Source organism: Salvia splendens, chromosome 13 (assembly GCF_004379255.2).
Source record: "Salvia splendens isolate huo1 chromosome 13, SspV2, whole genome shotgun sequence".
Taxonomy (NCBI): Eukaryota; Viridiplantae; Streptophyta; class Magnoliopsida; order Lamiales; family Lamiaceae; genus Salvia; species Salvia splendens.
In genome coordinates this window covers 32,874,642-32,984,554 of record NC_056044.1, presented here as the reverse complement: position 1 = coordinate 32,984,554, position 109,913 = coordinate 32,874,642, and the positions used below count along the sequence as shown (strand labels likewise).

The 109,913-nt window shown below is 38.3% G+C and overlaps 7 protein-coding genes across 15 annotated transcripts; 3 read left to right on the top strand and 4 right to left on the bottom strand.

The window, feature by feature from the left end:
- Nucleotides 1-16,236: 16,236 nt before the first annotated feature.
- LOC121761751 (receptor-like protein 52) lies at nucleotides 16,237-59,766 on the top strand. 6 transcript variants are annotated; one of them, XM_042157399.1, is made up of 8 exons: nucleotides 16,237-17,355; nucleotides 17,507-17,578; nucleotides 17,829-17,900; nucleotides 18,842-18,913; nucleotides 28,289-28,360; nucleotides 28,862-28,933; nucleotides 57,786-57,857; nucleotides 58,247-59,766. In XM_042157399.1, exons 1-8 carry the CDS (start codon nucleotides 16,239-16,241, stop codon nucleotides 59,527-59,529), a joined length of 2,832 nt encoding a protein of 943 aa, XP_042013333.1. In that variant the 5' UTR covers nucleotides 16,237-16,238; the 3' UTR covers nucleotides 59,530-59,766. The 6 variants fall into 6 exon arrangements, with proteins under 6 accessions (XP_042013333.1, XP_042013334.1, XP_042013336.1 ...); XM_042157400.1 differs by lacking the exons at nucleotides 28,289-28,360; nucleotides 28,862-28,933; nucleotides 57,786-57,857; nucleotides 58,247-59,766 and adding exons at nucleotides 19,418-19,489; nucleotides 19,653-21,088; XM_042157397.1 differs by lacking the exons at nucleotides 16,237-17,355; nucleotides 17,507-17,578; nucleotides 17,829-17,900; nucleotides 18,842-18,913 and adding exons at nucleotides 26,084-27,525; nucleotides 27,775-27,846.
- Nucleotides 59,767-64,149: 4,383 nt separating this feature from the next.
- On the top strand, nucleotides 64,150-72,084 carry LOC121761414. 4 transcript variants are annotated; one of them, XM_042157060.1, is made up of 16 exons: nucleotides 64,150-64,255; nucleotides 64,960-65,442; nucleotides 65,641-65,881; nucleotides 66,327-66,607; nucleotides 66,968-67,129; nucleotides 67,302-68,072; nucleotides 68,169-68,251; nucleotides 68,363-68,425; nucleotides 68,529-68,617; nucleotides 68,699-68,764; nucleotides 68,954-69,601; nucleotides 69,908-69,982; nucleotides 70,142-70,212; nucleotides 70,315-70,372; nucleotides 70,886-71,105; nucleotides 71,186-72,084. In XM_042157060.1, the coding sequence occupies exons 2-16, from the start codon at nucleotides 65,033-65,035 to the stop codon at nucleotides 71,812-71,814; spliced, it is 3,867 nt and encodes a 1,288-aa protein (XP_042012994.1). In that variant the 5' UTR covers nucleotides 64,150-64,255; nucleotides 64,960-65,032; the 3' UTR covers nucleotides 71,815-72,084. The 4 variants fall into 4 exon arrangements, with proteins under 4 accessions (XP_042012994.1, XP_042012996.1, XP_042012993.1 ...); XM_042157062.1 differs by having other exon boundaries at nucleotides 67,284-68,048; XM_042157059.1 differs by having other exon boundaries at nucleotides 67,284-68,072.
- A 49-nt stretch (nucleotides 72,085-72,133) lies between these two features.
- On the bottom strand, nucleotides 72,134-74,577 carry LOC121761415 (L-aminoadipate-semialdehyde dehydrogenase-phosphopantetheinyl transferase-like). Its single transcript, XM_042157064.1, has 5 exons — nucleotides 74,363-74,577; nucleotides 73,785-73,917; nucleotides 73,353-73,597; nucleotides 72,755-72,926; nucleotides 72,134-72,614 (listed from the first exon to the last, which is right to left on the bottom strand). Exons 1-5 carry the CDS (start codon nucleotides 74,482-74,484, stop codon nucleotides 72,426-72,428), a joined length of 861 nt encoding a protein of 286 aa, XP_042012998.1. The 5' UTR covers nucleotides 74,485-74,577; the 3' UTR covers nucleotides 72,134-72,425.
- Nucleotides 74,578-74,908: 331 nt separating this feature from the next.
- Nucleotides 74,909-77,103, bottom strand: LOC121760923 (iron-sulfur assembly protein IscA-like 1, mitochondrial). Its single transcript, XM_042156514.1, has 4 exons — nucleotides 77,091-77,103; nucleotides 76,684-76,950; nucleotides 75,477-75,594; nucleotides 74,909-75,293 (listed from the first exon to the last, which is right to left on the bottom strand). Exons 1-4 carry the CDS (start codon nucleotides 77,101-77,103, stop codon nucleotides 75,185-75,187), a joined length of 507 nt encoding a protein of 168 aa, XP_042012448.1. The 3' UTR covers nucleotides 74,909-75,184.
- Nucleotides 77,104-78,489: 1,386 nt separating this feature from the next.
- LOC121761099 (ribonuclease H2 subunit A-like) lies at nucleotides 78,490-80,864 on the bottom strand. Its single transcript, XM_042156693.1, has 8 exons — nucleotides 80,724-80,864; nucleotides 80,563-80,634; nucleotides 79,741-79,864; nucleotides 79,569-79,656; nucleotides 79,286-79,423; nucleotides 79,105-79,189; nucleotides 78,894-79,014; nucleotides 78,490-78,813 (listed from the first exon to the last, which is right to left on the bottom strand). Exons 1-8 carry the CDS (start codon nucleotides 80,824-80,826, stop codon nucleotides 78,639-78,641), a joined length of 906 nt encoding a protein of 301 aa, XP_042012627.1. The 5' UTR covers nucleotides 80,827-80,864; the 3' UTR covers nucleotides 78,490-78,638.
- Nucleotides 80,865-87,135: 6,271 nt separating this feature from the next.
- On the bottom strand, nucleotides 87,136-89,855 carry LOC121760279 (cationic amino acid transporter 7, chloroplastic-like). The gene is made up of 4 exons (XM_042155929.1): nucleotides 89,232-89,855; nucleotides 88,760-89,108; nucleotides 88,403-88,637; nucleotides 87,136-87,900 (listed from the first exon to the last, which is right to left on the bottom strand). The coding sequence occupies exons 1-4, from the start codon at nucleotides 89,822-89,824 to the stop codon at nucleotides 87,341-87,343; spliced, it is 1,737 nt and encodes a 578-aa protein (XP_042011863.1). The 5' UTR covers nucleotides 89,825-89,855; the 3' UTR covers nucleotides 87,136-87,340.
- Nucleotides 89,856-105,316: 15,461 nt separating this feature from the next.
- Nucleotides 105,317-107,381, top strand: LOC121759974 (transcription factor SRM1-like). The gene is made up of 2 exons (XM_042155564.1): nucleotides 105,317-105,863; nucleotides 106,861-107,381. Exons 1-2 carry the CDS (start codon nucleotides 105,466-105,468, stop codon nucleotides 107,126-107,128), a joined length of 666 nt encoding a protein of 221 aa, XP_042011498.1. The 5' UTR covers nucleotides 105,317-105,465; the 3' UTR covers nucleotides 107,129-107,381.
- The last annotated feature ends 2,532 nt before the right edge of the window (nucleotides 107,382-109,913 follow it).

The window sequence follows — 109,913 nt, the reverse complement described above, 5'->3', positions numbered from 1 at the left end:
ACTTGAGATTACTCGTCGTGCGACGACGCTCCTTTATAACAAATAACTTACTTAAATTAGGCTTTATGTAATTATTTATCTTGCATGTATGCATGCCTAAGCGTGTGCTTATTGTTTTAATTCATGCCTTCTGAGTTTAGAAGTCTTAAATCTTTAATTAAATCAACGATTTAATTTATTCGGAGTCTTGCCGAACTTCTCGGGTACAATATATTCCCGAATTATTTTCCTTAAGTATTTGAAATACTTTGTGTGTCTCATCTAATTATTTGTTGGTTTTTGGGATTACAAGAGATACAACCGGGCGTAATACAACCCAAAAGAAGGAATACAAATGGAAATTGAACTGAAATTACAACTGAAAATCGAAACAACTAAACCGTGAAGTTTGTTAGCCGAGTCGAGGAGTCCTCTTTCCGCAAGACGAGATACGCCCCGGTAGTGCTCTTCGGATTAGCGTTTCTTCCCCAAAGATAAAACGACTTCGTCTTGTTTGTTGCAGCACCGCAGACCGAACAAGCTCCGACGAACTGGATGGAGGAGAGGGCAGAACTTCGACAGAAAGACAATGCAGAGAGGGAGAAAGCTTATGATGCAAATGCTTGTGTATGTTGTAGCTAATGCAGTGGAATGACTAGCCTATTTATAGGCCAAGCCACCATGCAGGGTCAACCAAGCCATGAAGGCTCATCATGGCAGATTTGTAACCGTCGGCGGTTAAAAGCGTGTGGCAGGAGTGTGCCTTTTGCGTGTGGAGCGTGTGGATTTCTCACGTGGCAGCCGTGTAGGCTTTGACTGTGCCACGCTTGACGATGTGTCAAGCCACTTGGATTGCTGACTCGGTGGTGGTCTAAAAAGATTAGTAATGGTCCAGACCCAAGCCCAAAGACCAATTGCCAAGATCCAAGGTCGAGACCGGGCACGGGCAGGCGGCGGCGGCGCGCGCGTGTGGGCTCTTTCACCCATCTTGATCCACTATAATTATTAAGTAACATAAAGTCACTTAATTTAAACACATTAAAAGATGTGTTACTTCTCCAATGTGGGATAATTAACACTAGTTAATTATTCCCTAAGCTCAAACTTCAAGCTTTAATTAAAAGCTAATTGTGCCCAACTTTAATCCACTATTTCTCACTCACCGGAAATCGGATTAGAGAAAGTGAATATACTACATTTATCTACGTAAAATGTAGATCGACGCTATATCATTTAATTTCACAAAATTAAATGTCTCGTCACATTTATTGTTTGGTCAAAATCCATTGACCGGACATATTTATTCCATGATTTCTACATTATTTACTAAATACTATTCAACACGGATTAATGATTTCTCTTCTTCCGTGGCTTAGGGAAAATTCTCTTCGTTAAATCCTGAATTTATTTTGAGCGATGGCTCATCAAATTTTATCAAAATGATCCAACGAGTATTAGAAACAAGGCAAGTTTTACTGCAGTGGCCCAAATCTTTAATGCTCTTCTTCTTTTCTTTTAAAAGCCGAAGAGGCCAAGAGGAAATTTAAATCAGGCACGGCCTAAAGAGATTTAAATTTTTCTAAATAAAGGCCCAATTCATATTTTAATTTGGCGTGGCCCAATTTCCACCCCTATCTCCATCGGCTACTTCCTCTCTCAAATTCCTTCTTCATTTTTTTCTCAAATCCGTAATCTCTCTCTTCTCTACAAATCGGCAGCCTCTTCTTCTCCTCTCGGCGAGAACGCCGCCCATTCTCTCTACTCGGCGTCGGCTAATACTCCGTCGACCAGTCCTCCTTCCGTTCCTTTATTTCGTACCACCATTACTCAGCCCCACAGCAGCTCTCGCAGCACAGCCGTCCAACTCCTTACACCATTGCTGCTGTTCGAGACTCGTCGAGCTGCTGTCGGTTTGCTGCTAGCTGTTCCACCGTCTACTGGAAGCCCCGTTTGGTCCCCCTTCCCGGTCCGAAGTTAAGTCTCTCACCCTCTTATCATTTAGTAGTTTATTTGGTGTAACAACTACGTACGTATGTTATATTCTTGAGCATTGGGTACTCAAAATTGGTATTAACTTAGCTTTTGTATGAAGCTCGCTGGAGTGAATTCGTGTTTGGCTTTGAACCGAAATCTTGTTACTGATCTAATTTTTGGAAGAAGCATAGTGACATTGTTAAGAAATCACTTCCTCAACGTGTATATTTCAGTCTCGATCAAGAAACGAAGCCGACGTTGTCGAGCGCCCAATGCGTTTGGGTCGGCGACTAGTCCGGCGAAGTGGTGGCTGAGCGCGAGAGTCTCTCGTCGGCAGCCTTGGGGGTTGTTTCTTGAAGAGCAATTAATTGAGCCAAAGTATTAATTCATATATTCATTGACTGAATAAAATGGGAGACTCCATACATATTTATAATATGTGTGGATACAAAAAGATATGATAATTCCTAAAATATCTCAACAAATTAAACAACTAAAGATAGCTATGAATCAAAAGATAACCAAATATTTGGAGAATCCTAAAATATCCTAAGATATAGGGGGTTCGTAACAGACATCCTTTCACTATTCTGTTGTGTGGGGTTATGGGAGCTCTAAGTTCCATCTAGAAATAAGGGTATGCTCGGCAGACTGTGATTCGAGTTTTAAGACTCTATATGATGCTATGAGAACGATTGAGAGAGAGGATGGAGTTGGAATACCTTTTGATGTAGCTACTGTCTGGATTTCGGTTCCAAGAACTCCAAGTTCCTTAGCTCTCTCTGTTCCACCCCCCTCTCTCACCCTTGCTATGTTGTTGGAAACTGGTCATGGTGTGTAGGAGGAGAATTCGATCCATATGGAGAGGGTTTTATAGACATGGACGTGTACTTGTGAGGGCTTTAATTAGGCTGCCGCATTTCTGTTACATCCTGCATTTCCTTTAACCGTATTTGGCACCTTGTGCTGCCTTCATGGCTCTTGTCTTTGTTGTGGCAGGTGCACAAGAGTGGGCAGGGGTTGCTCACTGCGAAACTGCAGTGTTGCTGCAGCTGTACCCCTTCTTCTGGGCTCGAAGCAGCTTTCGGTTAGGGGTGCACACGTGCTGCAGTCTTTTTCCTCTCCTTTCCCGGCTCGTGGCAGCCTTAAAGCGGGTCTGCAGCTCCGGGGTGGTACAGACCGAGTTGCAGGTGCTTATTGCATTCGTTTCTGTTACGGACGTTCTCCGCAACGGCTCCGTGATCTTCCTTCTCGACGGAACCACGAGCAATTTCCACGACAAGCTCGCGGAAACTGACCGAAAACCTTGCTGATTTGGTGGACGTTTTCCACAAAGCAACAAGAAACGTAAAGATAATTGCTTGTTTCACAAGATAGGTTTAGGGAAAATATTTCATTCATAAATTAATGTGTTGATGAAATACCCTATTTTATACTAGAAACCCTAGGGCGGTTCGACGTAACCTAATTCATCCGGGAAAGAACCGCAAAGAAAACCCGAACGGGGCTTATAAATCCGGCCCGACTCAACAATAAGTAAATTAATGTTTCAAAAATACTAAAACATAAAAGGAAAGAAATAAAAAGGAAACAAAAAGAATCGGCTAATTCTTGAACTTGTTCGGCGCCTTGAGCTTGTCTCTTGGTCTCAAGGATCTCTTCGTCACAGTCAACCCTTCACTTCGGTCATTCACGCATTGCGTCGTGCTGCTCGGCTGCGTCGTGCTGCTCGGCTCCGGACGCGCTGCGTCGTGCTGCTCGGCTGTTGTGGCCTCTAGCTCGGCATGCTCCAGCTCGGTACGCTCCAGCTCGGCAGGCTCCAGCTCGGCAGGCTCCAGCTCAGCACGCTCCAGCTCGGCATGCTCCTCTGTTGTTGCGTCTGGTGTCGGGGTTCTCGTATCAACCCCCCCTCCGTTAAAAATCGCCTTGTCCACAAGGCGAACCTCCGGGAACTGCCTACCAATCGCCTCAATCGGCTCCCACGTTGGCGTGGACGCATCATCGTCCCACTGCACCAGGCATTGCTTCTCTGGTCGGCCCTCGCGCCAACTAACGCGTTCTTCCAGCAGCGCTACTGGCCGTGCCACCGGCCTATTCCCGCGGTGATCCTCCCACGCGTGGTCGGCTTCATCCCAATCGGGATCAAGGCCCTCTGCCTGCGGCGTCGGTCGACGTTCCAAGTTGTCGACCCGACGATCCATCTTATCAAATCGCGCGTTCAACTGCGCAAACCCCAACGTGACTGGGTCGACGTGCGGTTGTCTCCCGTCGACGTCGCCTGGATTCCTCTGCCGCGCCGGGCCCAATTGCAGCCCCGACGAGGGCTCTGCATGCGGAAATTCCGCCGCCATCGATTACGTAACCAAGAAGATGTTGAGTTATCGGGATGAAAGCACCAGATGTTACGGACGTTCTCCGCAACGGCTCCGTGATCTTCCTTCTCGACGGAACCACGAGCAATTTCCACGACAAGCTCGCGGAAACTGACCGAAAACCTTGCTGATTTGGTGGACGTTTTCCACAAAGCAACAAGAAACGTAAAGATAATTGCTTGTTTCACAAGATAGGTTTAGGGAAAATATTTCATTCATAAATTAATGTGTTGATGAAATACCCTATTTTATACTAGAAACCCTAGGGCGGTTCGACGTAACCTAATTCATCCGGGAAAGAACCGCAAAGAAAACCCGAACGGGGCTTATAAATCCGGCCCGACTCAACAATAAGTAAATTAATGTTTCAAAAATACTAAAACATAAAAGGAAAGAAATAAAAAGGAAACAAAAAGAATCGGCTAATTCTTGAACTTGTTCGGCGCCTTGAGCTTGTCTCTTGGTCTCAAGGATCTCTTCGTCACAGTCAACCCTTCACTTCGGTCATTCACGCATTGCGTCGTGCTGCTCGGCTGCGTCGTGCTGCTCGGCTCCGGACGCGCTGCGTCGTGCTGCTCGGCTGTTGTGGCCTCTAGCTCGGCATGCTCCAGCTCGGTACGCTCCAGCTCGGCAGGCTCCAGCTCGGCACGCTCCAGCTCGGCATGCTCCTCTGTTGTTGCGTCTGGTGTCGGGGTTCTCGTATCAGTTTCCTTCTCATTTTGGTAGGGTTCTCGGTCCCCTCTAAATAAGGTGGGGCTGCCCCCTTTCCTTGTTCATTTCGTTTGCACACGGCTAAGAGTGTTAACCGTTTCTCCCTTGATTTACTTTGGTTATATTTGCAGGGAACGGGCTGACCATTCTCGGCTATTGCTTTGTTGATTCGGGCCCAATGGGCCGTCGTGATGGCGCCGCGGTCCGGGCCTAAGGAGTGGCCCATAGCTCGGCACTCCATACTATTGTAATAGAATAGTATTTCTCCTTGAAGTTTTCCCCTTTGTATTTCATTTCAACTTGTATGAAAATAGTTATACTAGTTGGTGTATTTCATTTCCTTCATCTTCATTGTTAATATCTGTAATACTCGATTTAAATTGGAAATGTTAACTATCGTGTTTTTGTTTACTCAAGAATAACAAATATTCTTCCGTCTTTCCCCTTTTGAAATTCTAGTATTTATTTCATAATTCTCGAGAAATTAGATCTCGGCTATTACACCTTCATCTCTTGGAAACATGACCCAACTTGAATCGATGGACTTGTCAACAAACAAATTGGATGGAGGAATTCCAAGTGAATTGACAAGGTTGACATTTCTTGGAAATTAAACCTTCAATGAACAATCTTGTTGGGCATATACCGCAATCCAACTAGTTCTCTACATTCGATAATAATTCATATAATGGAAACTTGGGATTGTGTGGATTTCCGTTGACGAGAAAATGCAAAGACAGTGATGGGAAATCGATGCAGCCGCCAGAAGAAGAAGAAGGTGATGAATATGAATTCATTAATGGATTTGGTTGGCGATGTGTTGTAATGGGATATAAATATGTGTAATAATGGAGTGCTCATTTCAGTTGGAAGAAAAAGGCAGAAGAAGGAAGCTCGGCTTTGAGCTGGAACTAGCCGAGAAGGGAGTTCGGTTTTTGAGCCGAGAAGGAAGCTCGGCTTTGAGCTGGAACTAGCCGAGAAGGGAGTTCGGTCTTGAGCCGAGAAGGGAGTTCGGTTTTGAGCCGAGAAGGGAGTTCGGTCTTGAGCCGAGAAGGAACTAGCCGTTGGAGCAGCAGTTAGTTAGCTGAGATGTAGCGGTTATTCTTCTTGTTTTCTTGATTCTTGTTGTAGTTAGTTAGTAGCAGTTGCTACTTGATTGTAGAGCTTTAAATAGCTCATAAACCGTGTATGTAGTTAGTAGTTTAATCAATAAAGAGTTTTCCAGTTTCTCTCCAAGATTATCATCTTCAATACTCAAAGTGTGAGTGTGTGTGTTTCTGCATTGTGTGATCTCATACAACAGTGAGTGTGTGTGTGATCTTCTTGAGTGTGTGAAAGCCTTGTGTGTGCAAATCACAACAAGTGGCGCCGTCTGTGGGAAAGAGATATTGAAGCTGATTTGCAGAGGATCAAACGGTTTCAGAGATGGCAGCAAAGCTTGATGCAGAAAAGTTCACAGGCAAGAATGATTATAGCCTGTGGAAGATGAAGATGAAGGCGGTTTTGATTCAACAAGGCTTGGCCGCAGTTCTTGCAAAACCAGAGGAGAAAGGAAAGGCTCCAGTGCTTGATGATAAAGCTCAGGCAAAGATGGAGGAGATGCAGCTCAAGGCACATTCTGCAGTGATTCTGTGCCTTGGAGATAAGGTCTTGAGGGATGTTCAAGAAGCCAAGACTGCGGTGGAGATCTTGGACAAGTTGGATGAAGTTTACTTGGCCAAATCCTTGGCTAACCGGCTGTATCTCAAGAAGAGGCTGTATGCCTATAGTTTTTCTGGAGATAGGTCCATCATTGAGCAGCTAGAGGAGTTCAACAAGATCATTGATGACCTGGGATCTGTTGATGTCAAGATTTCAGATGAGGATAAGGCCATTCTCACATTGAATGCCTTGCCTAGCTCGTATGACCAGTTAAGTGATGCAATTATCTATGGAAGAGATAAACCTATCACCTATGCAGAAGTCTATTCAGCCTTGATGGCCAAAGAACTCCAGAAGACAGCCAACAGAGGCTCTGCAAGCTCCAATGTTCAAGCTGCAGAGGCCTTGAATGTGAAGAAGTTCAAGAAGCAGAACTTCAAGAAGAAGTTTGAGGGCCCTAAACCCTCAAGTTCTGATGCTCAGAAGGAAACCAGAGCTTGCTATTGGTGCAAGAAACCTGGACATTTGAAGAAAGATTGTCATGCATGGAAGAGAAAGATGGCCTCTGAGGGACACAACCAATCTGATTGTGTGGAGAGTGCTGATCCCCCGGCTCAACTTATGAATATTAGTGACAGTGGGGTCAGTCACAGGTGGATAATGGACTCGGGGTGCAGCTTCCATATGTGCCCCAATAGAAGCTGGTTTCATGATCTTCAAGAAGCATCGGGTACGGTTGTTCTTGGAAATAATCATACTTGTCAGATAAAAGGGATAGGGAAGGTGAAGCTAAGCCTACAAGATGGCTCTGTGAAGATCCTGACTGGGGTGAGGTATATTCCAGAAGTGAAGAGGAACCTCATCTCATTGGGAATGCTGGAGCAGAGGGGGTTCACTATATTAATGAGTCAAGGAAAATTGTTTGTGAAATCTGGAGATGCAGTGATGATGGAGGCTGACAGAGAGCATATTCTCTATTATTTGAAGGCTAAGGCTGTTGATGGAGAAAGCAATGCTGTGTCAGATGATTCCCTAATGCTATGGCACAAGAGGCTGGGCCATCCAGCAGAAGGAAGCTTGAAAGAACTCATCAAGAAGGGCCTGATCTCTGGAGATTTCAACAAGATGGACCCCTGTGAGCAGTGTATACTTGGAAAAGCAAAGAAGGCACCCTATCCTACAGGTATTCACTCTTCTACAGCCCCTTTAGACTACATACATAGTGATCTTTGGGGGCCTTCACCGGTGTGTTCAATTGGTGGAGGAAAGTATTATCTAGCTATCATTGATGACTATACAAGGAAGTTGTGGGTATATATTCTTAAGGAAAAATCTGAAACACTCACTAAGTTCAAGATATGGTGTAAGGAGGTGGAGCTAGAGAAAGGAAGGAGTGTTAAATGCTTAAGAACTGACAATGGCTTGGAATTCTTGTCTGCTGAATTTGATATATTTTGCAAAGAGAAGGGTATGAAGAGGCACCGTACTGTTCCTGGTAATCCCCAGCAAAATGGTGTTGTGGAGAGGATGAATAGGACTATCCTAGAGAGGGTGAGGTGCCTGCTTCTTGGTTCTGGTTTGAGCAGCAGCATCTGGGGAGAGGCGGTGTATACAGCAGCCTATCTCATCAATAAATGCCCATCTACTGCCCTGAAATCTGAAACTCCTGATTACATGTGGTATGGAGCTCATAGTGACTACTCAAAATACAAGGTGTTTGGGTGTGCAGCCTATGCTCATGCTAGGCAAAGTAAGCTTGAAGCTAGGGCTCTGAAATGTATCTTGCTGGGATATCAGAGGGGTGTTAAGGGGTATAGGCTCTGGTGTATTGAGCCTGGTAGGCAGAAGGTGGTGGTGAGTAGGGATGTGGTGTTCTTGGAGGATCAGATGCCCTACTTGAAAGATAAGCTGGACTCCAGTGACTCCAGTGAAGTTGAGAGTGATTTCTTCAAGGTGGAGCCTATGGGAGTTGGCCTAGGAGCAGGTGGAGTCACTGACTCAGAAAATGAACCTGATCCAGAGGGTGATGGTGCTCCAGCTCAAGGTAGAAGAAATGATGAGCCCACAGCAGATCCTACCAGAGAGTACCAGATTGCAAGAGATAGGGGAAGGAGAAATGCAAAGCCTCCTGAGAAATTTGCAGATATGGTCTATTATGCACTGTATGCTGCTGAGAGTATTGATATTGCTGATCCTCTCACCTATAAAGAGGCCATGAGAAGCAAAGACAGAGAGAGATGGATAGAGGCCATGAATGAAGAAATAGAGTCTTTACTCAAGAACAAAACCTGGATTTTGGTGGACAAATCCAAGCTGAATACAGATGGAAAGGAGAGGAAGCTGATAAGTTGCAAGTGGTTGTTTAAAAAGAAGGTAGAGACCACTGATAAAGACAGAATCAGGTTCAAAGCAAGGCTGGTGGCAAGGGGATTTACACAGCAAGAAGGAGTTGACTTCAATGAGGTGTTTGCTCCGGTTGTTAAGCACACTTCTATTAGGATTTTGTTGGCTGTGGTGAATCAGCTAGATTGGGAATTGCAGCAGCTTGATGTGAAGACTGCCTTCCTAAATGGAGACCTAGAGGAGACTATCTTCATGGATCAGCCAGAGGGCTATGTGAAGAGTGGTGAAGAAAGCAAGGTGTGCTTGCTACAAAAGAGTCTTTATGGTCTTAAGCAAAGTCCTAGACAGTGGAACAAGAAGTTTGATGCACAAATGAAGAAGATTGGCTTCATTAGATCAGAGTTTGATGATTGCATCTACATCAAGAGGAAGGGCAAAACACCTATTGCCTATCTATTGCTCTATGTGGATGATATGCTACTTGCAGGACCTTCTATGACAGAAATTCAGCAAGTCAAGGAGGATTTGAAGTCTAGCTTTGAAATGAAGGATCTAGGAGAGTCAAGGAAGATCCTAGGCATACACATTCAGAGAGACAGAGGCTGCAAGAAGCTGTGGATGCTTCAAACTGACTATATTGAGAAAGTTTTGCAGAGATTCAAAATGGAAAATGCAAAAGCTGCATCAACTCCTCTGTCCCAGAGTTTTAAGCTTTCAAAGGAGCAGGCCCCTAAATCTAAGCAAGAGGCTGAGGAGATGGAGTCTATTCCTTATGCTAGTGTGGTTGGAAGTGTTATGTATACTATGATCTGTACCAGACCAGATCTGGCACATGCTATCTCAGTGACTAGCAGATACATGGCTGACCCGGGGAAGGAGCATTGGAATGCTCTTAAGTGGATATTGAGGTACATGAAGTCAACCAGTGACTGGGGAATTGTCTTCAATGGCTGGGAAGGTGAATCTGAGGAGGTTGTGCAGGGCTATTGTGATGCAGACTATGCTGCAAACCTGGACAACAGAAAGTCCCAAACAGGTTATCTTTTCACCATGTTTGGAACTGTAATCAGCTGGAAATCAGGTTTGCAAAGTGTTGTTGCTCTCTCAACAACAGAATCAGAGTATATAGCTCTCACTGCAGCTGTACAGGAGAGCTTTTAGATTCAGGGAGTGATTTCTGACTTTGGTTTTGACCAAAAGACAATGGTGATTCATTGTGACAGCAGCTCAGCTATGTGCTTGGCTAAACATCCGGGTTTTCATGAAAGGAGCAAGCACATAGACATAAAGTTGCATTTTATTAGAGACGAGATTGAGAAGGGGAGAGTGAAGGTGATTAAGATTAACACCTTGCACAATCCGGCTGACATGCTAACAAAGTCTCTAGGTAGAGACAAGTTTGATCATTGCAAGAAGTTGATCAATGTTTGTGCAAGAACTGAGATGAGCCCTCAGGTGGAGAATTGTAATAATGGAGTGCTCATTTCAGTTGGAAGAAGAAGGCAGAAGAAGGAAGCTCGGCTTTGAGCTGGAACTAGCCGAGAAGGGAGTTCGGTTTTTGAGCCGAGAAGGAAGCTCGGCTTTGAGCTGGAACTAGCCGAGAAGGGAGTTCGGTCTTGAGCCGAGAAGGGAGTTCGGTTTTGAGCCGAGAAGGGAGTTCGGTCTTGAGCCGAGAAGGAACTAGCCGTTGGAGCAGCAGTTAGTTAGCTGAGATGTAGCGGTTATTCTTCTTGTTTTCTTGATTCTTGTTGTAGTTAGTTAGTAGCAGTTGCTACTTGATTGTAGAGCTTTAAATAGCTCATAAACCGTGTATGTAGTTAGTAGTTTAATCAATAAAGAGTTTTCCAGTTTCTCTCCAAGATTATCATCTTCAATACTCAAAGTGTGAGTGTGTGTGTTTCTGCATTGTGTGATCTCATACAACAGTGAGTGTGTGTGTGATCTTCTTGAGTGTGTGAAAGCCTTGTGTGTGCAAATCACAACAATATGAATTCATTAATGGATTTGGTTGGCGATGTGTTGTAATGGGATATGTAAGTGGATTCGTAGTTGGAATTGGAATTGGAATTGGAATTGGAATTGGAATTGAATACATGATTATAAGAAGTGGAAGGCCAATATGGTTAGTGGAATTCTTTTTCGGAGTTGGTTATAAATATAAGATGAAGAAGAAACGCAACCGAGCTGCACCAACACGCAGGGGAACTTGATTCAAAGCCAAAGAAAAAATTGTGTGCTTTTCGTGTGTTTGATTTGGAACTATTGCTTGTGTTAGTTGTGTTTCCTATTTCCTTTTATCTTTTCAATTGCTATTTTTGTCGTGTGTTTTCATAATCTTTTTACCTTTTTCAGTTGCTATTTATGTGGTTGTGTTTGATATCTTTAATACTCTCTGTGAAGTATATTATGCTACAATATGTTCCTTATTTTGAAAAGCAAAATCTGTAGTGCAGGAAAATTGATGAGTATAACTTTGGAAATTTTAAAATAAATAAACATTCCATTTTCAAATTTCAAAAGACACCCACCATATACTCCCTCTATCATCCATAATTTGTCACCATTTGACCCGACATGGATTTTAAGAAATGTAATAGAAAGTGAGTTGAAAAAGTTAGTGGCATGTGGGTTCTACTTTTATATATTAGTTTTATAATATGCCAAAAATGGTAAAAATGAAAGGTGATAAATTTTTAGGGACCGAAAGAAATGGAAATAAGTGACAAATTTTTAGGGACAGAGGGAGTATATAATAAACTTTCCACTGTCAACTTTTTTCAAGCTCGAAGTTACATTTATGTAGTAGTAATTTTAAAAATTCAAACTATAAAAGGTTATGCATCATCAATTGTACAAACAATGTTTTTGATCAATTATCCCCTACAAAATAACCCAATCAAACAGTTCTCGCCACAGGTATTCTGATACGAACCTCTATTATTATTATTTAGTTTAGATATTATAGGGATTTAGCATATCTTTTTCTATATCTTTGTTTTCTTGTTCATTAAGTCAGTAGCATTATAAATAGGATAGACTGTTATTTTTTTTTATTCATTCAATCAATATATGAAATTATCATTCTTTTGGCTCAATTGAGTAGCAAACAAGAAACATCTCCTAAGGTTGCCGACGAGGCTGATCTCGCGCTCAACCGCTCCTTTTTGCCGTCCAAGTCACGACCCAACGTTGGGCGCTCGACAACGATGACATCTCGTTTCTTGATTTTGTGTGGAAATCGACGTTAAGGAGGACGGTCCTTAACAACTGGTGCTCTCATTGAGAGCTGACCCTCCCACCATCTCGAACCGAAGCTACACCGCTGCCCGACGGAAAACATTCCGCGCACAGCAACTGCTTTGGTTGTCGAGTCCCGCCTGTCCGCCGAGCTCTAGCCGCAGGACAACACTACTTCTGCAACGTCGACGGGAAGGATTCCCGCGTGCCGCGTCGAAGTCAGACAATCATCATCCACCACAGCCACGCCTCAGTCTGTCAACATGTCATACGACTACGCCGGCTATCGCCGTCGTCAGTACGACTTCCCTCAGGCCACACAGCCATTCCGTCCCTACCAGCCTGCCCAACCTCGCCGTGTAACCAGTTGGGATCCTCCGAGCAGCCGGGTGGAAGTACTCCGTCCGCCGTCGTGGCCTGATCCAGAATCACCCTACATCTCACACCACTTGGATCCACCTGATTGTCGCCCACGGCTGAGATACCAGCCCATCGGGTACCGCGATCGCGCGCAAGACGCTTGGCCCCGACACCGCGGTGGCTACATCGAGAGGGGTGGACACCTATCTGATCATGGAGATCATCAGACCCAATTAGGGTTTGATCGTTACCCGACAACCGCAACGCAGCGGCACTGCCCAACGTGCTGGGACCCACCGGTGCAACAGCAGGACCGCGGCTACCTGACCGTTGACCGTCCCCGACGCTCGGAGACGTGCGGGGACCGGCCTTGCCCTCGGGAGGAGGTGAGAGCGCGAGTCCAGCCCGCCTCCCACCAGCCTCACTACTCCATCGAAAAGCCAACGCGGGACCTATACAGTCAGCCCGCACGTGTGATCAGTCAAACTCCGGAGCAGCCACGCCTGCCGCTAATACGAGTCTCCCAGGCGGAGAAGTCAGAACGGTCCAGGTTGGGTCTCTGCTGGCACTGTCCCGAGAAATGGATGATGGGACATGTGTGTAAACAACGCATTCTCTGTTATGCGGATGATGGGGAGGAGTTTGAGGAGAACATTCAAGATGAGAATTTAGCCGAAGAGAAAACTGATAATACTCCCACGATAGTATTCGGTGATGATGTTCCCCATGACATTACCGATGTTCACAATGATGGCACTCCTCTGGATGTTCAAAACAACGAGTCCCCTGGAGAGTTCCTCAAGAACAAAGGGATTGTCAAGAACGACAGTGAGCCACCGCAAGTGCTCGTTGGGGTATATGATGAGAAGATTGGTGAAAAGGAGGAGACATTGCTAGAAGATAAAGAGGAGGATGGTTCTATTGGTGATGTGGAGAAGATAATCGCCTCACTCAATGTTGTTCAAGTGTCATCCAAAAATGTTGTTGGAAATTGTTGGGGCAAGAAAGGAGATGGTGCTTACACCGATTTGCCCGTAATTGTTTGTGTCTATGTGGATTTGAATGTCGGTGATGTTCCAAGTATGAATCATCGATCAACATCGCTCGACAAATATGCAAGGTTGATCCCTCCGAGTAATGACATGCCATGCTTGGGCATTCTGGGAGGCATGGACAAGCTTTTCGATTTGGCAAGGAATTTTTCCGACAAAGTTGGGTCTCTTTTGTTGATTTTTTATGGAAGTGAAGAAGGGAGACGTTCATCTGTTCGGTGTGTGTTTGATCCAGGAGGAGTTGCCTCGCCGAAGCTTCTGCTTTCAACTCTCCTTTTTGCTTCGTGGTTCCCACCTTGAGAACAAGGTGGATTTTAACCGTGGGGGAGTTGATACGAACCTATATTATTATTTAGTTTAGATATTATAGGGATTTAGCATATCTTTTTCTATATCTTTGTTTTCTTGTTCATTAAGTCAATAGCATTATAAATAGGATAGACTGTTATTTTTTTTATTCATTCAATCAATATATGAAATTATCATTCTTTTGGCTCAATTGAGTAGCAAACAAGAAACATCTCCTAAGGTTGCCGACGAGACTGATCTCGCGCTCAACCGCTCCTTTTTGCCGTCCAAGTCACGACCCAACGTTGGGTGCTCGACAACGACGACATCTCGTTTCTTGATTTTGTGTGGAAATCGACGTTAAGGAGGACGGTCCTTAACATATTCATTCCACAGGAAAGTCCACATTTATATTTTGACATCTCAAATCTCAGGAAAGCCCATTAAGTAGTAAGATAATTGGGCCAAAATAAAATTCTACTACTTTTTACACCAAATATTATCTCCAGGCCCAAATTAAAATTCTAACTCCAAAGTCGTTTTCGATCTGTAGGCGCAACTTGGATTTCTAGCTTACATACACCAATAATTAAATTATTTTAAATAATGCTCAATGTTTATCATTTAAGTCTTAGATTCATGAGATTACTCAATTTTATCGCTTATTTCATGGATTAATTAAATGGTTTTAAGTCGTTTACTAATTGTTAATTCAGAGAAATGATATGCTATGTTCAATCTATATATGAGCACCATCCATGACCATAAGCACTATACATACTTTATCGTTATTTGTTTTGTTTTACACTTAGTTGGATCTATTATATCAAAATCATTGTTGACATTTTTAATTTTTTTATATTTTTTTATAAAATTTAATGCTTGAACCGTCTCAATTTGTTCATTTGTTTTTAAGATTTCAAAAGAATTTAATAAAATGACAAATTGATATATTTAACCAATATGGTCTCAAGACCTTATCGGTTCATAATATTTGTAGCATCATAGATCGTGGCAATCTGTCGCTCCATAATCGAATATCCACTACTATTTTTGTCATTACATACTACGGGGAGTGTCATGCATTTGTAGCAATTTTCACATTTTATGTGATGAGAATAGTTTGGGGAGTGTTATGTGTTTTCTGGCTAAAATAGGATCCTTTTTTATATTTTTCCATATTACATTGGTATGACTGAAAATCACAAAAGAGGGAGGGACCAGACTGTGATAACATTATTGAAATTATACCTTTTTTTGCGGGATGATTACATAATTCATATAAAATGTTTAACATTTGTTTCATATTAGTACAAAATTTTGGACCTTTACATAAATTATGCAAAAAGTTTCATCCTCATTTCAATTTAAACATTAGGTCATACGTGCTTAGTGGTCGTTAACTCTTTAACTACGTGGGGTACATAACATGAACCAATGATACTCTGTGTTTGATTGCTCCCTTTTTCTTTTATTAATGAAGAAGAATGCATTTTGCATTGTTTTATAGCTAACCGTTGGGTTCTGTTTTGTGTAATTAGTTAACTTTATATGCCTCTGTTTTTATGAAGTGCTTAGCATTCTGATTGCATTTTTCTGTTGGGTTTGTGTTTTGTACAACCACTTAACTAAGTGTACTTGTATTTTTATAAAGTTTTAGAAGGCTGAGTACTTTTTGAATGAATGTCTTTACGAAATTGCTTATAATTAAGTTGTAGAACTTCTCTCTGAGTTTCTTCACTGTGGCTGGTGGATTGCATTCGTCAATGCGTACTATAATGGTTTATAAAGTTATTATTTCCTAACGCCTTCTCAAAATGAAGTATAATGGTTTAGATAAAACTGATTAATATTAGAGCTTCTAAATATAAATGTAATATAGGAATAATACGTTATAACTCATGTGGTCATAACATAAATTATAAATGATTTTGATAAAGTATTTGTAATATTATACCTTATGTGGTCGTAATATAAATGTAATATAGGAACAAATCCCAAAATTGACTCTTTGTGTGTAAACAACATATAGTCATCTCACCAATAATCAAGCTTGACTATTCCATGAAAAAAAGTCTTGTACACAATTATGTTTCCCATTAAATCATTTCGATGTTTTCCCAGAAGCCAAACTTTGCCGTGTTTCACAATTATGTTTTGCACATTGAAGTTGTTTTTTATTGTTGGAATATAGTATATTTTAATTTTGATTAATAGGGCATCTCCTAGTTTGCATATAAATAGGCAAATGAAGCAGAGTAGATAGATATAAACATCATTCATGAAAACAGCACACCTTTTTCTTGCATGTCTTTCTCTCCTAACCATGTGTCTATGTGTGTGTCCTTCAAGAGCAGCCACAAGTGAAGCAGAGGCTTTGATGAGATGGAAATCCAGCCTATCATCTTCTGCTTCTCTCGAGTCTTGGTCCGTCAACAACATCAGCAACCACTGCAGATGGATTGGCATTCGCTGCAACGACGAGGGATCTGTCTCTGGGATTAGTCTCCCCGGTTCAGGCCTTGCAGGGACATTGGATCTGTTCCATTTCACTGCATTGCTGAACCTCACCACTTTCAACCTCAGCGGGAATTATCTCAACGGCTCCGTACCAGCTGCTCTTGGCAACCTCACATGCCTCACTCTCTTGGACCTCTCCAACAATCCGTTTTCCAGCGCCATTCCACCAGAGATCGGCCGCTTGACAGAGCTTCGATACCTGAGCTTCTCCGAAAACCAAATGGTAGGAGAAATCCCATATCAGATTGGCAATCTGAAGAAGGTGCGCTTCTTGGATTTGGGCTCTAATTACTTTAAATCTCCTGACTGGTCTAGATTTCCCACTTTCCCTTTCCTCACTCACCTTAATCTTGGTTGGAATGAACTCACCTCAGAATTTCCACACTTCATAACCACATGTCTCAACCTTACTTTCCTTGATTTGTCTCTAAACAACTTCACAAGCCAAATTCCTGAATCATTGTTCACCAATTTGGTCAAACTTGAATATCTTGACCTCTCCAGTAATGCTTTTCAAGGCCCCCTGTCACCAAATATCACTAGCCTCACCAAGTTAAAGGATCTTCGCCTCGGCAACAACTTCTTCTCTGGCAACATTCCGCAAGAGCTCGGTCTGTGTAACAAGCTGACCGACTTAGATTTATCCCAGAATTCACTCTCGGGGCCATTGCCGCCATCCTTGTCAAATTTGGGCAATTTATCTTATTTGGGACTATATGACAATGAATTCAGTGGGGAACTTCCATCAGAAATAGGCTTGCTCACAAACCTCGAGCATCTGTATCTCTATAATAACTCGTTTTCAGGCACCATCCCACCAGAGATAGGAAACCTACAAAATTTGTGGGAGCTGGACCTTTCAACCAATAACTTTTCAGGTGAAATACCTCAAGTCATAAACCGATTTCACATGGAACTTGGAAAACAATGCTTTATATTCCTTGGCAATATTGGTTTCACATGCAATATACTTATTAATTTGAAACTTGGCATATCCTTGTTAATCTCTCTATAATTGCTCGTTTTCAGGCAGCATCCCACCAGAGATAGGAAACCTACAAAAAATGAGGTGGTTGTACCTTTCAACCAATATCTTTTCAGGTAAAATACCTCAAGTCGTAAACCGATTGAGTGGGAACATGTAAAACAATGCATTATATTCCATAGTGAATTTCTTATTCTTTTCAACGACGGTTTGAAACGATCATCATTTTGAATTAAATACTTTTTATAAAGAATGCAATGCATTACTCATAAATGTGCAATTAAAATGCTATTCATACATTTACATTTTAAATGTAAAGACTTTTGATTTATATCCTTATTTAACTTTAAAATATATTGTTTGAAGGTCCATTACCGTCCACCATTTGGAGTCTTACAAATCTGGTGGACTTAGTTCTCTCTTTCAACAAATTAAATGGTGAGTTCCCAACCTCCGTTTGCAACTTGACATCTCTTGAGTAATCTTGTTGGCCAAATACCAAATTTAATAACTACTCGAGTGCAAGATGTCATGCTAGTATGAAGTGACATTATATAAATATCTCAATATAAACCTAAAATACTATGTCATTTCTAGAATATTTTATTATAGTGATTCCCTACATGCCTGCTAGAACATGAATTTTGTTCCTCGGGATATTACCATAAGAGTAATGGCTATGTCTCAAACTTGTACCATCCACAATTGAGGATCTATACTTATGAGTTATTGATATATATGTCCCAACAAATTAAATGGTGCTTTTATCTACAATATGGAGTAGTAGTTTAGTTCACAACATGACGAGTCGGAAAACAATGCATTATATTCCATAGTGAATTTCTTTTTCTTTTTAATGACGGTTTGAAACGATCATCATTTTGAATTAAATACTTTTTATAAAGAATGCAATGCATTACTCATAAATGTGCAATTAAAATGCTATTCATACATTTACATTTTAAAAGTAAAGAATTTTGATTTATATCCTTATTTAACTATAAAATATATTGTTTGAAGGTCCATTACCATCCACCATTGGGAGTCTTACAAATCTGGAGTTCTTATATAAATATCTCAATATAAACCTAAAATACTATGTCATTTCTAGAATATTTTGTTATAGTGATTCCCTACATGCCTGCTAGAACATGAATTTTGTTATTACCATATGAGTAATGGCTATTTCTCAAACTTGTACCATCCACAATTGAGAATGTATACTTACGAGATATGGATATGTCTCAACAAATTATGGTGCTTTTATCTACAATATGGAGTATTAGTTTAGTTCATAACATGATATGCATGTAGTACAATTTTAGATGTAAAGAAATTTGATGTATATCCTTCTTATATTTCGAATAAGTGGTTTGAAGGTACAATACCATCCACCATTGGAAATCTTACAAATCTGCAGTCCTTAGTTCTCTCTTCCAACAAATTAAATGGTGAGCTCCCATCCTCCCTCTGCAACTAGACATTCATTAAATAATCTTGTTGCGCATTTTTATAACTCTCAGAATACATAGCATATTATGTCATTTTTATAATAGTTTTTGTTATAATGATTTCCTATATGCGAGCTAGGTATGAATAGTGAATTTCATTACTCTGGATATTAACATGAATAATATAGATATGTTAGAATGCGGATATTGAAAAGTTCATATATTAGGGTGAATGATGCTAACTTTATTGAAAAGTTCATATATTTTCGCCAACACTTTTATGTCTGGAAATGATGCTAACTTTATTTAAACGTTCTGATTTATGGGAGTTATTTCATGAAAGATTGGTCATCTTGACAACTGACTTTTTGATTTTATGTGGTCCCTCTACTGTAAAATGTTAATATCTAATGCGGATAACCGCCATATTGCCAATGAGTATTTTTCAATATAAATAAATTTAATTTATATCCTTCTTTTATCTTTCAAATAAATTGTTTGAAGGTCCAATTCCATCCACCATTGGGAATCTTATAGAATTGGAATCCTTGGATCTCTCTTCCAACAAATTAAACGGTGAGCTCCCAACTTCCATTTGCAATTTGTCATGTCTTGAATAATCTTGAGGGCTCATTCCACAACATTTACCAATAGTTCACAACATGATATGTATGTACAATATTAGATGTATAGAAATTTGATTTATATCCTTCTTATATTTCAAATAAATGGTTTGAAGGTACAATACCATCCTCCCTCTGCAAGTTGTCATGGCTTTATTATCTTCTTCTCTCAAATAATACTTTGGAAGGAAGACTGCCACCACAGTGCTTTGGGAACTTCAGCATTTTGACCATCTTTCATCTAAACCAAAATCAATTTAATGGCCTCATTCCATCTATCTTTTCTGAGAATTGTAGTCTCATTTCCATCAATTTGGGTAATAACAAATTCCACGGACGATTACCTAAATCCTTAGTCAATTGCCAAAGTCTAAGGGGTCTTGACATTGGAAATAATAGAATACAAGATGAATTTCCCTTTTGGATGGAACGCCTTCCCAAGCTTAAAGTGCTAGTGTTGAAGTCTAACAAGTTTGATGGCAACTTATCACTTCCTTCGCCTACCAAACTTCCATTTCCTATGTTACAAGTTCTAGATATATGTCATAATGCATTTGTAGGCTCTCTACCTGAAAGATATTTCAAGAATTTCAAAGCAATGATAGATGAAAAGCAAAGAGATGACAAAGAGAGTTCCTATGACATAGAAAAAGAAGAAGATGACAGGTATCAAGGTTTTGTGGATATGATAATCACCTTGAAAGGTCAAGATATGTTGTTGAATAGACTACTTGATACCTTCACAACAATTGATTTATCCTCCAATAGTTTCTCTGGGACTATTCCACCTTCCATAGGAAATCTTAAAATTCTCAAATACTTGAACCTATCCCACAATAGCATCACAGGACATATACCTTCATCTCTTGGAAACATGAGTCAACTTGAATCGATGGATTTGTCAACAAATAAACTGGATGGAGAAATTCCAGGTGAATTGACAAGGTTGACCTTTCTTGCGAAATTAAACCTTTCAATGAATAATCTTGTTGGGCAAATACCGCGATCTAACCAGTTTTCCACATTTGAGAATGATTCATATATAGGAAACATGGGATTGTGTGGACTTCCGTTGACAAGAAAATGCAAAGAGGAGGATGGGGAATCGATACAGCCTGCTGAAGAAGAAGATGATGAAAATGGATTTATAGATGGATTTGGTTGGGAAAGTGTTGTGATGGGATATGGAAGTGGATTCATAGTTGGGATTGGAATTGGTTATGTGATTATAAGAAGTGGAAGGCCAAGATGGTTAGTAGAATTCTTTTTCGGGGTTGGATATAAATATAAGACGAAGCAGAAACGCAACCGGGCTGCACCAACACGCAGGGGAACTTGATATATGGAAAGCCATAAAGAGAATTGTGTGATTTTTTAGTGTTTGATTTGGAACTATTGCTTGTGTTTTAGTCGTGTTTTCTATTTCTTTTTACCATTACTTCTAATATACTATTGCCAATGTTCTTTATTTGAAAAGCAAAATCTATAGTATAGGAAAATTGATGAGTAAAACTTTGGAAAATTTCAAATAAATAAACATTCCATTTTCAAATTTCAGAATACACCCACCCCCATTTCATTGTCAATTTTTTTGAAGGGTGAAGTTACATTTTGTAGTAATTTTTCAAAATTCAAACTATAAACTTGGTTTGCATCATAAATTGTACAAACAATGTTCTTTTACTAAACACCTTAATCGTTACCGAAAAAAGAGTACTCTGTATCTGTATTAATTTCCATTAATTTAGCATATTCAATCGAACTAATTGCAAACACCAACAAAAGAATACTCTGTATTAATTTCCCTTAATTTAGCTTATTCAGTCGAACTAATTGCAAACACCAAGCTTATTCACGCCACAGATATTCAATGAAAGGCTCATTGATAGAACTGAAGAAACCAAATAATTTCTCCAGGCCCAAAATAAAATTCAACTTTTTTTCACCAAATATTTTCTCCAGGCTCAAAATAAATTTCTATTTCCATGGTCGATATCTTTATTTGGACCCAACTACGGGTTTCTAACTTAAATACAACAATAATTAAACTGTTTTAAATATTGCTCAATGTTCACATTTAAGTCTAGATTCTGTTGAGTTTATTAAACTCAATTGCTTCAAGATTAAGAAAAATGATGAAGTTGCTGCATTACCACCTCATAATAGTGGTGAAAATTTTGTGATTTCTCATGGCTGAAAAGATGGTTACAAGTCAAGTCCTCTACGTCATATAGTGGAAGAATACTTAATTGTTCATGGTCAAAATAAAGCCACAATTCCAATATGTAATAGGCGTTGGAATATATGGTTAGTATGAGATGGCTTTCTAATTAAGCTAATCATGACACGTAGTGGAGATGTGTATACTAGGTAGCTACTTTATCCAACCTTGAATAACTATAAATAGGTGTAGTTGTAGATCATTATATTATCAATCAAATTGAGAGAGTTAGAAGAAAAGGGCTGTGGCTCATAGTTAGATAGAGAGAAAGAAATCGTGTAGTGCTGAAGCACTTTTGTGTATTTTGTGAGAAGCCTATTAATATTTATCCTTCATATTTCATCCTTGTTGAGTACTCCTATATTTTGTGTGTCAAATATCCAACATATTCACGGGATTACTCAATTTTATCACTTGTGTCATGGACTAATTAGTGTGTCAAATATTCAACATATTCACGGGATTACTCAATTTTATCACTTGTGTCATGGACTAATTAAATGATTGTTTGTTTATCTTTGAAAATCATAGTGAATTTCATATAATAAGATGGTAACCAAGACTTTAGGGGTATATAATTGAACTTTAACTTACTAGAGAATATATAATTAGTTAGATTGAGTTTACAAAATATAGAAGATACAATCATTCGAAATCAACAATTTCAATGGAAATAATGTCGGTGGCTGTTAAGGATCTTCCTCCTTAACGTCGAATTCCACACGTAATCAAGAAACAAGTACCGTTGTTGTCGAGCGCCCAAACGTTGGGTCGGCGACGTGAACGGCGAAGGGGGTTGGCTGGGCGCGAGTTTCACTCGTCGACAGCCTAATTGAGGGTTTCTTGATGCACAATTTATGTGAGCCAAATATTTGATTTCATATATTCATTGAATGAATAAAATAATAACAACCTATCCCTATTTATAATACTAGAATACTAGCTTAGGGAACAAGAAAACAATATATAAAAAGATACTATGAAATCAAAAATAACTAAATAAAAGATATGAAAGATATGGAAGATAGGTTTGGATTTGTTACTGCAGAGACTGTTGAAACCTTTACGACTATCGACTTATCTTCCAATGATTTTCAGGGAGTATTTGGGTTCCTATAGGAAGCCTTAATTCTCTCAACTATTTGAATTTGTCGCGGAATACTCTCACGGGACATATACCCTCGTCTCTTGGAAATGTAAGCGTGCTTGAAACGTTGGATTTGTCTTCAAACAAACTGGAGGGAGAAATTCCGAGTGAGCTGACATGGCTGACTTTTCTTTTGAAATTGAACCTTTCGATGAATAATCTAGTGGGGCCAGTGCCACAGTCTTTGCAGTTTTCCACATTTGAAAATGACTCGTATGCGGGGAATGTGGGATTGTGTGGATTTCCTTTGACGGAGAAATGTGAAAGGAATGAAGATGTACCTCTGATCCAGATAGAAGAAGTTGATGATTTGGGATTTGTAAATGAATTTGGGTGGCAAGCAATTACGTTGGGATATTTTTGTTCATGTTGCATTCCGAATTTTTAATAAATTTACGAAAATAAAATTCTAAAACTTCAAAATTAAGATCTTAATTTTATTGTTATTATAAATCTTTTTAAAAAGCGAACAATATTTGTTAAAATTTCAAAGAATCGTTTAGGAAAAAAATAAATTAAAAATCGTGTTGTAAATCTGCAAAAATCCCCACGCTCTAATGAGAACAAATATCTCACTGTTGTAATCTCAGCCCAATATTAAAACCCAAGATGGGTTTCACCAATGCAATTCTCGGCCCATTTACATACACATATTCTTTTTATCATACTTCTCTATATGAATTTCTATTATTAGTATTTAGGGTATTATTCTTCGCATACGATTCCCTAATATATTAGTCTTCCAAATAAATTAAAAATGTAATTCACAGATTGATGAGACTCAAACCAAAGACCTCTAGCCACTAGTTATAAATAAACGAGTACACGTAACATTTCATCATAGCATATATGTATACGAATAAATATCAAACTGACACTATGTATATAAACAACCAATAGTCAAATTAAATAAAAAAGAGAGGTTGAAAATAGTTAATTCCATAGAAAAAAATATGTGATGCAAATCCAAGTCGTCTTATGCTTAAATCAAAGTCCATTCTCTAACCTTCTTGTAAGGCATGCCTCTTGGACCCATTTATGTTTCCCTTTCAATCACTTCCTTTTTCCATCAAAGCTTTTACTCAAATAAATTATTATGTACTATATTGTTTTTTTTAAAAAAAAAAAGAAAATGACTTAATTTAGTTGGGACATCCCAAAAATGAGTACGACTCAACTTAGTTGGGACGGGGGAGTACCAAATTTGAATCTCATTGCTGATGAAATTATTATTCATGGATGTATTTTTAGGTGTAATTTATGCTTACATATCATTCTCAATTCCTACGTTAAATATAATTAGCATTAGATGCTGTGTTTAAAAATTAATTAATTCATTTCCAAAATTACGAAATTCATTTGAAACTTACATTCTAGTGACACAAACAGTGACTTGTTTGGAGTTTATTTGAGAAGCTTCTTTGATTTTTCATTAATGGGACCAGAAAATATGAGGCCTTATTTGATTTTGCTTCATCATGCATTTTCCATTAATGGGACAAAAAAATAGTTGGCTTTATTTGATTTAGCTTAATTATGCAGTAAACACCTTGTAAAAGTCTTTGTCGCTTTTGCCTCCAAATTCACTCATTTTTCAATTGGACTTGACTGGTTTGTCGCATATATCTTCTAGTCTTCGTTTTTTCAATTGGACAATTAACTGATGCAAGCGTTACAAAGAAAGACAGGAAAGTAGAGAAAGAGGGAAATCGTAGAAAGAGAAACAATGAAACCCATAATTTATGTTTCCCTTTCAATCACTTCATTTTTCCAAGAAAGGTTTTACTCAACAAAAATATTAGTACTATATTGCTTCTCACTTCAAGCACTTACCCTCTCTCTACCGACTCAAACAAAAAATATTATTCCTCACTTTATTTTAAAGCACTTAAGTTTGAATCCCATTGTTGTTGAAAGATATATTTGCATATCATACTCAATTCCAACGTTAAATATAATTAGCATTAGATGTTGTGTTTAAATTTATTTAATTCATTTCCAAATTACAGAAATTTATTTGAAACTTACATTCTAGTGACACAAACAATGACTTGCTATGAATTGATTAGAAGTTTATTTTTTATATTTTATATTTTTTTAATTCACAAGATTAGTAAATAGTCATAGACCCTTTTGCCTTTTCCAACATCAAAGTAGGCAGTTTTTTCTTCTTAGCCTCAATCACACTTCAAGTAAGTTAACATTGATTGGAAAAGCTTTTTAGTGGGGCCTGACTTGCAATATGACTCAAGTAATATTCACAGCTCAAAAGAGAAGGCGGCTTACATAACTTGGAACGGACCGGACGGGATATTATTTTAGTTTTGATCAACACTCATCGTCAGTTATAGGCGATAATAAGTTAGTCAAGGCTTTACTATTTTGTCTTTTCCCATGGATTATTTGTAGTATTGATTTATAAGTTGGTTGGAAAATTCTTTCGTCAATTAAAACCACAATTGCTACATTATCTTGAAATGAACTATTTCAAACAATTTCTACATTATTTGTGATCATAACTTAGTCGCGCTTCACTCTCTTCATTTGTCTTTCAAATTTGCAAGTTGGATTTCTGCTTAATTAAAAGTCCTTTCTTTTTCTGTCACTGCTCTTGGTCCCATTGCATGTAACTTATTTGACCAACTAAAAAACGTTATTATATGCCTTGTGAATAGTCTTTTTTATTTTATCTCCAAAATTTACTCATTTCACATTATTTTGAAAAATAATTGGACCACCACTCCAAGAAACTTACTTTGTGTTTACATTTATTTAGGCTTCCCAAATAACATGTTTGTTCTATCAAAAATTCTTGTTTTGTGTTTACGTCATTATGTCATTGTGTTTATTGTTAGAGTTAATTTATCTGTATCAAAGCTGACCAATTTTCTACTGCTTATCTACCCCATCAAACACCAAGCTTCCCTCTATTTTTTTCGTTTCTATTTTTACTCTTAACTTTTTGTTTCGGTTTTTACTTTATTGTTTGTGTAACATCAAACACCAAGCATCCCTCAATTTCCAGTGGGGCAACACAAGTTTGGAAATTTTACACTTTGTAGCTGACTTGACTTTGAAAAAATGTTATTAGAGAAGGTTTCAGACATATTTGTTGGAATATAGTATTTTAATTTTGAGTAAAAAGGCATCTCCTAGTTTGTATATAAATAGGCAATTGAAGCAGGGTAGATAGACAAAGAAAAAAACACAGCCATGAAAACAACATACCTTTTCCCTACATATCTTTCTCTCCTAACACTGTGTCTGTGTCTGTGTCCTTCAGGAGCAGCCACAGATGAAGCAGAGAGTTTGATAAGATGGAAATCCAGCCTATCATCTTCTGCTTCTCTTAAGTCTTGGTCCGTCAACAACATCAGCAACCACTGCAGATGGATTGGCATTCGCTGCAACGATGAGGGATTTGTCTCTAGGATTGATCTCCCCGTTGCAGGCCTTGCAGGGACATTGGACCTGTTCCATTTCACTGCATTGCTGAATCTCACCACTTTCAACCTCAATGGGAATTATCTCTACGGCTCCATACCAGCTGCTCTTGGCAACCTCACAAGCCTCACTCTCTTGGACCTCTCCACCAATTTGTTTTCTGGCGCCATTCCACCAGAGATCGGCCGCTTGACAGAGCTTCGATACTTGAGCTTCTCCAAGAACCATATGGTTGGAGAAATCCCATATCAGATTGGCAATCTGAGGAAGGTTTGCTTCTTGGATTTGGGGTCTAATTACTTTAAATCTCCTGACTGGTCTAGATTTCCCACTTTTCCTTTCCTAACTCACCTTAATCTTGGTTGGAATGAGATCAACTCTGAATTCCCACACTTCATAACCACATGTCTCAACCTTACTTTCCTTCATTTGTCTCTAAACACCTTCACAGGCCAAATTCCTGAAACTTTGTTCACCAAATTGGTCAAACTCGAATATCTTAACCTCACCAGCAATAGTTTTCAAGGCCCCCTGTCACCAAATATCACTAACCTCTCCAAGTTGAAGGATCTTCACCTCGGCAACAACTTTTTCTCTGGCAACATTCTTGATACAGTAAGCCTTATTCCAAGCCTGCAAAATCTAGAGCTGTACAATAATTCGTTTGTAGGAGAAATCCCTACTTCTATAGGCTTACTCACGAATCTCCGAACTCTAGACCTTAGACTGAACAGATTCAATTCCTCCATTCCCCGAGAGCTCGGCCTACTCACGAATCTCCAAAGTCTAGATCTTCGAAGGAACAGGTTCAATTCCTCCATTCCCCGAGAGCTCGGCCTGTGTAACAAGCTGACCTACTTAGATTTATCCCAGAATTCACTCTCGGGGCCATTGCCGCCATCCTTTTCAAATCTGGGCAATATATCTTATTTGATACTAACTGGTAATAGCCTGACTGGTGAAATATTGCCCCGTTTCTTCAAGAGTTGGAGAAAACTAATCGCACTAGAAATTCTAGACAATGAATTCAGTGGGGAACTTCCATCAGAAATAGGCTTGCTCACAAACCTCGATTATCTATTTCTCTCTTATAACTCGTTTTCAGGCAGCATCCCACCAGAGATAGGAAACCTACAAAAAATGAGGTGGCTGGACCTTTCAATCAATAATTTTTCAGGTGAAATACCTAGAGGCGTAAACCGATTGAATGGGAGTTGGAAAACAATGCATTGTATTCCATAGTGAATTTCTTTTTCTTTTTAATGACGGTTTGAAACGATCATGATTTTGAATTAAATACTTTTTATAAAGAATGCAATGCATTACTCATAAATGTGCTATTAAAATGCTATTCATACATTTACATTTTAAGAGTAGAGAATTTTGATTTATATCCTTATTTAACTTTAAAATATATTGTTCGAAGGTCCATTACCATCAACCATTGGGAGTCTTACAAATCTGGTGTACTTGCTTCTCTCTTCCAACAGATTAAATGGTGAGCTCTCATCTTCCATTTGCAACTTGACATCTCTTGAGTAATCTTGTTGGCCAAATACCAAATTTAATAACTACTCGAGTGCAAGATGTCATGCTAGTATGAAGTGACATTATATAAATATCTCAATATAAACCTAAAATACTATGTCATTTCTAGAATATTTTGTTATATTGATTCCCTACATGCCTGCTAGAACATGAATTTTGTTCCTCGGGATATTACCATATTAGTAATGGCTAATTCTCAAACTTGTACTATCCACAATTGAGAATCTATACTTGTGAGTTATGGATATATATGTCTCAACAAATTAAATGGTGCTTTTATCTACAATATGGAGTAGTAGTTTAGTTCACAACATAATATGCATGTAGTACAATTTTAGATGTAAAGAAATTTGATTTATATCCTTCTTATATTTCGAATAAATGGTTTGAAGGTCCAATACCATCCACCATTGGGAATCTTACAAATATGTGGACCTTAAATCTCTCTTTCAACAAATTAAATGGTAAGCTCCCTTCTCGTCTGCAACTAGACATTCATTAAATAATCTTGTTGCGCATTTTTATAACTTTCAGAATACATAGCATATTATGTCATTTTTATAATAGTTTTTGTTATAATGATTTCCTAGGATTACGATCAATACCGAACCACTCTTAAACCTTAAACGCCGAACAACATCATTATATGATAACATTGAGTTCATTATAATGAACTAATAACAAACATATAATGAACTAGATTTCTAAATTATGCATGATGATGTCATTGTTTTTAAATCTCAGAATTCCCTATAATGAACTACAAATAAAGTTGTAATGAACTCTGCATTATTATATAATGATGTGTTTGGCGTTCAGTGTTTAAAACTAGTTTGGTATATAATACAACCCTGATTTCCTATATGCAAGCTAGGCAGATTTCCTATATTGTTGTCCGTCTACATTTTTAAAAGTAAAGAAATTTGATTCATATCCTTCTTATATTTCGAATAAATGATTTGAAGGTCCAATACCATCCACCATTGGAAATCTTACAAATCTGCGGGCCTTAGGTCTCTCTTCCAACAAATTAAATGGTGAGCTCCCATTCTCGTCTGCAACTAGACATTCATTAAATAATCTTGTTGCGCATTTTTATAACTCTCAGAATACATAGCATATTATGTCATTTTTATAATAGTTTTTGTTATAATGATTTCCTATATGCGAGCTAGGTATGAGTAGTGAATTTCGTTACTCTGGATATTAACATGAATAATCTAGATATGTTCGAACACAAGACATTGAAAAGTTCATACATTAGGCACTTAACATGGTTAGTGGCAGAATTGGTATTGGCAGGTGCGTCATTAAAATACTTGTCACTATAAAACTTTAGTGACGGATTTATAAGTCACTAAAGTTACTAATCCACTTGATGACGGAAAACATAAATGGTAAGTTAGTATTAGTGAATAGTAATCCGTCACTTAATAGTGACTGAAGGTTTTCAGTCATTTTGTCTGTCACTAATTCTTGAGCTAACTGTCGCTGTCACTATTCCGTCACTAATTGGCGTTTATTTTGTAGTGATATGTCTCAAACTTGTACCATCCACAATTGAGAATACATACTTATGAGTTATGGCTATAGTATATGTCCCTACAAATCAAATGGTGCTTTTATCTATAATATGGAGTATTAGTTTAGTTCACAACATGATATGCATGTAGTACAATTTTAGATGTGAAGAAATTTGATTTATATCCTTCTTATATTTCAATAAATGGTTTGAAGGTACAATTCCATCCACCATTGGGAATCTTACAAATATGGAGGACTTATATCTCTCTTCCAACAAATTAAATGGTGAGCTCTCATCCTCCCTCTGCAAGCTGTCACATCTTCGATATTCCTTCTTGGAACAATTCTTTTTTGGGTAATGCATGTTAATGGAATTCCATTTTAATGAAGAAGTTTAGTTGTATTCCGACTCAGGGAGTGACGCACAACCCTTATGCGTCGTTATTAATGAACGACGCACAACCCTTATGCGTCTTTGGTTAATGACGCACAAGGGTTATGCGTCGTTCAAAGACGCATAAGAATTATGCGTCTTACCCTAATGACGCATAACCCTTATGCGTCACACTGGTAAGCATTCCCGCCTGTCACCCGGGTGATCCGGGTTCGATCCCCGGCAAAGGCGCATAATTTTTGGTAAGCATTGCCAAAAATAAATGTTTAGAATAACTCATTTTTATCAAATACTAATCACTTAAAAAATTGCGCCGTTGCCAGGGATCGAACCCGGGTCACCCGGGTGACAGGCGGAAATGCTTACCAGTGTGACGCATAAGGGTTATGCGTCACTAGGGTAAGACGCATAATTCTTATGCGTCTTTGAACGACGCATAACCCTTGTGCGTCATTAACCAAAGACGCATAAGGGTTGTGCGTCGTTCATTAATAACGACGCATAATTGTTGTGCGTCACTCCCTGAGTCGGAATACATCTAAACCCCTTCATTAAAATGGAATTCCATTACTAGACTAGAACAAAAGTAGAAAGAGCTCATATCTTCTTCTCTTGAATAATACTTTTGAAGGAAGAATATCACAGTGCTTTGGAAACTTAAGCAGATCATTGATCCTCTTTCACCTAAACATGAATCACCTTAGTGGCCTCATTCCATCTATCTTTTCTGAGAATTGTAGTCTCGTTTCCATCAATTTGGGTAATAACAAATTCCACGGACGATTACCTAAATCCTTAGTCAATTGCCAAAGTCTAAGGGGTCTCGACATTGGAAATAATAGAATACAAGATGAATTTCCCTTTTGGATGGAACGCCTTCCCAAGCTTAAAGTGCTAGTGTTGAAGTCTAACAAGTTTGATGGCAACTTATCACTTCCTTCGCCTACCAAACTTCCATTTCCTATGTTACAAGTTCTAGATATATCTCATAATGCATTTGTAGGCTCTCTCCCTGAAAGATATTTCAAGAATTTCATAGCAATGATAGAGGAAAAGCAAAGAGATGACACAGAGAGTTCTTATGACATAGAAAAAGAAGAAGATGACCAGTATCTAGCTTTTGTGGATATGATAATCACCTTGAAAGGTCAGGATCAGTTGTTGAATAGACTACTTGATACCTTCACAACAATTGATTTATCCTCAAATAGTTTCTCTGGGACTATTCCACCTTCCATAGGAAATCTTAAGATTCTCAAATACTTGAACCTATCCCACAATAGCCTCATAGGACATATACCTTCATCTCTTGGAAACATGAGCCAACTCGAATCGATGGATTTGTCAACAAACAAACTGGATGGAGAAATTCCAGGTGAATTGACAAGGTTGACATTTCTTGCGAAATTAAACCTTTCAATGAACAATCTTGTTGGGCAAATACCCCGATCTAACCAGTTCAACACATTTGAGAATGACTCATATATAGGAAACTTGGGATTGTGTGGTGTTCCATTGACGAGAAAATGCAAAGACGAGAATGGGAAATCGGTGCATCCTGGAGAAGAAGAAAGTGATGATGAATATGAATTCATAGATGGATTTGGTTGGCGAAGTGTTGTGATGGGATATGGAAGTGGATTCGTAGTTGGGATTGGAATTGGATACATGATTATAAGGAGTGGAAGGCCAAGATGGTTAGTGGAATTCTTTTTTGGGGTTGGTTATACATATAAGACGAAGAAGAGACACAGCGGAGCTGCACCAACACTCAGGGGAACATAGATTGGAAGACTAAAGGAGGATTTTGTGCTTTCCTTGTGTTTAATTTGGGACTCATTCATTGGTTGTTTCGAATTACTTTTTTTACGTTTTTGGATGTCATGAGAGCTTGTGTTTGAGTTGCGTTTCTACTCCTGTGGTTGTGCTCAATTTCAAATTTGGAGTTGTTGCAGTGTATAAAATTATGTTAAGAATTAAAGCTAATTTATGTTGTGTATTTTACAAACTAGTACTCCTCCCCATCCATCGAGGAGGACTCACTTTACTTTTTAGTTTGTCCATGATTCATTTTTAAAAATAAAGACCTTTTTTTATCTACTTTATTTCATCATTCTTATTTTATACTCTTCACCTAATTCACTAAATAAAACTACAAAAAATCCTGTGCCACCCAAAGAAGGGACTATCTTTCAATTGTCACATTAAGAATACACCCAACAAAAACTCCAACGTTCTACATAAAGTGAACATCACATCAAAATTTAAATTATTTTGTAAATTTTAAAAGTTCAAACTACAAAGTGTATTGCATAGCACAAGATGTGCTTGTTCAAATAGCTCAAGGGCGATAAGGGTGATGCAGTTATAGAATATAAGACTCGGACGTTAAGCAAGTTATATTTTAGGTTTTATCTATTTCCTAGTTAATATAATTAGTAGATGGAAAAATATTAAAAGTAATTGTTTTTCTTTCTACAAATTAGATTTTCCTATTTTACTTAGTTATTTTCCTTCTAGTTTTATTTTTCATAAGTTTATAAGTTTATGAGTATTTGAGAGCTCGATTCGTCGGGTTCGGAAACCTGTGGCGGGTATTTGAGTACTCAAAAAACATATTGTGTGAGATACCGATTGTTTCCTTTAGACTATTTTTGAGTTTGGGGTATCCATGAGTACCGAAAGTCCTAATTTTGATTAATTTCATTTAGGCTGGGAAGTGAATGTTCATCTTTCATAATTAACCGTATACATAATTGATTTTTTTATCATCATCATCAGAATAAATAATCGGATATTTGCTACTCTTTTAGGTAAATAAAGGACTATAAATGTAACATAAGTGATCCTCCATATATAAGACTCTTCTCAATTTATTTGTACGCCTTTTCTTATGAGTATGGAAAACAACTGGCTTAATTAATTAATGATTTAAAGGCTTCATTTTTGACCTTAAAAGACAGACTTTGAATATTATTTTTACATTGGGATTTTTATACTCTAAATTTCTCAATTCTTTGAGTTCAGTCTTTTTCTCCATACGTTCTGCATCATTTGGTATCACCATCCAGGTTGATTATCAGTGGCTGAATGTAGAAATGGCGGCAGACGTGGCGATGCTTGTGGTAGCGGTCGTGGTTGGGGACGTGGAGATCTCCCAAACAAAGAGGTTGCACGACAACGTGATCTGCACGACATCGAGATTGATGATCTAAAACAACAGGTTTGAGACCTCCAGCGCGACATCGAGATCGATGATCTGCGACAACAGGTTTGAGACCTCCAGCGACGGGAGAAGCGGCGGCAGAAATCCAACCCGATGAGGTCTAATGCGTCGGTACGTCGTTCGATGGACCATCGAAGAATAGTGATAGCATAATATTTTCGATGCCGATGTATAATACGTCTGTATATGACGAGGATATATTCTATGAGCTCCCCGAACAACTAAACAATAGTAACACCAATATATTGTTGATGCCGGTTTATGATCAGCCTGTATACGATGAGGATATATTGCCGATGCCGGTAGATGATAAGCTTGTATACGACGAGGATATCATGTCGATGCTAGTGTATGATACGCCCGTATGCGACGAGGATATATTCAATGAGTTCCCGGGAATGATGAGCAAATTCCCGCCTTCTTCCGTAAAATTTGTTGGATATTTGACACACAAAATATAGGAGCACTCAACAAGGATAAAATATGGAGGATAAGTATTAATAAGCTTCTCACAAAAAGGATTACAAAAAACACTCAAACTATAAGTGCTACAACACTACAAATCTTTCTTTCTTCCTAACTTGAGCTACGGCTCTTCCTCTAATTCTAACTCACAATTCTAATTTTTGATTAATATTACAATTACTAACTACACACCTATTTATAGATGTTAAAGTCGGTTATCTAGCCGACATAGTACATCTAGTAAATTCTAGTTGGCTCCATAATTAATTTAATAATCCCAATTGCATGCCAACTTGTAATCTTCTCGAGAACTCCAGGCCATTCATCATATTTAATTGCCCATCAACTTGAATTTATCCTTTCTTGATTTCTCATCAATGTTCACCAAGCTTCCAATACTTTAATAAACTTAATATTTCTTAATTATGAAGTAATTGAGTTTAATAATTCAACATCCTCCCTTAAACTCAATTCTTCAAGGTCTTCATTCCAAGCATAACCTTCAATCTTCTAAAAACATCATGTTTTAATGGCTTCGTAAATATATCTGCAGCTTGGTCTTGTGACTTGCAATAAACCAACTCCACATCATTTTGGTTCACATGCTCCCGAATAAAGTGATAACGAGTATCAATATGCTTACTTCTTTCGTGGAACACTGGATTCTTTGCAAGTGCTATTGCAGACTTATTATCAACATATATCTCCGTCAGGCCTTGTTGTGCGAATCCCAGAAAAGTTAATAAATTTTTCAACCAAATGCAATGGCACACCGTTGAACTTGCTGCAACATACTCGGCTTCACATGTTGAGAGTGTCACTATCGCTTGCTTCTTTGACGACCAAGTAAAGACAGCACCTCCAATATAAAAACAGTAGCCGGTAGTGCTCTTTCTTTCATCCAAGTCTTTCCCCAATCGCTATCCGAATAACCAACGAGCTTAACTTCTTGATTAGAGGGATAAAGTATACCTTCATTCAGCGTACCTTTAATATAGCGCAAAATCCTCTTGGCCGCATTCAAATGAGACTGTGACGGCGTTTCCATGTATCTGCTGATTAATCCAACTCCATAGAAAATATCAGGCCTAGTGCACGTTAGATATCGTAGACTTCCAACGAGGCTTTTGAAGTAAGTTGGATCCACCTCTGCTTCACCATCATGCTTCCTTAATTCTTGATCGATCGCCACAGGAGTGTTAACAGGATTGCAGGACACCATTTTGAATTTCTCCAAGATTTGTTTTGCAAAAGAGCTTTGAGAAATAAATATCCCATCTTCATTTTGCACTACCTCAATTCCCAGAAAATGTGCCATCAAACCAATGTCCGTCATCTCGAACTCCTTGATCATGCTCTTCTTGAATTTATGAAACATTGCTTCACAATTTCCAGTAAAGATTAGATCATCAACATATAGGCAAACAAATAACATGTTACCTGCAACATCTTTCTTCAAGTATAGAGCATGTTCGAAAGGGCACTTCACAAAGTTATTCTTCATAAAATACTCATTAATTCTGGAATTCCATGCGCGTGGAGCTTGCTTGAGCCCGTACAAAGCTTTCTTCAATCTGCAAACTTTATCTTCAGCTCCTCGTTTCACATAACCTTCAGGTTGCTCCATGTAAATTTCTTCTTCAAGAAAACCATTTAGAAAAGCCGACTTCACATCGAGCTGATAGATCTTCCAATTGTGTTGGGCGGCCAGTGAGATAAATAATCTGATCGTCTCAAGACGAGCAACATGAGCAAAGACTTCACTATAATCAATTCCGGCCTTCTGCTTGTATCCTTTCGCCACTAACCTCGCTTTGTACCTTTGCACTTCACCATTGGCATTTTTCTTTGTTTTGAACACCCATTTCACACCAATTGCTTTTCGGCCTTCTGGCAGTGTTGTCAACGACCAAGTATCATTTTTCTCGATCGCATTGATTTCTTCATCCATTGCAATTTTCCATTTCCTGTCTTGCGCAGCATCTGCATAAGCAATAGGATCAACATCCATATAAAAACAAATAAGATTCACATTTTCTTCTCCAACTCCATCAATTTCTTCAGTAGCTTCATATATATCATTCAGATTGCGCATTCTTCTTGGCCTTCCGACTGGACCTTGAGATGATATTGGTGAATCTGGTTCTTCAACTTCATGTGTATCTTCTTGCTGATCAGGTACAATTTCTGACGAGCTTGCAGCTTTCTTATCCTCCCAGATCCATGTTTGATCTTCTTCAAACACCACATCGCGGCTTATGATCACCTTCTTTGTGAGTGGGTTATACAATTTGTAACCCATTACTCGATCTCCATATCCCACGAAGATACACTTTTCGCCTTTATCATCAAGCTTGATTCTTCGAGCTTCAGGAATTTTGGCATAAGCAATGCAGCCAAAAACTCTCAGGTGCGCAACACTGGGCTTGAACGAGCTCCATGCTTCTTCGGGCGTCATGTTGCGAACACTTTTGGTGGGACACCGGTTCAGAAGATATACTGCTGTTGCGATAGCTTCAGCCCAGAATTCTCGGGGTAAGTCCTTCCCTTTAATCATACTCCTCGCCATATCAAGAATTGTTCGGTTCTTCCTTTCAACAACGCCATTCAGTTGAGGAGTATATGCAGGTGTAAGCTGGTGAACGATTCCATGATCCTTGCAAAACTTTTCGAATAGATCGGATGTGAACTCGCCTCCTTGGTCGGATCTGAGAACTTTAATATAGTGCCCACTCTGCCTTTCAACTAGAATTTTGAACTCCTTGAAAATATCAAATACCTCAGATTTCCTTTTCAAGAAATACACCCAAGTCTTTCTGGAATAATCATCAATGAAAGTTAGAAAATACTGATTACCTCCAGTAGAAATAGGCTTTAGGGGACCACAAACGTCTGTATGAATGATCTCCAACGGACGTGATGCTCTCCATCTCATTTCTTTTGAGAAACTTGGCCTGTGATGTTTTCCCAGCATGCATCCTTCACAAACTTCTTCAGGATGATCAATATGCGGCAAGCCTTTCACCATATTCTTTGAAGACAGAAGCTTCAAACCACCAAAATTCAGATGTCCAAGACGCAAATGCCATAACCACGATTCATCTTTAACAATAGCATTCAAGCACTTCAACATATCATGTTTTATGTTCAATGCAAATAATCTATTTTTGGACATCTTCACACAGGCAACCAAACTACCTCGAGCATCATTGATAGACAGATAAGAATTCTTGATATTAACATCAAATCCTTTCTCCAGCAATTGACCAAGACTCAAAATATTGCTCTTCATGGCAGGCACATAATAGACGTCATATATAAAACCATGATTTCCATTCTTCAACTTAATCAAGATATTACATTTTCCTTGCACCGCTACTTTGGAGGAATCTCCAAAAGTAACATCCCCATAAGATGTCTCTTTCAGCTCCACGAAGAGTTCCTTGTTCCCGCACATGTGGTTACTAGCTCCAGTATCCAAGTACCACGTGCTGCACTGATCACCCTCAAGTCCTTTATGAGTAAAAAGAGAGGTTGAAATTACCTGCTCATTATTGTCTCCACCATCGGCATAATGGACTTGTTGGTTGGACCTAGTATTTCCGGCTGTTGGACATTCATAGCTGTAATGCCCGAATTTGTGACAAGTATAGCATTCCACATTTGCTTTATCAAACCTTGGTTGATTATAGGTTTGAGAATAACCGTCTCTGTATTGCCCTCTTCCTCGTCCTCGTTGTCCATAAAAATTTCGACCTCTGCCTCGATAGGTGGAATTTTGACGTCCTCCCTCGTTTTGATAATTTCGGCCTCGTCCTCCTTGATTTTGGTAATTCTGGTTGCGTCCTCCTCGGCCACGATAGCCTCGACCTCTGTTGTATCCGCCACGTGATGTCCCAGGCTCAAACTTCTTGCCTTCTTGTATTGACATCTTCGCTTGTAGCATCTGCTCAAGTGACGGAGTGGTCTTTTTCTTCATGCGTTGCTCGTGGACTTCCAAGCTGCTCTGTAACTGGTCGATTGACATAGTGTTGAGATCTTTTGATTCTTCGATAGCCGCAACGACGTGCTCAAATTTTGACGTCAAGGAACGAAGAATTTTCTCAATGACACGAACATCTTCGACTATCTCTCCTTGCCTTTTCATTTGATTCACAATAACTAATGTTCTTGTGAAATAGTCTGAAATGCTCTCCGTTTCAGACATGGCCAAACTTTCGAACTCACCACGTAGGATCTGCAGTCGAACTCGTATCACCTTATCAACGCCGGTGAAAGAATTCTTCAGAATCTCCCAGGCTTGTTTTGACGTGGTGGCTGCACTTACTTTCTCGAACGTGGTTTCATCAATACCTTGGTAGATATTGAACAACGCCTTCTTGTCTCGTTTCCTTGCGTCTCTGAGGGCGTTCTTCTGGTTGTTCGTCAGGGCATCTTCGGCTTCTTGGGAGGCAGGTTCGGTGTAGCCGTCATGAATAATATCCCACAACTCTTGTGATTGCAACAAGACTCGCATTTGAATACTCCAATTCCCATAATTGTGTTTCTCTAATTTGGGAATCTGAGGTTGAACCATGTTCAACGTTGCCGCCATAGGTAGGATCGAGTGGCTCTGATACCAGATTTGTTGGATATTTGACACACAAAATATAGGAGCACTCAACAAGGATAAAATATGGAGGATAAGTATTAATAAGCTTCTCACAAAAAGGATTACAAAAAACACTCAAACTAAAAGTGCTACAGCACTACAAATCTTTCTTTCTTCCTAACTTGAGCTACAGCTCTTCCTCTAATTCTAACTCACAATTCTAATTTTTTATTAATATTACAATTACTAACTACACACCTATTTATAGATGTTAAAGTCGGTTATCTAGCCGACATAGTACATCTAGTAAATTCTAGTTGCTCCATAATTAATTTAATAATCCCAATTGCATGCCAACTTGTAATCTTCTCGAGAACTCCAGGCCATTCATCATATTTAATTGCCCATCAACTTGAATTTATCCTTTCTTGATTTCTCTACAATGTTCACCAAGCTTCCAATACTTTAATAAACTTAATTATAAAGTAATTGAGTTTAATAATTCAACAAAATTTGACGACGCTGCCGAAGACGATGGCATGGACATTGATGACGATGAGGAGCACGACGAGGCTGAAGGGGGAAACCGCCTCCTGGGATTCATGTTTGGGAATGGTTTTTTCCGTGATGGACTCGGGCAGCAATGCTTGCTAGGGTTTTCGGAAAAGATGCTGGGGTATCGGTCTTGGATCCTAATCTTAGAAAACTTGCTATTGATATTATGGTGGGTGCTTACTGTAATGCCAAACACAAGGCTATACTTTTGGATTATGATGGCACGTTAATGCCTCAATACTTGATTGTCAAGACTCCAAGTGCTGAGATACTATCTCTTTTGGTGAGCGGAAGAGGTAGAGAGAGCTTAAGCCAGTGGTTTCATCTTTGAAAGAAGGATGGCATGATGATTGATGTCTGGAGAAATTTTGATTAGATTAAGATGTTATTTCAGTAAAGCAGACTCAAGGACGGATTCGAGACGAGTCTTTTTCAAGAAGGGGAATATGATGCGGTTATAGAATATAAGACTTGGAGGTTAAGCAATTTATATTTTAGGTTTTATTTATTTCCTAGTTAATATAATTAGTAGATGGAAAAATATTAAAAATAATTGTTTTTCCTTCTACAGATTAGGTTTTCCTATTTTGCTGATTTTACTTTTAGTTATTTTCTTTCTAGTTTTATTTTCTATAAGTTTAGGATTTTCCAATACCTATATAAAGGCTTCATTGATGACCTTAAAAGACTGACTTTTAATATTATTTTTACATTGAGTTTTTATACTCTGAAGTTCCCAGTTCTATGAGTTCCTTTTATCAGTTCATCATTTTCTATACGTTTTTACATCAAAGGGTATTATAATTGAATGAAGACAATTCTCATGAATGCATGCGTTGGACTAACTTTTATTCATCATATTTTATTCCCTGAGTCACACAAATTTTTTCACGTTTTGACTCATCACGGGTTTTAAAAATTTAATGGAAAGTGTGTTGAAAAGGTTAGTATAACGTGAATCTTACTTTTATATAGTACTATTAGTTTTATAACAAATGTGTGAGAATGAGTTAATGGTATGTGTGATCCGTTACCAAACTAAAAAACTTAAATATGACAAATTTTGTGATATGGAAGAAATTGAATATAAGTGACAAAATTTATAGGACGGATCATGGAGTATGTAATGAAATTTATTCTGAAATTCACTAATAAAGTAGTGATTGAATAGTAAGGCAAATTGCCAAAAAAAATTTACGGAGTTCGGACAAATTCTAGCAAGTTCCGCAATTTTGAAAATCAACCAAAATAATTTGAAGTTTGAATTTGTTCACAATTATTTTATAGTAAAAATTATAATCACCTATACCGGTAGTATATTGTTCATATTTTTCAACCAAACAATGTCGTGTGCTTTATGAATAGACAACATTGTTTAATTTATTGACGGTAACATCAACATAACATTTTCCAGCTATGGCATAAGATACAATTTTACAAAAACGTTCATTTGTTGGATAGTTGAGAACAAATCCAAATTTATGCATTGTTATTGTTCTTCCCTTATCAACATTTTGCAAGTCCAATCTCTTAATTTTTGTAATTCTTTGTTTATGTTGCATTCCGAATTTTTAATGAATTTACGAAAATAAAATTTTAAAACTACAAAATTAAGATCTTAATTTTATTATTATAAATATATTTAAAAATCGAAAAATATTTCTTAAAATTTCAAAGAATCGTTTAGGGAAAAAATAAATTAAAAATCGTGTTGTTAATCTGCAAAAATCCGCACGCTCTAATGAGGCCAAAGGCGCAAGAACAAATATCTCACTGTTGTAATCTCAGCCCAATATTCAAACCCAAGATGGGTTTCACCAATGCAATTATCAGCCCATTTACATACATATATTCTTTTTTTATTATACTTCTCTATATGAATTTCTATTATTAGTATTTATGGTATTATTCTTCACATACGATTCCCTAATACATTAGTCTTCCAAATAAATTAAAAATGTAATTCACAGATTGATGAGACTCAAACCAAAGACCTCTAGCCACTAGTTATAAATAAACGAGTACACGTAACATTTCATCATAGCATATATGTATACGAATAAATATCAAACTGACACTATGTATATAAACAACCAATAGTCAAATTAAATAAAAAGAGAGAGGTTGAAAATAGTTAATTCCATAGAAAAAAATATGTGATGCAAATCCAAGTCATCTTATGCTTAAATCAAAGTCCATTCTCGAACCGTCTTGTAAGGCATGTCTCTTGGACACATTTATGTTTCCCTTTCAATCACTTCCTTTTTCCATCAAAGCTTTTACTCCAATAAATTATTATGTACTATATTGTTTTTTTGCCAAAAAAAAATGACTTAACTGAGTTGGGATATCCCAGAAATGAATACGACTCAACTTAGTTGGGACGGAGAGTACCAAATTTGAATCCCATTGCTGATGAAATTATTATTCATGGATGTATTTTTAGGTGTAATTTATGCTTACATATAATTCTCAATTCCCACGTTAAATATAATTATCATTAGATATTTTGTTTAAATTTAATTAATTCATTTCCAAAATTACGAAATATAATTATTCATTCAACCGAGGTTGAATGAATAAAATGATAACACCCTATCCCTATTTATAATACTAGAATACTAGCTTAGGGAACAAGAAACAAATATAAGAAAAGATATGCAAATCCCTAATATATCTAAACTAATTAATACTAATCGAAATACTCGTATCACACTGCTCTTGGTTTTATATGCCTTGTGATTAGTCTTTTTTATTTTATCTCCAAAATTTACTCATTTCACATTATTTTGAAAAATAATTGGACCACCACTCCAAGAAACTTACTTTGTGTTTACATTTATTTAGGCTTCCCAAATAAAGGACTCCAGATATGAAAGATTTCCGATGTTGGATGGAATTGGACCTTCAAACAATTTATTTGAAAGATAAAAGAAGTATATAAATCAAATTTATTCATACCGTAAATACACATGCATGGAATTTTACTCATCGTAACAATATGTTTGTTATCTGCATTAGACATTACCCCTCCGTCTGCAATTAGGAGGCCCATATCCAATTTGGCCGGTCCATTTTTAGAAGTCTCGATTCATATCCAATTAGGAGGCCCATATCCAATAGGACAAACTTTGGGGGACGGAGGGAGTATAAAATTAAGACTCATATTCCACTAACTTGTTTCCACCCACTTTTCTTAATATTTAATTTCTTAAAATCCATGCTGGAAATAAATGGTAGTACTCGTTATGGTGTATGAATTGTTTCATTCTTTTGATTAGGTATTTGTTAATTAGTTTATTGCAAAAAAAATTATGAATTTTCATAGATTTTATAATTGTGATTTTTTTTAAATGCTATTATTTCTCATATTCTTTATAATGTTTCTTCTTTTAACTCTGGATTTTTAAAAAAATATAAACAAAAGCTATCGAAATTTTTCGGAATCAGACTTGTCCGAATTCACTAATTACTGAGACCTCTTTGTTCTTATACAAGAGAGCTCAGCCAAACTCTCACCCACGCGACTGATTTATACAATGTAAATCCTATCTATTACAATGTAACTAGCTATTAATCTCGAACCACGCTATCCTTGACCGGATATGCCACAGGACCACCGAGAACCTGCACACTCAAAACCCTAGTTTGTAAAACACACACGATCCTCTCAGATCTAAAAGAGTAATACAGAAATAGTGTAGAAATAACAAGGAAACCAAAGGATTCGAATAGATCCCGTAGCTATGGCTCAGCCACCCGCTAATAGTACGAATCTATTCTCCAGAAACCAAGATCCAAGGGAGCACCGTTGAATCCTCAAGTGATTAACCTCACACACCGGATACCAACCCTAAACCACTCCTTTATACCGGATCTAACCACTCTCCGAGCACAAACTCACAAGAAACCCTCGGAACAGAAACCCTAGTTTCTCCAGAACCCAAGCAACGAACTGGTTACTTTCTCCCACACTCACACAAGATCAATCACTCAAATAACCATGATAGATCACCGTGAAACAACCGGAGACTCATCGGAGAAGAAGAAAGAAGGAAGGGAATCACAACAGACGTGAGAGAACAGAGAGAGAATGAGAGAGTGTAGAATGTGTGGCGGGGAGAGAGAGTGGAAAGGGGTATATGTTAAGAGCACACTTCTCTTAACGAAGAAACCTTGCTGTTTACGTACGCAATACACCAATTTTCCGGCGTCCCTAACGATGGGATCGGCGGCTACTCGAGACTGGCGCGGAAGTCCTCCTCCGTCGGTAGGGTTTAAGATTCTTAGAGTATTGCACAAGTATTGTGGGCAAAATAATTCTTCATTAATTGATTGAAAGAATAATGAGAGGCCCTATTTATAATCTATGGAACCTAGGGTTGGTTCGACCTATCCTAGATATCGGGAAAGAACCAACAAAGAAAACCCGACCAGAAAAATGGAAATAAAGTAATTGCGTAATTATCTAAAAGACCAAAAAATAATAAAAAAACAGTTTCAAAAATAAAAGGAAAAAAGACTCTATTTTAGGTAAGCAATCGGCTGGGAGCTTTCAGCCGATCGCGTGGCCTCAGCGTCCTGGTCGGCACCTCTGCCGGCGCCGGTATCTGCCTCTCATCTTGCGCTTCTTCCTCCTGCGACCCTAACGCCTCGGCTGGGGCTAATGCGCCTGTCGTCTCCTCCGAGGCGTCCTCCGTCGACTCTAACGCCTCGGCTGGGGCTAATGCGCCCGTCGTCTCCTCCGAGGCATCCTCCGTCGATGGGTTTGTTGCATTCGTAACAACTCCCCCCTCCTTAGCGACACCCTTGTCCTCAAGGGGGATATCCAGAAATCGCTTGCGTATCTCGGCCAACGGTTCCCACGAAGGCGAATCCGTCCCGTCTAACCAACGCACCAACACGTGCTCCACCGCCTCTCCACCATGCCACATCGTCTGCGACTCCAAAATGGCTACCGGATAAGCAATGGGTCGGCTCCCGCTGAAAGCCGGCAGCAAGGGTACCGCCTCGTTCGCCTGGACGAATGCCCGCAACAGACTGACATGAAAAATGTTATGCACACGGCTGCCTTCGGGAAGTCGCAGCTTATACGCCACCGGACCTACTCGCTCCAGGATTTCGAAAGGAAAGGCTGATAAGGGTATTTCTTCCCTCAACGAACCGGCAACCGTAGTTGACGGCGATGTAACAGTCCGGCGCCCGAATTAGGGTCGGCGGCTTCAAGGAGATCGACTGTGCGCGGGTTTTCGTTCCCGTCGGGCAGTTCGTCACCTAGGTTTTTAGTTGTCAACGATTTGTTGGGCAAAATAATATTTTCATTCATAATAGAGTATGAACAAAGTAGCCCGATTTATATTCTATGGACCCTAGGTTTGGTTCGACCTAATCCTACATCGGGAAAGAACCAACAAGAAAACCCGACGGAGCTTATAATTATGCTCGAATTAATTGAAATAAACTAACGTTATTCTAGTAGCGAAAGGAAAATGAGTAAACAAAAAATAAAAATAACAAAATAACTCAAGATAACATATGGGCCTTTCGGACGCCTATTTGGAGACGAAGTCTCCGAGCCTGTTAGGCGGACGCCTATTCCTCGTCGGCCTTGATGCTGCAATCGGTTGATGTTCCTCCGGTTGATCTCCTCCCGCATCTACCTCCGGCTGCTCGTCGCATGCATGCTCATGGTCTGGCTGTTGTGGGACCGTATCAACCCTCTCCCCCATAGCAACCTCCTTGTCCTCAAGGAGAACATTCGGAAACCGCCGCTGCACTAACTCCAACGGCTCCCACGTCGGGGAGTTTGTCCCGTCGGACCAATGTACCATTACATGCTCCACCGGTTGGTCTCCATGCCACAACACCCGACGATCCAGCAACCGGACAGGATACACTACCGGCCTGTCCCCAAAAAATTCTGACGGTAACTCCTTCCCGTCACTTGTCCCGTCGCCTGCCACAAATGGCCGAAGGAGGCCCACGTGGAACACGTTATGAATTCGACTACCTCCAGGCAAACGCAACCTGTACGCCACCGGACCTATGCGTTCCAACACCTCGAACGGGCACTAGTAACGCCTCGCTAGCTTGGCGGACTGCGGTCGCGCCACCGAGTGTTGCCTATACGGCTGGAGCTTTAAAAGCACCATGTCGCCTACTACAAATTCGACGTGGCGACAATGTTTATTTGCTGACTCACGCATACGCTGCTGCGCGCGCTCCAGATTCCGCCGCAGGTCCACGAGCAGTGCGCTCCTCTGTCGAATCAGCTCTGCCGCCGACGGCGGGGTTGCTGCTGACGGTTGCGCGAACACCAGACTAGGAGGGTCGCGACCATACAATGCCTTAAAAGGCGACATGCCCAGACCTGCGTGGTGAAAGCAATTCAGGGCAAGCTCCGCCCACGGAAGAAAATTGGCCCACTTAGAGGGTCGGTCAGCCGTAAACGCGCGGAGATACTGCTCCAAGCCCCTATTACGCACCTCTGTCTGACCATCCGACTGGGGATGATATGCCGTCGAAAAATTCAACTTGGTTCCACTTAAACGCATCAACTCCTCCCATACCTGATTCAAGAAGACCGAATCCCTATCCGACACCAAGGTTTTGGGAAACCCATGATGGCGGACCACCGTATTGACAAACAGATGAGCCACTCGTAACGCGTCAAAGCGGCTCGGTAGGGGCGCGAAGTGTGCATACTTAGATAAGCGGTCGACGACCACCATAATTGCCGTATAACCCCGAGACTGCGGCAGCCCGTGATAAAATCCATAGACAGGTCTTCCTACACGCGCGTCGGCACCGGTAATGGTTGCAAAAGGCCCGCGGGCTTCTGAGTGGAGTACTTCGTCATCTGACATATGACGCAAGCTTCCACGAACTTCTTTACCTCCTGCTTCATACGGGGCCAATAAAATTCCGCCCCGACTCGTCTCAAGGTGCGTTCAAACCCCGGGTGGCCAGCTGATTTTGAACTGTGATATTCCGCCAGGATCGGTGCGCGTGCCGACGAACGGGAACCGACAAAAATACGTCGCTTATGATAGACCAGACCATCCACCAAGGTTAAATGGGCGGCGGCTGTGCCAGCCTTAATAGCCGTGGCGATTTCCCTCATTTTCGGAGACGAAGCTGTCTCTCTGCGTAGCAGCTCCAGCAGGTGCGGTATCGGCTGGGACGCCGTAATAAGCTCGTGGCAGTGCTGACTGGCGTCGGTCGCGGCTTGCTCCGCCAGACCCGCGGCATCCGCTGTCTCCTGGGACTCCTCGCGGCGCGACAAGGCATCCGCCACGTTATTAGTACTCCCCTTCTTATATTCAATCGTAAACTTATAGCCCATAAGCTTCATGACGTACAGCTGTTGATCTGGTGTTTGAACCACTTGCTGCAGTAACTCTCTCAAACTCTTCTGGTCGCTCCGGATTACAAATTCGCGGCCTAACAAATATTGACGCCACTTCTGAACCGCCTCCACGATGGCATACAATTCCTTGTGATAAGTCGAGGCTACCCGGCGACGCGGGCCCAGCTTCTTGCTGTAGAAGGATATCGGGTGATTGTCCTTCAATAGGACCGCTCCAATCCCCGAATCACAAGCATCTGTCTCCACACAGAAAGGGCGCTCAAAATCGGGCAACCGGAGCACGGGTGCCTTAGTCATCGCCTGTTTCAACGCCAAAAAACTCTCCTCCGCGGCGGGCGACCAGCAGAATGCTTCCTTTTTCAATAGATCCGTAAGCGGGGCGGCGATGAGCGCGTACCGAGCAATGAATCTCCTATAGTAGCCCGTCAACCCCAAAAAACCTCTCAACTGCTTCATGGTCCTGGGGACCGGCCACGCCGTCATCGCCTCGATTTTACTAGGATCCGCCTTCAATAATCCATCCGCAATAAGGTGACCCAGATATTCAACCGTCGAATTGCAAAAGGAGCATTTGGACAGTTTAACGTAGAAGCTGTGCTTCTGTAGGATAGCCAGCACGGCCGACAGGTGCGTTTCATGATCTTCGGCGGAAGGGCTATATATGAGAATATCATCGAAAAAAACGATGACAAACTTGCGGAGCATAGGCTGAAATATGGCGTTGATGGCAGCCTGGAAAGTGGACGGCGCGTTGGTTAGGCCGAAAGGCATCACGAGGAACTCAAAGTGCCCGTCGTGAGTCCGGAAAGCCGTCTTGAAGACATCCTCTTCATGCATTCGAATCTGGTGATAACCCGACCGCAAATCCAATTTAGAGAATACTCTCGCTTTCCCCAGTTCATCAAACAGCTCATCCGCCGTGGGGATGGGGAAGTGATCAGGTACCGTTGCACTGTTCAAAGCCCGATAGTCAATGCAGAAACGGAAAGACCCGTCTTTTTTTTCTGATTAGTAACACTGGCGAAGAGAACGGGCTGCTGCTCCGTTGGATGATTCCTTGCTCCAACATCTCTCTCACCTGCCGCTCGATCTCGTTCTTCTGGAAATATGGGTACGTGTACGGTCGCACATTCACAGGCTTAGACCCGGGTTGCAAATGAATCCGGTGATCATACTGTCGTGCCGGGGGCATGGCCGTCGGTATTTTGAACACAGTGCGAAAAACTTCCCCATCCTGCGGGTCGGACTCCCGATCCAATAGCGCGATTTCGAAACATGCCGCCACACCGGAAGAAGCCCGCATCGAGAATAGGGACTGTATACTGAGGCGACGAGGGGGGGCTGTGATACCTTTCAAGATGAACGGTCGTCCCTCGTGAGAGAATTCCAAGGTTTTGCCGGCGAAATCCGCGGAAATCTTGCCCAGCGATTCTATCCAATCCATCCCTAAAATCACGTCCGGACCGTGAATTGGCAAAATGTGGAGGTCCACTACGAACACGGATCCCTGCACCATTAGCTTGGTCTGTCTCGACATGTGGGTGCACAGTAAGGCGGCTCCATTGCCCACCAACACCCGAAAAGGTCTAACCGGGGACAACGGCAAATGTAAACTTTCCGCGATTGTCGGGTGCAGGAAGTCTCGATCGCTCCCGGTGTCAATAAGAATACAGACCTCATGATCCTGAATCTGACCCAAGACCTTAAGCGGTCTAGAACGACGTCCCCCGTCCATTGAGTGTATATTCGCGACTTCCCTGATATCGTCCTCATCACGAGCATCATCTTCCAACTCAACAGCCTCATCCTCATAGCATAGCAAGCGCTGCTTACACACGTGACCCACAACCCATTTTTTCGGGCAATGCCAGCAAAGCCCTAGGCGTGAGCGTTCTGATTTTTCCGTCTGCGATACCCTGATCACAGGGAGGCGCGTCTGTTCCTTCGGGCGCTATAGCTGACCCGTCGGCAGTCCCGACGCGGCTGCAACAGTCGACGGCGGTGGGACACCTGCCGGCGCCGTGGGCACCCTATTATCGCGACCCTGCAACTGCCGACGCGGAGGTGCCACAGACGGCGGTGCCATACTCGCGTCTGCGTGTGTATCCGCGAGGTCCAGAGATAGAGCCATGGCCGCCGCCAGCGAGGTAGGGCGGTGTAGTTTCAGGCGCTCATGCATATCTGTCTTCAAGCCCGCTACAAATAGCGTGTAGAGTTTCGCCTCCGGGACTCCATGGACCCGATTAAGGTACCTTTCAAACGTATCGTGGTACTCTAACACCGTGCCTGTCTGTGTCAACTTTGCTATCAACCCGAAATAATCTTTGAAGCTTTGCCTGTCGAAACGGTGGCGGACGTCCTCCAAAAAGTCTTGCCACGTGACGAAATCGGTATTGGCACAATAATTAAATACCCACTCCGACGCCGGGGGATCGAATAGCATAACCGCATAATGAATACGTTGGGCGTCGGGCATCATCACATGATCAAAATAGTACTGAACTCGGGAGATCCAGTTAGTTGCGTCGTTCCCATCGAATCTCGGTGGCTTCATAGATACCACATTCTTGTCAAACCCTACCGCCGAAGGGTGAAACTTGTGAGGCGGATCCCAACACGACAAAGGAGTATCAAATAGCTGCGAATATCCCCCGAACTGCGCGCGTGCGTAGCGATTCTCGGGTTGATCCCAGCCCGTATCCATCATCTCCCTTTCACCCCTGCGGCCCCTCTCATCCATCGTCACCCCGCGACCGCCGAAGCTAGGGTTCCTGGCGCGACCCCCTCTGTCGCCCGATTTCCTCCGTCTAAAATCCTCAAACTCCCCCTCATCAGCCTCGTCAAACCCTAGGGGAGGCTCCGGCTCCCTTGACACGTTCAGATCCAAACCATCGAAGCGGCGATCCGCATCCTCCCTCCATAACTCAAATTTATCCATCTTGTCCAGTAAGCGATCCAGCTTCCCGGAGACGGAGTCATCATGAAGCGCGTCGTCCGTCGGACGTCCCCCCGAATCCCCTTCGTCCATGTTCGGTCGCTGAAAGGGTCCATTACGACGATTGTATACGTTCGGACGGCGCGAAGCCCCATTAGGAAACGAATCCAAGCGATGGCTGCCCCACGTTGATTTCCCGTAATTGTTGAAACGACTCATGAGTAACTAGATTAAAGCACCAGATGTTAAGGGTATTTCTTCCCTCAACGAACCGGCAACCGTAGTTGACGGCGATGTAACAGTCCGGCGCCCGAATTAGGGTCTGCGGCTTCAAGGAGATTGACTGTGCGCGGGTTTTAGTTCCCGTCGGGCAGTTCGTCGCCTAGGTTTTCAGTTGTCAACGATTTGTTGGGCAAAATAATATTTTCATTCATAATAGAGTATGAACAAAGTAGCCCTATTTATATTCTATGGACCCTAGGTTTGGTTCGACCTAATCCTACATCGGGAAAGAACCAACAAGAAAACCCGACGGAGCTTATAATTATGCTCGAATTAATTGAAATAAACTAACGTTATTCTAGTAGCAAAAGGAAAAAGAGTAAACAAAAAATAAAAATAACAAAATAACTCAAGATAACATATGGGCCTTTCGGACGCCTATTTGGAGACGAAGTCTCCGAGCCTGTTAGGCGGACGCCTATTCCTCGTCGGCCTTGATGCTGCAATCGGTTGATGTTCCTCCGGTTGATCTCCTCCCGCATCTACCTCCGGCTGCTCGTCGCATGCATGCTCATGGTCTGGCTGTTGTGGGACCGTATCAAAGGCCCATAAAATCGCTTGGCCAACTTCGCCGAGATTGGCTTCGCCACGGAGTACTGTCGATACGGCTGCAGCTTCAACCATACAAAGTCCCCCACCTCGAACTCGATGTGACGGCGGTGTTTATTCGCCGTTGCGGTCATGCGCTGTTGAGCTCCTTGGAGATTTCTGCGCAATTCCACCAGCAGCTCGCCCCTCTCCTTAATCAACTCCGCCACGTTGGGCGGGGTTCTGACGGACGGCGGCGCTGCCACCAGGGTCGGCGGCTCCCGTCCATACAAAGCCCGAAACGGCGACGTCCCTAGGCCCGTATGGTGAAAACAATTCAACGCCAATTCTGCCCATGGCAGAAAATTAGACCACGTAGATGGGCGATCCGCCGTGAAGGCCCGGAGATACTGCTCCAAACCCTTATTACGAATCTCTGTCTGGCCGTCCGACTGCGGGTGGTAAGCCATTGAAAACTTCAACTTCGTGCCACTAAGACGCAATATCTCTTCCCATATGGCATTTAAGAAAACCGGGTCACGGTCCGAAACCAGTGTCTTTGGAAATCCGTGATGGCAGACCACAGTGTTGACGAAGAGATGCGCCACGCGGAGGGCGTCAAAGCGGGTGGGTAAGGCCGCGAAATGGGCGTACTTGGACAACCTATCGACGACCACCATAATAGTAGTATACCCGCGGGACTGTGGCAGCCCTGTGATGAAGTCCATTGATACGTCATCCCAAACCTGGGTCGGCACGGGAAGAGGTTGAAGGAGCCCTGCCGGTTTCTGTGTCGAGTATTTAGTGGATTGACACACGACACACGCATCCACAAAGTCTCGGGCCTCTTTCCGCATTTTAGGCCAGTAGAACCCCGCGGCTAACAAGCGGAAGGTGCGGTCGTGGCCGGGATGACCTGTGAGAGGGGTGCAATGATGTTCCTCCAATAATAACTTCTTCATGGTCGACGCTGCGCTTACAAGCACCCTCCGGTTAAAATAGATCAAACCATCAACCCATGATAGGTGCGCCGGAGCCTCGCCCGACTTGATCGTCGCCGTCAGCGCTACCAAATCCGGCAATGTCGCGGTCTCCCAGCGAAGTACGTCCAGCAGGAGTGGGCGGGGGTGCGCCACGGCTGTCAACAATGCCGTTCCCGAGGCGCACTCCTCCTCTGAGGACGCGGCCGTCAGTGATGGATCCGGGGCGTCTTCCTCGCACCAGGAGAGAGCGTCGGCCGCCTTATTTGATATCCCCTTCTTGTATTCGATTCGGAACTTGTACCCCATCAACTTACGGACGTACATTTGCTGATCCGGGGTGTGAACGATTTTTTGGAACAGTTCTTTTAAGCTCTTTTGATCAGATCGAATGACGAACTCTCTCCCTAACAAGTACTGGCACCATTTTTGAATGGCCTCCACAATGGCGAACAACTCCTTGTGATAAGTCGAGGCTGCCCTCCGTTTGGGGCCCAATTTCTTGCTAAAGAACGCGATGGGATGACCGTCCTGAATGAGCACCGCTCCGATGCCCACGTCCGAGGCGTCGGTTTCAAGGCAAAATGGTTTCATGAAATTTGGGAGGCTTAAGACCGGGGCCGAGGTCATTGCCCGTTTGAGGGCTTCTAAAGCTTCCCCTGCTGCCGCTTCCCATTCGAAGGCATCCTTTTTAAGCAAATCCGTGAGAGGTGCCGCGATCATGGCATAGTTCGCGACGAAACGGCGATAATAACCGGTCAGTCCCAAAAATCCTCGTAACTGCTTTACTGTCTGTGGAATAGGCCATGCGGTCATAGCGTCGAGTTTTGTCGGGTCTGCCTTCAGCTGTCCTGCAGAAATAAGGTGGCCCAAGTACTCGACTGTGGTGCTACAGAACGAGCACTTTGTCAATTTCACAAAGAACTGGTGATGGCGCAATAATGATAGCACCTCCGTCAAGTGATCGCAGTGTGTCTCGAGGGAAGGACTGTACACCAAGATATCATCGAAAAACACTATGACAAACTTTCGAAAGAAAGGCTGAAATATCCCATTCATGGCTGCCTGAAACGTGGATGGTGCATTTGTCAGACCAAAAGGCATGACCAGAAACTCAAAATGGCCATCATGAGTGCGGAATGCCGTCTTGAAAATATCCTCCCCGTGCATCCGAATTTGATGGTACCTGGATCGCAAGTCCAATTTTGTGAAAAACCTGGCCGCTCCTAATTCGTCGAATAATTCGTCTGCAGTTGGAATCGGGAAGTGGTCTGGGACAGTAGCTGAGTTTAGTGCCCGATAATCTATGCAAAACCTGAACGTTCCATCCTTCTTCCGAATTAACAAAACTGGGGAGGAAAATGGGCTCTGACTCCTCTGGATTATCCCTTGGTCGAGCATCTCCCGTACCTGGCGCTCAATCTCATTCTTTTGGACGTAAGGGTAGCGGTACGGTCTTACATTGATCGGTTTGGTGTTCGGGAGCAAATGGATCTTATGATCGAACACACGTTTAGGTGGCATTCCTACTGGCAAGGAAAACACCTGCCGATGAGCCTCCAACACCTCCTTGATTTGCGGAGATAGATCGGGTGGGAAACCCAGCTCGTCCGCCAACTCCTCCCGTGTCTCGTGCTCCGAGTCCAGTGGGACTATTTCATAAAATTCATGGGACGGTGAGTGAGCAGCCAACAATTCAATGACAACTGCTGCGGTCCCGGTCTATCCCCTGTCAACACAATCGACCTCTCTCCTTGCTGGAACTCCAAGGTTTTCCCCGCAAAGTCCACGGAGATCTTTCCCAGGGACTCTAGCCAGTCCATCCCGAGAATGACGTCCGCCCCATGGACCTCGAGAATGTGTAAATCCACCAAAAACTGGACGTCTTGCATAGTTAATTTCGTACAACGCGAGACGTGTGCACACAACAGCGAGGCTCCGTTCCCCACATACACCCTAAACGGCCGAATGGGCGTTAACGCGAGCTGGAGGTTCTCGGCGATCCGTGGGTGAAGGAAGTCGTGGGTGCTCCCTGTATCAATCAATACGCCAACCTTCGTGGACCCTATTCGCCCCGTCACACAGAACGGCCGTGATCGACTATTCCCATTTAAAGAGTGCAAATGTGATAGGTCTGCCGTGATAACGTGATCGTCCTGCACTTGGCACTCGGGATCCAGTTGTGTCTCCTCGTCGTCTTCGTCCCCCACATAGCACAACAGCTTTACCGCACACACATGTCCCAGGACATACTTCTCGGGACAATGCCAACATAAACCCTTCCTTGATCTCTCTGACTTCTCCGCGAGCGAGACTTTTGTCGATGTGGCTCTCGGTTGGGTCGACGGACCCCCAGACGGCGAGGGTGCCGAGCTGGTGGGAGGCGCACCCGTAGGATGCCGAGGGTCCCTGGGTGGCCACTGGCATTTGGGGAGTGCCGAGGATTGCTGAGCCCGGTGCTCCTGACTCGCCCCTAGCCGGAGGGCCAATGCCATTGCCTCTGCTAATGACTGTGGTTGGCGTAATTCTACTGACTCCTGGATCGGTTGTTTAAGACCCTCAATAAAGATTGGGATTAAAGCTTCATCCGAAAGACCCTGGACTCTGTCCAAATACCGCTCGAAGGTGTTATGGTACTCTGCGACCAACCCTGTCTGGACCAGCTTGGCCAGCGGGCCCGTATAATTCTTAAAGCTCTGAGGATCGAATCTGTGGCGTACGTCCTCCAAAAATTCGGGACAAGTTACATATGGATTGTTCTTCTGGTAATTAAAGACCCATTCTGCCGCTGGCAGTTCAAATAGCATGACTGCGTAATGTAGGCTGTCTTCTTCCGGTATGAGCTTGTGATTAAAGTAGTACTCCACGCGAGATATCCAATTCGTTGCGTTAGATCCGTCGAAGTGTGGCGCCCGCATACTTACTCCCGAATTATCGTCGCCGCCCTGTCTCGGCACGGCGAGCTCCCTCTGTCGCGGGCTGTCCCAGGCTGTTGGCCGACGGGGCAGATGACCCCCACGGACACGCGTCTGCGGTAATTCCCAACTCGTCGTGCGACGCTGTCGCCCGCCGAACGTCACACCCTCGTCGCGGCGATATGTGTCCCGTCCGCCATGCACATCCCGTCTCCCCCCCGAGGCGGTCTGCCACCGCGAAACCCGCTATTAAACCTAGGGTTCGAGCCCGTCGAAGGGAGATACATGTCACGATGTAGGCGATACTCCCGATCGTCAGACTCATAATCCTCGGCGATGAAATCTTCGTCTTGTAAAGGGGGGCCCTCCATAACGTCCATCCGGCGGTCGGAATTATCCATCCGCATCTCCAATTGATCGAAACGCGCCATAATACGCTCGAAACCCTGCGCGATAGGGTCGACGGTCGAACCTCCCAGAGACCGGTCCCCCTCGCGAGTACTCTCGCGGTACTGCTGCCGCGGCTGGCCAGACGTTTCCCTACTTCCCGATGGGCGGTGGGACACGCCCAACCCTAGTTCCGTCGCGTTGGCCCCGGTCAGCGGCGGCCGAGACGCATTGTTGAAGTCTATCGCATCCATGAGTACTGGATGAAAGCACCAGTTGTTAAGAGCACACTTCTCTTAACGAAGAAACCTTGCTGTTTACGTACGCAATACACCAATTTTCCGGCGTCCCTAACGATGCGATCGGCGGCTACTCGAGACTGGCGCGGAAGTCCTTCTCCGTCGGCAGGGTTTAAGATTCTTAGAGTATTTCACAAGTATTGTGGGCAAAATAATTCTTCATTAATTGATTGAAAGAATAATGAGAGGCCCTATTTATAATCTATGGACCCTAGGGTTGGTTCGACCTATCCTAGATATCGGGAAAGAACCAACAAAGAAAACCCGACCAGAAAAAGGGAAATAAAGTAATTGCGTAATTATCTAAAAGACCAAAAAATAATAAAAAATAGTTTCAAAAATAAAAGGAAAAAAGACTATTTTAGGTAAGCAATCGGCTGGGAGCTTTCAGCCGATCGCGTTGCCGGTGCCGGTATCTGCCTCTCCTCTTGCGCTTCTTCCTCCTGCGACCCTAACGCCTCGGCTGGGGCTAATGCGCCCGTCGTCTCCTCCGAGGCGTCCTCCGTCGACTCTAACGCCTCGGCTGGGGCTAATGCGCCCGTCGTCTCCTCCGAGGCATCCTCCGTCGATGGGTTTGTTGCATTCGTAACAGTATATCATCCGGGAACTGGGCTAGGGCAACCACAAGCCCAATGCATCATCTGGGCCAAATTAATTCCCAGGCCCAAATAATAGTCCACATACAATTGTACAGCCCAAATAATTATATTGAATGAAGACAATTCTCATGCATGCATGCGTTGGATTAACTTTTATTCATCATATTAAGATCTTAATTTTATATTATTATAAATCTTTTAAAAATCGAAAAATATTTGTTAAAATTTCAAAGAGTCGTTTGGGGAATAAATAAATTAAAAAATCGTGTTGTAAATCTGCAAAATCCGCACGCTCTAATGAGGCCAAAGGCGCAAGAACAAATATCTCACTGTTGTAATCTCAGCCCATTTACATATTTATCATACTTCTCTATATGAATTTCTATTATTATTCTTCCAAATAAATTAAAAATATAATTCACAGATTGGTGAGACTCAATTATAAATAAAACGAGTACACGTAACATTTCATCATAGCATATATGTGTTGTTTTAATATAAATATCATATACGAATAAATATCAAACTTGACACTACACATATTAACCTGACACAGAAAAAATATTATATTTTTCTCACTTTATTTTGAATCACTTCCTCTCTCTATATTTATTTAGAAATGATTCGGTAAGAGTGATAAATGCATTAGTACAAATTACATAGGATATTTTCAAGTAAGTAGTACCAATTTTAATCCCATTGTTGGTGAAATTCATATTCATGGATGTACTTTTATGTGTAATTTATACTTAAATATCATTGTTAATTCCCACGTTAAATATAATTAGCATTACATGTTGTGTTTAAATTTAATTAATTCATTTCCAAAATTACGAAATTCATTTGAACCTTATATGAGTTGTAGCGACACAAATGGTTGAGTACAAACCTATTCCATATCGTGTGTCTGAGGGACGTTGGAAGGTAAATATAATTCATGTTAGGAGTGACCTAATAACAAATTCGTGCGGGTTTGACCCAAAACAAACAATATCAAACTACTGTTGTAGTCAACTATTCGAACACAAACAATGCCTGTCTGGAGTTTATTTGAAAAGCTTCTTTGATATTCCATTATTGGGACCAGAAAATATGTGGTCATATTTGATTACCTTCATTATGCATTTCCCATTAATGGGACAAAAAAATATGTGGCTTTATTTGATTTTGCTTAATCATGCAATTGACACCTTTTGAGTAGTCTTTGTGTCTTTTGCCTCCAAAATTGACTCATTTTCCGTTAAAAGGACAAGAATATACGTGGGTTTATTTGATTTAGCTTCATTTTGCATTTTCCATTAATGGGACAGGAAAATATGTGGTTATATGTTTTAGCTTCATTATGTATTCTACACCTTGTGAATATCTCCAAATTGAACACATCACTTCAATTAGCATTTAGCAGTCTGCATTTGCAAAATATGGAGAGAGTTAATTCCCCATTTTTCCTACTTTCCCTACTCTTATTGTTTTCTTCTCTTAGTTGTGCTACTACTCATCAAATCAGTAGTGATGAGTCTGCACTTGTTGCATTGAAATCCTTCATCACTTCAGATCCTAACAATATTTTGAAAAATAATTGGACGAGTGGAACCTCTGTGTGTACGTGGTTCGGAGTTACTTGTGATTCACCTCATAGTAGGGTGACTCAATTGCGACTCTCGTATATGGGACTCGGAGGTAGCATCCCACCAGAAATCGGAAATCTTTCTTTTCTTGTTTCTCTAGATTTGGGCTCCAACTATTTACATGGTCCCCTACCAAAGCACATTTGCAACCTTCCAAGACTTAAAGATCTTTGGTTATACAATAATACATTGGAGGGAGAGATACCAATGAGTTTGGGTGAATGTTCACAACTTGAGAGTCTTGACTTGGGATTGAACAACTTTGGTGGATATGTGCCTTCACAAATTGGGAACATCACACACCTTAAGGAATTATGGCTTTCTGGCAACAATCTAAGAGGTGATATTCTTCATTATTGAAAGAGTTATTAAGTAAATTTCTTTGAAATATCTTTATTTATCTTTGAAATAAATTGTTTGAAGGCCCAATAGCATCCACCATTGGGAATCTATCAAATTTGGAGCAATTGGTTCTCTCTTCCAACAAACTAAATGGTGAGCTCCCATCCTCATGTGCAACTTCAAATAGTATGTCATAAATTTCACAATACCTAAATTGTTATGCCATTTCTAGAACAATTTTTTTATTATTTTAATCTATATAATCATATTGTTTACATATATAATGTTATGAAATTGAAATTAATTCTACAGGTACAATTCCCAAAGAGATTTGTGGTATTGATAAATTGGAGGTGATGGATTTGGGCTCTAACAAACTTAGTGGATCAATCCCAAAAGAAGTTGGCAACATGAAAAGCCTTACTCACTTATTTTTGAAGAATAATTCTTTCAGTGGTAAATTTATTAAGTCGTTTCTCAATATAGTAAATTTCTTATTCTTACTAATGACAATTTGCAATAACCACAGTTTGAATTAAGTAATTCTTTTTAAAAAGATTGCAATGCATTAGTCATAAAAGTGAGGTTAAAATGCTATGCATGTGCTTTTTAAAATTAAAGAACTTTGATTTATATCCTTAATTATTTATCTTTGAAATAAATTGTTTGAAGGTCCAATACCATCCATCATTGGAAGTCTATCAAATCTAATGGGCTTAGCTCTTTCTTCCAACAAATTAAGTGGTGAGCTCTCATCTTCCATTTGCAACTTGACATCTCTTTAAGTAATCTTGTTGGCCAAAAACCACATTTTAGATGTATAGAAATTTGTTTATTATGCTTCTTATCTTTTAAATAAATTGTTTGAAGGTCCAATACCATCCACCATTGGAAATCTATCAAATTTGAACAACTTGGATCTCTCTTCGAACAAATTAAATGGTGAGCTCTCATCCTCCTCCATCTGCAACTCGACATATCCTAAATAATCTTGTTGGGAAGTCCAGAGCCTTTGTCCTAGCGGCAAGGAGCTTAGACATTATTGCATGAGGTACCGAGTTTCTATTTGAGTTCGGCACGAGTTTTAAAAAGTTTATTTGTAATTTCCTCCGGAGTTGATTTTTTAAAAAAATAAATAATAACAATAATAATCTTGTTGGGAAAATAATACATTCTAAAATATACTTCATCCGTCCCATTTTAGGAGTTCCATTTGAGTTCGGCACAAGCTTTAAAAAATGAATTAAATAAAATGTCATGCATGTGTATTTTTTAATATAAATAAATGTGATTTACATCCTTGTTTTATCTTACAAACATATTGTTTGAAGGTCCAATTCCATCCACAATCGGAAATCTTTCAAATCTGCTGGGCTTGTATCTATCTTCCAACAATTTAAATGGTGAGCTCTCATCCTCCATCTGCAACTTGTCAACCCTTCGTTATTTTCTTCTCTCAAACAATACTTTAGAAGGAAGACTGCCACAGTGCTTCGGAAACTTCATCGGATCTGTGGAAATCTTTCACCTAAATATGAATCACCTCAGTGGCCTCATTCCATCTAACTTTACCGAGGGTTGTAATGTTATATCCATCAATTTGGGTAATAACAAATTCCAAGGACAATTACCTGAATCATTAATCAATTGCCAACGCCTAACGGGTCTCGACGTCGGAAATAATAGAATGCAAGGTGAATTTCCCTTTTGGATGGGAGGCCTTCCCAACTTTAAAGTGCTAGTGTTGAGGTCTAACAAGTTTGGTGGCAACATATCACTTCCTTCACCAACCAAACTCCCGTTTCCTGAGTTACAAGTTCTAGATATCTCTCAGAATGCATTTGTTGGCTCTCTACCCGATAGATATTTCAACAATTTCAGAGCAATGATAGAGGAAAAGCAAAGAAATGACACAATTCTTAACTTCGACGACATGGGATATCGACAGTTTGTGAATATAATAGTCACCTTGAAAGGCCAAGATCAGTTATTGAATAGACTGTTGGAAGCCTTCACCACGGTTGATTTATCCTCCAATAGTTTCTCCGGGACTATTCCACCTTCCATAGGAAATCTTAAAATTCTCAAATATATGAACTTGTCCCATAATAGCCTCACGGGGCATATACCTTCATCTCTTGGAAACATGACTGAACTCGAATCGTTAGACTTGTCAACAAACAAATTGGACGGAGAAATTCCAAGTGAATTGACTAGGTTGACATTTCTTGCGAAATTTAACCTCTCATGGAACAATCTTGTGGGGAAAATACCACGATCTAATCAATTCTCCACATTTGAGAATGATTCATACATTGGAAACTTGGGATTGTGTGGAGTTCCATTGACGAGAAAATGCCAAGACGAGAATGAGAAATCGATGCAACCTGGAGAAGAAGAAGATGATGATGAAGATGAATTCATAGATGGATTTGGTTGGAGAAGTGTGGTGATGGGATATGGAAGTGGATTCATAGTTGGGATCGGAATTGGTTACATGATAATAAGAAGTGGAAGGCCAAGATGGTTGGTGGAATTCTTTTTCGGGGTTGGATATCAATATAAGACTAAGAAGAGACGCTATAGAGCTGCACCAACACGCAAGGGAACTTGATTCAAAGCAAAAGAGAATTGTGTGATTTCTTTTTTTTATTTGGAACTATGTGTTTGAGTTGTGTTTTCTATTTCTTTTTAGCTTTTTCATTGGTATTTCTGTTGTTTTTAGCTTTTTCATTGGTATTTATAGTCTATGTTTGGTCATTTTGATCCATTTACAAAGTTTAGTCACACTGTCTGTAGTTTGTTTCTTTAATGATTTGGATTTCATTTATAATTAATAATACTTCTACCATACCATTTTTTTTCTATGTCTGATACGAGCATATCTCTTAAAATATTCTCATATCTTATTATTTAGTTATTGATTTATCATATCTTTTCATATTTATTAGGATTATTTTCTTGTTCCGTATCCACTATTATAAGTAGTGGACATTGTTCTTCAGTTCGATCATTCAAGAAATAAAATATTTTCTCTCACTCTTCTTCTTTTCAACGAGCACAAACGCACAAACCCTAATTTTCGACGCCGGACGTTCGGAGGGGATGACGATTCGTGGCCTAGAACCACTTCCGTCGTCCACCAGAAACTTGGACGCCGGTTCAATCACGATGGAGCATGTGCTGGCGTCAATTGCACGCATGGAGGCGCGCTTGAAGGCGGCTGAACGAGGCGCCGTGAAGGCGGTACCACCCCCGCGGCCGGAGCCGGAACCCCCGTCAGGCGGGCTGCACCAGTTCGATCAGTTTCCGGTGTTCACGCAGGCAACCGGGGGTGCGCAAGTGGGGCCGTCGTGGCAGCTGTTGGGGGGAGACTTCAGCCGGCGGTTACGCGGGGCTGCTGACTAACCCTAACCCTAATATAGGGTTGACTTTTTGGGCGAGTCCACACACAGGTCGGACTTCCGCGTGGGATCCGCCGAGAGCGAGGACCGAGAGTAATCTCGCTAGGCAGCCGACGAGCTGGGATAATCCGGCAAGCAGGCAGAATTTTAGACAGCAATTCGATCATCCGAGGCAGTTTAAGATGCATCAGCCCCGATTTGATGGTACGGAGGCGGCGAATTGGATCTCGAGACTGCAATATTATTTTGAACACTTGCTGATGCCGGAGGAGCACATATTGCACTATGTGGTTATGTTGTTCGACCCGCCATCCTCGGAATGGGTGTTCAACTATCGTGCGAACAATCCGCAGGCACGTTGGGCGGATTTCTTGGAGGAATTGGTGAAGGGAGATGCTTAACCATTCGGTGGTGTTTGATCCAGGAGGGGAGAGCTCGCCAAAGCTTCTGTTCGCGTCGCTCTTCGTTGTGTCGTGGCTCCCACCCTCAAGGTGGATTTTAACCGCGGGGAGTTGATACGAGCATATACGAGCATATCTCCTAAAATATTCTCATATCTTATTATTTAGTTAGTTATTGATTTATCATATCTTTTCTTATTTATTAGGATTATTTTCTTGTTCCGTATCCACTATTATAAATAGTGGACATTGTTCTTCAGTTCGATCATTCAAGAAATAAAATATTTTCTCTCACTCTTCTTCTTTTCAACGTGCACAAATGTCACGCCCGCATTTTCTAATGATAGAAAACACGGTTGATCACGACTATGGGGGATTAAAGAAGCAGGGAAGAAAGGGGAAAACAACACAAATCGACCATAGCTCGAAACAAATGGGAATAGCTCGAATAAAATCAGAGTATCTCAACAATCAACAACTCAAAAATGAATAATATTTCAGCGATACAAGAACTCAAAAGAAACAACACTCAGTGGAAGCATTTCGAGAGTAGAATAATGCTATGTATGAAGACACAACATATTCTAGACATTTGATAGACATTCTTCACTTTTATGCTCAACACCCACCGCGCTCGTCACCGCTCAACCTGCACATAAGGAAAACACATGCAGGGCTGAGTACTTGATGTACTCAGTGAACAAATGCCAAAATAATTTTATAAAAACAGTTATATCATGCCACCATTGAATGACCTAGGGGTTTTAACTTGAAAAGGCCCGTGACACTAAAAATATCTCAAACACAAACTTTCAACTCATCCTCAAATCCTTTTTCCTCATCATTTCAAAACACAACCATTTCTCCTTGATTTATTTAAAAAACTGTCATATATGTTCTTTAGGGTGCCGTATAAGGGGGCCACTTTCCACGAGCACGAAAACCAGCCAACCCGTTCGATGACTCACGGTCCTCATCGTGTACACTAGTCCGAGTAGGGACGCACCCTTGCTAGGACCCGAATTCGATTAAACTCATAGTAGGGACTCACTCCCCACTAAGCAATCATCAACATCAACATCAATCTCATCAACATCAACAACATAATGTGAAACGAGAATGTGGCCGCAAACTCAATCACTGGACCGGCCGACCCAAAAGACGACTTCGATCCCCATTGGTGTACACTAGCCTGAGTAGGGACTCATTCCCTAGTCAGACCTGAATTCGATTTCAATAGGTCTAGTAGGGACAACTCCCTTGCTAAACAAACAGATAGGCATTTCTCAAAATAAAAACATGGCATGACATACCATTTGCAAACTCCCTTTTTCTTATAAGACATATTTGAAACATAAATCATTTTTCTGCAAAGGTCGAGCATCATCTCACATCACATCAACAAGTCGAGCAATTCACAACCACTCAAAAAGCTATACAGCGCAATACATGACAATCACTTTCACTTTAAGCACATAAATCAGATAATCATGGAAGTTAAATTAATAATAATCGCAATCACATGCGTTTCGTCACATAAAATGATGCTCAAACCAATATATTAAATCGAAAGCTCTTGAAAATACTTTAGATCGAAAGCCCACCTCATTCGTTTAATTTTCTGAATTTGAATTCCATACTTCGACTTCAATTTTGTACGTAGAGAATCTTCTTTGACTCCATGCTTCTCTTCTCTTTTATTTATTTTCTAGGCCGCCCGAGACATCAATCATTATCTTCACACTTTCCCACTTTAATCTACCAAAACACTTGTTTGACTTCTAAGCGAAACTCCTCCATTTCCATCGGTCCATTTAGATCTAGTCCATTTCTTCTCCTCTTTCTATTTATTTCCATTGTTGGATCAACCATCAAAATTAACTAAGGCCCAACATTTAAATTAAATCCTTGGCCCAACAAGCAGCCCAAAAGCTATACTCCCTAACATCCATCGGCCATATCATTTATTTCCAAAATTGAAATCCCCAAATTAGAAAAAACTAGCCATTCTCTCTCTTTCTCCCCTCTCGTCGACGCCGCAGTGCCGTCGCCGCCGTCCCTCCATCGAGCCGATAGCCGCCGCCATGGCCAGCCTCAGTTCGCGGCCACCGCTGTTCGGCCCGTCGCGCCACCGCATCGAAGTCGCGGTCAGCCCCTGCTCCTCGCTGTTCAGGCAGTCTCCGTCCTCTCCAGCAGCCTCGTTCTCCGCCTCCGCTGCTGAGAATTATCGTCGCCTAGTTGCTGCTGCTGCTCGCTGATTTCTCTCCTCTCCGTCTCCTATCTCTCCCCTCATCTCTCGGTTTCACAACACCATCGCTGCCTCCAACCAGCAGCGGTCGATGTTGTGACTCTTAACAAATGTCTGAGGCAAGGCTGGGATTCCAAGTCGATCAAGCAGTATAGCAAAGCACAATGTGCTCGATGAAATAACTCAATTGAACAGTTTACACCTCAAGTATTCGAGGAAAGGCTAAAAAGAACTCCGTTACTTCAGCAAGACGAACTCCATTTGTTTGATGAAAAGACTGAAAGAGAAAAGCAAACAGAAGAACAATCCCCATACATGAGATCCACGATTTAAGAGTTGTTAGGAGTAATTGGAAGTGCTAATGTGGAGCAAAGGGCAGTGTAAACTATGCACTCCAGATGCTTGATAAATTGATAGTGTAATAGTGACGAAATAACTGAGATTAATTAAATTGGAAAATAATTAAATAATTATCGTTGGACTAGGGGTTTCTCCGTCCATAATTTACCTCTGTCAATAACTATTGCAACGCTCAAAAACATAAAATAATAATTAAACTTTTTAGATCAATATAAAATAATACTAATAAATAAATAAAAACTAACAATATGAAATATACTATTGAAACGCAATTGAAATCTTTGATGCTATTTATAAAAACTTAAAAAAATTGTGTCAAACAATTATTATGAAATAGTAATATAGTAGTACTCCTGTCGTCACCCAACACTAATTTTCTTTTTCGTATATCTCCAATTAATTGACACCATCACTTTTTACTATTTTTAGTAAGGGACGAAACACTCCACGAACTCATTTTATTGATATTTTATTATAAAATTAATATATAAAAGTATGATTTATATTTTTATTAATTTTTTTATTCAATTTCTACTATATTTCCTAAAACTTGTGTCAACTAAAATGGTGTCAATTAATGGGGACAAAGAAAATAACATTTTGTATGAATAATATAATAATATAATTATCCCTCAATATCCATAACTATAATATGTGGAGTACTTGAACTTAGTAAAATGAATTTGAGTGCAAGCTATTGAATTTGTTAACTCAGTTATCCAATCAGTTATCCGAACCTAATTGAGAAAGTGGGGCCCGCAACTCAGCTCCAAATTACAAAAATATAAAAACCAAAAAAAAAGAAACAAAGAAAAGAGTGTCATTACTGTCGTAGTTGACTGTCTCTTCGAGCTTCTTCAGCCTTCTCTCTCTGCTTCGTTTTTCACTGTTTCTCTCTCTTCGATCCCTCTAAGTTGATGAATGCAGGTTAGATTCTTCGATCAGCTCCTACCTCTCTGCTTCAATTGTTCTACAAGCTTTGTAATTTCAGTTAATTTTGAGGAATCGGTGAATTGCGAATAAACCCTAATTTCTCACTTAGCTCAATTATGCTTTTTGACCATGGGAATGGGAGCTTGAAGTGTTTTGATTAGTGGTTTATGTGTTAATTCACTAATTTGTGTGATATTTTTATGCTAATTTTGATCATTTATGTTCTTTGAGTTCGTGGGTGTTAGTGACTAGTGTTCTTTAATTGGGCTATCCAGTATTGAATTTATGCTTTTGTTTGCTTATTAATGAAGAAGAAGATTGCATTTTGCATTGTTTTGTAGCTAACTGTTGGATTCTGTTTTGTGTAATTAGTTAACTTTATATGCTTCTGTTTTTATGAAGTTCTTAGCATTCTGTTAATATGAAGATTGCATTTTTCTGTTGCCAACTGTTGGGTTTCTGTTTTGTGCAACCATTTAACTAAGTGCACTCGTATTTTTATGAAGTTTTAGAAGACTGTATACTTGTTGAATGTCTTTACGAAATTGTTTTTATTTAAGTTGTAGAACTTCTCTCTGAGTTTCTTCACTGTGGCCGGTGGATTGCATTAGTCAATCAATGTGTACTTGCTTTTGTTTTGTTGATCGGTGTTTGCTGATGCTGTCAATGACTTTCCTTTTCTTTTCTTGGTTTGATAGTTTTTGAGTCGTATAGAAGATACTAATATCTTGGGGGAAATGGATCCAAAGACATGAGAATTTGACCCTAGTAATGGCTGGGAATGCAAGATTTGAATTGACCTCGGCCAGCCCGGACTCTGGTTTTGCTGGTAACTTCCAAAATGGGCAAAGGGGTTATTCTGCCTCCTCTTTGGATAGGTCGACAAGTTTCAGAGATGGAATCGAGGGAAGAAACTTTTCTTCTGGGAAGGCGAATTCTAGAGGGAGTGCAACATCTTCAGGAGATGCAAGTACATTATCTCAATGTCTGACGTTGGATCCATTTGTTATTGATCAAAAACCTGCACAATTTAATGATGTAAGGAGGGTTCTCGGATTTGTTGGCAGTAGTTCAGAAGATAACTCTTTTGGTAGTGCTCATATAAAGAATCCATCTCCCACTGCCCTTGAAGAGTTGAAGCGATTGAGAGCAAGCGTTGCTGATTCCCGTCTTAAAGCCAGGTAAACTTACAGTTACTCCAGATGTGGTTGTTCTCCCTGGAATCATCTGGTTGAATGGATCTTTGGATAAAAATTCAGTTTTGTGCATCTTTGTGTCTTGTTTTGGCTTGATGAAACTGTTCTGTTAATGCATTTGTCTGATGTTTTACATCATTCTATGTATCTCTTATATTCTAAAATTTATTATGTTTCTGGCAGTTCTAGAGCAAAAAAATTGGAGGAAAATTTAAATAAGTTGAACAAATTTGAAACCATGTCGTCTAAGAAGCAGCAACAACGGAATGAGATTCCGATGCATGAACGGTCTAGTGGTTCAACCTTGAAGATCGGATCACTGATGCATCGGAGCACGGTGGAGTTTGGAAGTCAGAAATTTGATGATCGGCCTAAGAATGGTGGATTGAATAAGCGCTTACGGACATCAGTGGCAGAAACCAGGGTATTAACTGCATTAATTATTTACTTGTATTCTGCATTTGCTCATTCATTACATCATTTTGTATCAGTAATGCTGCGATTTTGTTTCTTAATCTTGACATTTTTTATGAGTATTTGGTGCTTAATATGGGTTTAGCAAGACCAAGCTCAAGTAATAAATGCCTTTTAATTGCCTTTAATAGCAACGCAACATGTACTCACGTCTATATTGAATATAGACAGGATAATTCTGCATAATGACGTGATACGCGTGATTATGATTTAGCTGAAATTTTGACAGCCACTTTTATTTGAATTATCTACATTATTCTGGTGGTACTCTTTTGCTTTGTATCTGTCCTCTTTCAGTATTCACCAATTTTATTGTTATTTATTTATTTATTTATCTTAGCTATTCCTCTTCATCTTATTGGTTAAAACAGTTTGCTACACTTTCCCATTCTCAGGCTGAATGCAGAAATAATGGAGTACTACGTCAGCCTTTGACAGTGACAAAAGAAAGAGATCTGCTTAAGGACCGCAATGGGGATTCTGAAATGGGCGAGGAAAAGATAAGGAGGTTACCTGCTGGTGGAGAAAGTTGGGATAAGAAAATGAAAAGGAAACGCACATTTGGTACAGCTTTTCCGAGATCCGTTGACAATGATGGGGAGCTGAAGAGGACCATGCATCCTAAGCTCAATAGCGAATCTAGCCTGCAGTCCAGTGATTCCACGCAAAGTTTTAGGTTGGATTCCATTATATGAGCCAAAATCTCTGTGTTACTTGCAGCTGTGCTGCTTGTCAATCTCTATTTGCTTTTGATTCGATGTTTTCTGGATTTTGCTTTTATTAAGTGATGCTTATCCCATGCATGTTTTGGAAATTGATTTTATGGAATTCCCTATCCTTATAGATGCAACTTTGGAGTACCATCATCTTTGGAGCTCTGTTGTTACTATTGCTGTTTTTTTCCAAATTGGTTTTCTTATGATCTGCATTTACCATCCTTATCCATTGAGCCATTGGCGCAATAATCTCTATGTTTATATCAATAATTTAAAATTTAATATAATTGCACTTGTACTTTTGGAAACATTTTCCTTAGGTCAGGAGCTTCTGGTGGCACCAACAAATTAGATTCGACGTCACAGCCTGCTGGTTCTAGTGCCCGTGCTACCTTTAAGAATGAACAAGAGAAATCAATGCTCTCAAGGGATGGCACTGTTGGACCAATCAAGGAGCGGACTCTAGGAAAATTAAATGTTAGGTGTGTATCTTATCATTTGAATCCATAAGTCATTCGCGTACATGTTTTCTGCTGACTTATCTACATAACACCCTAAACCTCACTGTTCTGCTGCAGCGCCTTTCCTTTCCCCTTTTTTGTAATCTTAAACTGGATATTCCTTTGATGGTAACAGTGCTGGGTTTTCTTCTAGGATAAACAATCGTGAGGAAAATCATTCCATTTGTCCTAGCCCTATACTAAAAGGGAAGGCATCCAGGACGCCACGAAATGGCTCTATGGTTGCAGCTAATTCAACTTCTACCACCCCTCGTGTGTCTGGAACTCTAGAGAGCTGGGAACAGCCCCAGGCTCTTAACAGAACTCCAACAATTAGTGGAGCTAACAATCGGAAGCGTCCTATGCCTGCAGGGTCATCATCTCCCCCTATAACTCAATGGGGTGGTCAGAGACCACAGAAGAGTTCTCGAACGAGAAGGACAAATCTTATTCCAGTCCCAAACCTTGATGATGTCCAGATGCAAGCTGAAGGAGGCTCACCTTCAGATTTCAGTCCCCGGTTGAGCACCGGTACCACTAGTGCTTCTTTTCCCACCAAGAGTTCAGGCAGTGGGAACCAGAACTCTAAAGTAAAGGCTGAAAATGCTTCATCTCCTGCAAGATTGTCTGAAAGTGAAGAATCGGGTGCTGGCCAATTTAGAACGAAAGAGAAGGGCATAGGTAATGCAGATGATGAAAAGGATGGAAGTGCAGGTCCAAACATTGGGCCTTCTACAATACCTATGAAAAAGAATAAAATCATGGCAAAAGAAGAAATTGGTGATGGTGTGAGGAGACAAGGGCGTAGTGGAAGGATCTCACCATTTTCTAGGGGTAGCATTTCCTCTACGAGAGAGAAGTTAGATATTGTGCCACCGAGCAAACCTCTGCGAAATGCAAGGTCTGGTTCTGACAAGAATGGAAGGTCTGTCTATTTTCCTGGATGGTTAATATCCTTTAGTTGTGCTCTGTCTTTTGTTACTTTTCTCTATTCTTAAGGCCTTCTGATGTACTGTTGCAGCAAGTCAGGTCGCCCTTTGAAGAAGCAGTCAGATCGCAAAGGTGTCTCTCGTCTTGGCCATGGGGGTTCCCCTGATTGTAGTGGTAACTTGACAAAATGCATTTTTCCTTTCCGTTTGCTCGCATTCTGCTGATGTGAATGAGTAATTATATGTAATAGTACAAAACTCTATGCTAATGTATTGTAATTTTCAGGGGAATCAGAGGATGACCATGAAGAACTTCTAGCAGCTGCTAAACTTGCTTGGAATTCTAGCGGTATGTATTTGTTACAATAACATATTTCTCATAGTTACTTTTTGACTTTCCCGACTTCTGAATTAATACGACTATCCTTGATTACTATTTTTACTTGCTGCAGTTAATGCATGCTCTAGTGCATTTTGGAAAACAGTTGAGTCCTTGTTTTGTTCTATTGGCCCTGATGAAAAGTCATACCTATCTGATCAGGTAATTTAGTCAATATTTTGGTAGATTGTACATATCGTAGCCAATTAATTTCTGATTTATTTGCTCTAATATTTGAATCAGCTCAAATTGGCTGAAGAATCTTATACAGATTCTCATCAGAACTCTAGCCATGGGAATCATGTACAGGTGATAATTGTTTGTAAAAGTGACCTTCTTCATCCCTTTCTCGTGAATGCATTCATTCAGCATCTTTTCTGCTATTAATTGTCTTTGAAATACATTGGAATGTTTGTGTGCCATTCTTTTAATATTTATATTCCAATATAGTTCTGATTAAATATCATCTAATGTGCAAAGCATTTCAACTTGTATCAGGATGAATCTGGACATGAACAAATTGCAGCTCCTGAATCTATCTCTTTTGGAAGATATAGACTCATGAACAATGGCACCAGTTTGAAGACTTCTTCAGATAGGAGACCATCAGTTGAACAATCACAGGATTCATCTGTATTTGATTGCTCTGACAAAGAAAAACCTTATGAAATAGTTACTCCACTTTATCAAAGGGTACTATCAGCTCTGATTGAAGAAGATGAAATTGAAGAATCTGAAGAAACTGGATTTGGGATGCCAATTATTTCAGTAACTGATCCATGTCTCCTTATCGGTGCTGATAGCAAACATATCAATCAACGGGACCTTTGTGAGCCATTGTTTGGTGTTCAAACTCCAAAAAATGGCAATCACATATATTTTTCTTGTAATGGAAACACAGACTTCACTATGGGCCATGGTTCCGGAGACCACCTATCTAATGGTGACCTGCATCAAAGAGACAGTGGATATGTGCACTCTGAGGTTGAAGTTTTGGTCAGACTTTCAAGGTGTGATTATGTTCCTGAAGGTCCGCAGACAAAAAGTTGTGGTGTTGCTTCTTTCCATCACCATTATGAACAGATGTCTTTTGAAGAGAAGCTAGTGCTAGAACTGCAGAGTATAGGCCTATTCGTGGAAGCTGCGGTAAGGTTTCCGTTATTGAGTGTAGAGCGTTATTTAGCATATTTAATGTTGGTCATAAGTTCATACCACTGCTTGTGTAGAGCTTAGTAAATTATTGCGCTGGATGAGTTCCAGATTTCTGAAGAGCTGCAACGTATATCTATTTGTGCATGTTATTATATGTAGAACTCTCATTTAAAAGTATAATAAATATGCTGTCTAGTCTAATCTGTGTGTCCTTTTTATGTAACGTCTAGGTCCTCGCAATCCTCAATAACCTTTTCCTGCAAGTTACAATTCTCATCCTTTCTGTAATGCCTTATGCAGCCTGCGTTGGGTGATAAAGATGATGAAGTGATTAATGAGGAAATTGTTCAGTTAGAGAAGGGACTTCATGAACAGGTAATATTTCATACTTGGTTGAACTCAACACTTTTCCCAGTCCCAGCCATCATTTTTCTCTATACAAATTTTGCGTTTGTTTCTTAAAATCTTCATGTTTTCTGCAATATCGAGCACTCCAATCACTTTACTTGATATGTCATATGCTTGAATTTTCAGATTGGGCAGAAGAAGTCTTACTTGGATAAAATAAGCAAGGCCATTGAAGAAGGCAAGGATATTGGAAGAAGGTAAAGATAATTTCTCGTCTGGAGCTTAAAAGTGACCGTATTAGCAACTAGCTAGAACTGTATGAATTATGTTATGATATTACAAATTTGTTGTCTCCTCAGGGACCCTGAGCAGGTTGCAATGGACAAACTTGTTGAGTTGGCATATAAGAAACTTTTGGTTAGTATTAATCGCTCATATCATTCTTGTATACATCTGCACTCAATAGTTGTACAAGAAAGCTTAATGCAACATCGTACGTTCCTTTATTACCTTTTAATTATTGAATTTGTGATAAGAAAAGACCTGCCAATCGTTACTATTGAAATTTTGGAAGATTATATTTATGTCGAAGATGCAGCAATGTGTGTGCCAGCAATAGTCAAAATAGAATCAGCATTTGGTTATTTTCTTTACGAAACTTTGATCTCAAGAAGAGAATGGTTATCAGTAGCTATGAAGTCTGGTTTTAAGAGCACTTAGTTATAGAGAGAGCGTAATACTCAAAGTTGTTTGAAATACTCCACATACTACTTTTAGCACGGACCAACGGGCTAAATGATTCTGCAAGGGAATGTGTTCACTTTGCTGTTTGATTGCTTTCAAAGTGCTGTGTGCATCAATAAAGCTCATCCATGTTCATACCTACCTTCAGATTTCTAACATGAGATTATATGTTGGAACAATTGACAGGCAACTAGAGGAAGCTTTGCTACAAAACATGGGATACCTAAGGTATCAAAACAAGTTGCTTTGGCTTTTGCAAGGAGGACGCTTGCCAGGTGTCAAAAATTTCAAGATTCAGGGGCAAGTTGCTTTTCCGATCCTGCACTCCGGGATGTCATATTTGCAACACCGCCTCGGTTTAATGAAGCAGAGCTGCTCAATGGTGGCAGTCTGGCAGTTGCTAATGGTAAAACCTCGAAAACATGCACTTGTGTCAATTTCAATAGCACTTGGCTTACATGTTTCCTCTCTCGTATGTTGATGCAGATGGAACGTCGGCAGATGCTTTCAATACTGCAGTTCATCAATCTGATCACTCTTTTGCTAAAAATGGGCCGATATCAAATAGAGCAAAGAGAAGGGAGCTACTGCTTGATGATGTTGGCGGTGCTGTATTTAGAGCCTCATCGGCTCTAGGAATAGCCGATGGTGCAAAGGGAAAGAGAAGTGAAAGAGACAGAAACACTGTCGCCAAGGCCGGACGGTCATCCATGGGCAGCGGCTCAAAGGGCGAGCGCAAAGCAAAATCAAAGCCCAAGCAGAAGACGGCTCAGCTCTCTACTTCAGCCAACAGCTTCATCTACAAATTCCCAGACGCCACGAATCCCAGTGCTCTCGAATCTCCGAATGGCAACAGGAGAAAGGATGTCAGATTCATGTCTTCTGGTAATGCTCCTCCAGTTTCTTCAAATGAAGTGAAAGAATCCATGGAATTCGCTGACTTGCCAATGAACGACATCGTCGGGGGATTGGGTGTGGATCCTGAGATCGGTGAACCGCAGGATCTGAATAGTTGGTTGAATTTTGACATGGATGATGGATTACAAGAAGACAATGACTCCATTGTTGGACTTGACATACCTATGGATGACCTTGCAGAATTGAATATGTTTTGACATCACTACATATTCTTGTACAGCTTGTGGATATTTTAACTAGTTAAAGAGATCTTCTTTTTTTTGGTGGGGTTGTAGGGTTGTACTGCCTCCATAATATGTGAGCTTTGCCAAATGGCAGTTGTAATTATGTGATTTTTTTCTTTTTCTTTTTTTCATTATTGGGAAATTTTTCTAGGAAACACTTGTTGCAAACACTTTCCTTAGTGAGCATGAAGTTTCCAATATATCCAATGTTTTTCTTTTAGTATTATAATATAAACTTTTGCAGATGATCTACTTTCTTTTTTATTTGTTTCAATATAGAGGACTCGTTTTCTAAAATTAAAATACTATTACTTTTAATTTATTCTCTTTACATAACATACAAATAATATTGCAAAAATTTTCATGTCGAAATAAAAAGGGGCCATCTTCTAGAAGACGAAGGGAGTAGTTACTAAATTTTTTATACCACCAACATTAACATAAAAAAAAATTTATATCTAACTATGTCCCACCAACATTAAAAAAGCTCGGATTTAAGTGTCTAGATGCATGTAATCATTTGTCGCACCTCAAACCGAAAATCTTGAATCCGCCGTTGACTGACTTGATCTATCTCTTTCTTGTCATAAGACATCAAGTTTTCTCGACACGTCATCGCCCCATGATCGGACGAGATCGTCTACTGTTAGAAAAGTAAAACTTGGATTTGGAAGATTGAGGCATGTTTTATACTCATCTTTGAAATCAATCTGGTTTAGAGTTTTCATGTAACTAGAGATGGCACCTCTTGGGTGACCCCTTGCAATGGCTACCTAAGAATAAATCAATTTATCTTCTTTTAGTAAACTATACACTGCAAAAGTAAATAATCCACAAAATTGCATAATTTTTAACATATTTTCCACCTACACTTGTGTCAAAGCAGAGGAATTAACAGTAGATGAAGACTTACTGAATGGTTGTTGCTGAGATCAAGAAGCCAAAATCTCCAGTCTTTCAATTCTTTCCCACAAACTTTGACAAATATATTCTCCCAACTTGTGTGATGAAACTCCACATCATCCAATTTGTGGCCGACGCCACTACCGATAGCCTTCACGAAAGCTTCCTTCAAGCACCAATATCTGCACAAACACAATTGGCACAACGACACCTCAAAACAAAGCCAGACGCATCATTGACGTCTAAATTTTATAGTTAGACTCAAAAAGCGTCGTTTTCATCATTTTAATCAACTTGATGGCTTTTCTTTTTTTTTGCATAATTGACATCTGAATTTTAGGGCTTTAGTTAGGTTTTGCAGCTTCAATTAACGGCTGAGGTTCGCAACTTCCAAACCGCAGTTCAGTGGGAGAATTGCGAATTATAGTACACTTATGGTTTAATTCGCAGGTTTTAAAGGTTATGGCATTGAACGGAAGTCAGCCAAAAGTTATGATTAACAGTCGACTAAGTAGCTTTATCGTTCACTAATATTCACTACTATAGATACAACACAACATCAGCAACGAACCACGATAATAATAGGTTAACAAGGCTAACTGACGCACCTGTAAAAAACACTCAGCATCTCATCGGAAGAGCTGGCATTGCAGATACTACGCCATTCCAGATCCGAGAAGTACGATGAGAAACTCTGTACAAACTTGTCAGCTGATTCGTTCACCGGAACGGAATGAGTGACGATATCCACTCCCACGAGGCACACAGGCTCAGACGCTATCGCGACATAGTCACCATGATGGGATACATTAAAGTTAAAATTTGGAAACCCCGACTCCACGTTGTCACACACCTAGTCGCATCACAGGACAAAACAACGACTGTTAGTTCATCTATTCACGAAACACCTACATAAATTGTAGGTCAACCTCGTTTAAGTAGGATGTCATCAACGTAGAGGCCAACATTCCAAATTCAACGAAGCTCGAAGCATAAATGCAATGGAGAAAAAGTACTAAATGCAAGATGTAAGTATGTACCAAAAAGGGCTTCCCCTCGGGAGTTCGCTTGATAGTGATGTCGTCAAATGGAATTCCCAAAACTTGATGCACCAGAGCATACTGCAGCAGCCAGCTTACGAGAGCCCTTTTTCGATCCTCGAATTTCACAAACCTAATGAATTCAGTCAGCTCAAAATCACTTCATAAAAACTGAAAACTTTTCCAAAACCTAAAAAGGGGACTTATTTGTACTTAATCAATTCAATCTCAACTCAAAATCACTCTGATACAAGATCATAGAATCTGAAAACATTTCCAAAACCCAAAGAAAATGGACTTTTATGCTTAATCAGTTCAATCTCACTCAAAATTCACTATAACATAAGACCAAAGATTCTAACAACAACATTCAAACCTAAAAAAGGGGGACTTTTTATGCTCAATCAAGAACCCACTTTGATCCTTTAAATTATAAGCACTAATCAATTCAATCTCACTCAAATTCACTATAGCACGAGATTATAGCATCTAAAAACACTACCAAATTTAAGTTTCCATTAAATCCACACACATAAATATGATAATTTGCCAAATGAATACAGAAAGAAATGAAGAACCTGGTGATGGAGGAGTGTTCGCGGTGGGGAAGAAGAGATACGGCAAGATTGAAATGATGGGGTGAAGGATTCCAAATAGATATGTCAACAATCCATCTCTGCACCCCTTTTTCAAGCCCCATTTCTTGCTTTTGCCGAATTATTCACTCTTTCATCTTTTAAAGTTTTATTTTGTTGAGGTTGACATATCCATATGGAAGAAATGGAATCTATGAGGCTTATAATTATAGTTTTTGGAGTCATATGAAAGTACGAATTTTCTACCAAATTTCAATTCTTGTATCATTAAAAAGATATCATTGAGAATTTTCTTACCTCAAAATCTTGATCTGGCTCCAAAGAATTGAGTTATTGGCCAAAAAATTCAGGCATATTCAAATTCCAAAATATTATAGGTCCATTCAATGTTAAAATCAAATTTTAGTATAGTAATTAACCTTATTTTAATATCTCAAAGGTTATCTTACAAAAATCTCAAAGGGAAACATTATTGTAAAACACATCAAGGTCCAAGACTTGATAATATTATGAATTGGAAAAAAATGCTGAAGATCTGCAAAATTGATTTATTTATTCTCCATGTGAATATCTTGATGCAGCTTATTGATATTGAGTAATATACATGAGTAAGTCATTGACCCACAACGGATACAATCATTATCACTATATTTCTAAAACAAATTTGTCATTCACAGGAATTTATCAGACCCATCTTATATCCCAAATAAGCTTCTCCTGTGTAGGAAATTCATCCTCTAATATATGCATCTGTAAAAGAATTGCAGATCCAAAACAAGTATGACAGTGTCACAAGACTGGCATTCATGAGCTACCACTGCTCTTCGCTGCATCTGATTTGCTCGCGGTCAAAAACGACTCTCCACAGCCACACTGCCCTTTTGAGTTTGGGTTTATGAAAAGAAACTCAGATCTGTGCAGAAGTAAACAGCCATGAAAACATGATTGTTGAAAATAACCCTAAAGTTACAAGTCGAAAATATTCAAACATTATCATGGGCTGCGACTAAAAGACCCTTCCAAGGTAAGCTTCAATGGAAACGCAAGCTTTGGAATTGGATTTCATCTGTAACGAGAAGTGGAAAGTATCTTGTACCTCAGTTTGTCGTCAACAAAGTCCATCTTAGTTCCTATCACGTGCATCAGGGCTTTTGGGTCGATCAATATCTTTACACCTTTGTCCTCAACCAACTCATCAAACTTCCCTTTTTCATCTGTGATGAATAAGAGTTAATGACTCCATATATTTTGAGCACAAGAAAATAAAATTAGGTGAAACAATAGTGCTGAAGCATTTTCCTTGAAACAAACTTCAAACGACATAATTCTTAAGCCGGAAAAACAAGAAAATTTCAAAATTTTGAACAGTATGAAGTGAACAGAAACACAACAGATAACAACGCAAGAGACATTGAAGAAGTGGATTGATCTTTCCTGTATGTGGTTCATGCCCTACCTTTTCCACATGGTGCGTGATAAAGATTCTAAAGGTAAATGAGCTACTGAGTGATGACTCGGATGATTTAGAGTGATTAATGTTCAACATACAAGCAGGAAGAAGCGAAATACTATCTTTATAAGAATTTCTACTTCTAGGATTACACAAAGGGAGGTGATATGCACATTTCAATTTATCCCAGAATTTTTCAAGCTTCTTGACACTTGCACGCATAAAATGATAGGGCATGCGTGAAAAAACTTATAATGCGAGCATGTCCAATCTTATCACCATTTGATCTATGCCAAACTCTATACGTGCAAATCAGAGAAGTTCATTCCTGACCTTCTACCATCGAATCTATAAAGTGAAGATCACACATTCGGAATCATGCAAAACTCAAACATGTCAAACTCCATCATCTGAAAGAACATACACAATCAATGATAGAAGAGAAGAAGGAACCAATTGTCGAATAAGCTGCGTCGAATAAGCTGCCCGAGTATGCGTTGATTCAACGCAGCAGTATAATCCATTAGAGGAATTTAACTAAGAAATGTGACTCTTTTCCCCCTTGTCCAATGCTAGATGGCAATCAAAGTCATATCTATTAAAGAAGAACATAGTTATTCATTCCAAGCTACAACAGCAGCTATGACAAGCAGGTTCATTCGCATATAATCTATCTACACAACACAGATTCATCAATATAATTGCTAACTGTATCATATGATATTAAATTAACTCGATTGTAACGCCAAATCATCCTTAATTGTCAAGATAAGGCGTGAAATCATAAACCCTAAGCTACAGTGAACAAAAACCAAAAAAATTGAAAATAACCACGAAAAGGGGGAAAATTCACCGGCGTAATTAAGGGTGTAGGATAAACCATTGCAGCCGCGAGCCTTGACGCCGAGCTTGAGGAAAGAGCGCTCACGCTGATCTAAGAGGTGGCGAATTCTAGAAGCCGCCGCTTCCGTTAAGGAGAGGACTTGCTTTCGCACCATAGCTCCGATCCTTCGTTTTTCAGAGTGAAAAAAAAAATGACAATCCCAAATTTTTTCAGCCAAACAGCCCCTTGCAATGTTGGATCCGGGTTTAAAATCGGGGCGGGTATTCGGTCGTGTTACTGCGTGACCCGGGTTCAAAAATGGGGCAGGATTTGGGTCATGGATCTAATTGAATACTCTCTATTTCTCTTTCATTTTTCAAAAATAAAAACTTTCTGTTTTAGAAAAATCTTCTTTTATTTAGTGAGATGAGACTTACATTCTATTAACATATTTTTTTTATCTCTCTTATTTTGAAGGGACGGATGGAGCACTTAAATTGAACAGTGGTTGAATTGTGACACGTTACATGTTCACCCTCACAGTTTTTTAATTAAGTCGCCCTAATTTTAATCTTTTAATGCAAATATTTCATATTTAACGTACCATCAACTATTTTTATTGGATAAAAATTAATTATTAGGATTGAAAATTTTTAAAACAGTTCAATTGTTAAAAATTCTAAAATTTCAAATAAATATTAGGATTTAGTATGGGAGCCGACGAGGTTAATGTTGCAATGAAATGTTTGAAAGAAATATACAGTTGGTATTTACTTTGAAATAAAACTAGGTTGGTGAACAGCAGAATAACACATGAATTGGAGTCTAATCTTGCTATTTCTCACAAATTGAACGCATCCCAAGTACATGAACTAACTAATAAATTTTTAAAATTTTTATAATTATTCATCAAATATTAAGGTTTGAATAAGTAATATTCTTAAAGATAAACTTCAAAACAATCTTTTCTACATATTTAATAATAAAATATAAAAAAAATTGGATGTTAATGTTGCATGAATTGGGTGGAAACTTACGTAGATATTAAGTCATGTGAAAATATTTAATTATTATATCTAGAGCTCAATCTTTAATTAAAATACAATTCACTTTTCCAACAGGAGAGAACAACGTAAACCTGATAAATACCAGTAACATTTTTCATGAATTTCACAAGTTGAAATTTAAATATACTTACAATGAATAAATTGAGATAAAATTAATGGATTCAAACTTTTACATCTAAAAGTTATTCTAGAAAATAATATATACACAATAGTTAGTTCTTTATTCGTCAATCTTCTCTTCAATTATTCCTATAGTGTTTTGTTTTTCACAACTTACTAAATTGTAATTCACATTTTGTCTTAATCACGTATGAGGTCCTTTTCCATTTTTTTTACTTTTTTACGATTTGTGACTTTTATGAGGTCTTAATAATCGCAAGGCTTTGTAATATTCGATAACCCAAAAATAATCAAAATCAAAAGATTTATAACTACCACATTAATTCAAATTTATTTTTAAAAATGCCCAATTTGCCCAAGACTGGGCTTTTATATAATGGTGATGATGATGATTAGCATTATTTTTTAATTTATATGTTCACTTTGATTATAATATCTCAAATTTTATTACTACTATTAACATCATTAAATCTACAAGGTACTTAAAAATTAATGCTATTTGTTCATTTTCTCCATCACTATAAATAAATAAACTAAATCTGAATTTAATTGTGGGTAATTTAGAATTTAATTATGTCATAATAATTTAAATACTGTTGTACTCACATAAGAACCAAACCTGAGTCAAAGCTGACAATATTTTAGACAATTAACCAAACTATATCATTCATTTCAACGCAGAACATATGAATAAAATGAATTCATTCCGAGTTACAAAGAAATGTTACAGCATTTGCTAGAGAAGAGTAATTGCTACTCAATGCGAATGTTCATAAATAAAAATTAACAAGCATACCTCTAAAACTGGCTAAGTAGTTCGAGTTTGCGAGCTTGAAAAAATTTGCAACGACCTTTCCCACTCGATTCAGTGTCTTCGCTTCTTTTCTTTACCGTTGTGAAACCCGCGCTCGTTAGTTTCTTCTGCCGTTTGCTAGACTTTCCACTTTCGTCCCCATCAGCAGCATCAGACTCCCTACCATGACCACAGCACCAGAATCAGTTTGAATCAAAAAGATGGTTTTTCATTAAAAAAAAGTTTCCTCATAGACTAACCATAGCACATCGACAAAATCTTTGGAATATGACGTGCAGGTTCCCCAACTGAAGCGAACCAATGATGGGAACCCGAAGACTGAGTGCTTGTGATCTTCCAGCCAGGCCTTGGTCTGTGGGTCTATATGAAAATACATGATATGTTCATGAGATAATGAAGCGAAAGGAATGAATAAGCAACGAACTTTGTAAAATATGTACAAGAACCTACCTCCAGGGTAACCAGACCCGAAATTCCTACTGAGGTCTGCAGTTTCATCTGGCCTCCAGTCCCGCAAAGCTCTGTCTCTCGTTACCTAAAAGGCGTAGCGTTAGTGTAGCTAGAAGGTTCCCACAACGAAAAGAGGGTCGTCTTCATGCTGGAAGACAGACTTCAAGGGAAATTAAGTTACCTTTGCAACAATACTTGCACCACTCACAACAGGATAAAGGCTGTCAGCTTTCTTAGCAACCACAAATTTGATATTGGGAAATCTTTCTGATAGCTTTACTCTGTACTTTTCTGTATCTCCAACAGTATCCAAATAAACCTGGATCATCAAGAATATTGTGAATAAGTTTTAACTTCATAACATTTGCATGATTTTCGATTCAGGCCAGGTTATGTCTACAATTTCAAAGCCATTTTGGCTAGTTTATCTTGTATTGAACAAATAATTATTTTAAGACTTGTACCTCAGTTAACAGAACACCAAGGTTCAACGCCTTCCTGATGAGTTCCATTGCAGATTCATGTGAAATTTCGTTAAGATTTATCTTATTCCTGCAGAGAATTAGATCCAAAACAATGTTTTAGAGGCTTTCAAATACAAACTTGTTGAGAAAATAACATAGTTGTGATAATTACTTTCGTAACATTTTGTCTGACAACTCTCTTGGGTCTATGACATCAACAGCCCATCCAATTGATTCATCAGCCTTCAAACTCTCAAATAACTCTTCCCTCTTCTCTTCTTTCAACGTTTTTGAGTCTGCATTCAGAAGAGCGCAGAACTCAGACAGAGATAAACATTTCGCCATTTTAGAAAGCAATCACAACAACAGCAACCCAAAAGTTTGCTACCTTAGATACTTGTAAATTTTGAGAAACAACAAAGCATGGAGAAGCTACTACTAGGCTTCTTCATTTCCTCTTTTTTGTTGATAATATATGATGCCGGCCCAAAACAAATCAATAATACAAGAACGGCCTAACATAAACCTATTACTTTCACAACAAATGCTGAAATGATAATTTTAAGCGTAAAATCGAGATCATTTCAAAATACGTATCACGCTCACTAGGCGTGTGGCTTACCAACTAAGCTTGCGCTTGCGAACTAATGTTTCGATTAATTTTATTCCTTTAGTAGGATAAATAAGTCACAAAATAAAAACTCACTTTAATCAAAATGCTATGATTTCAATATCAGCAGCAGAGAGTTCTGATATTCACACGCATAGAGATAAACTAAATCAAACACTAAACCAATCAAAATATAATTACTCCCAGCATTAGCAATCTTTCAACCTCCTTAACTCATGAACTTACAAAATTGACCTAAATAACAAACATTTAACTAAGAAACTTAAAATCTCATGTTCAGTAGAGGAAAATTCATAAAAATTGAAATAAAAAAAAATGCTTAAGAAGTTAGAAATAAGGGGGGGGAAATTGGTGGACAAAAACCTGCAAAACTCAAGGTGGAGAGGGTTTTCTGATAGGAGAGCGCACAATACAAGCATCCATACACCATTGGACCTAGAAAACAGAGAAACGGATTTCAATTTAAATCGGATATCAACAAATGAAATGAGAAATCGGTGAATGAAGCGAGAAATTGCGAGTACCTAACACAGGGCCACGGCCAGCTTCATCAATTCCCATTATGCAGGGCTGTGACGCCCATTCCGGCAGTGGCAGCGGTGGCGACGGCGGCGGCTCCGATGCCATCGTTTTACTTCCCCCTTTTTTCTTGCTACAAAGAGAGGTTTTTGGCGCTCTTATTTGGAAAAGTACACTTTACTAGTAAATTTTGATACTTCTACAAAAAATAAATGAATTATTGATTTTATTTTGTGTGTAAATTAATAAATTTTAATACAAAAAATAAATGAATTATTGATTTTTTAATAGTCATAAAAAATTTAAATTAATTAATTTTTTAATAAATTACTAAAATGTTAATCCTTTTATTTGTACTGAAACAATGGCAAACCACATCTTCACTAAATAACATCTCTCTTTTATTTTACTTTATTTAAAGAGATAAATGCACTTTTGTTTATTATTATTAATATTATCATATAAATAAACTAAGTACTACTAGTATTTTAAATAGTAACCATGGACTATATTCTTTACTTTTGGCACAATATAAAATAATTCATTGGGCCCAATGGTTTGGGCTTCATTTAAATTCATATATTTGTAAAGACCAATCACATTTTATTTGGGCCATATTTGTAAAGATCCAACCATATTTTGGGCTAGAATTATCATTTGATAAAAAGTATCATTTGATGAGAAAAAGTATATTTACATTTTTTTTATCATAACTCGAGAATTAGTAGCATTAATACTATATAATAATCAAGGAAATGAAATTCAATATGAATTAGAACAAATGTATCTAATTCAAAAAATGGCAAAAACAGAAAAAAGATGAAGAAAATAAAATTCTAGCTCATAGACTTCATTCGTTGTCTCAATTCTGTCAGCAATTATCGAACTTGATACATCAAATTTATATACTACTTTGTGGTACCTTATCAAAAATACTGGATCCGAGATAGATTAAATTATAGTACTCTTCATATTCCATGTTAATAGAGTCATTTTACTATTTTAGAAAGTTCCAAGTTAATTGAGTTATTTCTATTTTTGGTAAAAAAATAACTATCTCTCTTACTTTATTCTCTGATCTCTCTTACTTTATTTACTATCTACTTAACACACTATTCTTAAATTCCGTAAAAAAAATGCATCTATTAACGAAAAACGAAGGGAGTAATAAAGAAACGACGCAGCTTTAAGGATATACACATTCATTTGTTATCATTACATGATCCAAAAACTTATGAAAATTTCCACCATTCATTGTCACTAAAAGTAATATTGAATCTTGAATTTTAAAAATAACACTACATATGTAATGCACATTTTCACTTTGTTGTATAATTTGTGTAACTTGTAAATATGAAATGTACATGACTTACTTTAGTATATTTCGTTCTATCTTACCATACTTACCATATTTTTCCAATCATGATAAAAATATTCAAAGCCAGAATTTGGAGAGCAGACTCAAGAATATCGTTAATCTACATAACTCAAATTCAGTACATCATACCAAAATAGATAGCAATTCATAAGCTAACAAAGAACAAAAATCAATTAACAACAAACACACAAGAATTTAACATGTTCTATCATAGTACATAAATAATTTATTGGCCAATGATAAATATTGCAAAAAAAAATCTATATCAATAGAGGACCACATGTTATATTCTTTAAATACCCTTATCTATTGTGATTGAATTTCATCTAATAATCCATCTCATATATGATTACTTGATTAGGAAAAAGGTAGAGCATATGTATGAGGAAAATGTATGTTTGACCTAATTGTATTGCATCAATTCTATGAGAAGTGGAGTGTGATAATGTATATACAAAATTAGAAGAAAGGGACAATTGAACTATTTTAATTGAATGTTTATATGACACTAGTTGGAGATAATTAGATAGAAACGACAAATAAACAAACAAGAAAGGCCCCATTAATGGTTTTTATGACCTCAACCCCTCAAATATTTCTTCCCATTTATGGATACAACTTTTTCTACAAATGGATAAAAATGATTAAAAATGAGTAGATTTTCCAACTTTTGGATTGTGGACAAAAATATCAAAGTGGACTTTGTTATATGGCTGGATTAATGGTAATTGTAATCAGGCCACTAAGATAGGTCACAGTCATAGTAGACAACACAAAATGATAATACATACTCCCTTTATCCCTATGTAATAGAGGCGTTTCGTTTTGAACACTCGTTTTCGAAAAAATATAATAAATAGTTAAAGTGGAGAGAAAGTAAAGTAAAAAAGAGAATAATCTTCTCTATATTATTCTTTCTCGTAAAAAAGAGAATAATCTTCTCTATATTATTCTTTCTCTTATTTTATATTTTCTCTATTTTAATTATTTATTATCATTTTTCCGAAACGGGTGCTGAAAATGAAACGTCTCTACTACAGTGGGACTGAGGGAGTATATTACGAAATAATTCATAATTTATTTTACCAAAATATAAGTTTAAACGTACACATCATATATTAATAAAGAGTTAGAGATTTAGAAAATCACTTGTCCATTTCAAACTTTTTTTATACTTGAATAAGCGACCCCACCCCTACCCACATGAAATCAAATTCATAAATTATTTCATTTTGAAAATGATGTACCCAACTTAGTCAATTCATTTATATTGACTCACTCTTACACACATCCATCAAATTCAAAAATGTCATAAAAGAACAAGCTAGCTAGTATAATTCTGAAAATGATATGTCCAATTCAATTCGATTCGATTATATTGTTTCACACCCAAACCATCCATTAGTAATAATTTTGCCATGAATGGAGAAGAAATGGGAGAAAGAAAGAAAGACAGAAAAAGTTAAAATTTTCCACCAACAAATTCATTGGCAATGGCAGTAAATGAAGACCATCCATTGTGGGATTTCATATATTTTAACCACATGTGTTAATATTAGTGGGGGACAGTGAATTTGTTTCTTGGCAATAACCCCATTTGCAAGTTGAGAGTTTAATTAAATTAGGCAAAAAAATTATTATATTAATCGTATGACATAAATGTCTTGATTTAAAGGAGTTAATCAATTTCCGACAGTTTTATGTGTCTGTAATCAAATGGGATTGTTAATCATAATTTTATCCGTAGTGATTGGCCCATAATATCTACAACATTATTAATACTAATAATTAACCAGTAAAATGCATAAATTAATTAGCTCGGGGGACATTTAGTGTAATCAGCCATCATCATGAGAGGTTCAAGCTAAGGATAATTGTAAATTAATAAAATAATACTAGTAATCACAGCTCTCATGAATCATGGTATGGTATAAAATAATTAATTGCATATAATATTATTTTTATTTAAGTGGTGATCCAAAGTGGGACTCAAAAAAATGGGTTAATGTTTTGGTATTAATTTTATAATATATTTTCACTTTGCAATACATTCATTTTTTAGATATTAGTACATACTCCTACTTAATATACATTGAACTTGATGCATATATACTATTACAAATAATTACCAATTAATTATGCTAGAATAAATTAGACTATACTCAAGTTTATATGTTAATTTTATTTGACCAATTAAACCTTACTCGAAAAATTTGTGACAAACTCAGATCTATTGAAACTTTATGAGGACTCAAACATACTATTACCTTTGTCACACAAAAATTATTCTACTATTAGACTGTCCGAATAAATTGTACGATTTGTAAAACTTAAGAGTACAATTATTTTTTAGTGGAAAATGGATAAAAAAGAATAGTATCGAATTCTTAAGTAAGAAAGACATATAAACTTGACATTTGGCTCCTAAATAAGTTTCTCAATTTACTTTGTAGCATGTCTACTCTACTTAGGTATAATATCGAAATGCTAGAAGCATTATTTCATTTTCTAAAAAACTATTGTAAGTTAAAGAATACCCCTGACCACAATTTAAATATCCATTTTTTGCCATTTTAGAATATCCTTTTTCCACTTTCAATACACGGACCTCAAAATTTATTAACTTCTTTCCAATTACAATCCAAAAAATAGTAATACTACTAAAAATGAGACTAAAATTTTACTAGCCATTCTATTCATTTTATTCCCCAAAGTTAAACAGTTTCTTAAACTCTGTAACGAGTCAAAATGACTCTTTAAATAGTTGACGGAAGGAGTATCATTACAGATAGTGATCACATGATGTGATGATGAATTTACAAGAAATTCAAAATAACATGTGGAAGTAACTAACACATCGATCATGATATAATTATTGCATGGTGTTACTACAATTTAATTTTTATTATTTGGCGTCGAGAATACTCAAAAGTATTTCCAAGAGTTCGAAGAAGAAAAGTAATAGGTGTTTATTATATATATTTATTGGGTGGCATTATATGGACTCATTGGAAAGGAAGATTACATTAGAAAAGCTAAAAGTGAATTATTAGCATCAATCACTAGAATCCTATGCTATGTTAGAGATAAGCTAAATATTATTACCCTTTATTTGGTCATGTGTTTAGGTGGATTCCATGCCAATTAAATCCGAGAAATAATACATTTGTTATGATAAATAGCAAGTATAACTACCTAGTCATTTAAGATATCTACTAATATAGAGATGTGTCAAATTAATTGTTACAAATATTTATACCTAACAATATGGAGTAACAATATGGAGCGAGAGAAAAGAAAGTAGTCACATGTTAAGAGACAAAAGAAAGTAGTCAAAAGATAACTTTTTTATTACGAAAATCAATAATGGCTCTCATTTACATTTACATATGATAATTCAAAATTCCAACCTATTTAAATTTAGATATGATAATTCAAAATTCCAACCTATTTTATAAAAGGAGTTTAGTATAGAAGTTTGAATTTGAATATTATATTTTTTGGTTATTAGATCAAAGGTATCCACTAGGAGACCTAGTGACTATTCCTTGTGTTAATTTATAGGAATTAAGGTTGCTTCATGTACAGAAGCATGGATCGATCCTCTGATCATTTAGTTAATTATCAATGAGTCTAATGTCTGCCGACCTCACCCTTTGGGTTGAATTCGAATACTATTTATTTGTCACACATGAGATAATTCTCCACAAGACTCTATACTAATTTCTTTCAAACCTATCATCTTCTAATACTTCTCTTTTTATGAATGAGAAAAGCTCTAAGCCAAAAATAAGAAGTTGTCAAGCAGAGTTCACCAATGGTGACAATACGAATAATAGTAAAACCAATATAAAAAAAAGGTAACAAATGATAAAGATAAATTAACAAACTATATCCAAAGAGGTATCGATCTTACAACATACAACAAACCTTTTATCGAACACTAAAGGTTCTATTAATGACATTCGTGTGTACGAAAAGATAATAGATACCATATTCTAGAGTTTATTGCCAAATATAACATAGACAAGTCATGTCACCATTCTATGTCACGTTTCAATTTCTTAGACACACATTCAATGACTAGCATTGTATATTCCATTCATTGAGCCAATAACTACACCGATAATGGATCGAGAACAACTTTTCAGACATGATGGATCATGGAATACTTATTTGTTTTTTCAGATTGAAAGTGAAATTATTGATTTTAGTGTGACATCTTCTCACTTTTCAGCCTTATTAATTTTTGCTTTCCTTTAATTCCAAGAATCGCGGCTTTTGCAACGGATTCTTCACGCTCACTTGGAATCTTGGACTTAACAAATACTCCAAAGCCGAAAGAAAAGAGCAATTTATTCCTACTTGAAGTATCACTTTTTCAATTCTCTAATCTCACTAGATAATGTAAACAAGAGAGAAAGAGATAGAGAAAGTTTGGACGAAACAACAAAAATAGTCATCTTTCTATAATTGTTTAGAGGCAAAGTGACACTCGTATAAAGAATGATTAATGATCGAATCTATCCTGATCTTAAATGATTTCACCTCTTTTACATGAAACTTTCAAATTTATCAAATTTTTTCTTAGTATTTAGTTACTTTCATCAATTATATCCTAATTTTACAATTTTATAATTTTTATCTCGAGCTTAAAATATTAAAAAACAAATAAAATATTGATATTTTTATACTCTTACTTCTAGAAAAAAAATAACAGGTTATGTTTTTGACGCGTCATTTCATGACTAAACTATTAGAGTGAAAATCTAATAATTGAAATTGATATAAGTTGTAATTAAAGATCGTGATAGAAATAGTAACTTGACTATAATTAATATTATTAAAAATTAGAGATAAATTCGATAAATTCATAAAATTGATGAAACGAGATCATGATAGATTTGATCATATCTATTAAGCATAAAAAAATTATTGTTATATTTAGTAGATTGAATGGATTTGGCGCGTTATATGTAAAATTTTTGGACTTTTTACAACTAATAAATAAGAATAAAGAAAGAGTGGGAGCCCATAAATTTCATTGACTTTATGATCTTTTTCAGTTAAAGGTGCACAAGAATTGATTTGATCAAAATGCCAAACATATGCAAAAAAGTGACATCAAACCTAAAAAACCCTACTTTGGAAAAAAAAGACTATACACTTCCCTATTCCTTTTTTTTCTTATTCTTTCTCTCTAAACTTATTACTACAACATAACAAAACCAAGAAAAAAACACATCAAACTTTCTGATCTTCATCTCCGTTTTCGACCGACATCTCGACCGCCTTCCGACTAAGAATCCCCTCCCTCTCTGCGTCAAAGCTCGAGTGCACGCTATAGAGGACGTAAACAAGCACAACGAGGCCCGAGAAAAACCCGAACCTAACATAGGAGGGCTTGTCAAGGGAGCCAAGCAAGAAAATGTTGAGGAAAATGGAGATGGAGGGGATCCATGGCATGAAGGGGACTCCCCAAAACTTGGGCATTCGAGCCTGAGGTACCATCAAGTGGAACAAGAGTACAACACCGAAAGCCAGGGCGATGCATGAGCCGAGCATGTAGGCCTTGGGCTTGCCTGGTGGAGCAAATTGCCAGAGGAGAGTGAAGATGAGTGAGGTGAGGGAGAAGCAGAAGAGGAAGGAGAGAGTCGGCCACGGGTTGCTCGTGCCATGGGGCGCGTAGCGCCTGTAGATCACTGCGTTCGCCACCATGTAGAACACGAAGAGCGAACCGATTGAGACGAGGTTTAGGAGTATGTTTAGGTCTGTGAAGAGGGCTATTGCTGCAGTGAAGATCCCTGTGGTGTGACATTGAATATGATCAATTAGAATTATGAAGTTAGATGTAACATAAAATTATTTCGAACAAGATGATTTTAGAACAAAATGTACCTATGTCCAATTTTTTGAGTTTTAAGGAATAAATAATAATAATTTTTTGTCGCATATTGTCCTAATCATAAATCACATATAATCATGTAGATTGATATAAATCTAAGCTAAATCTCAACCTAAAATATTGGAAAAGACACATGTCACCTCAAGCACTATTATTCATCCGAATCTAAATGATGTGACTTCAAAACCTAGGACCACACGTTGGGGTCTATTCTGTTCTCATCCAATTCCAATTTTCCAAATAATATAGGCTACAAAGTACATGGATGATCATCATATGCAAAGTGAAGCCCCAAAATATTTCCCCAAAAAAGGGAAAAGAGAAAAAAAAAATTGAAAAAAGTGGCTAATTAACCAAGTGGTTGGTGGGGGTTCAAGAAAAATGATGAGATGTCGACGTACCGAGGAAGGCCGAGGCGTTGACAGGTGTCGACGTGGTCGGGTGGACCTGGGCGAACCACTTGGGGACCACGCACGACCGCCCGATGACGCACATGTACCGCGCCTGCCCAAGCATCGCCACTAGCAATGACGTCACTATGCCCATGCTCGCCCCGGCCCCGATCATGTTCCCGGCCCACCGCCACCCGGCAGCCCCCGCCTCGAACGCACCCGAGAAGGGGGCTTCCGGGTCAATCTGCCACCAAGAAACATTTTTACCAAATTAGTCAATCAGTCAAAACAGACTGACGCTTGACTAATATATGACGCCCGTGGCATACTATAATTGTACCACGAGCATTGAGAGGTGTACGTTACCTTATCATATGGTAAGAGTGCGGACATCGAAGCGGCCATCAAACAGTATAGAACCGTTACGAGAATCACGGATCCCGAGACACCGACCGGAATGTTTTTCACCGGATTCTTGACCTCTTCCGCCATTGTTGAGACGGCATCATACCCGATGTAGCTCAGGTACACCATCGCCGCCCCGTTGAACACCCCCGAGGCTCCGAACGGGAAGAACCCGCCCACATTCTCCGGGTTACCGGGTTCCGTAAAATTCCTCAAATCCCCCCTCCAAAACCCCACCACTATCACAAACACTATGAACAAGATGTGCAACACCGTCAACACCATGTTCAGCCACGAACTCTCCCTCGTGCTACAAAAAAAATTGAAATATTTCATCAAATTTAAAATAAAAATTATTTAATTAACTGAATAATTAAATTTTTAATTAATTAAATAAATAAACAACACTGAATAAAATCTTGTGTAACCAGACCTGTAGCAGATGATGAAGGTAAGGAGGAGGACGATGGCGACGGCGATGGGGTCCATCTCGTTGTAGCCCTCGGGGAGGGAGTGGGCGGTGAGGCGGAGGCCGGGGTGGCCGAGGGCGGTGGCGAGGTAGGCGGTGAAGCCGCGGGCGACGGCGGCATTGGAGAGGACGTAGTCGATGACGAGGTTGGCGCCGGTGACGAAGGCGAGGAACTCGCCGAAGGTGGCGCGGATGTAGCTGAAGGCGCCGCCGGCGACGGGCATCTCGACGGCGAATTCGGTGTAGCAGAAGGCGGAGAGGAGGGCGCAGAGGCCGGCGAGGGCGTAGGAGAGGACCACGGCGGGGCCGGCGCGGAGGCGGGCGGCGCGGCCCGAGGTGACGAAGACGCCTGCGCCGACCATGCCGCCGACGCCGAAGCCGATGAGGTCGTGCCACCGGAGGCTGCGGCGGAGGTCGGCGCCGGACAGGGGGCGGGCGGTCTCTTCGGAGGAGGTGGAGGCGGAGCAGGCGCGGCGGGAGAGGCGGTTCGGGGTGTCGGAGAGGGCGTGGAGGTAGGATTTGAAGGAGGAGAAAGAAGAGGAGGAATGGCTTTCCATTTTTGTTTGTGTGTGTGTTTTTTGTGTATGGATGGGGTGAAGATGGAGAAGGGTGAAAGTGTGTATATATATACTTATATGTGTGGGTGGGGTGGGGTGGGGTGGGGTGAAAGTAGGGCAATTGATATAGTAGTATGATGTTTTCTTTTGAATTTGATATTGGGAATTAGTGGGGAGATGGGATTATATATGGCTATTAAAGATGATATAAGCATTTCCGTTTTGCTATTAAGATTCTATATATGGATTATGGAGTAATACTACATTTTTGTTTCTTTAGAGTGTCCACAATGGGGGAACCGCGGCCCGCGGCTCGGTGTGCGGCCCCCCATTGCAGAGAGCCGAGAGGAGGGGCGCAAGGCCGAGAGCCGAGGGCGAGCCACGGTCGCGGCCTTCACGCGGCTGAGCCGTGTGAGCCGCGGCCCTCCACTGCAGCGGGCCGCCATTCGCGGCTGGGCCGCGGAATTTAATTTTTTTTTTAAACTTCGAAAATTATTTATAAAATACTACACTTCCATTCCATTTTTCCAACTCCATTTTCCTCCAATCTTTCCAATATTTCCTTCCAATTTCGATTCAACCTTGCAACTATGGATTACGACGATGAACAATTCCAACAAGCGGTAGATCTGGAGTTTCAAAACCTTGTTGCAGCGGTGCAACGTGAAGCCGACGAGGCGGAAGATGCGGCTGAGGCAGCGGCGGCGGTGGCAGTCCCTCGGCCATTCTATCATCGGTGGTATTTCGACCGTGATCATGCCGGGGCTGACCGCCGATTGATGGAAGACTACTTCAACGAGAACACCCGTTATCCGCCAGAGGTTTTCCGTAGGCGATTCAGAATGTCGCAAAATCTCTTCGTCAGGTTGTTGTTTTTAAATTAGAAAACTTTCGTTGTATAATTTTCCTATTTTAATACTCCCTCCGTCCCGCGTTACTTGAACGTTTCATTTTCGGCACGAAGATTAAGGAATGAGTGATAGACAAAGTCAAATATTACGGCTGTAGGTGATAATTTTTACTAAAAATGGAAAGAGTGCAAATAACCTGGGACGCCCAGAAAGGAAATAAGTGCAAGTAACACGGGACTGAGGGAGTATAATACAACGAAGTTCTTGTTACATTTTGGTTTTATTTACAATCCAAATTATTTTATTTTAATTAAATTTATAAATATCATAAATTTAAAGTCTAATAAAATTTAATATAGTTAAATTAAAAATAATATTAAAAAAAGATAACAATTTTTTTTATAGAGGGCCACATTTGGTGGCCCTTATTAATTTTGTTAATTTTGTTACTTTACCATTGCGGAGGGCCACATGAGAGCCACCACGAATGGTGGCCGGGCCACATTTGGTGACCTTCAGGGCCACCATTGTGGACACTCTTAGTAGTGGTTATTTTAGGTCCTAGCTAAAGTGGAAGCTTTTTTCTATAGGTGAAGGGGGTGGCTGAGCCTCGATTTTGATGATGGATCTAAGAAGAAATTTTTTAGTAATGCCACTGTGAGGTAGTGGGCTATCGTTGTAGAGGGTTGCCATAGAAACAACTATACAAGGAAAGTAGTGGACGAACGCATGAAACAAAAGCATAGGGGGCCGAATACGTTAAGGGTATTCTACGTCGACCTCATCTACTAAAGGGTTCTCGAGAATGACACTATCAAAACCAGTTTCTTGTCTTACTGTTTGAATTCTTTGCGCAATTACTAAAGTGGACAATATTTTGGAGACCGATTAAAATGAAAAAATGGAAGTTTGTAAGAAATAATTCAAAGCCTCCACTTGATTAAACTATGTGTTCTTTTCATTTTGATAATTTATTTAAACTTCTTATCTCAAACTTAGATTGGAGATTAATATATGTATGATCATGTGCATGTTAATTTAATCTTTTGCTCACTCTAGATTCTATCAATCGACATGTGTATGTCAATATGATATAAGAGGAAACTAAATACCAATATGTACAAAAATGGAACACTTCAATCTCTTATAAATTACATAATTAATAAAATTTGTACTTGGTGGGTGTATTATTAATTACATCAATACACAGTTAAAGAGTATATAAACCTCCACTTCGAACAAATCACTTAGTGAATGGGGCAGATTCCATTTTAACAATTCTAACTATGAGAAGACAAAATGAAAAGTTGAGCACCAAGTTTACATATTACTGGTTAATTATATCCATCCAACTCATTCTTGCTATCTTCAATATATAATAATGTTAATTTACACATTTTGAGCAAGTAATTGATGATTTATTGGATTAGTAAGAAAAAGGGATAATGGCAACTTTTGGGAATAGGAAGAAGAATACAAATTAGTTTGATTTTGGTGTCGAGAGTAACGCACGTAGCTAAGAAAGTGCTTTATTTGAACAATCTAAGAAATAAATAAACAATCACACTACTAAGAAATAGATAATAAATTAACTATTAAGTCGAGTCAGAAAAAATAACATTTTTCTACAAGAAAAATTATGCTATGGTTGATGCTCTCATATTGATGTAGTTTCTCTCGAGATCAAATTTCTTACTAGTGTAGTGCGTTTCTGCACGCCAAATACACTAGACATATATGGATATAATGGAATTACGGAAACTAGGCAGACAATGCTCCTAGCGTTACTAAATGGAGAAATGCGTGAGTGAACTTCACGAGATAGATGTTTTGTGTGTATGTGTGTCATCTCTCACTCAAAGATCACGCCTATTTTCAGCATTTTCTATAAAATGTCCCGTTATACAAAAATTAGGTCACGAAAAGCTTATTTATCTCGCTAAAGTCTGAAACGACTTCGTTTTAACAATATCAAGAAAGGTTTTTGTATCTCCACTTTTAACATATGTTAGAAAATGTCACTAGTTGGACTTTGACTTGCAATATTTGTTCCTCCACGTCCCATTTCTAGAAATTTTATTCCATTACTTCTAAAAGACACACTAATAATAATTATTAATAATAACAATGATAATAGTGTTAATATTATTATTATTAAAAATATTGATAGAGATGAGAGTGAGATAATGGACTGTGATACCAACTTACTTTTATGAAGTGAAGGACACAACCACATTATATAATCTAGACAAATTTTGGATGTTTCAAAATTTCATAATAAATTAAAAAGGGCCATTAACAAATAGTATAAGTTTCTGGCGGCATTTATAAATTCAATACAATAAAATGCAAAAGTTGCTAGTTGCTTTTTTAATGTCACTTTAACCTATGGAAGTAACAATAGTTTTAAAATTAATTTAATCCAGGAGATTTACAAAGTACTAGTAAGACTTTTTACTTATACTACTTAAGTAAGCGGAAAATACCAATTTAACAACTAATATCATATTATTGAAAAAAGAATTCACAAATAATTGGTCACTGCAACAGGATCACTAGAGTCAATGAAGGGTCTAGGTAGGGTAATTTAGTAAAGTCAATCTTTGAAAATACTGCAATTTTCACGGTGTAGAATCTTTGCCTCAAACTTTGTGATTGAGATTTGCTTTCACTTTTTGTCCATCATCCATTTTCAGCCACGATCGTCACACATCACCCATACCTTTTGCCGTCAACGACAACCTTCTTCATTGCACATGGAAATACATGCTTGATCATACAGTTCAATTAAGATCAAAGAAATGCTTCATTAATCCAATCCATGAAGTGATTTTATCAATAGATAAATAAGCCCTAAAATATAGTCTATATTAAAGTTGACTCTATGAGCATAGGTTTGAATATAGTCTATAGTATATATGAATATATTGAGCTCAAGTTTGCGTAATCATCATCATATTCATATGCCTATTTAAGGACTTACTTTGTGTAGGTCAAATTCTCCCATTTAACCTATAAAATAGGCAATTTCAGTGGACATTTGCTTCTTTGAAAACGATTTTTAAATTAATTAAATAGTTCTACATTGACCCCTTTTATTTAAAGGTGTTAATCATAGTGTTTGAGGAATTTGGTATTTATTGAGGTGGACTGATCATCAATATAGATAACTAATAGTATACTACTATTTTTCATATTTTATTTTTTAATACAAAGATTAAAAAAAGATAAATTTTGGTGAACAATAAAGTAGCATAACATAGTCTATAGTGTAAAACCCAATATAGAAGTGGTTGATAACATAAATAATAATGAAAAATAAAGAAAAAAATACAAATACAGAAGCAATCGTCCAGCAGCACACATCTCGACAAATCATCCGTCAATTCACGAGAGAGAAATGGCCTCACAATTCTGTTTTTTTTAATTTTTTGTTTGAATCACTAAATAAAATTTTATGGCTTGATAGAGATCTAAAACAAACTTAATTACTAGTTCATAGCAAGAATATAGTATAATGCATATTTTATGTGTGTACTGATCAATGTTTATGGATTATGAGTCATTAGTATTTATTTGTATTATTGTACATATGTTGAGAAATAGGGTTTAGTATGTCCATTTCAATAGCTTATTGGTGCTACATGTCGCCAACATGTTATGTAATTATTTGTTGCACTTCCAAATCAAAAATCATGAATCGACAACTAACTTACTTTCCTTAAATCATCATTGTCTTTATAATTAACCATGTACGTAATAAATCGACTGGGACTCGTGTACATATCAAGAGGGTAATTCTCTGCATCTACATCGATTTCTTTAATTTGTGATGTCCTATTAAAATGACCACATGCCATTTTCAATCCATTAAAAGGATCGAAATTAGCCTCAATTATTTGTTTTACCTAGATATGTATGCATACACTATACTACAAAAATTAAATTCAGGTAACAAGACGCCAAATAAAATTATGACTCGACAAAAAACAACAAAATTTTCATCCCTCTCAAAAAAAATTCAATAAAAAATACAGCATCTTTTCACCTAAAAACAAGACCCATGCATGCACTTTTCAGATAACATTCAAGAGACAAGAAAATTAGGTATTCAAGAAAGTCATTCAATTTGCATTCTTACCTAAATAAATAAGTGCACGATATATATATTTTTTAAATTTTTTTTTGGCATACACTACATTATTGTTGGTACACATAATCAGCTGATTTCAGATATTTATAAAATGTTTGGCATTACATATTCATGGTGTTGACCTAAGCAATCAAGAATAGTATCACATGCACATATATTCATTGTATATATAAAATAAATTTCTATCTTGATAAAACCTAAAATATTGGGTGCATGCTTATTTATATGATCCACTTTTAGTGGAGTCAGGAAAAAAAATAAGAATTGACATTAACTTATTATTTGTCACAAGAATATGAATAGTGTGGTTTTGTAAAAGATAAATAATTATGTTTGAATTAATATTATTTGTATCTATAAATAAACTTTTAACAAATTAGCACATTTAAGTTCATCATCTCAAAAAAATTGAGAATGATCAAACTAAGAGAAAAATGGAAAAGTTCGAAGAAACTAGCAGTCAATAAAAAATTATTAAGTTGTGTGCAATTTTTATTCTATTCCAAGTTTTCTCAACAAAATTGAATCAAAAGATTAATTGCATAGGTGTTGAAAATAGATGAAATTACAACACATTCTCAAAACTTTAAATAATGAAAATACTACAATTGGGCTTGTGATTCTACGTCATTTAGGAAATTTAGGTGAGATCAAAATGTGATTCTGTGACTCAAGATTGCACAAAAATTAATGTGAAATCATAGAGTAATAGAAAACACATGGCATAATATTTTATGAGCCTAAGCATGATTGATTGAAAAACCAACCCTTTTTTTTGTTTTTGAATATAAGCCATTTCTTTTGTTTAGCTCTTAATAAACATTTTTCTATTGTTTTAGTCTTAGTCGTTGTTTTCTTATTGATTTTATCTTTTTGTTTGGTTGGACTTTTATTGGATTATGAATTCTTGTTTGACGTTTTTTAGTGCTTTTCATTTACCGTATCTCTGTGATCGTAAATTAATTTTTTTGATAATGTTTATATAAAAAATGTTATCCTATATTACATGGAAATTTTTAAAAGTATATACCCTTTTTTTCAATTTATTAACTATGATAAACACTTTTTATCTAATAAAAATGACAATAAATTATGAAACACTAATTATACAGCATAATTTGGTGTGATAAACTCTCGCTAACCTACAAGTGCAACAACTAAAAATACCAAATTGAAATTAAGGAAAAAATAATACAATGAAAAAAAAAGTAGAAATGGTAGTACATGAAGTGGAACAAAAAATGAGACACTAAATTTCATCTGCATTATAAAAAGTATTTTAATTTTTACCAATCCCTGTACTATATAATACTACTAATATACAAAGCTCATTTTTATGAGAGAGTGAAAATTTTCTTACAATGATGTAGAGTATAGTATAATTTTTTTTTATTGATAATGGTAGGAGGAAATGAGTCATTATAGTTCAAACCTCCTTTTGACTACGTTTTCGAGCAGCAATTAATGTTCCCTGGTCAAACTAAATTAGTTATTTTATATAATACCATGATCTAGAATTTAATAATGTAAAGTCCCCATCTTAATTAAATATGTCATTTCATTACCATATTTTAATCTCTAGCCATCGAGTAATCATCAATTTGTTAGTGGCTACAATCTATCTATACTTCATATATCCTTTACACAAAAAAAAACATGTCTATTCAAGAAACACAAAAGATTAAAATACTATATACAAAAATATTGACCGCCTAATAAACTTTCCTAATATATGGAGAGTCTGGAGAATTTTATTTTGAATCATCCCATTATAATCGAATCATTTCTATTTATAACAAAAGTTATGTATTTTATCTAAAAATTAGCTCCGTCTTTCCTCCGTCTCCTTCGCTCTCCTTGGAATTGTTACATACGTTGGACCAGCTAGGCCCGACACGGGCCAGGAAATATGGGCCCTAGCCTAGACTAGGCTGGGCCTTTTGCTATAAATTTGGATCCGGCTCAGCCCAAGTCCATCGGCGAAGTGGTCCGCGCCAGGATGGACTGAGCCAAGCTGGGTTGCATTAAAATTTATATCATAACTAGCAAGACTATGGACAAAGAGAATATTATTATTTTACCATTAAAATTTACAAAAAAAATAGTACTACACTCTTCTCCGCATAATTTTCTCTTACTTTACCATTTCTCCACTTTAACTATTTATTATAATTTTTACAAAACGAATGCGCAAAAGTGACCGAGACTCCTAATGGCGGACGAAGGGAATACCAATTTACAGCCGCCATGGCATCACCACCACCGACCAAGCACACCCAAATCTAAAAAATGATGCTTTGTGATAAAATTTGGCACATTCAAGTGTATTAACTGTGGTTTAAGATTTGCATTACCAAAAGTTCATTACCAAATCACTTTTATTGGCTATCCAAAAATCTAAAGACCTCTTTTCTTCAATTTGATTGGATGTGAATTTAAAGAATATTATTATTGTCGAGGCATTTTAAAGATGGAATGAAATCGATCCCACGCTTTCTCTTAGATGCTATGCTGTATGAGGTATCTTATTGGACAATCACATCAATCATTTTTTGGTCAAAATTAAAATCAATTAGAAACAAAAATACTGGATGAGCATTTGGATTTAGATAAGTAATGAATGATTCGTAGATAAGAGGTCGAAACGAATAATAAAATTATTTTTTTCGAATTGTGTTACTACCAATAATCGACTTTAGAATTTGATAAAGTGGAAGAATATTAATGAATTTAATATTATACTAGTATTTTGAAACTTTCGATTAAAGCACAACATGTAGTTATTCTTTTTTTCTTTATGTACACATATTTTTGTTGTTTTTCAATTAAAAAAAAAGTTCAAATGAAAGGAGCATGTGTTGGTTGTTGAAATTCTAGTCCAAAACTTATATCAAGCCCAATATCTTCATTTCAAGTTAGCTAGGTCCAAATTATGTGTTTAGGGCTTTAAATAATAGCCCATTTAGCTCCTCTCTTCCATGTGAGAAAGAGCACAAAGTGTGGGCTTGAGGCATAATTATGAATGAGTTTGATGGATAATTTTCTACATGTAAAATTGTGATTTAAATTTAAAAAATTACTACTAATTTTTGCTCAATTTCATAATTTTTAACTAAAATATTAATTATAACTTTTTAAGTTTTTGTTATGATGGTCACAATCGAAACTGATATAACAAAATCAAATATGATAAGATAACCAAAAAACATTGTTTTAGATATAGACAACCACGAAAGTTTATAATATTCCAGACCATTTTTAAAGTTATCAACGAATACAATAAAAAGCCACACAGAAAGTCACAGTAATTTAGTTGTGTCAAGTAGGATAATAAATCCATGTATGTCAGTTGGATATGACAATTGACCGTCCTTGAAAATTACATACGAAATATAAAATTTGTGATACTTTATATCATTTTTAAAGTTCGTCCAAAACACCAAAATTTGATTAATTTGTGATTCTATGAAAATGGAGATTCTTTTCATTTTTGTCAGGTTTACTTATATTTTGGATAAATTTTTTTTATCTCATATAAGATGAATCACAACTAATATTACTTCAATGACATTTTCATTCCATATCACTCATATTTTATTAATTGTACATTAAAATTCATATCATTCTAAAAAATTCTATTTTTATTGAACGCTAAGATTATTTTTTTTATAAGATGTCTCAATTATAATTCATTGAACAGTAGGAGCATTTTTATAGATCCCACCTTCGTCACACCCACTCCAACAGTTGTCGATTCCAAAGCAGCCGACTTTTATTTAATGAGTGGTGGGTCCCATCCCAACAAGATCTCATTATCCAAAACCAACGGCGTAAATTCAATGGACCAAACTACCCCTGTCCCCACCAACTACATTTCACCTTTCCACGCAGGAGTGAGGTGAGGCTGAAAAAACGTGGGGGTATTTTGTACTTTTGCTGAGGGTGGAACTAAGACGATGACGTGGCCGACCATCTTAGAGCATCTCCAATGCTGACGAACGTCAAATAGCCGTCAAATAGCCTTCACACTGCCACATCATCAGCACTACAATTCTCCTGCCACATCAGCTTGCCACATCAACTGGACATCAAATAGCCATCAAATAGCCTTCACACTACCTATCCACATCACTAATAACAATTATATAATTTAATTTACACTTGTATCAACATACGGAATTTAAATTACGAGACAAATACGGAAAATTCGAATAATAATATTAAAATTTTTTTACTACATTAATATAAAAAAAAGTACAATAATTAAAAATATTACATTTAAAAAATTACATAAATTTGCATAAAAACTACCGCCTTGCAGTCCTCAGCGCCCACAACTCTTCAACTAAATCATTTTGCAGTCGAATATGAGCCTCCGTCTGACGCATGTCGGCATGTGCTTGGAGGAGGGCTTCGAGGATCATCGTGGGATTTTTTCCCTTGTAGCCGGTCGTGTAAAACCCCTTCCAGGCAGCGGGACAGTTCTTCCATTCCCAATGCATACAATCTATGCTGCCTAGCATTCCCGGGAACCCGTGCTGATCCCCGTGCATCCGCAGCAAATTCCGGCAATCTTCGGGGGTAGGCTTTCGGAGATACTGATCACCGAATACTTCGATCACGCCCTGGCAGAAATACTTCATACATTCGATGGCAGTCGTCTCACCGATGTGGAGGTATTCGTCCCACATGTCTGCCGCGGTGCCGTAGGCCAACTGCCTGATTGCCGCAGTGCACTTTTGAATAGGGGTGTGGCCGGGTCTGCCAACCGCATCGTGCCTGAAGCGGAAATACAGATATCGCTGCTCCAATTCGTTAACAATACGCATAAATAAGTCCCGCCTCATCCTAAAACGACGCCTGAAATGGTTGGCGTCAAAACGCGGCTCCTCTGCGAAGTAATCTGTGAACAGGCGCTGATGTGCAGCGTCATGATCACGATGCACCACTTGTCGACGGTGGACAACTGGTCGTGGGCGAGGTGCCGCCGGCTGCATATAACTCTGCATCCATCGATCAACCTCACGGCTCGTATAGGCATCAAGCTCTTCGTTCATCATACGCTCGTACTCATCCGCATCCCCACCACTACCACCGGCATTACTCATTTCTTAAATTGATCTTGTACAGAAAGTAAGGTAGAGAGAGAGTACTCGTTAAAACAAGTGGTGCGAATGAAAATGAGGTTCAACGCGCGTATATATAGTGTTTTGCGAAAAAAAAAAAAAAAATATTTAAATCCGACGCCGGTTTGGCGCCGATCCGGGAGCCACAATGGCGCCCGTGAGGATCGGCGTGGGAACCGGCGTCAGCGCGGGAATCGGCATGGCGACGCCGATTTTGACGCCGATTTCGCCCACGCCGGTTCCAATGGTTCGGCGTCAAACCGGCGTGGGCGAAAAATCGGCGCTCCGGTGGTGACGCCGACCATTGGAGATGCTCTTATCCACATGATTTTGTCTTTGTGGTGTATGTTTGACTCATCAATTACACGCGTCACCACATCATTCGGCCACGTAGTATATTGCCCAACCAGGTGTTGAGAGGCCGGCTTTCTTGAGATGACAGCTTTCACCGAATTACTATATAAAAATATAAATAAATTCCTCCTTCCAATCTTCCATCTTTCCTATAACATTATACTAATTTTAATGCAAAATTGATAAAATATTAAAAAAATTTAAAATGAGAAAGAGAAAATATGAATAAATTAGAAAAGATGAAGAAAGAGAGAGTAATGAAATGAGAATCACTTTCTACTTTTATTATTAGATTAATTTTAGTGTATGGATAAAAATTGATAGATAGATTATGTTTTGGGACCGAATGGATTATAAATTTTTCATTATGGTACTATACTAATCGAGTTTTTATCCATATTTATGCAGTTGTAATTGCCTAAAAGCACTATGTGATAATATGTTCAAAATCATTGGTGGAGGATGGATTCCATAGTTATTGAATGAGATTAATTTTTGGGAACGAAAAAAACAAAACTACTCCTCCTTATTTAAGTTAGAATTTTATATAAGCTTTATTCTTATCTTTTTCTTTTTTCCTTTTTTAAAATAATTTTATTACATTTTGTATTTTCTTGGTGTGTCATCGTCAATTAGAAAACTACTATGTGTGTTTATTCACAATGTTTGTAATCATTTTGTTTTGTATTCGAGAAGAATGCAAATTATTTGGTGTTAGCCATTGTTTTTATTTACGAAATTAACTCTAGATTTGTCCAATTTATGCAACTATAAATTATCATGTTGGACCAATTACAGGTCATGCACACACTTGGCTAGATCATATTAGATATGCATTCCAAAAATAATGAATCTGTTGTTCCAATTAAATCGAATATATATATATATATATATATATATATATATATATATATATATATATATATATATATATATATATGACAAAAGAAAAAAGAACAGTAGATTGTAGAACCTGCTAATCTTAATAAATTTAATGTAGTCAACAAAAGAAAATAATAGTTTAATTTTTATAAGATATCAATTGACATATGTCTTTATAACTTGACCAGGTTTCAATCATACATTGGTGTAACAATTAAATTCGATAAATTTACATCTACTATGTATAGTTTGAAGTTTGATAATATTGGTTTAGTGTTGAAAAGATAAATCACTATTTTAAAATACATGTATCATTTTAATGATTAATTTGGCACTAATTATTTATAGGTATTTTTCAGTTAATTCTATCAATATTGTATAGTCATGATTGCTGAATAAACATTTCTTCACAAGTCAAACATGTTTTATATATAGCCTATAAATCTGTAGACAATAATTATTATAATTAGTCAACTACACAATCTGATAATTTAATTCGTTGACGTTATAACTAAACTTAAGGGTTTTTTCAAATACTATTAAGTTTTGAATAAAGATAAATTAACAACAAAAATTATATATATTTCCAACAATCAATTATCAGAGATGTAACCTTTTTATATGCGACAGTTTATAACTTCAATTCATAAGAGCATTAGCTGCGGATGTCCCGGCGGACATCCCAAAACAAAAACACCTCCTGCCACATTATACGGACATCCCACTGCGGATGCCACGTCATACGGATATACCACTGCACAGTGGCGGACATCCTGATGAACTTCCCACAATAAAAAAAAATTAATGCAATAATCGGGACATCCGCGCGGACGTCCGTGGGAGTCAACGCAATGGCGGACGTCCGCACGGACGTCGCGACGGATATCCGTGGAACGCCACGGAACTCCGGTGTCCGCAGCGGATGTCCGTATCCGTGCCTCCCTAGCACAATGGAGGACGTCCCGCGCGGACTTCCGGCACGACGATCGGAATTCCGCCGGGACTGGCGTCATTGCTGATGCTCTAAGACTGATCATTTTTATTTATGAGAACTATAACTTTTATTTTTGGAACTCTACTTTCACCATGTTATCAGAAAGGTGGCCACAAAAATTCAATCAAATCTCTACTATGGTCTATCATTTACTTTTAAATTCTTTTTTCAATTATCTAATTTCATACATTTATTCAAATTGTAGTAATATTTTAAATTTACAATCAATAATTAAAATTTCAAAAATTATATAATAAAAATAGAAACATTACATATAGAATATACGTTATACAAATATATGAGCTCATAAAACACAAAAAATTAACCCCTTTGGTTGCTCGATTTCATGCTCCAATTTGAGTGCTCTAACTCAATAGTCATGTCTAAAAATTAACATAATATTTTAAAAATGATTATATAACTCTTTCTTGGAGAAAGAAAAAATGCTCACATTTTTCTTCTTTATGTATTTTTGTTAATGAGTGTTAAAAAAGTGAGTTTGACCTAATTAAAGATAGTATAAGAAATAATACTACAACATATACTCAAATACCCTTACCCTTTACAAATATTACAATTGAATCATTTTCTAGATAAGTGACAGCTTTGCTTTGATATTTCCTAAAACTATTAAAATCCATAATTTGAAGCTAGCTGGATTTGACTCCTTTAATTGCCAAAACGTGTCTAAAGCTTATTGGAGGTTACACAATTTGACAAATATTTAGAGGAAGATTACATCAATGCAAAACTTTAGCATATATTAAGCCAGCAATGAACCTCACTATTTGTTTTTTATTTTATTTTATGTGAATAAAGATTACATCATTACGAATAACTTCAATTACGTGTTTGAGTAATTACTCAAATCTAAGGTGTTGTAATTAACCTAGTAATTGATTGTGACATACTCCCTCCGTCCCGCACTACTTGCACTTATTTCCTTTCTGGGCGTCCCAAGTTATTTGCACTCTTTCCATTTTTAGTAACAATTTATACCTACAGCCGTAATTGTTGACTTTGTCTATCACTCATTCCTTAATCTTCGTGCTCAAAAGGAAATGTGCGAGTAGTGCGGGACGGAGGGAGTAGTATATAGTAATTATTAATATTCAATGGTCATACATGATTAAGAGATGTCCCATCAAGCTTGTCTTCAACCACTTTGGCAATTTTTTTACTACTTAAGTATTAGTAATATGAAAACAAATTAATATAAGTGAAGCCACCCTAAAAAGTCTGTCTACATTTTTTTTTCATATTTCCTTCTTAAATTTTAATACTATTACATTCAAAATACATTGTTCCAAAAAATTTTCTTGGTCGACTTCTGACTCCAACCACTTGCAGGATTGAATTTTGTTTCTTGAAAATAATTTATAAAGATAATAGTGAATGTGCTAACAATAGTCATATATTATAAAATATTCTATCCAATAACTAAGTGACATAATTATTAATGCATGGTGTTTAGTGGCAATCCACAAGATTCCAAAGTTCACTTTTACTATTATCTGATTGGAAAGTTCAAAGTTTTTGCCGACTTCTTTTATTAATTTTTTTCTTATTTGTTATTTTATAGTAGTTCATGACACAGCCTATGTACCTTTAATAAGGAATTATCCATTCACCAACCAAATAAATATATACTACATGGAATTTGTAAAGTGATAGTCTATGGAACTTAATTTACACCTCAGTAATATTTATTTAATATAAACAATTTTTGCATAGAAAATTATGGAGTACTATTTCTTTGCTTTGCATTTTAATAGTATGGATATATTGCAATATATTTTATATGTATTATTCCAAAGATCAATAATTTCATAATAAAATATACACTTATCTAATTTGTGCCACGTAAGATGATCCGTACATACATTGAATTTAAAACGTAAGAAAAACAGGAAGGATCAAGAAATCATTTACTATTATAAATTAATTATACAATAATTGAGTTGATTTGTGTTTGTGTATGACGGCTTTTTCGAATGAAGGCATACTTTTCATTTTTGTAAAAAATTAAATTAAATTAAATTCAGTCAACAAAACTACTTTAGAGTAAAGAAGGAGTATTGTAATAAATTGATCAAGTTTTACTACATGTGCTTCTGTGAGCATGCGTGTGTTTATTTTATATTTGTTTCAACGTAACTAATTAAATTTAGGTAATCTACTTACAAAAGCTAAAATAAATTAGAAATATGGTGAAAAGATGCTAATTTTTTATTCTATGATGTCCATCTATTTAGAAAAAAAATAATCCATCCATTTTGTTAATTTCTCATAACAAAAATGCTACCATCATTTTATTCAAACTCAATAAGCAGTACAGTCTCAAAGACATCAGCCACCAAATTAGCATACACATAAAATAAATAAAGAAAAACAACTCAATGTATTAATGGACGAATTTATACTAAACAAGTTATATGTTTTTTTGGGATGGAAAAAGAAATTCACCCATTCAACTATTTCTATGTATTAGACACACATATACTCATTTCATATAAATACTAATAAACCAAAACATAAGTCGATGTCATTGTAAGTCGTGACAATTATAGCGGCCACAAACATAAATCAAAATGATTTCATCTTGACTTATATAAATTACATTATTATCTAAAGTTTTTCACATTGTAGTAAGTTGAGTAATCACTCGAGCATTTCACATGGTATTAAATTGATTGAATTGATGTTGTAACTACATGTCTTTCAAGAAATTAGAGGAAGTCTTTTTTTTTTATAATGGTAAGAAAACTTAGGATAGATATTCAAGTTCTATCCAATCATTTTAATATTTTACACAAAAATATCTGTCTTAGAATAATTGAAAAAAGCACATAATTTTTTTATTTTGGCTCAACTGTCCAGCCAAAATATAACGTGACAACTGAAAAATGAAGTTTCGGATTAAATAAGTTGATATTATATTACTATTATAATTATTTTGAGTCCACACTAATGTGGATGAGCTCAGTAATTACAAGTTGAGAGGAAGTCAAATGTGAATTTCCCTTCCAGATGTCTGCGTACAGTGAATGAATCTCCAGTTCCAAAAAGTCCCATCTAAAAACGTGCTTCATTCCCTTTTTAAAACTAACAATTTTCACTACCTTCCAAAATCCCCTCCGGTATATAATCCCTACAATTCTCCACCTCCAATTTCCCACAAACCCAAAAAAAACAAACTCCACCGCAAAAAAAAAAAGAAGAAAACACTCACCAAATTCAATCTGAAACTAAAACCCCATCGAAATTCGCCTCAGATTTGCATGAATCTCCACCAAAACATCATCATGTACGGCGGCATCGACGGGATGAGCTGCGGCGCGGCGGCGTGGAGCAGGCAGGAGGACAAGGTCTTCGAGCAGGCGCTGGTGGAGTTCCCGGAGGGATTCGGCGATCGGTGGCGCGCGATCGCCGAGCATCTGCCGGGGAAGTCGCCGGAGGAGGTGGAGGCGCATTACGAGGCGCTGCTGTATGATATTGCGGAGATTGACTCGGGGAGGGTTGAGCTGCCGAGCTACTCGGATGAGTCGATTGGGTGGGAGAGCGACCGCTCGAGGTCGGGGACGCCTGGTCAGATCTCGTTCGGCGCGCCGGGGAATCGGAGCCGGCAGTTGGATGTGGAGAGGAAGAAAGGCACGCCGTGGACTGAAGATGAACACAGGTTTTTTTTCTTTTCATTTCTTGGTGGAATTTGAGGCGTGTGTTTGTGGATGAGAGGAATTCGGTTTGATTTTTACTGATTTTGATGTGATTTTTGTAGAATTTTGTTTGTGCCGTGTTATGCAGTTTTGGAGTTTGGGAGATTGAATGTTGGATGGTTTTGGTATTAAATGCTGGATTTATTCCATTTTTGTTTGTGGTGTGTTTTTCTTCAATTTTGAAGTTGGGAGATTAAATGTTTGCATAATTTTAGAGTTAAATGTTGAATTTTATCAATTTTTGTTTGTGTTGTGTTTTTCATTGGAAATTGGGATAAATGTTGCAAGATTTTAGTATAAAATGTTGTGGTTAGAGGTTTTATTCAGTTAACTAATTGATTGTTGTTTATAAGGCATTAATGTTTTAAATTTCTGATTCTATATAGCATTTGCAAATTGGTAATGTTTAGTCTTCAAATTTTCTTGTGGATTTGTTAATTGCATTATAATCTAGGGAGATGTTGGAAATGAACCTCTGGTTTTGTTTGTTACAAGCTTAATTTTTGGGTGAGGGTGATTGAGATTGTTGATGGAAAAATCAAATAGATCGAGTAAAGTTTTAATAAGTGGCTGAGTTTCTTTAAAGAAAAAGTTGATGGTTATAGTTTTCACAGGTGTAATGAAAATTTTGGGAGGTTCGAGGTACGTGCTCGTGTGTGTGTGTGTGTGCGCGTGCTATTTAGAAATCAATGGAGTATATGCTAGTGTGATAAAACTACGGTAGGAGAATGATGAACTAGACACTGTTTGGGTAAAATTTCAATTTATTGTCGTGCGTTTCGTGATGAATTTGCTATCACTGATTGAGTTCGGGTGTTTGGCATCAACGTTTTCTTGAATGGGAGTGGAAATTGAGTGTATTGATGTGTTTGGAATCAACATTTTGTTGATTATATACTTCAAACTTTTGGTGCATATATTGTCAGCAGCCTCTCAAAATACATCTTCATTTTTGTGCAGGTTGTTTTTAATTGGACTTGATCGGTATGGAAAAGGCGACTGGAGAAGCATATCAAGAAACGTAGTGGTCACGAGAACTCCAACCCAAGTAGCTAGCCATGCCCAAAAGTATTTTCTCCGTCACACCTCAGGCAAGAAGGAAAGGAAAAGGTCTAGCATTCACGATATAACTACCGCCATGGACAGTTTAACTGTTCCTCCTCCCGCGCCCACGAGTCTGCCTAGTCAAGGAGGGTACCAAGCCTTTAACTTCTCCATGCCGAGGTGAAGAACTAGAAAGGTATATAATATATTTGTGTAATATATATGATAGCTTCATTTAGGACTAACAGATAAAATTTGTAAAGTTAGTTTTGTTTGATTGTATGTTAAAAAAAGAGATAGTCAATACAAATTGTGACTGGAGAGTTTAGTAGGTTTTAGAACTCACAAGTCTCATATATTTAGTTGTAAAGAGATTATTACAGAGTTGAAAAAATTGGTGATGCTTATTTTTCTTTTTTCTTTTCTTTTTGGTTTTATTCATGTGTTATTATCATTTCTTTGTAGTGCTCATTAACATGTTTAAAATGAGAATAGTGTTACTAGTTTGAAATGAATGAAAGTTGTGGATTGCAATACTTTGTGGATAGACTTATTATATTGACCTTTTATGGAGTATTAAATAGTTCACTTTATTTTTAGTAATTTCTTTGTTTCTAAGACCAAGTTTATCGGCGTGAGAGGTCGACCTCCACGTCACAATTTTAATTAAAAAAAAATTAATTGACACAAGAGTCTCTCTCTCTTGGACCTAGGTTCGTTTCTCTCTTCCGACCGAGAGGTCTCTCCACCTCTTTCACCACTCAGCCAATGAGATTGTGCCAAATGGCACAATTTCATTGGCTGGTAAATTGGCACAATTTCATTGGCTGGTATTATTATTTTTAATAATTCATATATCTTTAATATATTATATTAAAAATTTATAAAAATTATACCAAAATTCAGAATTTTTCCTCCTCTATAAATAGAGACCACATATGCTATAGTTTTGCACACAAAAAAATATCATCTTTTCTCCTCTTATAATCCTTATTGTTTAATAGAATTTTATATTTTTTAGTTTCTCTTGTTGCTAGCCATGGAGGATGATCAGAATAATATATTCTCCGATTCTCCAAATTTCTACCATTCCCAAAACATCAACCCTTCCCAAAATGTTAACCCTTCTCAAGATTATTTCCCTAGCTTTGATGATTTTCCTAATGATTGTAATTTATGTTTTTTATTTGTTTGTTTTTAGAATTTTTAGTTTGTCATTTATTACTTTTTTCGATAAATTTACAATAATAAGTATTTCATGTAATAATAGTATTAAAAAATAATATAAAAATAAATATATAATAGTGTGGTTGGGTGGTCATTGATAAACCATGAAAATATGTGTGGTTGGGTTGGATGAATATTAATGATGTGGAAGATTATGTGGAGGAGATAGAAATGAATTAAATATTAAAAAAATAGATGGTTGGGTTGGATTGAGGGGTTGCTGATAAACATTTTTAGTAATGAGATTTGCCACATTTTTAACTAACATACTCTTTCACTTTAATCGATGATGCATTCAAACTCGTATTATCCTAAATGTCTTTATTTTTATGCGACGGATGGAGTATTAACTAAACTGAAATATTAAATTCAGTTTGATCATAAGAATTGATCGAATTTCGTCAAAATTCAAATTTTCAATTTCGGTTGGTTTTTAAAACCAAAAAATCCATATCATATTTCATATATATATATATATATATATATATATATATAGTATAGTATAGGGGGTAGTGTTAAACTCATTTTCTCTCCTTAGATTTAAGTTCCTTCTTAATCTGGACCGTTAGATCTCATTCATCAATGGTCCAGATGATCTGCATTATTACACTATAATGGTGCATTATTAGTCGGTGTGCATTATTCAACAGAAAATCTGCATTATTACACTATAACGGTGCATTATTAGTCGGTGTGCATTATTCAACTGAAAATCTGCATTATTAAATGACACGTGGCATCAATCTAACCGTCGGATGACAAAATCGTGGGGCTGAGATCAAGAAGGAAATAGGAGAAAATATGGAAAAAGGATTTGAATACAATCCTATAGGGATGTATTCATTTCCTTTTCTCATATTTCCTCCTATTTCCTTCTTAATATCAGCCATTAGATTAAAGAAATGGACGGTCAAGATCAACATTGGGTAATTAATCCCGTGTTGCATTATTGGTCCTATTTTGTGCATTATGAGGGTACAATAGTAATCTAATAATGACTGGAACATTAATAATGAATTGTAAACCGCTACGAATAATGCACCACATGGTAACGAGTAATGGATATAATTGACTATATAATGCACAATTTGTGAACTGCAATGCATACGAACAAGATGTGCTGTGTTATGATGTTTGACACACGTTTCTTGTTTCCCCTAAGGGTTTAATAAGCTTAGGGGCTAGGGTATAATACGTACGCATTAATAACAAATTATAAAACGATACGAATAATTCACCAAATTGTCACGAGTAATGGATGTTATTAACTATATAATGCACAATATGTGAACTGCAATGCATACGAATAAGATGTACCATGTTATGATGTTTGACACACGTTTCTTGTTTCCCCTAAGGGTTTAATAAGCTTAGGGGCTAGGGTATAGTACGTAGACATTACTAACAAATTGTTGTTATTGGAATATACGTATGTGCATTATTTGGTTTAGGTAGTGCATTATGTAGCTGTTAATTGTCATTATCTCAGTATATTATGCATTATTAGAGGTATTGTGTATATGGGTTAATCAACGGATTGAAGATTACATACGTGCATTTAGTAATGTCTACGTACTATACCCTAGCCCCTAAGCTTATTAAACCCTTAGGGGAAACAAGAAACGTGTGTCAAACATCATAACACAGCACATCTTGTTCGTATGCATTGCAGTTCACAAATTGTGCATTATATAGTCAATTATATCCATTACTCGTTACCATGTGGTGCATTATTCGTAGCG

Excerpts from the sequence above, each read along its gene's own strand:
- LOC121760923 (XM_042156514.1), bottom strand. Across the intron at positions 75,595-76,683 it reads CTACACCCTTAATTACGCCG|ATGAAAAAGGGAAGTTTGAT; the intron begins GTGAATTTTCCC and ends TATTCATCACAG. Across the intron at positions 75,294-75,476 it reads TTTGTTGACGACAAACTGAG|ATCTGAGTTTCTTTTCATAA; the intron begins GTACAAGATACT and ends ACTTCTGCACAG.
- LOC121761414 (XM_042157059.1), top strand. The coding sequence starts at position 65,033 with ATGGCTGGGAATGCAAGATTTGAATTGACCTCGGCCAGCCCGGACTCT. Across the intron at positions 68,765-68,953 it reads GCCATGGGAATCATGTACAG|GATGAATCTGGACATGAACA; the intron begins GTGATAATTGTT and ends AACTTGTATCAG. Across the intron at positions 69,602-69,907 it reads GCCTATTCGTGGAAGCTGCG|CCTGCGTTGGGTGATAAAGA; the intron begins GTAAGGTTTCCG and ends TGCCTTATGCAG.
- LOC121761415 (XM_042157064.1), bottom strand. The coding sequence starts at position 74,484 with ATGGGGCTTGAAAAAGGGGTGCAGAGATGGATTGTTGACATATCTATT. Across the intron at positions 73,918-74,362 it reads GAACACTCCTCCATCACCAG|GTTTGTGAAATTCGAGGATC; the intron begins GTTCTTCATTTC and ends TGAATTCATTAG. Across the intron at positions 72,615-72,754 it reads ATCTCAGCAACAACCATTCA|GTAGCCATTGCAAGGGGTCA; the intron begins GTAAGTCTTCAT and ends ATTTATTCTTAG.
- LOC121760279 (XM_042155929.1), bottom strand. The coding sequence starts at position 89,824 with ATGGAAAGCCATTCCTCCTCTTCTTTCTCCTCCTTCAAATCCTACCTC. Across the intron at positions 89,109-89,231 it reads ACCTTCATCATCTGCTACAG|CACGAGGGAGAGTTCGTGGC; the intron begins GTCTGGTTACAC and ends TTTTTTTTGTAG. Across the intron at positions 87,901-88,402 it reads CAACGCCTCGGCCTTCCTCG|GGATCTTCACTGCAGCAATA; the intron begins GTACGTCGACAT and ends GTCACACCACAG.
- LOC121761751 (XM_042157397.1), top strand. The coding sequence starts at position 26,118 with ATGAAAACAACATACCTTTTCCCTACATATCTTTCTCTCCTAACACTG. Across the intron at positions 28,361-28,861 it reads CTCTTTCAACAAATTAAATG|GTCCAATACCATCCACCATT; the intron begins GTAAGCTCCCTT and ends AATGATTTGAAG. Across the intron at positions 28,934-57,785 it reads CTCTTCCAACAAATTAAATG|GTCCAATACCATCCACCATT; the intron begins GTGAGCTCCCAT and ends AATTGTTTGAAG.
- LOC121759974 (XM_042155564.1), top strand. The coding sequence starts at position 105,466 with ATGAATCTCCACCAAAACATCATCATGTACGGCGGCATCGACGGGATG. Across the intron at positions 105,864-106,860 it reads TGGACTGAAGATGAACACAG|GTTGTTTTTAATTGGACTTG; the intron begins GTTTTTTTTCTT and ends ATTTTTGTGCAG.
- LOC121761099 (XM_042156693.1), bottom strand. The coding sequence starts at position 80,826 with ATGGCATCGGAGCCGCCGCCGTCGCCACCGCTGCCACTGCCGGAATGG. Across the intron at positions 79,657-79,740 it reads TCAGACAAAATGTTACGAAA|GAATAAGATAAATCTTAACG; the intron begins GTAATTATCACA and ends AATTCTCTGCAG. Across the intron at positions 79,015-79,104 it reads CGGGTCTGGTTACCCTGGAG|ACCCACAGACCAAGGCCTGG; the intron begins GTAGGTTCTTGT and ends ATTTTCATATAG.